This window comes from Saccostrea cucullata, unplaced genomic scaffold, assembly GCF_032062105.1.
Source record: "Saccostrea cucullata isolate Sc308-1 unplaced genomic scaffold, CSIRO_AGI_Scuc_v1 ctg3364, whole genome shotgun sequence".
Taxonomy (NCBI): domain Eukaryota; kingdom Metazoa; phylum Mollusca; class Bivalvia; order Ostreida; family Ostreidae; genus Saccostrea; species Saccostrea cuccullata.
The window spans coordinates 12,748-156,926 of record NW_026922619.1 but is presented as its reverse complement, the minus strand read 5'-3'; the positions used below and the strand labels follow the sequence as shown (position 1 = coordinate 156,926).

Here is a 144,179-nt window from a genome sequence, read left to right as displayed (position 1 = left end):
CGGAAAGTGTAAATTCAAGGGGGCAATAGAAGATAAACTTATTGGAATATACGAGGATCGTTCAGTAAATAATGCATAATGTCATCTAAAAATAAGAAATTTACGTAAGACATATTCTAATCAATTCCAATCCCTTATGGCCTTCCCTCTTAACCTTTACAATTTCTTAGATCTTTGTATTCATGAACTGAAAACTACAGCATATGCATCCTTTGGGATGGCCCAAAGACACTGATGAATATCATTTTCTGTGACATATCTGGCATTGTACAATCGACCTTATATTGATTTTATGTGTTTTGGGAATAAAAAGATAAAGTGGCTTTTTTTCTTAGACTAGCTAATACGAGTGATGGAAATCTTCTTTTTAATTTCTTACTTTTAAAACCTTTATGTTACTTATTTCTCTATGCTTATATGCAACTGCGTTGTTGGGCACCCTAGTCACAGAAATTAATAATTAAAAATACTATTTCACTTAATTTTCTTTTTGAAGTTAATTTTGTGTGTCTAGTTGCCCAAAATGCCATCCATTGCGTGCAAGTTGCAATAGGTAAATTTACCTAAATTACTGCTTTCAATTTAATACATGTACATTTGTTAAATATCAAAATGGTGAAAGTATATACGAGTATTTTTTAACATATTCTTTTATTTACCACATCCAGGGTTTCAGTCCGAACCTGTAAGTTATCAACGCTTTCGCACATGTCGTTGATTAAAGAGTTAGTTTTGGCTATTGCTTTCCTCTTACGGAGACTCAATTGATCGATCTTCCGCTCACTGTCAATCTAAAACGATGAATTATGAACAATTAAACGTATAACTGAATGTTTACTTTATTCTTCTCTCTCTCTCGTTTTCTCTTTCTCCCTCTTTTACTGTCTGTATGTGTAGGTATTTAATAATAATAATAATAATAATGCTTTATTTAAAGAAGGTAACCCGATTAGTACAAAGTACTATTCTTCCCCGGGGCCTTCTACATTTCAAACAATATACATAAAATGGTACAATCAAACATATATTATGCAATGTACATGAAAATGATAAGCTCATTTTATAACTTCATAATCGAATGTAGTTTACAAATTAATGAAAATATAGGACAATAAATAAGTCAATATACAAAGTTTAAAAGACATAGTTAATAACAATAAAAAGGACATCTATAATAATAAAAATTACACACGTTGGCTAATTATAACTTTTTCCAAATTCTTTTTAAAAACAGGTAAAGATGGCGATAATTTAACATGTAACGGTAGACTATTCCATAAATGTACACCTGAATATTGTAAAGAGTTTGTAAATAAGATTGTTCGATGCTTTGGTAATCGAAGATTACAATTAAATTCTGAACGCAATGAGTATGATTCAGAACTGTGAAAAATAAAAAAGATTCTGGATATATTCTGGGCTCATACCATAAAAAGTTTTATACAATAAAATACATTTATGAAACGTAACTAACTCAAAAACATTTAACCATCCTAGTTTTTCAAACAAAGGCTTAGATGGTTGGTCAGGTGCTGCATCAAGAATAATTCTAGCAGCCCGTTTCTGAAGCTTATGAATTCTCTCAATGTAACATTTTGACGTATTACCCCAGACTGTGAGACAATAGTTTATTGTAGGCAAAATGTATGCATTATAGAAAAGTTTTCTTGTACTTAATGGAAGAAATTTCTTAATTTTACGGAGCGTAAATAATTTGTATCTCAGGGATTTACAAACTGCATCAACATGACAATTATATTGAAGAGATTGATCGATCTGAATACCTACGAGTTTTTCAACTTCAACATTTTCCAAGTTTTTGCCAGAAATTTTTGCATCAAGTACTGGGTTATTTAATCTTGATCTTTTTTGTTGTGTACACATAAGCATGCATTTTGATTGTCTGTGTTCAGTATCATTTGATTCTGTAAACACCAGTTTTCAATTTCAAGTAAATCAGAATTTAAATGTGTTTCAATGTTATGTACATTGCTGTTAGGTAAATGCAGAGTTGCATCGTCTGCAAACATATCAATATTAGAGTAATTTACACATAAAGGAAGATCATTTATATACAATAAAAATAGGAGTGGGCCTAAAATGGATCCCTGTGGCACCCCTGCTGTGATAGGTAAAATATCGGAAGAACATGCGCCAATTTTTACACTTTGCTTCCTTTCGTTTAAATATGATTGGAACCACTTGATTGTTAGTGAATCAAAATTATAATGTCGTAATTTCTCTATTAAGATATCATGACTGACTAAATCAAACGCCTTACTAAAATCTAGAAAAGCTATGCCAATTAAATTTCCTTGGTCCATTTCATGCAACCAGTTATCGGTAAGTTTGGTTAGTGCTGTTTGGCAATAGTGGAATTCCCTAAAACCAGACTGTGAGCTCATAATGAGGTCAGAAGCTCTCGTAAATTCACGTACTTGATTAGCAATATGCTTTTCAAAAATGTTTGACAAAGTTGGTAGGATAGATATTGGACGGTAATTACTGGGATAACTTTTATTGCCTTTCTTATATATGGGGGTGACTTTAGCATGTTTCAGCTGGGAAGGGAAGATGCCATTAGTAATGCTAGTATTAATGAGATGAGTTATGGGCTTAGAAATTACATTTGCAGAAAGTTTTAAGAGACGGGGACCAATGAAATCTACACCCGCTGATTTATTAATGTCAAGTGAGCGCAGCATAGTAAAGACATCGTCCTGGCTTATAGGAAGTAAGCTAAACACATTTTCATCATTGAGTTTGGACTTCGTGAATTCTTTTAATTTTTGAGAATTAAAGCTATGATTTTGTGTTTTAGTTAATAAATTGTCAGAAATTCTTGTGAAATGCTCATTAAAAACATTTACGATTAGTTGTAAATCATCAATTTCTGATTCATTGTCTTTAATAAGAGTGGGAGAAATATTTTTTGACTTGGAAGCTAAATGATTAAGATAGCTCCACATTCCTCTAGGATTAGAGCTTTCTTCAATTGCTGATTTGTAGTACATACATTTTGCATTATTAATCAACAGAGTAACTTTATTTCCCTCCCTTTCTCTATTTACAAATATTCCTATAAATTTACCCGTAGTCAAAATGCAACGAACCACGTCTATGATTTACCGAGAACTTGCATGTCTATGAACTGCATTCGTTCTTTCTTATCAATAGTACAATATACCTAAAAGATTGTATTTTACTTACGCCGAAAAGTTAAGAACAGGTTTTGAAGGGATATAATTTGAATATATGACCAAGAAATCCTCAGTTAAAGACTTGAATTTACTACTTACACTTTTTTTAGTCATCACAATCACAGATGACTTTCTAAATGTTAAGGATTACATATGTATGAGGGTTGTCCAAGAAAAAAAAACGAACATTTTTATTTTCCCCTGTTTCACTAAGATTATGAAGTTAAAAATTTACATACATCCACATTTTTAAACAATGCCTTATAATTGCATTAACATTGTTGTAGGTAAACGAATCTAACAAATCAGCTGTCGATGCAACATTTGTGACGTCAAAAATAGCTCATAGTGTTTTTGATTTGTTTTAGATGGAAACTGTGCCTCCGATACTATTCCTTGAAGCATAAATTCGGCACTGTATTTTTTTTCTTTCATTTTCCAATTTATACATTTCAGTTACTAGTGTAACAAAAAGATCCAGGGGTTAATTCTTTTTCACAATCCCGATCATCAAGGTTAATTATCTATAATGCAATTTTCTGGCCTACGATAAAAATATGAGATTTTATACAACTATAACATGTATAATCAATTTATTTCATGATTTAGATGTTTGTTTTTCGACATCGATCACTTAATTCACGTGATTCAGAGATCACGAATGACCGTCAATTAAAGAAAAATTGAATGCAAATTTTTATGCATGTTTCTGATTGGAAATGGTCAAAATTATTTATCTATGTCGGAAAGACAGACCTAAGAAATAAATTCGAAGGTTTTTTAATATAAGGCTCTAGATATTTTTTATGACAAGAATTATTATGCATCCAAATATTGCATATTTTGAATGAAAGTCTTTACAAAATGCGCACCGTATGAAGTTTAATTTACATTAAATTAATAGTATTATATCATATATATTTATATTTTAATTGCATATTTTTTTATAGATGTGGTTCCAATTTTACGCATAAATTGTGCATGCAAGAGTTTCTATTGGACTATAAAAGTTAAGTATCAAATGTTGAAAGCACTTATTTGATTATGATTATAATTAAATAAAACTGAAGTCAATACTTGCTAAAAATGAAAAAAAAAAACTACTAGTATCAACGGAGTAGATGTTGACCATCCGTATACATGTGAAAAGTTGATATATAAAACTCGGTGCGGTTGCATTAAAATATATATCTCTAAGTAAAATAAAATAACATTGTAAAATAGGCTTTGATTTCATTTAAGGTCTTCAATCCGTAATAGGAAGAAATTCAATGAAATTGAGAACATAACAGATATGTAGGCATTGAATACTCAGTTTATTTAGACATACCTCCCATTTATTACTATAAGTATGTTTAGTGGGATGTGTCCTAATTCATGACCTTGAATTTTGGTAAGAGTTATCTCCCCTTTTTTAATTAATAAAAAAAAATCAATTAAAAAAAATTAGCTGGTAACAAAATTGTTTTCAATTATCATTATATTTTTAATATTTCAATGAATCTTTCCACCACAGGATTTATTGATATTCAAATTATTTGAATTTTTATTTTGAAAAAACGCTTTTCCCCATAGACTTCAATGCAATCTTTGTTAATGATCGAACTACTGCTTAATTAATGAACTTTTTGAAAATTCTCGTAAGCAATCCTTTTCCACTATAAAATGCTTTAATATAATATCAGAGTATTGTGTACTTGACGGACATTTAAGGGTAGAGAATTTGGTCCCATTAGGGATTGAAATCCTTAATTACTCATGTTGCACGATAGATTTGATTAAAATTGCCATGTAAACTATATGTATACACATGTGTAAAAGTCGGGACACCCCCTCCCTTTTTCTAACGACACTACAAAAAATGGAATAGCTTTAAGCAGTTTCTTCCACTATACATATCAGCAGTTTTTGTATGTCTATGGACTAACAGAGTCCTTAAACATCCCAGGTACAAAATGGGCGCAAAGGGGCGTGAATAGAATTCTTAGTAAAACAACAGAAAATTGTACTCTAACAAAAAGGTCATAAGAAAAAATAATCAGCATATTAAGCTAATATCCGTTATTGTGAGTAGTTAGGTATTCCTGTAAATATCGTAAAAATGAGGCGAAAATTTTTATTTACATGTTATAATCATCTTTCACTAAGTTCATAATTTCTTAGTCACTTTTTATGTTAATAAGAAGTTTACGCGCAAATGCTGGTGTTGTTAAAGGTGGTTCTGACATGTGTAAGAGTTTTTTAACACAGCCACCCTCTTGAATATTCCCATTACTCTAATGCTAGTACACTCTGATAGTACCTTTCTTTATGACCCTACATGATATTAAATACTATTGTATTATTAACCAATAGATATTTATCATTAACTTGGAACATAAGCCTATCGATTAATGCAATTTTTCTGGGGAAATATACTATTGGAAAATTCATTGACAAAGTTCTTTGTGAAAGACAAAAAGTTGTCGAGCGCCGACCTCCAATATTTAACACCCATTAAATGCTGTTTTTATATGCATATGACATCACAAGACTATCATATTTTGTCAAGATAACAAAAGAATATTTTTCAACAGCATGCAAAAAATTATTAGCTTTGGTTGAATATTGAGTAGTTTCTGAAATATTAAAGCAATATGAGCTGCATGTTTGACATCGGAAAAAAATATTTCAAATTTGTAATAAACTATTTCCAAAACAGGATAATAGAGCGTTTATAAACTTCTTTTGTTCATATTTGCTATGAAAGAACTTTTCATAAGCTTTGATTGAAGCAAAATTGAATTATTGTCGTCCTGTACAATAATGATTTCTTATATAATACTGTATATTCGGTTGTTCAGAAATATTTCTTCTGTACATTTTTTAAACTTTATTTTGGTTTTATTGATCATAATGGTTTAGATTACATACAGATTAAACAAAATAACACATTTTACCAGTAAAATAAAATTCCCAAAAATGCAGCTCATATTGCTTTAAAAAAAGTTCGCGTTTTTCTTGGACAACCCTCGTAATAAGGGAAGTTTATGTTTGATATAAAATATTTCTAATATATCAAATCTTCCATCTTTATAGCAAGCTCCCTGTGGATAATAGTTACAGTCTTTTACCAAAAAGAAGCTTTTGACTGTCTGATTTATGTGTCAATAAAACACATCCTTATTCACACATTCACACACACCCTTTCTCTAGCCCCCACAACACCCCCCCACCCACCCCAACGAAACACATACTCTTTTAAATATCTTCATACAAGCGAGACGCACAATCTTTTATCATTCACATAATCTCACATACGCAGAGGGAGACCAAGGGAGGAAGGGAGAAATAGGGTGAGCGAACATACAGTAAAATTTTTGTATATTTTTTTGTGTTCACCTGGGTATCCTCTTCAATAGGGGTTTCATCATCTTCTTTTGGTGAATTCTCTCGTAACTCTTGTTCACTTTCATCCTCCTTTCTCTAAATATTTTTCAACTTCTTGAGTTAATATCATGAAAAGAAGTATGACTAATAATCAAACATTTTTTTTATATATTTACTCTTTGAAATCAATTGACATGGAAAAAAAGGAAGAAAAAAGTCATGCACATATATTTATGCATGAATCTTTTCTAGAACATGACTTGAAAATAGGTATTAAAATACAATTATAAGATGAATTAGAAATATTTGATGCAAATTTACAACTGTTCCTTTTTTCTTCAGCATTGATAACAGCATTGCATATTTCTTTGTAACAAAAACGGTTATCCCTTTAATATGCATTTTTTCCCATAAAATCGTCAATATAATTTTGAGTTCTGAAGGATTACAATATTATGAATATACATATTTGATAAGTATTTAAAGATATATGTTACTGAAATAAAGGGCTAACAACTTAAGATATAACATCCTTGTTAAGAAACAAGAAATTGTCAAAATATTGACGTAAAAACCTAATACCATGTAAATCAAATCAATATTATAATACTCATTACATTAAATTATAAAAATATTCTCCGTATTTTTCATTTGAATGAATTTTACTACGAAAGACATTATCTACTACATGTGTATGATCACAGTTAAAAAAACCTCGAATTGAGCCGTTCAATCATCCAAAATATGTCGCATTTTTTTGATCTCCTTATGGAATCGACAAAATTATGACATTATATACATTTTAATAGCAGATTGTTATAAATTTATTTTTAGGTGTTGAGGTAAAACACAACACCATAAGGTGGCTAAACTTTTTCATTTTTGTAAAAGTAAAATTATTAATGTATTTCGCATTGATTTATTAGTTATAAATCTCTCTATGTGAATAGGGCATCAATTTCATGGCGGTAAGTAGCCAACTTGTTTAAAGGGGCATGGACACAGTTTCAGCTAAAAGTTTCGAATTATTTTTTTTTCATGTTTAAAATATATTTCTAAGGTCTATCTTATGATCATCAAAAATTTGAACGTCAGTTGTCGAGATACAAGATGTAATAAGAGCTCCAAACCTGTGTTATGTAGAAAGGGTCCGTGTCTTGTTTTTGTTTACATAAATTAAAATACTAATATATGTTAGTTCAATGCAGATAATTTCGACAAAGAAGTAAATTCTAAATTCAAATCGACGGTTCTAGTGATTTGCTGAATTTTATTTTGTTATAAATATGATATTTTCTATTTGTAAACGTAACAAGGCACGGGCCTTATTTACATTATGAAGAACTTTAATTTCTGTATCTCATTTTTTAACCAACGATGATGTTAAAAATATTTGCTGATCATAAGATGATGTCTTAGTTAGGAAATGTAAACATCAAAATTGGTTTTAAAAATCAGTGGAAACTGTGTCCATGCCCCTTGAACACATTCAATAAACATATCAAATTATTTTTTTAATCATAATACGACAAAATTTGTCGAAATTCAGTAATAAGAGCCACTTCAGTTATAAATTAAGTTATCATTTTTTAACATTTCTCAGCTATGTTAAGGAAGGTCAGAGTTCACATACCTTGTACACCGAATTAGAATGTTAATTGGGAATTCATAAAAATTTAATAAGCCACAAAAATCGATTGACGACATGATGATGCGTAAATAACAACTTGAATTTATTTACTTTATCAATTATTTATAAAATGTTGAAAAATTGCAATACTTGATAGCAATACAGTCGAGTTAATAGAAGAAAGACTTTCGTCAAAAATGACGTCATCAGCCTTGACAGGAAGCAGCAGAGGCGATCCAAAAGATGAAATTCACTAGTCTTATAATTACAAGAATGCATAAATAAATAGGATATATATATATATATATATATATATATATATATATATATATATATATATATATATATATATATATATATATATATATATATATATCATCTCTTATTTTTAACCTAATCATTAAAACAAAAAGAGAATTATTTATTAAATACAATTTGTATTGAATGAGAATCTGTCTAGTAGCATTGGAACTGAACAGGGACAAGGAATGTAGAGAATATCGCTAAAACGATATGCGTATTCTTGGTTTACATCAAAAGAGCAAGGGCATAGACTATTTTGTTTGAGCTGAAATATGGAATATTTATTGCTTATATAGTGTATATTTTGAAAAGTGCTGGGAGCTGATCCCGGTCTGCATAACATTAATTTTATTAATAAGAGAAATTAAGCAAAGTGAAAATCTTAAGCTATGATAAGCATTTTCGGCAGACTTTTCAGTACTTCGCAAACAGCACAGACAACCGGAGTAACTCGCAGCACTTTTTGGATAGACGAAATAAGCATCTTTTATCAATTTTTTTTCTTGAAAAACAAGCGTATGCCCTTGCACTACTCTAATTTCGTACATTCAGCCTAAAAATTCTATTTTATACAAGTCATGTGACAAACAGCTGATACATGCGATATAAATGTCAATAACTACGGCCCAGTCTTATCCATTATGTGTAGCTATATTTCATTGTCTACAGGCATTCAATTGCTTTGTTTATTTTTTCCAAAAGAAGTAATACATATAAAAACGATGATAAAGTCACATTTTCCTTATCGTTCCTTAGCATAGTCGAGTTATCATAAAACAAATACGAGTTTACCTATTAATAACATGCCTATTCAAAGAATGGCTGTGTCCTCCGCTTAAGATAAAAAGAACAGCATGTACGGATCTAATCGGTGACTTTTTAAGAAGGGCGGACGGGACAATTAGATCATTATCAATGTTTTTCCTAGTGATATATCGGTTATCAGTCATCTGATTGCAAATATGATGTTTTGTTAAGATGAAATTTAATGCAATTTAACAAAAAGTAATACATCCATTCACGTCGCCGATGTGGCGCAGTGGTTAAAGTGACTGCACTATTGTCGCGAAATAAGGAGTTTATTGTAAAGTCGAGGGTTTGAATCCAACTGTGAGACGTGGAAACCAGTCCTTCGGATTAGGACGTATAAACCAAGGTCCCGCAAAAAGGTGCTTGCAAGAAAAAAGATCATTCACTACATAATGGCCATAAGTGTCGAGTAAAGGACAAAATTGCAGCTCTACACCGGCAAGTGGTGGCGTCTCAATATTATTGAAACGTCTAAGAGAGAGAGAGACGTTGACCAACATTCAAGCAAACTTCGATTCATATGTCGACGCGATATATCTAAGAAAACAAAATATGTGACAAATGCGTTTCATATTTAAATATCTTACTGGACAAATGCGTTATTAATAAACTAACTAAATTCCTTAATGAAAAAAAAACATGTACAATTACTTATCTTAACATAACCTTCCCTTACCCTTGTAGAAGTACTAGCGTATCCAAATCACCAGTACTGGGTTAATGTCTCCCAGTAAATTCGATAAGCAACAGTATACTCTTCACATAATTTCAAATACGAGACAAGATACTGACACGCAAGTCGATGAAACAAATAAACCGTCTTGAACTCACTATTTGGTAAGTTTTATAGTCAATACGATTGATAAAATTGTTTGCAAATCTATAATGAAGTTGAATGCTGACTACATCATTTAATATCAATTGCCATTACAATTTTTAAGCCCCGTAAACACAGTTTCGGAGGTGTATGATTTTTCTTCGTTTCTGTCCGTCCGTCTGTCTGTCTGTCTTTCTGTCTGTCGAGCTGTCTGTCTCTCTCTTTGTCTGTTTGTCCGAAAAAACTTTAAGTTTGCCCATAACTTTTGACTTAGTAGAGCTATGACTATCATATTTCACATGACTATTCCTTGTGACAAGACCTTTCTTTGGGTACCACAAAATTTGACCTTTTGACCTTGACCTTTGAGTTTGACCAACTTCTACACAAAAATTCCAACTTTTTAATTAGGCCGTATCCTTTGAAAAGTAAACACCATGACTTTTTTACTTCATATATCTCTGTTAAAAAACCTTTTATTGAGTACCAACAACTTTGACCTTTCGACCTTAACCTTGGAGATTCCCGTACAAACGGAAAACTTTAGTCAAGGCCCTATCTTTTAAAGGCCGAGGTTTTCAACCATACGGTTTTCCTCAGGTAAGTTTGGTGTAGGGTGGAGCTTAATCGAAGCGGCTGAGAAGTTTCGAGGGAACGACGCTGGCTTGTGTATACTACCTATATACACAGGATGTTACCTGAGCCCCTGAGTGTATTACCTGTATGCGTTTTCCCACGACTTTGTAAACCAAGACCGTTTTTTCATGTTTAGCTCATGAATTGAAATTCGAAATAAAGCATTTTTTTGTTGCAGACAGAATCCTTCTCAATTTCTTTCTTTTAAAATAATTGATGTTTTTAATAATTCGACATTTTTTATATACATTGTGTTTCTTAATGAAGCGTTATACCGAAAATACATCTAGCACCAAAATCTGTCGTTATAATCTGGCAACAAAAAGGGAAGCAATTCCAATTACACGTCGTCTATGCAAAACGAAAGAAGAAAGTGATCAAGTCATAAATAAGTCTCTCGGTAAATAACAATGAAACTTAGAAACGATGTTTTTAGAATAAAATGTTGAAGTAGAAATATTATTGTCTAAATAAATATCTTTTTTAAGATAAACCCTACTTGATTTTTCCATAACGCATGGTCGGTAAAAATGGCCAGGGCTTCGGACCGCGGTTGATTCCCCGACAGCTATGAAACGGGAATGGAAAACCTGCATCGTTTTTTTTTTCTTACGGGATTCATTATTAATTTCAAACATTAAATACAAAGCAAGATGTTATGTTCCGAGTAATTTCTCTTCTAAAACTTTTTATTATACCGTAACTTTGTCACCATGTGTCGAAGAAAAGCGACACGTACAGGTTTGTCTTATAAATATAAATTCGCTTACCTCATGAACAATATTACAATGTTGTCATACTTGTTTTAAAAAATAATTGTATTTAATTCCATGATACTAGCTTCAAACGCAGGTCGGTTTATTTAGTTAATTAATGGAGGAATAAATGTACATAAACACATGTTTTGACACGGAAATTCAAAATTTTCGATTGTAATCGTGATATGAAATCCTCCCTTTTAAAATTAAATTCATAATATATATCATATAGCCATGATTTTTCTGTCATTTATTTAATTATTTGATAGATTGGTTATATTTATGGCATATTCTAATGAATTAAAAAAGAAAAGAACGATTTGATTGCTTCTTTATCACGTTGGCATGTGCGGTAGGCATCAAAAGCCTGAAAGTTAATTCGATGGTCGATTCTATCTCCAGACAAGGTACACAAGATATACACAACAGCAGCAAACTAAATGTCGATCAAATCAAAGTATCCAATCCCAGGCTTAATTTCAGATGATTGACATGAGTTCTAAGACCAGGTAAATTTTAAGGAGGTGCTTATTTCCTCCCCCTTTAAACGGTAAGGACTAGGGCTTTCGTGCTTCGCATATGTAATTCGTTTGAGAAGACCTTTCATAAGATAGCAAGAACTTTGACCCTTTACCTTGGAGTTTGACCTACTTTTAAAATACAACCATGACCATGATTTTTAAAGGGTTGGGACTAGGGCTTTCAAACTTCACGTATCTAATTCTTGTGACAAGACATTTTCTTTGAAACCAAGAATCATAATCTTTTGACCTTGACCTTGGGGTTTGACCCATTTTTACACAAGAAATCCAAACTTTACTTTGGTATTAATATTTGAATGGTAGATATTAGGAATTTCATACTTCGAATGTTAATTTTAAGTGGCAAAACCTTTCATTTGGAACCAATAATTTTGACCTTTTGACGTAGACCTTAGAGTTTTTGTACTTGCGAAAAAACTTTGACATTGGCCGTAACTTTTGAACGGCTAGAGCTTTCATTCTTCACAAATGTAATCCTTTTGTGAAGTCCTTTCATTCAATATCAACAAACCTGACTCCTTGACCTTGGAGTTTACCTACTTTTTACAAACTTTAACCTTGGCCATAACTTTTGAACAGTAAGGGCTAGAGCTTTCATTTACTTTTCATATGCGTAATCTCTGTGTCTTGACCTTTCATTCGATATCAACAAGTTTGACCTTTGTACTGTAACTTTGGAGTTTGACCTACTTTTTACAAACTTCAATCCTGGGCAAAACTTTGGAATGGTAAGAGCAAGCGCTTTCATACTTTCCATATGTAATCTTTGAGACAAGGCTTTTCTTTCGAAAATAACAACCTTGACCCTTTCACCTTGACCCCGTTGTTTGTCCTACCTTAAAAAACGTTTACCTTTGTCATAACCTTTGAACAGGTGGTGCTATGATTTTTCATATTTCACATTTGTATTTCTTGTGAAAATTAAGGCCTTACCTTAGGTACCAACATATTTAATCTGCATTTGAGATAGCTAAACCTATGCTATGTTGCCCTACGGGGCATCAGTGTTTCACAAACACATCTTGTTCACTCTGAAATATTTTCAACATTTTATGTTTGGTCAACCATGACAAGGGGCACACGACGGGATTGCCTACTCCTCGAACGAAACTGATACCAACTGTTTGCTCTACTTCCAATTTATCATTTATTTTCAATAAATGTTAATTTCGGTTACTGTTCGTTATCTTCATATTTACTTCAGTGTATCTTCTAATGTTTTGGACCTAGTTTCAAAATCATCGTATTGCCTTAACTGTTTTTAGCGTAGGAAAAAAAACCGAACAGATTAAAAAAAAACCTTTTTAAATTAGTTTTTGGTATTTAAGATATAGACAAAATGTAACAGACACTTCTAAGGTTTCTAAGATGCTTTGTTTAAAAAAAAAATTATCTTCTCAGAAGTGAGCCTATCCGGCTTTCGTAGAAAGCTGCATAATTATACAGGGTTAATTTTGCTCTAAAATTGCATTGATAGGGTGTATATTCAATATAATACACAAATTCAGCACAGAAGTAAACGTTTTGAAGATGGAAAGACCCTGCAGAGTAAATTTCACCCCCTAAGAAATGCAGCCATACGTTACTTATGATTTGCAGCATCTTGAAAATAGCACAATTTTATTTGTTTTATATTTAGTTTCTTCTCAAAATATATATACTTGTGTCTCATTATATCGCGGAACTTAATCCTTTTGCATAAAAAATGTTATTCCAATTTTTTACTTTTAACTTTCATAAAAAAAATATTCATAAACCAATCTATGGACTAACTTTTTTGTGTAAAATTATTTTCCAAGCTTGCATCGTTTAAGTAACTGTCTATTTATAAAACAGGAAGTCTTGGTTACCTCCAAAATTTGAGAGTCTCATTGTATCGCGGTATGGGAAAACATGGGAACTTGTAGATGACATGGACCTCAATTTTTATTTTTGAATTTACTATGTAATTCTACTGGAAAAGTAAATAAATATTATAGGATTAAACGTTCCTTTTTCAGAATTTATCGATGTGTAAACTCTGCCTTTTTACTCACAAACTGAATAAAAGTGCGAAGCACTTTTATGTAAAGTTTGTGAGTAAAAAGGCAGAGTTTACACATCGATAAATTCTGAAAAAAGAACGTTTAATTCTTATAATTCCAATTACGATTTTTTTTTGATTATTAAAATTATTTCTCTTTGAGGCCGCCATACAATCCGTTATTTTGTACGGCGTAGGAATACTTTATGCCGCAAAGAAACGTATACAAGATGAATATAGATAAAATCCAACATTATTTGTCAAAACAATCAATAATTTCACTTATAAAAACTCATTGTATGTTGTTTAAGTTAACAAATATCGTAAATACGCTTATTCTCTAAAATAATTTGTCCTTGACCATGGCCATGTTGACGTCATGATCGTGTCATGAAGAAAGTTGAAGACCGACGACGTCCTCGATTTGCTCTGGTTCGCTCAAAGATTTAGGGAGAATATGGGATCTGTAGGATGTAAATATATGAATTTGATGCTGAAAAGGCAAGAGTCTGAGGTACGTTTCTTTTCCCTATCACAACGATACCAACTGAGCTGATATGGAACGTCGAGAAAATGACAGCATGATCAGCGATTTTAAAAATTCACACTCGTGATCCGACAGTGACATAAACATGATATATTCCCGTCTGTCAGTCCTGTTTATCTCCTTTCCATTCATTAATCCATTCATTCATTTATAAGTTTCTTGTAATCATAATTTCGCTAAAACGGACTAGAAGTATCTGTTTTCATTGTTTTTACAACAGTCAAGAAAGTAGTTCTGGTTGAAAAATTCATCAATGTGTAAACTTTTTCTTGAATTTGTTCTCGTCCAATCAAAACACAAGGAATCAATAGATTGGAATTATACAGACTTAAGACCTTTAAAAGATGAGCTATAGTATAATTTTTACTAGGTTATAGATTTAATGGTTAAAAATAATAAAAACGTGACTGGAAATCTGAAAAATTACGGGTTTTTAAAAATATTTTTTTTCAAACGGATGTTCCATACTTCTTAATCATCAAAAGAGTAAACATTCAGACAACATAAACATATTGTTTATCAATGAAAAGGATAAAGGCTATGTATTCAAATTTTTGCGATATACTGCGATACAACAAAACCCGCGATATAATGAGAATCGAGTATAATTGAAGGAGTTTATATTTGCAACAACGCACAATGTATATTAGAAAACAGCAACTATCTACGGGGTATTAATTCCCTCCAAGAGAATATTAATGATTCGGAATATCCATGTATATTGGAAGCATGAACGAGCATGAGACGACCTTGAACATTGGACCCTAATAGCAAACGTCATAGCAGGTATTTGTGAGGTAAATTTCCCTAAATATAAAACATGATGATAACAAGACCTTACGGGGTCAATAAATATGTATACTTTGAAGTATTTCAATTAACTGATAACTGTTGATATTACACGTGCAGATAGAATGCATAAAATTGAATGTACAGTGAAATCTTAAAATTAATGCAGCAACTATTCTTACCAATAAGCAATTAAAGATTCCTGACCAGCACTGGCCCATTTGCTCTTTCTATATCCGTCTACGCAGCCGACCGCTTTCCAAGAAAAGTGAAGCGGGCTTGCATTTGTGCAGTTATGCACTGCATCATTCAAATGTATGATTGGGTACTAATTTAATCAACCAATCGCCATATGTCAATACTGTTTTACCTTTATATTTACTAATATTACACAAACACGTCTTGGATTTGAATGAGACTCCATATTAGGCAATGGGATATCCCTGGTAACTCGTATAAAGTTGCAAGTTTTTAATAAAGAATTCGTTGACATAAAAATATGCAATGTATAAATTGTGTAATAAATTAACATTAAGAACATGTATTATGCAAAAAAAAGTCCTTTTCAGATGTTATTCTAAAATTGCAATCTTGAATATACACACACGTACAGGACTTCCCTTTAATTAAATAAAAATGTACATTTCAAACCTTTCAGTTAAGTGTTTCTTTTTAATTTCCTTTCGCTGCACATAGAGTTTTTTTTATAATTAATATAAAAAATGATATTTTAATGATTGCTTGTAATTGATTGTATTTTTTATTGAACTTTTCAATCGGAAATTTTACTGGTATAGAAACGTCTTTATAAAACAGTGAATTATGGGCTTTATATGTAGCCATATTCTCAGGACACAGACTATTGAGATATGAAGTTATATATCGTGCCAATGTCAACCGTGACACGGGATTTGGTTTAATAATTTTATCTGAAAGACCTGGTACACTTCTAATGACAGGCACTTGCATGGAAGAGAATACACACAATTACAATGCAACACCCTAGGCTATCAATGAGCATCACTGATAGTATAAATATATCAATTATATATATATATATATATATATATATATATATATATATATATATATATATATATATATATATATATATATATATATATAAATCAATGTTTAAACGCAAATTCTCTCTTTCAAGTCTCAAGTTATGCTGAAAATATGGGTGTTAAATTGCAGGAGCCATTTCAGTAACGATATATAGCTCTCCCATTGTAATGATTAATGTTTTGAAAATCTCCTGAAAACAGTATTCACAGCTAATTCAATCTGAATTAGCTGCTGTTATCGAAGGAAGTGCATAAATGCCTTACCTAAATCTGAGTACTAATTCCTACTGATTATCGTTCTTATCAAATATTTTTGCTGATTATTTTCCATTTTAATAAAACATCCGAGGGCGCTTTGGTTACAACTTCTTTTTTTTTGACATTCCAGCATCATCTTGGATGGATAAAAATTTTCCAGCTCGTTATTGTTTATTATAAAATTGAAACACCCATCCACCTCACCCATTTAGAATAGATACTGCTTTTCTATTTTTTATGCTTTCAAACGAAGACTTGTAGGGAATATCAAGCTCAACATGACAAGACTTACGAGATGAAACTAGGGTCTTAGGGACCAGCAAAGGGGATCGGATCACAAGTATCTCAACGGGCTCACAGCATTCTGGACTCTCAAGAGATTTAATGTGAAAGTGATATGAGGAACAACTATTTATGTAGAAGTGATTCATTCCAAGAGCAAATCATGCACCATTTTTGCGGAAGCCAATAACTTTCCTTTAACCACAAACATTAAACAATAGTATGGATTTATAGAATCTGGTACGGCTGTCCATTTCTTTGAAGCTGAGATGTGGGTAAACGAGCGGCACAAAATAACTATCCTTATATGCAGTCATTATACCACCCGCTTGAAAAGCGGAAGGGTATATAGTAATCGTTAATTCCGTCCTTCCGTCCGTCCGTCTGTTACGCTTTTGGGTACCCATCTCTTATCCGCAACTCCTCTTATACCACTGGATGAAATTTGATGAAACTTTCACAGAATCTTTATAACATATTGCCATTGTGCACCTCTTATTTTACTTTTTGATCCAACACATATTTTGGGTTTTCTGGCCACAGCAAAACTTGGACTTTGCCATTATAACTATATGGAGGCGGGGGTATCATTTAGTGAGCTCATCGCTCAGTACCTCTAGTTTAACTCAAGAAAGCTGAAAAGTAAACTTTAGATTTAGATACATTTATGCATGTACATAAATAAGTGCTTGTCTTCTTCACCTCTCAGGGTCAAGGCTGTAACCACTTTCTGAGATGGTGCATTTGATACATGAAGTCACTTGCGCCTACTCTAGTAGTGATTTTTTAAATACATTGTTAAACGAAAATTTTGTCATACAATGTTAGTTTATACATACCTTAAAGCAAATCACACAAAAACTAGAGGTACTGTGAGCAATGAGCTCACTAAATGATACCCCCCGCCTCCATATAGTTATAATGGCAAAGTCCTTGTTTTGCTGTGGCCGTGAAACCCAAAAAATATGTCGGATCAAAACGTAAAATAAGAGGTGCACAAAGTGATGAAAGTTTCATCAAATTCCATTCAGTGGTATGAGAGGAGTTGCGGATAAGAGATGGGTACCCCTAAGCGTAACAGACGGACGGACGTACAGACGGACGGAATTAATGATTACTATATACCCTCCCGCTTATTAAGCGGGGGGTATAATAATACTTAAATATTAATAATTAATATTAATAACTCATAAGATAGATATAAAAATCGTTCAGTTTAAATGGAGAAAAAAAGTAAATAATGATGTACCCCCCTATAGAATGACAAACTGTAGCAGAAAGACAATCCTTAACCAGAAAACCAACTTCTGAATAATTTTATTTGGATATGACTGCACGTCGTTACATTTAGATAATTTCGGTTAAAGGTGGTCTTCATATTGAAAATGTTGAAAATGTGTAAAAATTTTCTTCTCAAAATTATTTTAAGAGTCTGTCTTAAATTTATCCATCCTAATACAATGACTTCGTGGCGTAGTGGTATGACTGCTGGATTGTAGACATAATGATCGTGAGTTCGAATCTCACAGTGCGTATGTCCTATCTATGCTTTTATTTTTTCTCTCTCTGCATTTTTCCTATGTTTTCTTTTATTATTTTATTATGTGTGTATAAATAATGTAATAGATATATTATACAACATTACACGTTGAAAGTATCTCGGGAAAACAGTCCTGAACTATTTTGATGACTCAAAGTCATAGCTGCTAGCTTGTTTTATTTTTAAAATATCTAAAAATCTTGTTTAGAATAAGAGTATTGAACAAGTAAGATTATTGTCACGTAACAAAATTGCAACTATGAAAATATAACACTGGTTTAGAAATGATTAGATACATGTAGTTTCATTGGCGTCGGAAGCAAATTGAAAGAGGGGGGGGGGGCTAAGTGATAAAAAATAAATTATACCATCAAAAAAATCTGACAGGCAATAACAAAAAAGAAGGAAAATGTCCCAATCACGAAAATTCTATTTCGGGGGTGGGGGTTAGGTTCGAACTTTAGTACCAAAATTTTTTTCCAAATACCACCACTTTCCCCATTTTTAACATATTCTGCGACGTGTCTGTGGAAAGTGGGGGGGGGGGGGGGCTAAACCTACGAAACAATGTTCAATGTCTATATATATAAGTATATATTTGGAAAGAAAGTGGGGGGCGGGGGGTAAGCCCCCCTAGCCCCCCGGTTCCGAGTTTGATCTTGAATTGAAAGGTACATGAACCTATCAATAGAAACATATGACTTCCTTTTAAGTACCAGTCCACATAAAAATCAGACAAAACTGTAAAAAAAAAAAGTGATACACGAAGGTTTTCAGAATTTGATGATTTTTCACTCATAGATTTATTTTGAAGTATGAACAATGTATGTAAAATGAACAATGTTTTGAGTCATGGTAACCATGGAAACCCGGCCAAAGAAATTTCCTTAGCAACCGGTGGACTTTTCAGTGTTGAAGGACAAAAAATCACCTATCTTTGAGGCTCAAAATAACACGTAAATACCATGAAAATTATTCTTACTTGTTGGTGTAATAAAGATACACATTTATAGTGTTCTAATTATGTAATACAAAATATTTAGGTCTTAAGTCAGTTCTGTGCTAGACATTGGAAGGTACACATGTTTTACAGATTTTGCTGATTCAGCATTTTTCGTGATTTTGGCAATATTCAAGGCAAAATTTTAAAAATGACCAGATTAATACAGTTGTTGCATGCATCTCACATAAAAGTAGAGGTATTCCTCTTTTAGAATTTGTAGATAAAAATCCATGGGCTCTTTTGAAAATCGAATTTGTTGCCTAGCAACAAAAATGGGCTTTTTGATGCATAAAATGAGAAACAATGTAAAAGGTTTACGGAAAAATCAAATGAACGGTTATTTATGATAAACGAGATACAAATCTTAAAATAGTATAATTCAATTCGGTCTCCCTAGCACATTATTGAATATTGCATGATTCTTTATCTCCATAGCAACGGCAGGTTCTCCATAGCAACAAGGCAAAGAAAGGTAATTTTGGCGTGTATTCGTGAAATCTTATTAAGGCTTATTTGAATTAAGTCAGAAAAATGTGATTGAGCAAAACTGACAATGAACTGTTGGTAAATCCTAATATTCTTTTTCGTCTTTAATCAACCCATGGCAACGATTCCCAGTACATGGCAACCAATGTACCCTATGCCTCCTGTAAACAAATTTGACTTTTTGATCAGTGTTTGTCATGGAAATGCATATTAGATAAATTAATGTGTTGATGATTGTATATGAAGAGAGTGCTGAAAAAATATAATTATGAAATGTTCCATCAATTGTTGTCATAGCAACCTACAGGTGAGCGAATTTAAAATGGTGCGAGTTCAAAAAACACAGTATAAATTCTTAAACAGAATTGTGACTGGGCCAATTTAAAACGGGGCAAAATTTCTTGTATGTGTGAACGGGCAAAAATCACATGATACCAAATTAAGGATGTTTTCCTTAAATAATGTTTTAATGTAACTTGTACATACACATAAGTGTGTATTGTGGATTAGATTCAAGACACTCACGGTGCATGGTTTCAATGGCTGCATTTTATTTCCGGAATTGTTTTCATTTCCGATATTTTAAAGTTTTCATCTCTGACATTTTTCAAACAGTACTTTTCTGCAATGAAAGTAGCTAGGATTTAAGACTTAACTCATGAAAGATATTACAGAATAAATCATGAATAAATCATTGAAATCCAAAATAATAAGTTTTGCAATTGACTTTGGGTTATGTTTTAAACCAAAGGCCATGACATTCACAATTTTTAAAGATGCACCATTGCTCATCATAACGTGGGTTTAGGTCCGATATTCAGTACCAAATTTTTTCCAAACAGCACCACTTTGAATTTCTTATTTTAAACCTATTCACCACTTTGAATTCCTAATTTTAAACCTATTCTGCAACGTGTCTGTGGAAAGTGGGGGGCTAAACCTAGGCAGCAATGTTCAATGTCTGTAATAGGAAAAGGCTAAGCCCCTAGCCCCTAGCCCCCCCCCCCCCCCCCCGGTTCCGACGCCCATGTAGTTTGGTAACTTTATAACCATAGACAGAGTAGGGGAATAAAAAAAATGCATTTCAACCAATCTAAGCAATATTCAGCATTACTCAGAAGTGCCCCCACCCCACAAGAACCCCTGACCCTCAGGTCCACACACTCCCCCCCCCCAGCCCTCTATGATACCCCTGTTCAAGGGGGCTTGGAATTCACAATTCTGGAAGAACGATCATATCTATATCATAACTATATGTCTGTTGTCAGTTTGTTAAATACTTGGGAGCAAAGAAGAAGATTAATTATCAAAGAATTATTGCAATTTCACCATTTAATGATTAGAGCCCCAACCTAAGTATCACCAAAAATCCTGGTCCTTGCGCCATGAAATTCACAACCTGATCCTTTGGCCATGAAATTCACAATTTTCAAAGAGGCACTCTTCCTCATCATAACTAAGCATGTAATTAGTTGTTTAATACCCAGGGACAGAGAAGAAGATTTTCCATTTTAGAAATGCATGTTCACTATATATATAATCAAAAGAGCCCTGCACCCTAACACCAGAACTCCTGATCCTGGGGCAATGAAGTTCACGATTTTAGATGAGGCACCCTTCCTCATCATAACTATGTATGTGGTTAGTTAGTCTTAATACCCAGGAGCAGAGGAAAATATTTTCAAAGAATTAACGCATGTTAACTATATACTCAATTAAGCCCCGTCCTAACACCAGAACCCCTGCCCAAGGGCCATGGAATTCACTACTGTAGAACAGGAATTCTTTCTCATCGTAAATGTGTTCTTAATTAATTTTACCCAGGAGCAGAGAAGATTTTCAAAGAAATAATGTATTTTCAGTATATAATCTATTTAGCCCAGCCCTTGCATATAGAACCCCTGACCCTGGGGAAACACTACTGGACGAAAATAGTGCTGAGAATCCCATATTTTACTGATAATGTTTGATAATTACTGATACGGTGCTGTTCTTGCTGATAATTACTGATATTTACTGTTATTATTACTGTTGTTGCTGATAATTTTAGTCGTTTCTGATAAATACTGATAATTACTGTCGTCTTTACTGTTGAGTCTGATAAATACTGATAAATACTGTTGATGTGCTGTCGATGCTGAGATTTACTGATAATTACTGTGGTCATTGTTTTTAACCTGGGAATTGAGTTAAAATAAAACTGAGGGTTATAAAAACCTTTAATTATTACTTTCTTTTACTTGAATAATCATGACAATATTTTCATATTTCTTTCAATGTTCTGCCTGTGACAGAATTATTTCACTTTGCTGATCGCAATTACATTACGTTTGTGAAAATTTGACAATAATCAAATAAATAATTAATAGAATGTTAATATACAGAAACAGAATTTAATAGAATGATTTAACTGCATGCAGCAAAATAAATGGAATTTCATTTTTGCATAAGATCTTATTGATAAATAAACAAACTGTTACAGTAATTAAAAAGAAAATTATGCTATCTTTAAAAAAGATCTATCGCCGCCTTTCCCAACTCCAAGAAATTTAAGTAGGGATGTCGGTGAACTTTTTTTTCAATAAATGAATGGAAAAAAAATCAGGATAAAAAAGTTCCCTGCTGGTTAGAAAATTTGGATTCGTACCGTTTTCACAGGTCAACTGGTTAAGTTTGGATAACATTTTCTTTTTAATTTTTTTTTTCTCAAAAACAATTTTTATCTTGGTAAATATTAAGTTTTCTAATCTCCTTTTTCTTTAAATATTTGAAAATTTGGTCGAAATGATGACTTATCCTTTTCAAAAATTAATTAAGAGATGAAAACGAGGTGAATATGTTCAATCTGTAGGCTCTGATTTGAATTTATTTTATTCATTTCTTTATTTACTCATTTATTTATGTATTTATTTATTAAAATATTCTAACGTAATGTAAGCGTTTGTAGATCGTCTCAGAATAAATTACATGAAGTACATGAACATAATTATGTATAAGTACACGGTGTATGCAGGTGCTGATTTAGAGGTCAAGAATCCGTATAGTGCAAAGATATGACGTACTTAGTTTATCTCTTAAAATTTACTGACACAAAACATTTTTATTTAATAGTTTTGAAAGCTCTTTATTTTTATTTATTTATTTTTTGATTTTATGGAATGGAAAATAAGAACTGAATTTAAATTTAATATGTAAATAAAGAATATGATCAGTTGATCGATTTTTAATTTTACATGGCAAAAAGTTGAAAGAAAAACACTTCAATGATCAAAGAATCGATGATCAAACTGTGATTTGGCTGACAGGTGTTGTGTACATGTCTCCGACCCCGGGGTAAAATAGGGTATAACTTGTATATTCTATGTGAATTGTAGTGGTCAGCGTAACAATGGGCACTAATCACCTATTGTTCCTCGTCTGCGGCTACCGGTGTTATTAATAAACAAACTACCTACACTGTACATGTACTTGCTATTTTGGAACAATTTTAAAGTTTACGGACGCACGAAAAAAAATCCGTAATATTGAACTTGTTGACGAATAAATTTGATAGAAAAAATATTTAGAATAGAACACTGCGGTATAAAAATACTAGGAGAAAAAAATGAAGATATATACAGTCATGTACATCGTCTACATTGTACACACTTATTTTAATAACTATAACTTTAATTCACATAGTTCTTTCTGTCTTCAGGATTTAATTTCATTTGTTATAGTTTTACGCAAATTTCGTCAAATAAAATAATATCCGCGGGAGGGGGTTACATGTATTTTCAATTCTGAATCTCTGTTAACAATCATGGTTTGGACTAGTAAATACGGGATTTTGACTTCACCTTTTAATTAAAAAAATGTGCAAAATATACAGTCATATAGACAGGATAAATATTAAAAAAAAATGTTTATATACCTGTATACTGAAAGTACTTGTTTGAAATAATATTGGCTTTAACTGTTCACAATTTAGATGCAGGGAAAGTTGACCGAAACTCCACTTCGCTTGCTCCCCCAAAAATAAATAAATAAATATAAATAACAAATCTTTAAATTTATGGATTTTGAATGTCAGAAAGATGACGTTGTTTATCGCACTCATAAATAAATGTTACTATAGTTTGTATTGTTCATCGATTCTCTAAAATAATTTTATTCCTGCATATAAAAATATTCGATTAAGTAAATATAACATGTATGACTTATAAAACATAATACAAAAGAACAGACCTTGCCCTATTGACCATAGCTTTCACTTAAAAGTTAAAAATATTTCATCCCCCTTTTTTGTGTTACAATCCAGTAAAATCATATAAATAAGCACCCAATCTCTTCTGCTCATTTATACAAAGGTCTCGGGAAAAAATGAAATGAAAACTAAATAATCATCTCTGCCAAATTATTTCCAATTTTACAAAATGCATGCCGTACGATATCCCTATGACAGAATGTACTAATAATTGACCCGATTCTAAAACGAAAGTAGAACTTTTACACGTGGTTCCTGCATCGACAAGATAACAAGCGAGATTGCAATACTGGAAAAAGTATCTTCAACTTTTGATTTGTTTTATTTTGTTTCTTAAATTACTGACCGCATATAACATGTTAGAGGAGTGGTGCATACTATGACAAGCCGTATGCACATGACGTTTATTTCATTGACAGAAAATCACAATGCATAAGCTTTATGTCATGTAATGTACAATACTGATGGCTTAACAAATAAATTAAAAAACAAACAAACAAAAAAAAAAAAAGAAAAGCTAGAAAGTGTTGATCACACAATTCGCAGGGAGGACTTACATGATTGTATAAATCAGAGAACTAGAGCTAGCGCACTGTCTACATGTAGATAAAAAAGATTATTCAACAAATGAAAGATGATTTAATTTTATTATTTAAACTTGTCACATTCCTCAATAAAAGGACAAAGTGTACGCTTAATGAATATATTTTTTGTGACAGATATTTTATACTGTCTTGTTAAAACATGTAACATGAGAGCATCTTTATAAATGGAAAAGGGGGGGGGGTTTCAACTAAATGTGCTCATTCATTTTCAGTTCTCCTACGAAAGCCCAGAAGGCTCATTCGAGATTCGAGTTTCCAAATACGAGATTCGAAATTCGAGATTCAAAATTCGAAATTCGAGATTCAAAATTCGAGATTCAAGATCCAAACGAACCAATCAAAAGCGGGTTCAACATTTGATTATTTCCCTTTATTATGTTTTTACTATCAAGAAATAGTTCAATATAATTATATCAAATGGGTCATTTCATTAAATTACAATGCAAGAAAAAGTGTTGTATATATTAGAGGGAAATTTAAATAATTAATGGATTTTTGATCCGCAATGAATATTTCAACTTATATTATAGATTCTTAAATATTAAATAGATTTCATATATCAGGAGTATATATATTTTTGAATTGTCTACTAAACTTAATTTTTATGCATTTCCTGTGTTAAGAAAACCACAGGTACTTGTGAAAGGTACCACCCCCCTCCCCCCCTCCCCCCTCGATATTCAACCCTAGGGCTTATTGGACATTTTTTTCACAAGTTTTATTTATCAAACTTATTCATCATGTATACAATAACAAAAAATTGTAAAATCCCCAGAATAATCGCTCAACACCCCCCCCCCCCAACACCCCCCCAAATACCCACTATACATTATAAGAGAAGGATATGCCACTCCAGTCTGTTTACGTTGTACCCCCACTGGTGTTAAATGCATTTATTTTGTTTTAACTTTATATGTCGATTCACACTGTCTCTACATATACAATGTATTTCCAGGGGCGGATCCAGAAATTGAAGTTAGGGGGCGCCAGATTCAGGCAGGGGGTCTGGGGGCCGCCTTGAGGCCCCCAGTGGATCCAGGGCAAAGCCCTGGTGGGGGCCCACGGGGCGAAGGCCCCGGAAGCTCTTGGATTCTAGAGGTTTTGTAGGGTAAAAATGAGGTCTACCGAGTAGACATTTAAAACATTTTCTCGACAAACTATGTTTTATGCTAACTTGGACAATTTTAAGGGGGCGCGCGCCGGGTGCGCCCCCCCCCCTTAAATCTGCCACTGATTTCTGTCTTAGTCAATGCTATCGGACTGACTCTGCATCACGTAATAATCCCACATTTTTTTCGTAAACAGCTTTCTTTCCTGTAAAGTGGAGTAATAAATAGTGTTTTTTTTTTGTTTTGTTTTTTTTTTGGTTGAGCGATAATTCTGGGGGTTTTACGCCAGCGATTTTTTTCGTATTTTAAGGCTACACATAACAGAGAAATAAGCCCCGGGGTTCAATATCAAGGGGGGGGGGGTCTTGTCCACACGTACCTGTGTTTTTCTAAAAATTAAGACAAAAAACATGTATTGACGTAAGCTTAAAAAATCGGCCGCAAACCAATTAATGTTCCTTTTATGAAGCAACTAAAGACTATGGTGGTCTGTTTTTAAAATATCTTATATTTATCTTTTAATATATATCCTCGTGATATTAAAAGCTTGTGCTCTACATTGCATGATTTTCTTAATTATATAATGCATGTTCAGTATTAACCCCTGGTACTCTGCGTCAACAACTTTTGAACCGTGGGCCTGTATGGCATTTACATTAAAAGTTTAAAACTAAAATTAAATGTAATCTACAACTAGATATGCAGTGTAGTTTAATTTAATAAAAATGCAGCAAATATGTTGGTATCCTTGCTCTCTCTTAGAGGAAAAAACTAAACTCCCTCTAGATCCGCCACTTCATTTCTTCTCTTTGAGTTGTAGCGGGAAAATTCTTGGCACATTGTAAAACGTGCATTATCCTCGTCTGCTAAGGGCCAAATCTTGTAATATTTTGTAGCCTGCTAAGTCTTTTAATGAATTTACATTTAACCATATTTTTCAAAATGTTTATATGTGTACATATGTACACGTCATTTTAAAATAAATACGTACAACAAATCCCGTTTGAATAGAGAAAGTAAAATTGCGTAATATACATAACGCGGTCTTTGATTTAGACTACGCCCAACACATGTCTTAATTTTCTCCGCACTTCAAACATATCTAAATTTCTAAGTCAGTATTGGATGAATTATTTACCTCATTCTTCTTAAGAATTTTTAATTTTATGTTTATTGTGCGTTTTTCTTTAACCTTAAGACCGTCTTTTTAATATACTATTATATTAATGTTAAATATTTTTTATTTAAATTGTTTTAACTCCGCAGAAATGCACAGCGACTTCGAACTTTCATATCATATAACCGACCATCTCCTGGCGGCCGGTAATTTGTCATCAATACAAAAATATAATTATATACTCCTGATATATGTAATCTATTTAATATTTAAGAATCTATAATATAAATTGAAATATTCATTGCGGATCAAAAATCCATTAATTATTTAAATTTCCCTCTAATATATATAACACTTTTTCTTGCATTGTAATTTAATGAAATGACCCATTTGATATAATTATATTGAATTATTTCTTGATAGTAAAAACATAATAAAGGGAAATAATCAAATGTTGAACCCGCTTTTGATTGGTTCGTTTGGAACTTGAATCTCGAAACTCGAATTTTGAATCTCGAATTTCGAATTTTGAATCTCGAATTTCGAATCTCGTATTTGGAAACTCGAATCTCGAATGAGCCTTCTGGGCTTTCGTAGTTCTCCACAGTAAAATAAACTGATATTTACAACCATTTACTGTATTAAAGATGCCCATTAAATGCTTTATTTGACAGTATAAATTAATACATGTGAGAAAAAATATTAGATGAGATTTTTGAAAAACCTTTCTGAATAAAGAATAAACTTGTTTTAAAAGTACTTGGGGAGAAAAACACGCACTGCAAATACAACAGAATACTTTTCCTCAGATAATGACAACTACATGTATGGAGAAGTGTTAATAAAAAGATAAACATTTATGAAAGCTAATGTTCACATTATGATCTGAAAATGAATACGATAAAATTAATACATGAAAAGTGAAACTGAAAACAAATAAATAAAATGTGACCTTTTATTTAGAATAATTTATTTTGTAAGTATGCCAGAATGAATTTGTTGATAAAATACTTTTTTTTAAAACAAATAATGATTTCTCAGGGTATAGTTTAGCCCATTCCCAGGTTAAAAACAATGACCACAGTAATTATCAGTAAATCTCAGCATCGACAGCACATCAACAGTATTTATCAGTATTTATCAGACTCAACAGTAAAGACGACAGTAATTATCAGTATTTATCAGAAACGACTAAAATTATCAGCAACAGTAATAATAACAGTAAATATCAGTAATTATCAGCAAGAACAGCACCGTATCAGTAATTATCAAACATTATCAGTAAAATATGGGATTCTCAGCACTTTTTTCGTGCAGTAGTGAAAAGAATTTTACTATTTTGGTACAGTTTAGAGGACTCAATGCTTATTACAATCATTCCAACAGTTTCACTCTTGATGTCTAGAAGTAAAGAAGATTTGTAAAGATTGCATTAATTCTAGTGGTTTTGGTCCCACCCCTCAGGCCCCAGGGACCATGAAATACACAATTTTTGTTCCTCTTTTACCCATAGATGGGTCATTTCAAATTTGGTTGAAATTGGTTCAGTGGTTCCAGAGAAGAAGCTAAAAATGGTCAAATGTTTACCACCGCCGAATGACGTACGAGGACGAACGAAAAGAGATAGCAATACGTCATCTGAAAGACTCAGGTGACCTGAAAATCTCAGAGGCACATCTCCCTTTTAAAAGTGCAGTTTAAAGTTTGAACTCAGATATGCACGGATGGAAATTAAAAGGCATACAGAAACCACTTCTGGTAAATACATACCCTTAGTAAGCAATTTCGGAGGTGGGGGTGGGGTGGGGTGGGTGGGGTGTTACAACCATATATTTTCAGTTTGGGAACTATCAACAACCGCAAATTTCTTGGCAAACAAACCAGAAAATAGAAGATCGTCAGATATCATTATTGAGGGGGCACATGTATTTTTTATTTCCAGCTGTTTGGCAAGCAAAACATTGCCAGAAAGGGATCTTGCAGATATCCCAGAAATACAAAAAATGTCGGAATTAAAATTTTAAACATGTCGGAAATCCTATGCAAAATACTGGTAATTAAATGCAGTGAAAGAAAACATGAATATGAAATGAGCAAGCACACAAAATTGTGTACACCTAATAAAACCCTAAACCCTGGTAATGTTTATCTAGCATATTTTGTGTTCATTTGAGATAATTTCCATTTTTCAAAAGATAAGATATTTATAACTTTTATCTTTAACTTGTTGTTGGGGAGCTGACACTTATTCAGTTCACAAGGAATCTGTAGCTCTGAAGCTTCAAATGCTATTACCCAAAGAAGAGGCCCATAGCAACGCGTATCAAAGTAGTGGGAGCAACCTCCAACATCGCTCACCTGAGCACACGGGCTAGGTAAAAACAAATCAGCTCAGCACTCAGAAGTTTACTTGGGGAAGGGAGGGGGATGGACTTGAATTTTATACTTCTTGCCACCATATCAATATAAATTACTAGTATTAATGTAAAAACTTTGGGCCAGGAAAGATGAAACTTATGTAGAAGCATCCTCAGGTAGTGTAGATTCAAGTTTATTCAAGTCATGACCCCCGGGGGGTAGGCGGGATCACAATGGACGATCAAAGTTTTACATAGGAATATATAGGAAAAATCTTTAACAATCTTCTTCTTGATAACAGCAAAGCCATGATTGGTCATATTTATATGGAAGCATCCTCAGGTAGTGCAGATTCAAGTTTGTTCAAATCATGACCCCCAGGGGGTACGGCCACAATGGATAATCAAATTTTTACATAGGAATATAAAGGAAAAATTAATAAAAATCTTGATTGATCTTGTTCAAATGTAAGCATCCTCATGTAGTTAAGATAAAGAGTTGTTAAAATCATGACCCCCAGGATTGGGTGGGACCACAAAAGTACATAAAAACTTATTTGGAATAAAGCCACAGTAAGTCAAAAAATATGTAAGCACACTTAGTTAGTGTAGATTGGAGTATGCATAGATACAAGTTTGATCAAATCATCCCCCCTCTTTTAGGATCGGGACCACTTAGGCATTTACTGAATTGATTTTTCCTAGCCACAGTGCTCAGGAGAGCGATGTGGCCCATGGGCCTCCTGGTACATGGATGCGTTCGATGTCAATTGTTTTGTTTTTGTTGCATAATATTTCCATTTTAGGATATGAACTAACCGGATACATGAAGATGACCCTCTGACCATCATTTGCATAATTTTTGAAATATGTTTGCACTACATTAATGCAAATCTCACCAAACAACATGCAAAAATAAAGTTTTTACTTGTGTGATTAGCCATTTTTTAAAATTCATTTGTATTTGATCTAGCTTTGGACATCTTGCAATATTTCTTTCAAATGGTGTAAACTTCAATTTTACGTAAATAACCGTAACTGACTGCGATGCGACTTTTCTTATTTTGATTTTTTTTAATGTGCCGCGTCGCCCGCATGGAGCAATGGTTCTTTTCGTTTGGAAAATACAATTCTCCAATCTATGACAAGCATGAATAGAATAATTAAAACCTGATCTTCCTATTCAATTGGAAATATCATTGGATTATTTCCAAAGTGACGGTATTCATTTTATTTATCTATTTATTTTCATGAGGAATGAATTCATACATTGTAATACTTTCTGAGAAATCTGTGACGAGTGCCTAATCTTTCAATATTATGAATAGCGACTTCAGAGTAACCAATACTGAAAACGTAACATTGTTTGCTATGTGCTAGAAATAGTTGTTATGGATTAAATGAGTTTAAAAATACTTTCGAAAAACAAACATTTCAACATCATTTTTTTTCTTCATGACATGATTTAGTTAAAGATTTACAGGTAAAAAATGAATATGCGTCAAACTTTCTTTGTGTCGTTCCTAGGGGAGTTGTGTTGTTGCTATGGAAATAAGTCATTGAACAATATTCAATAGCTTGATACAACATTTTAAATTCTTTCCGACCTATTACCATGCAATTATCAGCATATTACTTAAATATCAAATTTCTTGACAAACAATACAATCCCAAAGTCAAATCTGTTTTACAGGAGACATAGGAACTTTGGTTGTCATGTATACGGAATCCTTGCAATATGGGTTGATTAAGAAATAAAAAAAATAACAAGAATAAAACCAAAATTTCATTGTCAGTTTTGCTCAACCGGATTTTTCTGACTTAATTTGAATAAGTCTTAATAAGATTACACGAATACACGCCAAAATTACCTTTATTTGCCTTGTTGCTATAGAGAAACTGCCGTTGCTATGGAGATAAAGAATCATGCAATATTCAATAATGTGCTAGGGAGACCGAATTGAATTATACTATTTTAAGATTTGTATCTCGTTTATCATAAATAACAGTTCACTTGATTTTTCCGTAAAATTTTTACATTGTTTCTCATTTTATGCATCAAAAAGCCCATTTTTGTTGCTAGGCAACAGATTCTACTTTCAAAAGAGCCCATGAGTTTGACTTCAAATTCTAAAAGAGGAATACCTCTACTTTTTTGTGAGATGCATGCAACAACTGTTACAGTATTAATCTGGCCATTTTTAAAATTTTGCCTTGAATATTGCCAAAATCACGAAAAATGCTGAATCAGCAAAACCTGTAAAAACATGTGTACCTTCCAATGTCTAGCACAGAACTGACTTAAGACCTAAATATTTTGTATTACATTATTAGAACACTATAAATGTGTATCTTTATTACACCCACAAGTAAGAATAATTCTCATGGTATTTACGTGTTAATGTAAGCCTCAAAGATAGGTGATTTTTTGTCCTTCAACACTGAAAAGTCCACCGGTTGCTAAGGAAATTCCTTTGGCCGGGTTTCCATGGTTACCATGACTCAAAACATTTTTCATTTTACATACATTGTTTATACTTCAAAATAAATCTATGATTGATTGATTGATTGATTGTATATTGTTGAACGTCCCTCTTGAGAATTTTTCACTCATATGGAGACGTCACCGATGCCGGTGAAGGGCTTCAAATTTAGACCTATACTCGGAACTCAGGGCCATTGAGCAGTGAGGGTTCTTTATCGTGCCAACGCCTACCGTGACACGGGACCTACGTTTTTAAGGTCATATCCGAAAGACCCGTGACTTTCACATCTAGTGCCGAGCGTTTGGCGAAGGAACAGTCACTACCTATGTTTACGTCTTAGGTATGACGCGGCGCCGCGATCGAGAATCGAACCCGGGCCTCCCGATCACGAAGCGAACGCTCTACCACTAGGCTACCGTGACCGGTAAATAAATCTATGAGTGGAAAATCATCAAATTCTGAGAAGCCTCATATATCACATTTTATGTGGACTGGTGCTTAAATACTTGAGTCGGCCGTGTCGTCGGTAAGGCATCTATGACTCTTTATTAAATACTTCCTTGATGTTTTTATATGTACTTATCTGAGATAATTAATGTCATGGGACCACATTATCTATCGCCTTGCGTCACGTTTTTTTCGCACGTTCGCAAAGTTTATATAATGCTGAGAAGTACTGTTGATACAATATTTTCTCTATCTACTTTTATCTTTGTTGATGAAAAATAATATACATATCTTTATTTTGGTTGTATACTTTGTCGATAAGGGTTATATAAAACAAAATAGACTAGCTCTAATTGTAACGGCCAATTGTAAGATGGCCTTTTCAGGGTTGTGTTGAAATAATTAAGCATCGACAAATTTTAATGCAGTAAGAATGCTAATATTTTAGATATACTTAAGTAGATGAGACAAATGTATATGCAGATAAAAAATACTGAGCGATGAGTTAGTAATTTTGTTAAGTGTAGAAATGTTATAGTGTATTATGATAGAGTACTAGGAAGTACATATACTATGTGAATTACCAAGTAAAAAAAAGGTTCATGTACTTCATAACACTGTAGAATCCTTATATACATTGCATTTTGCAATGTACTCGTGAATTTTTAAAATGTTTCACCAGTAATTTTCTGCATTTTATACAAATATAAGATAAGAAAATGTTAAGATTAGAAATGTAATCAAAAAATTAACATCATTTTAATATTTTTAATTATTATTTCAATTGATCGTTTCTCATTTAAAGCAGCATCAATTTCCTTGTTTCTCAAGTCACTGTCAGCTGAAAATTTGGACATTTTTTGACTGCAATCGGTTTGAATGTTGTTTTTAGAAAGCTGAATAAATGAAAAAAATGAAGAATCAAACTTTCGTACAAGACCGATTCTGAAATCAGCAACAAAAAGTACCCCCTTTATTTTTGCATGATAAAAATGTATACAAGCGTTTGTTTTTTTAATTTCATCTGAGTTATTAAACTAAAAAATAATACGAATATCAATGCTGTTCCATTTAAAATTACATGTTTCAAATAAGTATGTAAATAACAATATTTTCATAATTTACTAGCTTTATTGGTTGGTTTAATTAGAAACTGGGCCAACCGCTGTCATATTAAACGAAACGTCGTGTCTAGAATATTTTTTTGATATTTCATTCTTGGAATGATCATTAATGAATTTTATCTGATATTGCCATTTGTTTAATTTTTACTTAATTATGAAGTAATAAGACATCAAAGTTATATGTGAACTGACTGCTGGAGGCTGCCATGTTCGGAGATAAAGTTATATCGCTTGATAAATATTTCCTTCAATCCTCATGTTTATGACGTATTTTGGACACATTAGCTTTGAGAGTAAATATTATCATGTTAATATCAACTCTTGAAGATGTACCAATTTAGTGTTTGGGAATTCATTTTAAGTCCGAATGTAATAAAGGAAATATATTTTCACATTCTAATGATTCTAGTGTTTTAGAATTTAGGGAAATAAAAGACGGAATTAATAATAACAAGCAAATTCAAAGAATTGTGGTCCCCCGCTTTCGGTGTTTTTTTGGGTGAGATGTCATTTTTGTATGACAATTTGTGTCTAATGTGAACGCCCTATCATAAGTAATCTATTTAGAAATTATCATTGAACCCCAAGGTCAAAGAGTTAACGTTCTTGATATCCGATGAAAAGTCTTCTCAAAAGGATTACAATGTGACACATGAAAGCTCTAGCCCTTACCATTCAAACGTTATGGTCAAGGTTAAAATTTTCTCATAAGTACAAAAATTCTCCAAGGTCAAGATCAAAGGTCAAGGTTGTTGGTATCAAATGAAAGGTCTCGCCACAAAAAAAACATAAGTGAAATATGAAAGTCCTGGTATCTAGTGTTCAAAAGTTGTAGCCAAGGTTAAAGTTTTTTGAAAAGTAGGCCAAATTTCAAGGTCAAGGTCCAAGGGGCAAAGTTGTAGGTTTTCATTGAAAGGGCTTCTCACAAGAATTATATATATGAAGTATGAAAGCCCTAGCCCTTATCATACAAAAGAAATGGTAAAGATTAAAATTTTTTTTATAAGTACGGAAATCTCCAAGGTCAATGTCAAAAGGTCAAAGTTGTTGGTATCCAATAAAAGGTCTTACTACAAAGAATACATATGTGAAATATAAAAGTCGTAATACCTACCATTCAAAAGGTAGGGCCAAAATAAAATTTTAGAATTTTTGTGTAAAAGTGGGTCAAACTCCAAGGTCAAGGTCAAACTTTGTGGTACCCAAAGAAAGGTCTTGTCACAAGGAATATACATATAAAATATGAAAGACATAGCTCTACTAAATCAAAAGTTATGTGCAAGGTTAAAGTTTTTGTGACGGACGGACAGACTGACGGACAGACAGACGTAGAGAAGGACAGACGGGCAAACGAATGAGATTTAATGTCCCCTCGCTTTCGTGAAAGCGGGGGACAAAAAGCACTAAACTGGGCAATAAACTTTAATTAAATACTTAAATGTAAAGGTTGTATATTTTACTTGATTTTTATTCAAACTTTTTTAAAAGTTCTAATGTGTCCAAGAATGATGTTATTCTTTCCGTGCATAAGATGCAGCTTTTCTCTTATATATAAGAGGTACAGTTTTATACATAGAAAATAAAATTCAGACCATACGTTGCCTTTAAAGCTGAACATGACTCTTAAACAGACGCCGTATTCGATTATACTACAGATATCAAAATCGGGATACATACCTCTTGTATTCGATGCAGCTGTCTGCTGTATTGCGACGGGTATCTTTGTGGAATGACGACACGTGTACATTTTGTGGCAGTTACGCGTTTTTGTGTTTGTATCCTCTTTCGTATCTTCCTTTATCTCTAGCGAGTGCTGTGAAGCATGCATCTGTCTGGACAAAGTACCGGTTAAAACTGTGACAAAATGAGCGACTCATTTAGTGGCTCTTAGATATAGTGAGTGAATAATCAAATATGGCTGGAAAATTCCTTTTACGAATCAAATCCCAGCTTTAAGCATATTTTGTCATATGTTTGCTTTTTGAATTAATTTGAAATGAGAGTTCATTTACTAACAAAATATCATTTGCTTAAATTTTGAACCTAGAAGCTTGCGAACTAGTTTAGATAATACTAGCATTTAAAACGTGATGAAAGGAAAAAAAGATGTTATGCTGTAAGTGGCACACTTACAGTGTTACTTAATTCAGATTTAATTTTCAACTAGGAAGTTATTTTGTTCTTTGCAAAAATGAAAAAATGGAATTATGCTATAGAATGTAAGTAGATGTTTCCAAATCAAGTTTTACAAAATAATCGATCAATATGGCATAATAAGACACAAGTGCATGGGAAACAAGTGTAAAATGTCTTTTTGAGAGTTCTGATGTTTTTATTCATTCCATCTATAAAGTCATTTTGATGTACATGTATATGTAATAGACTTGTTAGAGTGATTAATACAAATCATTATGTTATGGTTAATGGATATTTAACTCATATATCGATGGATTGGTAATTACAATAAGGCCAAGAAATGTTCAATGTGATGGCTCGTTAAGTTCTAGAACTGAAAAGATCCTACGAAGTTGTTCGAAATAATATTCATGTTTACTTTCAAGTTCCTATCTATTTAAATGGAGGTTTTCAAACAAATAAATGCAACTCAGTTTGGACATCGTTATACTGGAGTCTGTCTTGAAAAACAAGAATAAAGTGTAGAACCAAGACTTTAAGAAACAATTGCTATAGATAGCAAGTCCCTGTTTTGAAGAAAACAGTAGGCGTGTTGGAAAAACACACACTGATACATCCGTGGCAATTCATGGCGAATGTTTATGTTTATCAAAAGCAAGTCAAAGTCCAAAGAAGATGTTATTAAAAAATAATAGAATCAAAAGAAAGGATACAAAGAGAGTATCTGTGAAAAAAAAGTTCTGGCACACAGATCAAAGTATAAGGCAAAGTATTTAACTATCAAAAAGCTACAACTACAAGTCAAGGTCAAAGGGTGTGAAGTAAAGGCTTTTGTCATAAGGAATACACCTGTTACATACGAAAGCCTATCAAATATCATTTTTAAAAATAGTATGACCAATATTTAATTTTTATTTTAAAGTAGAACAAACACGAATGCACTTGTAGTAAATATTGTATTTGGCTAAGTGATGGCCTTATCACCATAAATACAACAATTAAGTCAGCCAAAATACGACCGAATGATGGCATTACAACGACCATACAATTTTTACAAAATGCTTAAATCACTGCAAAATGAACTGAGTGAATAACCCGTCTCGGCTAAAAATTGATAACAGTCAGAGCATGTTCTTGAGTATCTAATAAGTTGAGAGTGTGACATCATAATCATGTTAGTTGTAGAAAAAAAAATATTACAAATGCTGAGTGTTAAATTACAATTTGTTAATGCTTCTGAACCAATAAATTTGAACTTGAAAGTATGAAAAAATAACTTGTTATTGAAAATGTGTACATATTTTCAGGTTGGCTTCCTTCCCTGCTTTTGTATTATGGATATTCTGCATACGATATCAACAGGTATGTTGTCCAAATAGAGAATGAAATGTCAATATAGTAGATACTACAAGTTTAAGGCACAATAAAACATCGGTGATTTTAATTTTATTGTACATCTATATAAAAGTTTCGGATGGGAAAACAAACAAATAAATATCAAAGTTTTCGATTTGATCCCTATGTTAAATATTTATTTCTATCTTTATTGCATGTAATTGCCGAAATCATAATTGAGGAATCATTGTTAAGTTTATTTACCTCGGCGAAATTTACATTCCTTTGGAAGTATCAAGAAATCAACTCACTTAACATTCAATTGCAAAAACATTTTACATGGCCTGGATACCGACTATCTGAAACATAATCCTCCTTCGTGTTCATGTTCTTCTTTGCCCTATAAATATAGTCCTGCTGGACACATTATTAAAGGTGACGTAATTATAATTCGTAATGAGGACCTAGATCACTTTTTTTAAAAGGTCCTAAATAAAGGGAACCCCAATCCTTCAACTGGCGTCGGAATTTCATAAATATTTTGGATTCTGTGGAAAATTACGCCATACGATGAGCAAGATATAAAAAGATGACATTGACACCTTGTCAGAATGGATTTAATGTATCAGATCCTTTTAAAGTCTGGTATTAAAAGATTGAGGGACAATATGAAAACCATATATCCTTCTTTGTTCAATAAACCAGAAGTGAAAAAGGAGTTAGATAGATTACACGATCAGTACGTACTGGTTCCTGCCGACAAAGCAGGTAACAACATTGTCTTCGTTTGTAAGGCTCATTATATAAATTGCATTCTAGAAGAACTTGGATTTAATTCTACAAATGGTAATCCGACTTATACTCATACTTCCCTTTCTAAGGAAGAAATTCTTCAAAATCACCTGTCAGTTTTGAATACTTTCAATATTACACAGAACCAAAATGAATTTGAACTACCTTATATATATTGGATTCCAAAACTTCATAAGAATCCTTACAAACAAAGATACATTGCAGGTTCCACTAAATGTTCAACCAAGCCTCTTTCGTTACTCCTCACTAAGATATTGACAGTAGTGAAGGAAAAACTTCAAAAGTACTGTGCAACTATATATTCAAGAATTGGTGTGAAATCAGATGTGGATACTTAAAAATTCTAAAGAACTTTTGGACACTTTGAAATCACAAGATTTTACAAAATCAACAGCTTAAAAACTTTCGACTTTTCAACTTTATACACAATAATTCCCCACGACAAATAGAAATCCAGGCTTTTTGATATCATTGACATCTGCTTCTTCAATAAAAATGGAACTCGTAAATTTACTTACCTCATCATTGGTCATTTGCAAAATTATTTTGTTAAAACAGATTCTGATTGCACACATAAGTACTCTAAAGTTGACATCAAGAAGAAGCTTGAGTTTCTGATTGACAACATCTATGTGGTTTTTGGAGACAATGTATTCCAACAGTCTATTGGAATTCCCATGAGTACAAATTGCGCCCCGTTATATTTCTATATTCATATGAAGCAGAATTTATGCAAAATCTTATGCGTGAAAAGAAGAAAATACTTGTTGTGACCTTCAACTCGACATCTAGATATATCGACGACGTATTGTCAATTAATAATGGTAATTTCCATTCCTTCGTCGATACAATATACCGGTATCCTGGCGAGTTTGAGATAAAAGATACCACAGAGTCCGACACCTCTATTTCATACTTGGATATTTTACTTGAAAAAGACACTAATGGTAATCTAACAACCAAGCTATATGATAAACGTGATGACTTAAACTTTTCTATCGTCAACTTCCCTTACTTATGCAGCAATATACCTTCAGCACTTGCATACGGAGTATATATATCTCAGTTGATTCGATATGCAAGAGCATGTACGTATGAACAATTTCTAAAACGAGGTAAAGTATTGCCAAGCAAGTTGACAAACAAGAATATCATCAGTCTCGTTTAAAGTCATCATTTCCTAAGTTCTTTGGTCGATACAGTGACCCTGTCAGCAAATACAGTTTATCATTGAGTCAAATGCTAACTGACGTTTTTCATACCAATTGTTAGCCCATTTTCTATACACTGAATTGACGACGGATTTCTTTCGTTATTTCCTGATCATGACAAGGAGCACACGGCGGTTGTGACCGGTCGGCAGGGGATGCTCACTCCTCCATGGCACCTGATCCCATCTCTGGTGTTTCGGAAGTCCGTGTTTGCTCTGCTTTAATTTTGAATTGTTTTATGGACTTTGAGATTGAATACTTTTCGTTATCTCCATATCTTCTTTCAAAGATTTTTCACAAAGAAAACAAAAAGAAATGGAAATATTCAATAATACATATTTATAACATGTTTTAAAGGTAGAGATTTCAAATCGGTCAAATTTTGATAATCGGTTACTCGGACGTTTTTCCGATCGAGTACCCGGGTATTCTGTAAAATGTAACTACAAGTGTGTTGATTTTGAGTCCCACATTGCATCATCTCGGGTCATTCCGTCAGTGTTCGGAAAAACAACCTCGAATGTATTAACATCACCGGATATTAAAAATGTATACATTTCCTATTTATTCAAATATAAGATAGACGGAGTAAGAAGTCCCTTCCACAGTATATTTTAAGTAATATCATTACATTGAGTAAAGTTAATAGAGGATATTCAATGTTTTGTGGGTCAGGATTTTTTATGTTTTCACGAGTGCGAAGCACGAGTGAAAATATCAAAAAAATCCTGTCTAACGAGTGAAATAAATTCCATATTCAACTATAAAACATTGAATTTTCTGTTTATTATATTTATTTTTTTTTTTATTTTTCCTTTACCTCCGTCTTTTTTGTAATACATTCATGGACTCGTGACGTCATAGTTAAGCCGTTGAGATGTTATAGTTAAGTGGGGTGAAAACACTGTTAACATGAATTTGACAACATATTTTTGGTAATTTTGACAGTTTTATTCCTGTCAGGATTGTTTATTTATTTCCATCTATCTTATATTATGTCAAGGAAGATATATTTACAGCAATCTTCGGTATAAGAAAGGAAATTGAGTGTTTTCCCGCACTTTTGATATTCGACACAGTGACAGGATACATGTATCATTTTGATATCTTTTCACACTGTGACAGGATATCATTTCTATTCAATGAATAAATTACAGTATTTCACGGGTTAAAATGTAATAAAACTCCATATTCCGCAGATATAAGATCCCCATGCATTTATTTCAAAGATCGTGAAAAGGGAGGGTTGTCATGGCGTCTTAGATATATATATATAGGTCGATTTTAAAACTTAATGACCACAGTAGGGAAGAACAAGTAATTGGTCACGGATGATAACGAGTGTTTTACAGGTCTTGATGACGATACCAAATGCATATTTTAAGTCTTTTTTATATAAGAAATTGAGTTTTTGATAAAAATATGTTCTTTGAAATAAGAAAAAATACACATCCGGGTAACCGAGTTCTATTTTTAGTATTCGAAACTCGGACGTTCGATCGAGTACACGGTACTCATTGACATCCCTATTTAAAAGATATTATAATTAAACGAATTCGTGACATGTCTGAAAGTTCGTTGTTAATTAACCTTTTATTTGTTTTGTGAAAAAGACAAGGTACATGTATTTGTTATGTGATTAATTAGTTTTTTATATGATTAACCCCGTTCCTGAAATTAAATCTTATATACTTGTAAGATAAATATAAGATCTTGTAAACATGTATATATAAATTACATACAGCAAATTGCACATAATCTCATCTATCAACATATTGTCCCATTTGAATAATTACACATCTGCCTGCTTGGGTCTTTATGTGTCTACCCTTGAAGCACATATTGTACTCCTATCGGACTTTTACGTAGAGTACTGACTTATAAGTTGACTGTTTTCTTTGACATTTAAACCTGTGTCATCAACGGAGATACAGAATTCATAATGGATAAGAAAACCTTTCTAGTGGTCATAGTAATGGTGTAAGGGGCACTTATATGTCAAGGCCTGGTTTTAGGGTAGGATGATTGTAGATTTCTCCAAGTGCAACTTATCTGTGCTTTGAAATAGCCTGCTGTTTTCGCTGAATTAAAGATTGGGCTAAATATTTATATCTTAAAAGAGCTTCCATACACTGTCCTATTGTGAGAATAATTCGTCAACTGCAAAAGTCAGCGGTTCTCGTTTAAGTCCAGTACTATAAGACATCTGATGGATTTTCTTTCTTAGTTCTGTAAATGAACTAAGTGAGTGCATTATACTTCGAGACATGTATCATTAGATTTTCGTAGACTTACATAATTCTCTCAGGATGTGGTCCTAAACACCATCAACAGTAAGTACATATTCATATTTAACGGTACATTTTGCCGTTCCACTGTACATATTATATGCTGTGCCTACAAATACTAAGTAACATATAGTCCTCTGCGTGGTTGATTAGGTAGGATTCGCAAGGTAAGGCGCTGATTGTTACGTTGCGGTTCGAATCTACGGCCACACGTGGAGACTGTTCCTTTCGATGTCACTTAATAAAATCGAAATCCCGTGTCTAAAATTACATACAGGCGTTGACACAAGATATCCCTTACTGCTCAATAGACAAGGGCGTCGGGTGTAGGTGTAAATCTGCAGCCCCATCCGGCAAGTATTATGCCCTGTTCAAATGGAGAGATTAATTCAACTTAAACGTAAAGTTACTGCAAAATAGCTTCGCTTAGCGTTCACACGGAGAATTTCATGCGAATTAGTTTAATACGAATTAGTTAACTGCGCATTAAATTACTTCGCATTAGCTCCGTGTGAACGCTAAGCGAAACTATTCGAAATAAATTCTGGCGCAAGCGAATTGGCAAAATTTAGTCAAATACCACTTGTCGATGGTCAGCTATAGGTACTTGTGTTGTTTTTGAGTGAAAAACTAAGAAAAATTTTGTTAATTATGAGAACGTATAAACAGAGACTTTGCCATTATATCAAATGGATCTGCGTCTGAAGAAGGTGACGCGATTTGCATATGACGTCATAATAGCCGTAGGCTGCAGATATAAAATTTTAATTCGCATTAGTTTTACTTCTGCAGCCCGGCGTCAGCACGGCTATAATGACGTCATTTGTAAATCACGTCACCTAATGCAGTAGCAGATAGATGCATTTGACATAATGTTACAGTGTCTGTTCACGCATTTTGATATACACAATTTTTTCTTATTTTTCACTTAAGAATTGCACAAATACTTCAAACGGACCACGTACATGTGTCATTTGACCTAATTTTGCTGTGATGTCTCCGAATCAACTATGTACGAGTTAACCTTTTGTTTTGTTTATTAGGAGAGTTATTTCCCGTAGTTTGGCAAGCGCCATATTTTTACCTGTGCAAAATTTACTAGATTTTGTGACTTTGTAGCCCTATAGTGTAAGTACACTTTCATTTGATATGATATTAAGATCTAAGAATTCATGTGTTATAATGCAAATCTTGTAAAGTCAAATGTTTCAGCAATTTTAAGTATTATTTTTGCATCGTTAACATGACCAGGTTTTTTGTGTAAGGCTAAGCACGTGGTTTGTGTTCAAATCATTTTCTGAGATTTATACTGTCTAGTCACTGTATGATATACTTGTATATGTAAATTTATAAGGATAATTTGATGATTTCTTGCCAAGATATTACTATTTTTTCTTGTGTTTATTGTTTAGAAGTAGATTGCTGTTAAAAGTAAAAAGTATGGAAACTCGGTTCAGTCATAAATGTTATATAATATAGTCTACATTTTATGTCAGTCATTTTGTATGTAATTTCTAATAACTTTTTATGTAATTTACAGTCTTTTACTGCACCAATACTGAATAAAGGAGATGAAGCCTTCTCGTTAACTGTTCCAGTATAGTAAAAGAACTAGGACTTTGCAGTCATGAAGAACCAGAGCCGTTCAACGTCGCCAGATGAATCCACTCATCAAGAACATCACGAAAAACGATCTAACAGACAATTAACAGCAGCAGGAAGGGAGGTCTATGAACAAGACGTAAATAAGTTTTGTGACAAACTGCGGAGACTGAGAAAAAAACTAGAAAATGAAATGAAACATTCGCATGACGAACTAACAACCAACATTGGAAGTACAGAAATCCTCATTATTCTAAAGGAAAGTTTGCTCAAACTGTCTCGCGACTACCATAAAATCAGTGAAGAATTCCTGGATTTTCTTGTGAGAAAAAATACTGAGGAAAGCAGAAGAGAAAAAGCTGCACAAGAGATAGTCATGTCCTCCTTGGAACAGAAAGTAGAAAGTATCATCCAGGAAATTGACACAATTATGGAACAACAGGATGAAGATACAAAGTTTTCACCAGATGTGAAACCCAAACTTTCACTTGACTTAACAGATGATGTGTCATTAAAAAGTGTTCCAAGATCTACAAGCAGAACTTCAAGATCAAGCAGATCATCCACATCTAGAAGTACAACTTCCAGAAGTACAACTTCCATGCTATTGGAGCAGAGAGTAAAAGCAGAGGCAGCCAGAGCAAGACTGCAGTTCGTACAAAGGGCTTCTGAATTGAAGAAAGAACAAGCAAGGCTTGATGAAGAGGAGAAAAAGTCCAAAGCAGAGGCACTAAGGAAAAAAGCAGAAATAGAGACAGAATTAGAGTGTCTGGATGCACAAAAAGAATTGGCAACAGCCCAAGCAGAATTGCGTGCGATGGAGGAAATGGACATTGATAATTTATCAAGGAAATCTAATTCTGTTATTGACTCTTCAGAACGCACAAGGAAATTCGTGGAAGAAGTGAACAAACTAAAAGAAAGTGAAACATGGGAGAAGGAAGTTTTGGAACAAAATGTTGAGTCTGTCCCAGCACAAAAGGCTCCCGCAACAGAAACAGTAGAAGTCGCCACTTCCTATTCTCCAATCAGACCATTTGAACCACAGAACAGTGTAGCCAGTCTCGCTAGCTTCATGCTTAAAAAGGACTTAATGCTAACACGACTGGTAAATTTTGACGACAAGCCAGAGAATTTCGTTGCATGGAAGGCAAGTTTTAAATCCGTGGTTCAGGATGCATCAGTCACACCGCTTGAAGAGTTGGACTTATTGATCAGATGGCTTGGACCTGAGTCAAGGGAACATGCGAAAAGCATCAGAGCAGCAACTATATGTGATCCTTCTCAAGGCTGTCAGACTTTATGGACCAGACTAGAGGAAAGATACGGCTCACCTGAACTAGTGGAAACCGCGATAAAGTCTAAACTTGCAAATTTCCAGCGAATCAGTGCAAGCGAACCTAGACGTCTGTACAAACTCTCTGATATCTTAAGTGAAACGATGGCATTGAAAGAGAATCCAAGGTACAGCCAACTTTTCAGCTACTTCGACACATCAGTGGGAGTCCTTCCCATAGTACAAAAGTTAACACCAAGTTTACAAAACAAATGGACTTCTAAAGCTTCAAAGTATAAGCTGACTCATGGAGTTCCATACCCTCCGTTCAGTGTTTTCTGTGACTTTGTAAAGGAAGTTTCAACCATGATGAATGATCCTGGCTTACAAGCTACTCCGACCTTCACCGGAGATCAGAAAGCACCAAGATCCAACTTCAAACCAGTGAAATCGGTGACCGTCAAGAAGACAGACTTTCAAGAGTCGACAAGAGACAATACAGTTACAAAGAAGAGATGTCCTATTCACAATGCGGAACATACATTAAATCAGTGTAGAGCATTTAGGAAGAAATCCATTCGTGATCGTAAACAATACCTTCGAGAGCACAACTTGTGCTACAAGTGCTGTGAATCGGATACACACACGTTCAAAGCCTGCAATGTGGAGGTGAAATGTGAGGATTGTGGAAGCATACAGCACCCTACTGCTCTGCATCCACCTGACAGCTCTCAAGGCCAGAGACAGAATGGCGGGGAGGAGGGCCATGTTCTTACCAAGTGTACTGCTGTTTGTGGGGAACAGTTTTCCGGACGATCATGTGCAAAGGCTGTTTTGGTGGACGTGTATCCAAAGGAAACACCTTCAAAACGTTTGCGCCTTTATGCTCTTGTTGATGACCAGAGTAACACAACACTTGGAAGATCTGAGTTATTTGACTATATGAATGTACCCAATAGTCAGATTCATTCATTCACGCTTACCTCGTGTGCTGGACGCATTCGCTCAAGTGGTCGCAGAGCCTCTGGTTTGATGATAGCTGCAGTAGATGGATCAACAGTGATGGAACTTCCTACTATTACTGAGTGCAATGAGATTCCAGACGAGCGACATGAGATACCGACTCCAGAAGTCCTCAAACACCACTCGCATCTTAAAGATCTGTCATTGCCTCCACTTGACACAGATGCCAAAATACTTTTACTGATTGGTAGAGACTTGATAGAAGCGCACCATATACATGATCAGCGAATAGGACCTAAGGACTCGCCATTCGCACAGAAATTGAGTTTTGGTTGGGTAGTGATAGGAGATGTGTGCCTTGGTAGATTACACAAGCCACAAGGTGTCACTGTCTACAAAACTACAGTGATTGAAGATGGCCGCCAAACCATTTTCGAACCATGTCAAAACAGTTTCTGTCTGACAGAGGACATTGTACCATATCAAGATGCAGTTGGGAAGGATATTTTCCAAACATCAGCAGACGACGACCAAGTTGGCCTCTCTGTAGATGATCGTCAGTTCCTGCAGATCATGGAGGAAGGTTTTGAGAAAGATTCCAGTGGAAAGTGGAAAGCACCATTACCTTTTAGGAAACCGAGGCCAGTTCTGGAAAACAACAGACTTCAAGCCTTGAAGAGGGCCCACATGTTGGATGCGAGTCTTGAGAAGAACTCGGTCAAAAAAGAACATCTCATGACTTTCATGAAAGGACTCATAGACAGTGGTGCAATGGAGGTAGCTCCGCCCTTACCAGCAGAGAAAGAATGCTTTTACTTACCTCTCTTTGGAGTTTACCACCCGCGGAAGCCGGACAAAATACGTGGTGTATTTGACTCGTCTGTCAAATACAAGGGCCTGTCTCTCAATGGAGTACTGCTATCAGGACCCAATCTGACCAATGAACTACTTGGAGTCCTTATGCGCTTCCGTATGAACAAAGTGGCCTTTATGGCAGATATAGAACAAATGTTTTATTCATTCTTGGTCAGAGAGGACCATAGAGATTTTCTCCGTTTCTTCTGGCACAGAAACAATGACCCATGTGAAGAGTTAATCGAATACAGAATGCGGGTTCATGTGTTTGGGAACACACCCTCGCCAGCAGTAGCGACATATGGCTTACGCAAAACAGTTGAAAAGGCGGAAGTTGACGTACAGAATTATGTCACCCGAAATTTTTATGTTGATGACGGGCTCATGTCTGTGGTATCAAGTCAGGAGGCCATAGATTTGCTTCAGAAAACGCAGCAAGTCCTGAAGGACGAAGCCAAGATCAGACTCCACAAGATTGCATCTAACAGCGTTGACGTCATGGAGGCCTTTCCTGCTGAAGATTTAGAAAAGAATCTGAAGTCGCTAGATATTGCCGCTGATGAGCTACCCATCCAACAGAGCCTTGGCTTAGCATGGGACATCAATTCAGACTGTTTGACCTTTAGTGCACGTATCCCAGAAAAACCGTTCACAAAAAGAGGTCTACTGTCCATAATCAACAGTTTATTTGATCCTCTTGGGTTTATCGCACCTATAATCATACATGGTAGGATACTTTACAGGGAGATATGTGAGGACAATGATGACTGGGACGAACCTCTACCCAAGGACCGTGAAGAAGAATGGTCTAGATGGCAGCATTCTCTACATGCCTTGGAAGATCTGCGCATTCCAAGGATGTACACGCCAGTATCCTTAAGCTGTGCTACCTCAAGCAGAGTTCATGTTTACTCGGATGCCTCGGAGAAGGCAATTTCTGCCGTTGTGTACTTACAGACAGTTGATGATTTAGGTGAAGTCAATACTGGATTTGTCATTGGAAAGTCAAGGATAGCGCCTAAGCAAGGAAGTACTATACCACGCCTTGAGCTTTGTGCCGCTCTTCTAGCCACAGAACTAGCTCATACGGTATTCCAACAGCTTGACTTAAATCGAGATTCTGCAAAATACTATACAGATAGCAAGGTTGTATTAGGATACCTGCATAACCGAACTCGACGATTCTACAATTATGTCAGCAACCGGATCAACATGATACATAGGCGATCTAAACCAGAGCAGTGGTCCTTTGTTTCCACACAGGACAATCCAGCTGACATTGGAACTCGGTGTCATACATCTGTCGAGGACTTGTCTCAAAGCGATTGGCTCAGAGGACCAATACAACTGAGGTCTGTAGAGAAGGTAGAGGATGAAAGCTTTCCCTTAGTCAATCCAGACACAGATGCAGAAATACGACCCATAGTTTGTGTCAAGAAAACAGAGGTGAAGGAGCATTTAGTGAGTCGATTTGAAAAGTTCTCCTCATGGACGAGATTAGTGAATGCGATCTCATACCTAAAGAGATTTTGCAGAGGCAAAGTCAAGTTTTCAGTGCGCAGTATTGAAGATACTCAAGAAGCAGAACGTTTCATTATCAGGGAGGTACAGAAATTCTGGTATGGAGATGACATGAAGCATTTACAGGAGAAGAAACCACTTTCCTTGAAAAGCAACATTATTGCTCTTCATCCCTTCGTAGATGATGATGGAATTTTACGTGTCGGTGGACGTCTGAATAAGGCACCTTTCTCTATAGATGAAAGAAATCCCATCATCCTTCCAGGGAAATCGCACATCGCCACACTTCTCGTTACTCATCTGCATGAGAAAGTTTATCATCAGGGTAGACTCATCACGGAAGGTACAGTAAGATCCAAGGGCTTTTGGATCATTGGATGTAAGCGCCTTGTTAATTCCATCCTGCACAAATGTGTAGTGTGCAGGAAACTCAGAGGGAAGTTAGAATTCCAACAGATGGCTGACTTACCACCAGACCGAGTAACGCCTGGACCTCCATTCAGTTCAGTCGGGGTCGACGTGTTTGGACCTTGGCCTGTAGTGGCCCGACGAACTAGAGGTGGCCTTTCCCAAAGCAAGAGATGGGCTGTAATATTCACATGCATGAAAACAAGAGCAATACACATAGAGGTTATTGAAGAGATGAGCAGCTCATCGTTTATTAATGCCTTACGACGATTCATCTCAATTCGTGGACCTTTGAAAGAAATCCGTTCTGACAGGGGAACCAACTTTCTAGGAGCCCTTGATGACATAAAGGCTGAAGCTGTCTACACAGAAAAGGGACCAATTCACAATTACCTTCTTGAAAATAGGATAATTTGGACTTTCAACCCCCCACATGCATCCCACCGAGGTGGAACCTGGGAAAGGATGATTGGTGTGTCAAGAAAAATACTGGACTCAATGTTACTCAACGCAAACACAAAGCAGCTCACGCATGAAGTCTTGTGCACCTTTATGTGCGAAGTTTGTGCCATAGTAAATTCAAGACCCATTTGCCCAGTATCATCTGACCCAGAGAACCCGCACATTATCAGCCCTTCGATGTTGCTTACACAGAAGGAATTTCCTGATGTTCATCCTGTTAGCTCAACTGATATCAAGGATATATACAGGAAACAGTGGAAACATGTACAGTGTCTGTCAGATATCTTCTGGAAACATTGGCGGAATGGTTACCTACAGCAACTCCAAGTGCGACGTAAATGGCAGAATGAACGTCCAGATGTGAAAGTCGGGGATGTCGTCCTTTTGCGTGACAAAGAAGCACACCGTGGACACTGGCCTCTAGGACTAATTGTGAATGCGTTTAAAAGTGAGAGTGACCACAAAGTAAGAACAGTTGAGGTACGCGTCATCAGAGATGGTAAACCAACGACATATATCCGACCTATTACAGAACTTGTTATCTTGATTGACTAAGATAAACATTTAAAAATTGTGCTTAAGAATGTCTGTAAATTGTATGAGAATGTCTTTGTAAATTGTAATATCTTTCAGATATTAGGCGGGGAGTGTAATGTCTCCGAATCAACTATGTACGAGTTAACCTTTTGTTTTGTTTATTAGGAGAGTTATTTCCCGTAGTTTGGCAAGCGCCATATTTTTACCTGTGCAAAATTTACTAGATTTTGTGACTTTGTAGCCCTATAGTGTAAGTACACTTTCATTTGATATGATATTAAGATCTAAGAATTCATGTGTTATAATGCAAATCTTGTAAAGTCAAATGTTTCAGCAATTTTAAGTATTATTTTTGCATCGTTAACATGACCCGGTTTTTTGTGTAAGGCTAAGCACGTGGTTTGTGTTCTAATCATTTTCTGAGATTTATACTGTTTAGTCACTGTATGATATCCCATACGGAAAAAAAGGGCAAACAAACTACTATAACAAATTACTAACAAACCACTATGGTTTGAAAGTAGTTTAATAGTATAGCAAATCACATGCAAATGAGCTAACAAACTATACTCTAACAAACTACTATCAAACCACTCTTAACAAACTACTATCAAACCACTCTAACAAACTACTATCAAACCACTCTTACAAACTACTATCAAACTATTCTAACAAACTACTATCAAACCACGCTAACAAACTACTATCAAACCACTCTAACAAACTACTAACAAATCACTGGTAACAAATCCATCAGCAAAACACTAGAATTGAATTTTCCTTTACAAATTAATCCACAAGTCTTTGAAAACACCTAAAACAATCACATTTTGAAATATTCAACAAGTCTTGTTTCAGAGTATTTAAATTCCAGGATTCACAAGTTTAGCCAATGCAAGTGCAACATTCCAACATGTTCCCTTTTGTTTAGGAGATGCAATTCCAAGTCAATGTCCATGTACTTGTCACATATTCTCCTTCATGTTGTGACATCTTCATAGTATTTTTCACCAAAAAAAAATGTTCTTCAAGCTGACATTTAAATTTTCTCTGCTTCATCTGGCATGGAAAATGCTGCAATATTTCCTTTTTTCTGGCCTCATTGCAACTTTGAAAAACATCTTTTTTGTCTTATTTTCAAGTATACTTCCCATAATCCAATGCATAACTGATCTAAACTAGTATAGGAATTAATTAGGTCAATCTGAAAATAAATAAAAACCCAAAGCTAGTAAAAAGCATACGCATCCACATTCACAGAAGGTTACGTACTGTAGTCCAGCCTTACTTTAGGTAAAAAGGAACTTCATGACATGCATTAAATACCTCTTCTGTATCCAGATCCATCTTTTAATAATGTTAAATGCTGCTTTTTCCAGTCAGAGATCTTAGAGAATGATACTAACAATTTGAATGTCCCTTCACCAGTTCCTTCGTTTCTGACCTGCTTGTTGGTTTGAAAATTGGCGCAAATAGCTAACACCGGATGTAAAGATTAAGCTGTTCTTGGAAACTTCAACAATTCTAGATAATTCAACCCTAAACACGTCTGTAAAGTAATTTCCCATGTGGTTAGATGCAAATGCTATACTAATAAAACACTGTTGCAAGATTCCAAGTCTAACAAACTATAAAGAAATCACAATCACCAGAAATGAAAGACTAACAAACCACTGCAGCTATTTTTAGAAAAAGTGGTTTGTTAGTGGTTCATTAAATGCTATACTATCAAACTACTTTAACAAACCACAAAAATATAGTTTGTTGGTAGTTTGTTGATAGTTTAATAGTAGTTTGTTAAAAATCTTTTCCGTTTGGGATACTTGTATATGTAAATTTATAAGGATAATTTAATGATTTCTTGCCAAGATATCACTACTTTCTTTTGTTTATTGTTTAGAAGTAGATTGCTGTTAAAAGTATGGAAACTCGGTTCGGTCATAAATATTACATAATATAGTCTACATTTTATGTCAGTCATTTTGTATGCAATTTCTAATAACTTTTTATGTAATTTACAGTCTTTTACTGCATCAGTACTGAATAAAGGAGATGAAGCCTTCTCGTTAACTGTTCCAGTATATTTGCCATTACGCATGCCTCAAAATTTAATTCGAATAAGCTTCGCTAAGCGTTCACACGGAGCTAATGCGAAGTAATTAAATGCGCAGTAAACTAATTTAATGCCCTGTTCACACGGAGAGTTTAATTCAACTTAAACGTAAAAATACTGCGAATTAGCTTCACTTAGCGTTCACACGGAAAATTTCATGCGAATTAGTTTAATACGAATAAGTTTACTGCGCATTAAATTGATTCGAATTAGCTCCGTGTGAACGCTAAGCGAAGCTAATTCAAATTAAATTCTGACGCATGCGTAATGGCAAATTTTAGTAAAATACAACTTGTTGATGGTCAGCTATGGGTACTTGTGCTATGTTTTGAGTAAAAAACCAAGGGAAATTTTGTTTATCAATAAAATGTGTGTAAAGACACTGTGACATTATGTCAAATGGATCTGCTTCTGCATAAAGTGACGTGATTTGCAAATGACGTCATAATAGCCGTGCTGACGCCGGGCTGCAGAAGCAAAATTTTAATTCGCATTAGTTTACTTCGCAATAGCTGTCGTGTGGACGCAATTTAACTTGCATTAGTTTGATTCGAATTGGTTTACTTCGCATTAATCTACTGCGAATTAAACACTCTGTGTGAAAAGGGCATGAATTAAACTAATTCGCATTAAATTCTCCGTGTGAACGCTAAGCGAAGCTTATTCACAGTTACTTTACGTTTAAGTCGAATTAAACTCTCCATGTGAACAGGGCATAATTCGCATCAGTTTGATTCGCATTAGTTTACTTTGCATAAAATAACTGCGAGTTAGACTCTCTGTGTGAACGGGGCATTAATTAGAAGTGGGTTTCAATATGAATGAAAAACATATCGACCTTGCACTTCGATACAATTTTTGAATGCTTAATGATGTTGTTTCCCTTCTTGGAAAAAATCAAGACATACAAATTTAATTCTTCATCGCTTTTTAATATGTAGACTGAAAAAATTAGGGTGATATTATAGAATGATTGTTTCTTTTTAGTGAAGTTTGCCTGGAGACGCCCTTTCATTTTGTATTTAGAGGAAGACCGTGCTGGTTTACATTAGCAGAGGCAAAATTATGGTTTGAAGCAGGTAGTTTAATTGATATGCTGTACAGTTATTGTGTAAGGGTTGTCTGGTAATATCCTGGACAAAGAGTTTTAATAAAAAAAAAGCGGTCTTAACTAAAAGAATCAACCGACGAATCTCTCTATTTTGGATCCTTTCCCCATTCTTAAAGGATAAGAATATGGAAATAACGAACAGAAATCAGTCTCAAAATCCATAAAACAATATAAAATTTGAGCAGAGCAAACACGGACCCCCGAAACATCAGAGGTGGGATCAGGTGCCATGGATGGAGTGAGCATCCCTTGCCGACCGGTCACACCCGCCGTGTGCTCCTTGTGAATCCAAAATAGAAAGTAATAGAAATAGATTCGATTCGTATACATGGTTATAAGACACAGAACATTTTATAAAACCAATGCCTTGTTGCTATTTAAAAAATATGAAGCAACATCTATATCTGTGTCGCCGTCCTGAATTTGACATATACCCGGAAATGGATCTTGGGTCACAGGATAAATGTTAATAGGAAATATATGTACGTCCATTCTTTTCTAAAATCGTTTATTATCAAAATGTAGACAAAAAGCTTTTTTATAATATTTAAATGTGTACATGGTTTGGTCCTTAATTAAGAATTGCCCAAACTCGAAAATCCTATTTCGAGGGGAGGGGGGGGGGTGGGTGGGCCCATCTGGCCCCCTGGTTGCTACGTGCCTGATATCACTACGTTTTTCCAATTAAACAAAATAGTTACCTCCATTCATGTGTACTATGTATCCTAGTGAACCTGAAATTTAAAAAAAATTAGAGGTTATGTGAGCGATGAGCTAACTAAATGATACCCCCCCCCTCTTCCATATAGTTATAATGGCAAAGTCCATGTTTTGCTGTGGCCGTGAAACCCAAAATATGTATCAGATCAAAAAGTAAAATAAGAGGTGCACAATGACAATATGTAATATCAAGATTCTGTGAAAGTTTCATCAAATTTTATTTGAAGGGGTATGAGAGGAGTTGCGGATAAGAGATGGATACCCCAAAGCGTAACAGACGGACGGTCGGAATTAACGATTAAAAAGTGTAGGTTTCATCAGCAAATAGGCGAGTACACATTGTATTTTGAAACAGAAGTATTTCATAGGCATAATTATGTAAACATTTATAAAATGTTTATTCACAATGAATTATGTTGTCATTTAAACAATATCAAGCTTAACTTTTGACGGTTTCCCTACCATCTGAAATGAGTAAGCAGTCAACACAACATAAAAAAGTGGCGACATTTGACGACGTTGCGGCGCACTGGATAGCAGTTTAATTTCATTTCGAAATAAAAATGAAATCCTTAAAGACTTTAAATGACTACAGAAGAAAAAAAAATAAAAGAATCACTTGACCTTTAGTATACAAGCTAAATTTGAGTATTCTAAGCGTATCTTTTTGATCGAGTCCCTGGGTAGAAAAAAAAAACATATGTACAAACAATTAAATACCATCAATAACGAAAGACGCTGTAACTGTAGACCAACTTTGTTAAGTGGCATACTTCGTTAATTGATAATGACAATCTTGTCCATAACTTACTAGTCCTATACCATCAGATTTTGTGCAAATGTAGTTCATAAACTGTATATGGGAGAATAAAGGGAAACTCTACAGCTGTAGCGTGACCATCGATAATACTTATTTTAGCAAAGAAAACCTTGACGCTGCTTTAGACACGTTATCAATAGACAATACAAAACAATGTCTTATCTCATTAGTGTTTATTAAAAAAATTCTTCATTCGAAATCTGCTAGATTTATTGATAAAATTTCTACTAAAGAGTAGCTATAGTGAACATTTTAAAGCAAAGTAATAGTTATTTTTGATCTAGACAAATTTTCCACGATTTTACCGGACAACCCTCATAAAGATAAATGAAAGAAATTTAAAGTTAAAACTCATTTTATGTAGATTAATATATGCCAGAAAGGTCAAATTAATTTAAAAGTTGCTCAATAATTATTTAGAAGCTAGTTTCTTTTAAAATGTAAAGATAACGAAAGGGAGGCTTGCACAAAATTTAACAAGTCAAAGATTTTAACCATGTTATCATGGTTATTTTAGGTTAGGAAATCAGTCGATTAATTTTTATTTACTTAAAAAGATATAAATAATGAGAAAATGTCGTGATTGTTTATCATGTTGCGCAAAAACAGTCAATATCAATCATAAGAAACTATGTCAAACTTTAAAAAAGAATTATTTATTTTTACTGATTTATGTTTTGAAATTGCATGTAGATTACTTTTTTTCTCTTGCTCTTACAGAAACCGGCGATTGTCCTAAAAAATGTCAAGTAAAAATCAGCAACATAGAAAATGAGGCATGGAGTCATTATCACCAATCTTATTACACACTCCACTATCAGCTGAATTCATTTACACTTAGATTCAATGGTTTAAGTGAGAATTTGACGATAATCAACACAAGCTGTACTTCTTCGTATACAACTAGAAGAAATTTGAAAATTATTTGCAGATCAGATTTTGACAAAGGTGAACCTGAATAAACTGCATGTGGTTCAGAAACTATAAATAAGACTGTTTAGGTCCTTGAGCCTAATTGTCATTTTCTTTTTAGCAGTAGACGACTCAAACGACTTATGTACATCAATTAAAAAGTGCGAAGATGAAACCAAGACATGTTCCTTGAAAGGACAGATCGGTGTCTGTGTGTGCAATCCTGGATATATCGGATTAGGGAACGAATGTTTGCAGGGTAAATAGTAAATAGTAAAAAGCATGTAATATTTGTTATTTAAAAAGAAGGGAATTTTTCGGAATAATAATCAACATGATCAACAAAACAGTTTTTTATATTTTTTTACACTCAGGGTTTTCCATGAGTTGTTGTACTTTGGCGGCCTCGACACAGAAAATTTCCGACATAGCTACGATTCAAAGTTTTGTGACTGCAACTTTTGAGCCACAATAAGATTTACTAAAAATGAGACACATTAATCCCTCTAGATCTAACCAATACTCAGTCTTATTAATCGAAATGCAGATTACATGTACTTCATTTACAATGAATTAATTAGGGCAAATTGTCTGGCTTGACATTGCATTTTTAATCATATCTTAAGCACTCGCTGGGCATTACGCAAAAATAAAACAAAGACAAAGTATAGATTTTAATGCTCCATTGTAACTGAATCAATATGTGTTTGTGAAATAATGAACCCCAATTTAGCAGTTTATGGCAAAAGATAAAGTTTTGCAATAAAAGTTAAACTCCAGTGTGAAATCAAGAGATAAAAAGTGTTATTACCCACAGAAAGAGAACTTTTATCAATGAATATACGTACGAAATATGAAAGCTATTAACATAACTGTTCAAAAGTCAATACCAAGATAAAAGTTCCTATGATTGCCTCTTTAGGTGTATTTCACGGAGTTTTAAACACTTCAAGTGATGGCGAACTCTTAAGGGAAGAAACGTGTTTTTTTTGCAAGTTAGAACATACAATGTATTCTTTTTCTTACTTAAAAGGGAATTTGACATTGAATAGAACATGCAAACTAAATGAGCAGTGTCCCATGGTATTTGGTTCTATTTGTCAGAAGAACACATGTGTCTGTGGGCCTGGATATAAACCGTATAATGATTCGGAATGTTTGTGTAAGTTTATACTAATTTGTATAAATCAAATTTAAATAAAAAGTTTTGCATATTGAATGATTTCTTAACGAAGTGTAAGAAAAAAATAATAATGATATTTTCATAGATTTGATAGTTTATAGACATGAATACCTCATGAATTTCAAAATACCTTTGTTACGTTGTGTTAGGAACAATTGCTAAACATGTAAAACAACTAAAAATCTTTCAAAACTTCGAATATATTTTTCTGCTTATTAAAAAGATCGCTGCATTTCATTTCCGGAAATCTGCATAGCATTTCCGATATTTTTTTATTTCATTTCCGACAAAATTTTATTTCATTTCCGACATAATTTTGTTTTCATTTCCGGAATTTTACCTGCACAGCGATTTAATGTCTTCCTAGTCAATGAAAATGAAATTTTAAAAGTATTTATTGCAAAATATTGATTATAAATGTATATTTAAAAATCCATTTATTATAAATAATTATATGCATAGATGTAGCACTAAGTCTAGGTAAAAGAGTTTGTGCATACAACTTTTTCACATTAAATTAGCACTTTTAAAATAAATGTCAGTGACAGCAACAAACTTATGTCCAGAACACTTGGTGTACTCTAATCGAGTTTTAAAAGCTCCGGTTGATAACACATTTTTCATATTGCTCCACACAGAACTTTATTTTTTTTATTCTTTACATCTGCCCAGAGTAAACATTGAGTCAATCACTCGACCTTTAATTTAGGTAGTTGCCTGCATTTTCCATTTTCATGGTCGTTTCATTGATAAATTTATTAAAACTTAGAAATTGGATTTCAATGATTTATCAATGATTTGTAGTCCTTTAAATTTTTCATAGGTCTTCAAATCTGTTAATATAGGTACTATTTGAAAAATTTCGGAAATGGAACCAAAAAAATGTCGGAAATGAAAACCAAAAAATGTCGGAAATGAAATGTTGATAATCACTAAAAAATCTGTATATGAAATGCAGTCAAAAAGGTGTTTAGATAAAAAAAAAAAAAGCATTCCACATTGGTAGACTCTTCATAAGTGATATATTTCTTTGATAAAACCTCAACTTAACTTTCCTTTTTTGTCTCAAAGATCATTTTCAATAAATATATAATTGCTTATAGTGCACTCTGAAAATGGAGAATTCGAAGGTCGTGCCATGGGACTTAAAGGTATAAAAATTTTCTGTAATTTATTTCAGTATTATATTTCAGTCCCTGGAGTTAAAAAGATAAATGCAAATGCATGTAGAAATACATGTGCATTCATTATTTTTTGTTCCTTTTTTTATGTTTGTAAAAATATTTCAGAAAACTTTGGTTTTATTTATGAGTAAATTTTTGTCAATTTGATAAAGTAGTGTACTACATGTATAAAAGAAAGACATTTATTCAAAACACATCCTCGAACATCTATGAGTATTCTATGATGATTTTTTAAAATTATTTTATTTTAATCAAAATTTGAAATGGAAGTATAAATGTGCGAGAATTTGTTCAAAAATACAGTATGTGATCTATTTCGTTGGTTAAGAGATAAATGTTATGAGGTTTACATACATGTAAAGGGGTGAGGATTAAACTGCAGCTAGAACGGTCGTTCCAAAACTAATGCAAAATTTCGACGCAGGAAAATGTTATATTAAACAACAGTTCCATAAATTAACTCATCATTCATAGTTTTTAAATCTATGCTATATAAACTTTCTGCCTGACTCGGTTGAAAATTAAATGTTCTCAGAGCGTGTGCTGAGTATTAAATTTTTTTGGAAGATGTTCAGATGATAGCGAAAGATTTTAATGGAATTCGTGATCTAACTGAATTCAAGCACCAACGAAAAACGTTATGAAAAATTTTGTGTCTTCCTTGTTTAGAAATTTATTATAGCTTCTGGATCAAACATTCCTAGGAATTAAATTTATTTATAAACAAATGGTGTTAAACACTAGAAATACGTGCTTTGGAATGATTTGAAAGAGCTAATCAAAATATTGGTAGTAAATTATTGTTATCCTTGCAGAATATAGAGTGGTCGGTTTGATGGTTGGAGCTGTTATTGGAGGCCTTATGTTAGGCATTGTCCTTAGTGTTCTTGGAATAATCATCTACAATATAAGAAACGAGAAACATAAGACTGGAAAAAAGTATAAAACTTATTCATTTTTTAACTCTGCTGGTCAGAGACCAGAAGTGCGGATGCGATAAGAATGCGTACGTCGTCTGTCCGTCTAACTGTCTGTCTGTCTAGCTGTCTGTCCATCTGTTAACATTTAAAAAAAAATGCTAGTCCTCCTACAGTTTTGATTTGATTTCAATATATCTTGACACACAAGTTAAGTAAACTACGCTCAGATACATAATTCTGGTTTTATCGGTTATTGATTGCAATGAACGGTGTTGCAGTGGTTACTAAAAATAGAAATTTCAATAAAATACGTTCAAAATGCTACTCCTCCTAAAGTTTTGATATGATTTTATATAACTTGGCTCACAAGTAAACTACACCTAGATACATAATAATGTGTATCGGTTTATGATTTCGATGAACAGTGTTGCCATTGTTACTAAAAATAAAATTTCTGTGAAATACTAAAATGCTACTCTAAATACAGTTTTAGTCTACTAAAAGTGAACTGTGGCATGCAGGTACAGTTTGTAGACTACATCGAGATCATAATTGTCTTTTTGTTTTGTTTTAATTTTGTTGATTGATGTTGCCATGGTAACTATAATAATTATTGTTAATTCTGTAAAATTTTATTTAAAACTACTTCTACAGTTGTAGTCGTATTGCAAATCAAGGATAATTATTTTATTTACTGTTGTTGTATAGTGTCAAGTCCCAGCTGCTTATTTTCTCTCCCTTTGTATCAGTATAAACCAGTAGAGCTACAGCCTTGAAAAAGACTTCTGGCTTCAAAAATGATTACAACAAAGTATCTTTCTGTGAATAAGCATTTATTTTGATACGTTTTACTAAATGATGTCTGAAATTAAATTACAATTTTTATTACTTTGATAAGGCAATACCCGAAGGCTGCAGTTTTTAAAAATACTACTTATGAAGCTGAAAGAGATGCAGATCAGAATATTTCTACCGTGCAATGTGAGGTGAGAAATATATAAAATATTAAATAAATGTTAATCATATAGTAACAATTTTATATTTTTTGAAAACATCCTTTTCCTGCTATTTGACAATATAATAATCTTGAAATAATTGTAAAAGATTCTAATATGATGAATGAGACAATTTTTGGCGTGATAGGTTCACGTACATAGCAAAATATCCCGTAAAACGTAGTTTAACTGGTCAGAAAATAAATGAAATAAAACAAACGTACGCTATTTTATTTAACATTTTTTTAATTCCAGAGAAAGTTTGAAAATATGCCAAAGTGTGCTAATTCCAATGATTTCTCAGTAACACAAAACACGCGCACCTTTCATGGAAATAAAAGTTCGATGATGAAAAGTTATGACGTAAATGATGACGTATACAATCATCTGCATGACAAGGAAGAGGATTCCGACATTGATGAAACTTACGACCACACCCATGGAAACATAAGCAGTGCAATGGAGGAGACTGACTACAGTAATCTCAACACAGGGATAAGATATAAGGAACCCGATGTCTCTGCTGCTGAAGATATTGATTATGATGATCGAGAGACACCTGCTGATTACTGTTCACTAAAAAAGAAGTAAAGATGTATATTCTTGTGCAAACCATAGTCCGAGGCATCCCTTTTTTCTAAAACTGTTGGATTTCTTTCATTGATTCATATTAGATCCTTTACTCAAGCATAATACTGTGGTTTCATTAATATTCGTTGAACACCAATTTTCAAGGATTTAATTATTGAGCAGATCCACGAATTTAAATGTTCATTGAATTAAGAAATTTGCTATTTATTTGAATAAGCAAATCTTTTGTCCTCGAAAGTACGTATCCTCGAAAACGTCCTTTTTATAAAATCCACGAAAATTGATGAAACCACAGTACAAATATTGAAAGAGAGCATCATTGTTTTAATATTTCCGGATTAGCTGGGGAAACCATTTTGAATGGAATTTTTTTTTCTTACGTTTGGGCGTTTTTAAGACATAGATTATTCATTTGAAGAGTTTATTTATGGTATAATCTTTCGAGTCAGAGATCTTCATTTCTTACCATTTTATAATGCTGAACAGATTTGTTTGCCCTGACACAAGTTATTTATATTTATAACTACATGTAATTGTTGCCTTTTCAATCAATCTTTCAGGATCACCTTTGCAGGGTGTTAATAATAATGATAATTAATAATAATAATAATAATAAAATAGTGGTTTAGATGAAGAATCAGGACTTGGGTCAAGAATAATCCTTGCTGCCCTTTTCGTAATTTAAATAGTCTGTCCATGTCCTGCTTGGGAGCATTACCCCAAACATTCAAACAATTATTTATAGTTAATAGATGGTAAAATATAAGCATTGTAATATAGTTTTCTGGTATGAAGAGGGATGCATTTCTTAATCCTTCGAAGAGTAAATAACAATTTAAACTTTTACAAACCGAATCAATATAATTCGCATACTGTAACTTATCATCAATTTGTACACCAAGAATTTTTTGAGTTTCAACCATTTCACATGTTTTGTCTGAGGCATAAAGTTGTAAATTTGGATTTTCTGGTTTTGATTTTCTTTTCTGTGTTCCCATTTACATACATTTTATTTTTTTACATTTAATGCCATTTGAATTTGAGCACACCATTTCTCAATTTCACAAAGAGCTGAATTTAGTGTATTTTCTAAACATCTTGCATTATGATTATTAGAGTACAAAGTAACATCATCAGCAAACATATCAATATTTGAATTGTTTACATTTAAAGGAATGTCTTTTATGTACAATAAAAAATAGAAGTGGATCCAAAACCTGTAAGATATTTATTAGGACCCGACACTCCAAACCACACTTCTAGTAGATATGTTTTTTGCATAGAGCAGATTAATATATGATTTGAATCAGACCTGGGGTCAAATACTTTGAAATGCAATGCATTAAATTACAATTACTTTGGAATTTTTATCATTACAATTACAATTAACATTATTCTCATTCAGTAAAGTAATTAATTAAATTACAATTACTTTGTTAAAGTAATAAATTACATTACACATTACATTTTATAAGAGAAACACACAAAAAGTATGACCACACAATTTATATCTATAAATTAACTTTCACACTCTTTGCTTGATTAATATGCTTTCCCTCAGATCTATAAATCATAGCAGTAGTTGGATTTTGGATTCATGTATCATGTTCATGTAGTTTACCAATCCAATTTACAGTTGACAAAGAAAGTGGATCTGAACACTTTCAATATTGTTGTTTTGTTCAATATCTGATGTTATCTCCGTTGTTTTTTTTCATTTTATAAATGATTTATTAATTAACATTTTCTGCTATATATCTCCTACTTTATGTTTATGTAAACTTATATTTAATTAACAGATAATGCTATAAATGTAAAAAGATACAATATGAGAATGTATTAAAAACTTCATTAATTAATTAGCACTTCTAATTAGCTGAACAGGTATAATCAATGAAGCTATAAATCAAACACAAGCAAAGTTGATAATTACGAGGGCCGTTCAAAAATTACGCGGACTGTGCTATTATTTACTCTTACAGACGTCATATAGATATGAATTTTCACAGAAATATGTATCTTAGAGATTCCAATAAATTTTGGGGAAAATTTCTGTATTTTAAAAAAATTCTACTAAAATTATCGATATATTGATATCGCTGATGGAGAGGTACGGCGCACAACAAAAAAATTTAAGTAAAAGATGCGGAATCAAAAATTTAACTCATTGATTTTCTAAAATTCGCGATATTTTTCAACAATTTTCTCAAATGTACCTTTAAATTGTTCAATTATTGTGTATTTAGATTTCTGACGAAATATTTGAAGTACTAAAAGAAATATAGTGATTTTTCTCTGATGCGATTCCCGTGAAAACGACTGTGAAAATGACGTCTCCTGAATTGACGGCGCACCGCACTTTTGTTAAATTATGTGTAATGCTCGAGATATCGGCAACATAGATCCAAAATATGCATAATAAAACATGTAGTAAACTAGGCTATTTGTGACATTCGTCCACAAATAGCAAATTGAAATTTTAAACCGTTAGACCTCCGTAAAAAGGATATACGGTAGGACAGGAAGAAGATTTTAGACGAAAAGTTAACTCTATCTGGACTGTATAGAACGCCACCAGTATCACGCTGTATCTTATCCCGTAGTTTTTGGTTTTAAAACAAAAAAAAGAATATTCTTTACTTGTTTAATAGATTTTAAGCTTGCAATTGACAGGAAATGGTGTTTGGATGTTAAGTAGATAAGGTAACTCAAACTATACAGGTACTCTTGGGAAAATATTGAGAAAATGAAAGCTCAATCACATATTTTTTATAATGCCTGTGACATCGAAGATTTTGCTGCGCCGTTACTTAATGATACATCCTGAAAAATCACTCAAAATTGATACCAATTTACAACATTTTGATATGAAATTTTGAAGACCATATAAGTAAAGATTCTTTTATATTATGTGTAAAATTTTGCCCGATTATGTCGTCAAATATTTTTTTCTGTGCAACAAGTCCGCGTAATTTTGGAACGGCCCTCGTACAAGTACCGAAATACAGGATGAATTTTGAGTCCTTAAGCTACCAAAAATGAATGATGTTCAATATATATCTATATTTATATTTGGCCTAAGTTTCTCTTTGTGTCTACAATAAATCATACTGATCTTGTATCATGTTTACCAAGTTCATTTTACCAAATTTAAAAGGAAAAAAAGTAGAAAAATATAATTTGTATCTTGATTTCACTGGAAGTCTCGTTACATGTATACATGTCACTTTTTTGTATCTTTATTTAAATCCTGATGATTTCTTTTAATATCTTTCTCTGGTTCTCTTCAATTGATTTTATAATTGTCTTGTCAAGAAGTTTTCTATTAAAAGAATTATTTAGTTTGTCTATCAGTTACCAATAAATAATATAAATAAATTGAAGGATATAGGATTTTAATTTAAAAACTCTTAACATAATACGTAAAAAAATAACCTGTCAATGATATTTATTTGTTTCAGATTCAAAAATAAAAAGAGACTAATATACATAATGTAATTGAAATGTAATTGAAAAGTAATTGGTCATTACTGACATTTTTTTTTAAATAATGCATTACATCACAATTACTTATAATTGAAAGATGGATCCATTACACATTACACTCCATTAATTTGAAAAAAATTAATGATTACAATGCATTACCATTACACATTACCATTACCCCAGGTCTGATTTGAATTATGCAAGTAGTTGTAGAGCTTTTAAGAAGCCTCATCAGGGGCCACGGACATAAAGTTTTGCATTCTGGATTTCTAAAAATGGTGTTCTAATATTTCAGAATACGTTTTTTTCAGTCCTTTAACGCAAGGGTTAAATTTAGTAACCAGTACTGTAGGATTGTGTAATGGCTATTCTTTATTGTGTATTCTATTTTATCTGGTAGACCATTTATCTCGCAGTGTGATACCCCAATGAGGACAATAGGACAATTTTTCGATTACTTTCTTGTACCTATTGTAAAAAACAATCAACTTAAATATATAAAAGACACTACGGAGTTTATCAACGAAATCGAAGGCCTCACACTGCCAACAAACACAATATTAATTACTTATGATGTGACGAGCATGAACACAAACATGGAATTCAACGAACTTCTCTCATCAGTAAATGAGGCTTACACACAGGCCACACAGCCTAAAACTGTTTAGTTGTGAATTTGATTAAAATTATTTAATGATTTCCCCATGCTTTATAAAACCATTTCTTATTCCTCAAAATTGAAGCCCGTAAGATCTCATATACAGGCATGCGTAATTCTTTAATTGAAATAGATGTCCAAAATCCTTATATCCTAATAAATTAATTACAAACGGACATCTGAATTCTTTTACATCACAATGCACCTCTTTAACAACAACGGCTAACAAATGAAAAATCTTCATTACAGGTAAAGCTAACGAACTATTGTTTATCTAAATCACTGTATAAACATTTTATAAGCAACTCATTTCTATGATCAGGGCATAACCAGAGAGCTACGGAAATTCTAGAGCTTTTTTTTTGTATTTTTTTTTTTCAAATTCCACTGTTAACCGGTCACAGCCATCGTAAGCCCTTTTAATGATCAGGTAGGTCGAACATTCTGTAGGATAATTAAAATCAAAGATCTTACAATCGATATAAAGCAGACCAGTCAAAATTATTGACTTTAAAGAAATGCAGGTTTAAACGGCTTTTTGAAGTTCCTGTAACACCAGCTTATCTGTCATTAGCCGTCTCAGTTCCAACATCGATCGTTGCATATGCATGCTCGTGAGTATCGCTTATATGCTGGTAATTGAGATATATTTATTACATGAAGAAAAAAAGCTGACAATGGAGAAATATATCAACGAGTTTGTCATGCAATATAGTTGTTAACTTGTCCCTATCATCGTTATAGTCCGTAAAACATTTAAGGAATAACTGTCTTATTTTTCGAATTCATGAAGTGATCAATGGATTGGCTTGTGTGATAATTTGCATAAACGCCGAAGGCGTTTATGCATAAAATTATCACACAAGCCAATCCATTGATCATCTTCATGAATTCGAAAAATCTGACAGTTATTCCTTATATTTACATGCTTTGATTCCGCCAATCCACGGGCTCCAAGCCTGCTTCTCTCTAGGTGTTGTCCTGCCCTACACGTGTTTTTTTTGGAACCGCGCCAAAACATTCATGAGGAAATCAATTACATTTACAATTGGTAATTTTATCTCGGACAAAGACATTGGAAATGTAAATATCTAGTTATGAAGCAAATAATGCTTCTACTAAATCGATCCCACCTTACAAAATAAAACTGAAAAAGGAACAATAATTCGGATGAGGACATAAATTATTGTCTTAAAATAATCAAAATCAACTGGAAAGGTTATTAATAACCTTTTGTAAAGATAGTGTATTTTGGTCCAGTATTACTCATGTCTAGTAATGAAACCTATCAAGATAAGGGATATTCGGGCCATTGGAACCTCTAAGTGATTGAAAAGACGCATTCGTACATGTATCTGCGTTTATAAATATCTACGCTTACATTCAGTTTACTTTCGATCAATAAATCGTATCAACACTAACAACAATACAAATCTTTAAATTGCATGTGTATCAAATTTCATAGTGGTATATTACAAATCATTTTAAAGCCTTATATAAAGGAGGAGCAAAAAATCAATTTAAGAGAACAACAAATAATCAGCCAGCAGAGGTGAGAACTATCTTTTTAGAAAATTCATTGTATTTGGTACATGTATTTTTAAAACTTCTTTTCCGCTGGATTATTCCTCATCTGTTATACTTCATAATTGTATAACAATGTTTCAAACCCTTAAGATTTCGGAAAAAATGAAAAACATTGTAATATCTGTGTTATTTATGGTTATCCATGTTGTTTCGGGATACTAGCCGTTTTTGGAATATTTGTAATCACAGGCTAGCAATTTGGAGAACGGATTAGATTCAGTCATCAAAGGAAGTGAATATGGACATGCTGTTCAAGGTAATTTTTCTAAGCATTGAATTTGAGGTTTTTTAAACAAAAAGAAATAATAAACAATTACGATTATCATAATTATACAATGTTATTTATTTCAAGCTACATCTGTACTTGTACAGTGTAAAAACGATATTATTTTCGTCGCATATTAATCATTTATGCCGTTCACACTTGCAAACAAAGTTTCCCCCGTTGAGTTATTGTCTCATTTGAATTTGCACTGTTTTAAATTTGTCCTCTCACGAAAAGGGCGAAAATGGTTAAATAGAAGGGGTTCCTAAAACTTTTTTTTGCTGTATACAGTATATTGTAAATAAACATGGAATGAACACAACATCATCATAACTAAAATTACATAATTTATTTTCTATTTTTCTAGGCGGTGTTGCCTTTTCGGCTTACCAGTCAACATCTAAAAGTTACAAGTTACACGAGACATGGAATTTTTGACACAGTTCTCGTGAACGATTGTAAATGCATACAACAAAGAAACAGGAATCTTTACAGCGCCTTCTGGTGGCGTATATGTGTTTACGTGGGGAACTTTAACCAGTCCAGGTAAAGCAGCCCATCCTAACGTACGAGTAAATGGTCATTACAAAGGATTCACTACATTCAACAATAAGCACACATCGTAGCAAATTTGGAGTAGTGGTTCCAATTCCATTTTTGTTCGTCTTAAGAAAAGAGACAAAGTCAACGTTGCTTCTGGGTACTTGGCAGCTTATGCAAGAGAAAGATTTTCTTCATTTTCTGGATGGAAGATTTACTGAACTTTCTGTAATACTGCCTTTTACTAGAAGTATTTTCTTAAGCTTCTCGATTATAATCCGTTTGGAATTTTTATAAATTATAGAATAAAATACATTTTCTATCCAGCGACTTTTAAAGAAAATTGTATTTTGTCAAGTAGGACTTACTACACAAGAAAAAACATAACAAGTATGTCTTTTTCCAGTCCCTATATCAGCCTAAGACCAATTAATGTCCTCGGGCCTACAAAGCTTTCGCTGATATTAGTGTCTCAAGCTGTGCAGAGTTTGATATGGAAATATGGCCGATACGATGATACAGTAAATAGATAATAATAATACTCTTTTCCATATCACATCCTGTATCAGCCCGAGACACCAATATCAGCCAGAGGGCCGGCCCTCTGGCTGATATTGGTCTCTCGGGCTGATACAGGATGTGATGTGGAAAGGGTATGGTTTATTATGTTTATTACATACTGTGTCCTTAGAAATAAAATACAGAACCCATTAAGTTGAGAAGAAAATAAGTAAATTATCATACACAGACTTCTTACAACGTACACGATCTGTTGTCTCATACTGCTTGGGTTTGTTTCAACATGTACTATTTCAAACGTCCGTAATTTGAAAATAATCTATTATTTGTCAATTAGATTATCCTTTCATTTAAGTTAAATAAGAGAATCATTGTAACACCTAAATTAAGTGTATGATCTCAAGTACTGTGTTTTAGATTTAATTTACTAAGGGTGTGATATTGATCCGTATCAGCCCTGCAAATCCATATCAGCCCTGCAGGGCTGATACTGCTATCGTGACGTCAGCCATATTGCATATGCAAAATTCCTTTATTTATTACTAAGTATGTAATGAATATGTGTAATCGGAACAAATGCTGAAGACCTTTTAATTCTAAATATAAGGACCTTATAAACTCATTGAATTATGTACGAATTTTCATGTTACTAGTATTTCCCGATCATGACCGAGAGTACACAACAAATGTGTCAGGTCGGCAGGAGATAGTCATTTCTACATGACACCTGATCCCACCTCTGATCGATGTTTCAGAGGTCCGTGTTAGCTACGCTTCTGATTTTTATTGCACAGATTGAATTTGAGCTTGAAGACTAATTGTTACCTTCATTTATTAAATGTTTTTATTTTTCTCTCTACATATACAGTACCGACCAGATCCAACCTGACACCAAAGCAGTCCTCGGGACTGCTTTGGGACCGCTGTGGGACTGCTCTGGGACCGCTATGGGACTGCCCTGGGACTGCTCTAAAAAGCAGACCCAGCAGTCCCAGCTGTCCCTGGGACTGCTTTCTGGGACTGCTTTGTTCACTCATGCGTGAAAGAAGTTCTGAGTGACAAGATAGCTCCGCCCCCTTGTGTATTCTGAATTTGCAGGCTCCCAGTTGTTTTGTTTACTAGCAGCAGAGAGGAGTTTAGACTATTAAAATAAGTAAGGATTTCTTACAATCTTTTGATAAGAAGACCTAGAAGAGATTATTATAGTTAATAAATATTTTCAGAGACTTTACATGTACACAAATGAATTATGAATATTTTTTTTTAAATAAAGTTATTACATGTAAGTAAAGAAGTCAGAAGTAGAATTTTGTCCCTTAAAATAAACTACAGGTTTATGAGAAAAAAATTTCTACATGTAGGTCTATTTTATTATTTATTGTAAAATTATGTGCACACAAAACTTGCATTGACACTATTTAAAAATAATCATTATACAGTTACATGTAGATATAAGATTTTTAATTGAAAAGCTTCACGTTTTACGAGCACCACTCTAGAAAAGTATCCCATGCAACCCTAAAATAAAGCCTAACAATTTATTAAATGGTCATGAAATAAAATTATGCTACCATTCTTCCATAACTTAAACAATTATAATAATTATCGGGAAATTTATTAATGAATTTTAAATGAATAGTTTTTAATTTATAAACAAGTTATCAAAAGAGAACATTTATTTTATAAATAAAGAGTTGAAAATACCGGGAATTGGGATTTATTTCTTTTTTCTTTTGCTTGTGTTTACATGTACCTGGCCAATTAATGTTTATTAATATTTTCCGCGGTTCGGAGATTAGCGGAAAATAATTGTCTTATCGATTCGGAAATAAGGTATCCAATGAAATTGAGTTTTAAAGTCACGTGGTGTGAATCTATGAGAAGTATTCGAATAGCACGAGAAATCAGTTCTAGCCCGTCTTCCGAAGAAGACACGTCAAATTTTACAATGGAAGATCTCGGGGAAGCCGACATCAGTCCCAATTTGCAAATATCAAAGCTAACTAACCCCACAGCAGAGGATTCCTACTACGGGAAGAAGATATTTAGGGCTCAGATGAGGGCCAATTAGAAAGAAAAACAACAACGAGCAACGTTTTCATCCTACGACACGTCATTCAGACTACACAATTAGAAGAAAGACGAAACAAAGTCACTCACATCTAAATCAGAAACTCGTTGGGCGAGGCATTACAGAAAGAAAATCAATGATTCAGAGATAAGTATTTTAGACACTTGTTAAAACAGAGATTCTTTAAGATCAGACAAAGAATTCCATTCAAATTCTCTTTCATTGTGTTTCTCACGGTTCAATGCTCTGTACAGCATGTAAGTTCGGTGGGTCAGTTAAACAGGTATTTAGACAGGTAGGTCGAAACAGGTGTTTGCATTCATATTAAAAAAAAATGCATTTCAGAGGTTATTGACAAACCTGTACATGTAGTAATTGTTTCACAATGGCTTATAATAGATCAGGTAAGCCTAGGTTGATTTTAGACTGCACGTATGTTATGTTCATATATACGAGTACAAATACAGGTATGAGGACGCGCAGGTAGCGAGGGATATTTTTGATTTCGTTTTTACCTTTGACCTTAAGTCGGCCTATCACTATATCTCCATATTCCCTGAGAATAGGCAATATATAGGATTTCCGTAGACAATTAGGGGTCAGAAAAGATATTTTGTATTAACGTACTACCTTTCGGTTTATCAACAACAGAGTATATCTGTATATTTTTTTTTATAAAGTCACCAGGCATTTTGTCTTAATTTATGAGGTCTAATAATGTTAAGATCGTTATGTACTTAGACGACGGTCTGAGTGGTAGTTCTTCACGGTCAGATGTTTCGATGGTCAGTACTTTTGTAAAAGACGATTTGCAAAAATTCAAGGTTTTTTATTAGCTCATGAGAAATTCCAGTGGATTTCAGCAGAAAATCTAGTTTGATTGGGGGTTTACAATGGGACTTTCAAAAATGAAAGAGCTTTTAGGGTAAGTTGTTCGCATTATGACTAGATATTTGTATTTTTGTGTCGAGTTTCGGGTGAATTGGAATAGCAAAATCTTATCCCCCCCCCCCCCCCAAAAAAAAGCAATTCAGGAGATTATATCTTGGTCAGAAAATATTTACAAGTTGAGAACCATAGACGTATCGGTAAGTTAAGAATCATAGACGTATCAGACTTGTGGGATTTGTGAGTTATTCAGTGATGCTTCAGATACGGGTTACGAGGGATATATTATCCCAAAATGACAGCTTTCAGACACGGGTTCCCCACAGCAGGGTGGGGATGGTTAAAACATCTGTGGTTCTTGGTTTGCGAAGTAGAGTCGTATGAGTTTTGCTTGGCGAGGGCTACACTGCTAGAGGCAGTGAGCAGGCTCATACACATTCAGACAGTTTGAAAATATTTCTCAAATTTTAGAGGTGAGTAGCAATAAAGAAAATTTGTAGGTTCCAGCTTCTGATATGTTTCAGTTATGTGATAATAACAAAATTACTTTATATCAGAAATAGATTCTCTGAGATAAAAAATCAGAAAGCTGAATTGATCAGCAAACAGACAGACAGGGGCGATTTGGGCATAGAATTAGAGGTGTGCAAATTATGTGCGAGATATGATCCACACGAAGTTGATGCATTTGCAACACATTACAATACAAAATGTCAGATTTTATATTAAAAGTCATGGTGTCCAGGTACTAGTGGCGAGTGGATGCTTTTGAATTTTCTTGGGTTGGGGGTAGGATGTGGCTTGTGCCTCCCCCTGTTGTAATTTCTAGGGACAATAATAATAATAATAAAAAAAAAGGGTTTTGTTTGAAAACGCGGTCGGGACATTAGTTCTTCCAAAATGGATATCAGCTCACTTTTGGTCTATTTTTACAAAATTGTAATAATATTTCTGATAGCTTCATATTGCCCAGAAAGACTGATACAGAAAAGGGGTTTTTGTAATAACCCCGTTTATTTTCGATTGCATAGTTACATGCAGATTTGATCAGTACAATTTTTGTTTTATTTGGCAGACATCGTGATGCAAGAAAAAGAGCTGATGTGGCCGGAAGCGGAACCAGAAATGACTTTCTGATCGATCTAGCTGACAAGATTTTGGAATACTTTCTTCAGAAAAAAAAAAGTTTTAATACTATCAAAACGTACCATGGGAGTTTTCGAAAATGGAAAATGTTTGCAGATAAACAAGATTTTCATTGTTTACCGGCGCAGCCCGTCCACAGCGCAATGTACATTTCTCATTTGCTGGACATGGTTCGTCGTCTCATGTGATTAATCAAGTGATTTATTCTATAAAGTGGTTTCACGAGTTACACGGTTTTGCGGATCCAACTAATAATTCTTATATCAAGTGTCTACACGAATCATCTAAACGCATCGCAACTCCTACAGTCAGCAGAAAAGATTCTGTTTCGGTCGAGATGTTGATTCGACTGTGTGATTTGTATGCGAGTTTTAACTACGTGTTGATCATCAGATATTTAATCATGATTCTTGGGAGCTTTGAAACTTTTTTGATATATGACAAATTAAGTATCTAAACTGTTGTGATGTCCAAGTCTTTGAAAGCATTTTGTGTATTTACATTAATACAAGTTAAACATTAATACAGACAAGGCAACGAGCTGTCGGTAGCAAAAGGATCTTCAAGTGCATGTCCACCCGATACGTTTAAAAAGTTCATTATGTTAGTAGACTTTAGTTTGATTTCAACAGATTTTTTATTTTTTTTCATTGAAACCTGTTGTAGGTCACATTGTTTTTCTAAATTGTTATATATAAGAACAAAACACTTAGTTATACGGCTACAAGAGAAAACATTATTTCTAGTCTGAAAGAAGTTAGTTCAGGGTTAAATCTTGGTTTACATTCACTCAGAGCAGGCGGGGCTACTGCGGCTGTAGCTTCCAGTGTCAATGAAAGGCGTATCAAAAACATGATCGATGGAAGTGTGAAACTAGTAAAGATATGTACATAGTAGACAAGTTTGAGAATCGTATTGCTGTATCTAAGAAAATAGGATTGTAATTTTTATTTTTTCCCTCCTTTTTTCCTCAGTTGAGCATTTTTCTTCGCACCCTAACTTTGGTATTTTCTATAATATGCTTCCTGGGCTAGTCGGCAAATATATATTTGCGTTTTTCTTTTGTGAGAATAGAAAAGACTTAATATTTTCCGCGGTTCGGAGATTAGCGGAAAATAATTGTCTTATCGATTCGGAAATAAGGTATCCAATGAAATTGAGTTTTAAAGTCACGTGGTGTGAATCTATGAGAAGTATTCGAATAGCACGAGAAATCAGTTCTAGCCCGTCTTCCGAAGAAGACACGTCAATTTTTTTTTTATGATATAATTATGATTATATGCTAGACAATTGTTTATCATATTAACATTTTAGACTCTGTCATATATTATAGGGCAAAAGGTTTCCAGAGGTTTTTCTTCTTTGAAAAAGTCAAAAGTTTTTTATCTCTGGTTTTCATCCTGGCCAATCAAGTTTTGCATCAATGACGCATTAAATAAGGGGTTTTTCTTTTTATACATTTAAAAGGAAGTTATATGATGTGTGTAACATGTATATTGTGTTTGAATGTATATTGTGTTTGAATGTATAATGTATATGCTTTAATAAACGTCTGGCTCCCCAATATGCTTCCTGGGCTAGTCGGCAAATATATATTTGCGTTTTTCTTTTGTGAGAATAGAAAAGACTTACATGGTATCAACACCCGCGGTTTCAATCGCCTTAGGGCAGAAAATCAGTGTATGCTATTTTGGTATACGCGCATCAGCGTTTCACATCATTGAACACGCTAGCCAACAATGACCCTAATTTCCATCTACCGGTATTTAATGCAAAAATAAAATTGATTAACAAAATGTGTATGAATTTCTTTCAGAATTAATTAAATTTGAACATAATCTGATGATTCCATTCTTGTGATTTAGAGATGTACATTCTAACATTTACAAATAAAACACTTAAAACTGAGTATTATAGAGATAGAGAAATTAACAATAATTAAATTGACATGTCAGTAAAAATAATCATGACTGAAAATTTACTTGGAAAAATTAACAAAGAATTTTCTAAAATCCCGATAGTATGAAAATTGGCCATATAATGATGAGATCTAATTAAAGCTATATAATTCTTACTGATGGAAATTAATTAATTAACGTTTAATTTTCTGTATAAAAAATAAATGGGAAACAGTATAAATCACAGAAAATAAAGAAATTGAATTAATAATTTAATACACCCGATAATTGTGATTAAATGTTCATGTTCAGTTTAATTCATACATGTACGTGTGAAACCCTTCTTCCTTCAATAAATAATCATTCAATTTGTTTCTATGCGCGTACTGTTCATAAATGACTTTCGCATACATGTAAGGAGTCCCGGCATACTACCCAGAATCAATTTATACTGCCTTTTATAGTTTCATTGTTTATTTGCAAATCTCATTTCTGAGTTAGCTCTGCCCATTAAATTAACAAACCCCACCCACTGGGACTGCTGGAACTGCTTTCTGGGATCGCTGGGACTGCTCTCTGGGACCGCTGGTACCGCTGGGACCGCTGTGTGACTGCTGTGGGGCTGCTCTGGGACCGCTGTGGGACTGCTCTGGGACTGCTGTGGGACTGCGTTAGCAGTCCCAGAAAGCAGTCCCCGGGACTGCTCTGAGACTGCTTTGTGTCAGGTTGGGTCTGGTCGGTACCGTATTCGGAATTTGTATATCAAATATTCTACCAGTAAAAAATGAAGAAAAAAAATTATATATTCTGTCGTGACACATAGCCGATATATAAATACATCTATAAAAGATTATACGTTGATAATTTTTAATTGGAACAGAATAATGGAAAAATTATTTCCTCAGAATTACAAAATTAAACCATGTATAATGTGAGTGTGAATTTTATATTTCTTGACAAAATTTTGCACTCAATCTGTTTTCAAAATAACAGTAAATAGTTCTGGTTCAGTCTCAGTCCGCGAATCTATTTTGTTTTAATTTCACTAATCTTTTCAAGACATACCTGCAGTCCAAATCTAAAGTGATCGGGATACAGATTCGAATTTGACATTATTTTTCTTTTGGTAGACATGAAATCCCTGTGAACATGAAATAAAAGAAACCAAGTTCCATGCTTAATCTAGCATAAGTTAATTGCTGAATGAACTGATAGATCATTACACATTGAATTGTCTGCGGGTTTTCCGTTTGCCTGATCAGAAGTGGGTATCACAGATACATGTATGGCTGTCAACAGGAATTTCTTGCTCCTCCGCGGTACCTTGCCCTGCTATTGTCAGTAGTGTTCTCATTTTTCAACTGTGTTGGCGCACAGTAGACATAGATTAACATTTGGTTATGGACTAAGATAAATTCATAGATAAGGTTTTAGCCGTAAATTCATGTTTATGTTTTACTCTTTTCTTATTCATTTTATATACTAGGTTAAATAAAGTTGACTCGTTCGGATTCACACAAAGGCCATCAAATTGCGTGAGAGGGTGTATCCGCTGGCAATGGTTGTGTGCTAATCTAATAAAACTTGCAATATCATACATTTAATTTTTGTTTAGTTTATTTGTCATATTAAATATTGATGCAAAAATCCCTTTTTAGTAACCGAGTCTTTAATTGTTCTTATGTTTATTTACACCAATCTTCTAAGCACAATAAACATTTTCATGTTTTAAAGGAAATGAATAATCTCTTTATCTTACATCCTTTTTTAAAAATTAGATTACAAACAATTTCTAATTGCGCATTATTTCCTATTTCCTCACTCTCTACACAAATGGTTGAAACAGTCGATCTCGTTTCCACTTGTCAGATATTTCATTTAAAGAAAAAGGTTTTCGCAAGAAACGTGACCAATATATCTAGCTTGGCAATTGGTAAACAAACAACAGGTTTTATACCTGTTATCTAGCGCTTTTCCTCTGATCCCACTATTTCTACTATGTTCTATATAAGCACCAGATATTTTACAACGATCAATTTCTAATCCAAGACATACTACTGACAAAATTGTTCAAATTACAAAGGTATCAATCGACAATCAAAGGTATTCAATCGTTTAAAATCGACACATTGCAAATTCTATGTTCAATACAATGACTTGGGTTGCCTGATTGCATTTCATACAAATTGTTAGGTTATTATTTTTTTACGTTACTTTTTACCCCGCTTACCCGATCAAAACATTAGAATCAATGCTTGTCTTGTCCGTTGTAGGGATTGTTAACTTTGTCACCAGAATGAACCTCTGATATAACCGCATTTCAATTTCAATTTGTTAATGTATCTTTGAGCTTTATATTGGTCGTTATTTTAACACATAAACCTAACAATTTGCCATATTTCTCTACTAAGATATAATGAATGCAATATGGACTACTAAAGCGATAGAAATCAATTATATATCAGTTTCCGAAGAATATTGACCAGATCTCACAAATACGAACAAAAGAACAATTTTTGTTTTCTTGATATATAAATGATTAATGCAAATTTTCGTTTTGCTCGATCACTAATGTACAGACGTACGTCAAATTTCTTTTAAGAAAGTGTGAAATTTTGTTGTTTTTGTGTAGTTTTAATGATATTATTAATTATAAGATACTTTTCACGTGATTTCAGCGACTTTGCAAAAAACGTTGATTTCCGATTGTATTTTTTGTTGTTTTTATTCGGTTGTAAAATATAAATTATATTTTACAACTGAATAAAAACACTAAGAAAAACAATCAGAAATCTTATGTGCTTGTTCACATGGTAATATTCGTTGTTTTCGAGTAACATATTCAAGATGCAATTTCATATGCATTGCATCTCATTACTTCTCCAACAACGAAATTAAATCCCTGAGAAGAAATATTTTATTTTCTCAAACCTTAATAAATACCGAATGAATGCTGAAATATTTTAATAACAATTAGTAGTAAATTAAACCAGTAACATTTTTTAGAATAGTTTATCATATCTTAGCTTTGTGTCAATGTTGTTTCATTAGAAAAAGGGCCACCTCTTGACCACAATTATCCATATTTTGCGTCTTCATGAATTACAGATCTAATTTGCGAATGCATTATTTTAAAACGTTATCTGACTAGTTAATAAATCTCTTTGTTTGTACTATGAATAGTATTTTCATGCTTAATATTTCAGTTCAACACACACGAATTCTGTCACAGTCTGGAGAACGAGAAAAAGAAGTTTGAATCATATTATCACAGTGAAAAATTCACCGTTTCTAAAAATGTAAACTTTATTTTAGACTTTATTTTCAATTTCATATTTTTGCCATATTTTATTTCTTACAATAAATTTTGTGAATCTAATTGTTTGATTAACGAGTGAGTGTAACTTTTAGACTCTTGATCGCTTATCACAAAGAGACAGAGTGCTATGTCTCAAGAACTGTTAATCTCTTAAAACAACATTGTGTAATGATCAGTTCTTCATGTCCAAATATCAAAGAGTCACAAACTATGTTAAATTAGTCCATACCTGTGAATCTTTCACTCATTTTACTTAATGCCAACACCTGTCATATATTTACTCATTATGTACATTCTTATAAATAGTCATGTATAATTTCAATCTTTAGTCTGGAATAAACGGAGGCCAGCCTCGGCCACGTCTGACTCGATCGTTAGGACTCTTGAGTCCGGGGCCACTTCGGCCATATCCGACTCGATCATTTTGATATGTCTGTTTATTGATTTATTTAAAGTGTTGCCATCGTTGAGACTCATCTAATAAATACGGAATCCTTCATTATTTGATTATTTGTTTTATATCTGGAATTGCATATTGGTGGACCTTCGGGAATACGGCACACCTATACTTCGTTTTTACCTTACGGCCACACAGCGCCTCTACCTTATACCTCGTACCCTCTACGCCAACATTACCTCACCCCGTTCGTTCTGCAAACAACGGATGCCACTCCAGACGACATCTTAGTACCGTCCAAATCTACACGGTCACAATAGTCATGTTGTATATTTTATTTGATAAAATAAAGTATATCAGGAAAGACAATATGTACAATTGCATAAAAATGTTGACTCGAGAGCTTATCTATAAAAAATAAGCAATTCATTTCCTTATCTGTTTCTTAATGGTCTCTACATAAGCAATCATGTTAAATTCTTTTTATTACATGACCACTTGGCCCAGTCACTTATTACATGTAGTTAGATTGTTAAAAATGTCCACCCAAAGACGTCATCTCTGTTCATAACTTTTAGTGAGTTAACAATACAGATACTTGTATTTGAAGTAATCCCAGCGATGATTCGGAACATTCCATGCGGCATTTAAACCTTAATAACAGGACAAGTACTCTATATTTAAAGTGGCATACTTAACTTAATCCACAATTATATACATATATAGGGAATTATACACAAGGAAGTTGTTTTATTTTGAGAGAAAATGACAAAATGGAAGCATGTTATTGAGTGTGAGTAAATATATTTATTTCTGCTTATAGATAAATATTTTGACTTGATCTTATGTTTTGACAAAATTGCCAGGTGGATTAAGGAAATGCAAGTATAACTACAGAGATTTGAGATGACACTGTCATATTGCAAATACATTTGTAAAATATGTTAAGAAAATCAGAAATTCTGATTTTTTTCTGCTACATCCGTACAGTTTAAGGAAGTTACATAATGTATGATGTAATTTATATAGTTAATAAGGAATAGTGTCCATTTCATGATTATGTTTAATATGATTTTATAAATAATAATTACAGTAATTGCATCATAATCATAATTTAAACTGTTCACATGTATTAACATAAAATAGACGTACTAAAGAAAAAGCATAAAACAAGTTTATTTAAAAAAAATAAAACTCCATCCCCCTGATATACATGATACTAATACATATATTTGTTATTTACGTTCAAATAATATTTTCCCGTAATATTTTTCTTGAAAAACTCACATTTTTGTACTTAAAATGTCTTTAAACTTTATCTTTTATTATTTGTATAAACGGTATTTTTTTTGTTGTGATTATTTTGAAACGTATTGATGTCATTGTGATATGAAATTAAATAAAAGAAAAATCCTATTTTTAAGTAGAGGAACAAATTGAATAATCTTTGGTTCTCTAAACTTAATACCAAAAATACCCCATTTAGGCCATTCTAATTCTTTGACTTTTTGAAAAGTAATGTAGATATTTAAAGTAACTTATGCTCTATAACTAAGTTCCACTAATTATCATTTAACAGATATAGAAGTAATATGTTTAGACATTTTAGATATTTATTATAATATGTAGTACGTTGTTGTGCAATAGCTAACAAGATTATTTTATATAATGTCTTAATTTTTGTCCCCCACTTGAAAAGTGAGGGATGTTAATTTGGGTTTGTCCATCCGTCTGTCCGTCCGTCCGTCCGTCATTCTGTCTGTCTGTAACGCTTTCGTTTTCACACGATATATCGAGATCCCTTTGAGCTTTCGCAATGAAATTTAGCATATCAACTCCCTATGGACTAGAGAGGAAACCTATTGATATTGAGGTCAAAAGGTCAAAGGTCAAGGTCACAAATTTGCAAATTTTGTCTGTTGTAACACTTTTTTCCTCGCGAAATCCCGAGAACCCTTTGAGCTTTTGCAATGAAATTTTACAAAACAACTCCTTGTGGCCCAAGGAAGACCCCTATTGATTTTGAGGTCAAAAGGACAAAGTTCAAGGTCGTTAATTGATACATTCTGTCTGTATGAAACCCTATCCTTTCCGGGCGATATTTCAAGAAGATTTTGAGCTTATGCAATGTTGTTGTATATCAAAACACCCTAGGACCTTTCTTAGCCCTCTCAAAGTGTCCCGTCCCGTTTGTTTTATTAGTATTTATTGTATTACATGTCGCTATTTTTAGCACGGGGGCATGAGGAGAGTTATTACGTATAAAACAGGTTCTTGATGGACTTTATATTCTTTTACAGCTATTAAAACTGTTTGTTAAAGGTTTAATTAGACACCGTGCATTATGTAAAATTTTGACAAGATCGAACATGAAAATATATATGTATGTGACTTCGTCTTTGCATATAATTTATGTCAGTTAAAAGCAATTCCGTAGTCTATAGATATGTCTTTATATAAAAAGAATCTTCTATACACATAATACAGAATAAGCAATCAAATCTTCATAAATTATCCATATTGGCAAATTTTATTTGCTTTAGTATACATGTATACATTTAATAATACTACAAATTCAGTCAAGGGGATCCGACCCACCCCCCACCCCCTCCCCCCGAACTGCGCATGGTTTACTTTTTCCCTAAGCGGGGGTCACAAATTCTCTGAATTAGCTTGTTGTTGTTGCAATTATCAAATATAGATTTATGTTTTACTAGAGGTGCACTGTGATATTTAATTTGGGTACATTTACAAATATTAGTGAGAGCTTTAAGCGCCAAAGGTTTGATAGCCGGTGCCACAAGCAAACTGACGTATTATCTTCTTCCATAAAGCAAACAATGTAAAATAATTTTTTGAGAACATGTATTAAATTTCAGGGTTGCTAACCTCTCTGATTTTTCATTATGGGTATTCTGCATACAACCTAAGCAGGTATGTATGCAAGACATGTTTAATCATAAAATTGCACTAATCCATCTTTTATAAAATATTTTCGTCCACTCTCCCGACTCAAAAAGAATAAGTAGAAAGTGAACTTTATGTAGTAATGAAATACATGGAAAGAATGAACAGCACTCAAGCTCAAAAATCTATAAAGAATACAAAATAGGAGCAGAGCAAACGCGGACCTCCAAAACATCAGATATGGAATCAGGTCATGGAGTAAGCATGCCCAGCTGACTGGTCACACTCGCCGTGTGGATAAGAAAGCTCTGGAATCACCGTTGAGATGTAGAACTTTATTCAAAAGTGGGTCGTCTAAGTTTACTTGCCCTACGTGTTCTTCAAAAGTATTTTTTATCTTACTATGAATTATTTTTTCATTGTAGTCGTCGTGTATCAATATTATAACACAGCCATTAACAATATCAATGTCCTCATTTTTGAGCATTTGGATGTCATTTATTAATTTTATGAAACTGTGAATGAAATTCTGAATGAAATTCGATATAAAATTGATAAATATAAGATTTTTAATGTTAAAATGTGCGTTTTTTTTGTTTTTAATAACAAAAAAAAAAAAAAAACACAATTTGAATTGACGATTAAATCAGCTTCATATAAAATAATGTTCAAAAATGGCATGTTTTTCCTACCTTTTAGTGAGGTATGCCTTGAAAAGTCTTTTGCTTTTGCATTGGGAGATAAAGGATGCAGTTTTACATTGGCAGAAGCTAAACAGTGGTTTAAAGAAGGTAGGTAAATGCTACAAAATTGCATCTTTGTTCAATATATTCGTTTTTTAACATACTGAATTTTCTCAAATTTGTCCTATATTGCATTATCATATTTTAAACATTCAGAAAAGTATTGAGTTTATTGTAAAAAGAAAATATCATTGTAATATTTGCTTTTTCGAAAAGGATTACAATAAAAAAGTAGTTAGGATGAAAATATTTCAATAATACTAAAAAGGAAAAAGGTATGACAGAGTACTTTTAGTCTATCTCAGTACTTTAAAAAATTGTTATTTGTGTCTGTAATTATGTTTTATTCACAAGTCAATTGATGTTTTATTCACAAGTCAATCTACATGCTTGTTTGAAACTTAAAACAAATGATATTTTTGAGGTGTTAAGACCATGGTCCAATGTTATTTTAGGGAGAAATAAACATTTTTTGTTGGTAGAAGAGAGATAGGGGCTTAATTTAAATAGGCAAATCTTATTGTTTGCTGTCAAAGGACTAAAAAGTTTAAACGTTGCTACAGAAATCACTCAAACGTCTCAGATAAATTTTAGACTGATTTTCTAAGTTAATATTTATTAATATTTAATTGCACCACTGTAATTAATCTTTTCAGTAGCATATGTATTAAGGTAGGATTTTTCTCAGGTTTTTGATTAGATAAAGGTTTCATTGAATATTTATTCATATATCTAATATACATGTATTTAGGAGTACGAGATTTAAAAGACCATATTTTTCATTACTCATTACAATTATACAACTTTGAATGGAAATGGTAAACTGCATTTGAAAACTAACATGGACTGTATTTTTGGCGGGATGTTGGTGTATGAAAATATCTTCTTTTCTGCCTCTCAAAATTGTTATATAACAATGAATGTAGTTGTATTTTTTTTACATAATGAAGGACTTAAAAAAATTCAAATGTAAGTTAAATTACACTAAAGTTTCAAAATATATCAAATAAATATTATTTTCAATACAAAAAATATCTATATTAGCTTGTAAAGCTTCGAATCTAAGTACAGATTTGAGCCAGAAATGTGTAAAAAAAAAAAAAAAAAAAAAGGTTTTTTTCTCCCTTATTAGTAAACGATAATTTTTTTTTTGTATTTTTATCAATTTGTATCTTTTTGTGTCAACTGTACCATATGTGAAATAAGCACAATTCAAATATAAGAAGCATATGAAAATGGCTAATATATCCTCAAATTTTAAGAAAAATAGAAAAAAATCGGATTGGCCAATATCCATTTTAGTTAAATTATTTATGTCACTTTGGTAATGTCATGTTATAGGCTCTATGTGGTAGTTTATTTTTTATGCAAAAAGAAAAGCATTCAATCTTTTGAAATGGAAGTAGGGATCACATGATTGGCAATAGTATTTCTTTTTATTTGTAATGTTCAGGGAAAAGGTGTTGACCTTAGACTGACCTTTCCTCTAATATAACACGGTCAAATTTAATCTCACTGATACCATCACTTTGTGATATTGTCTTTTTGATTCTGTTAAAAATTCATTAATTTTTAAATACATTGATTGATTGATTGTATATTGTTTAACGTCCCTCTCGAGAATGTTTCACTCATATGGAGACGTCACCGTATGCCGGTGAAGAGTTTCAAATTTTGAACTTTACTCGGCACTCAGGGCCATTGGGCAGCGAGGGATCTTTATCGTGCCAACGCCTGCCGCTGACATGGGGCCTTGGTTTTTAAGGTTTCATCCGAAGGACCTGCAATTTTCTCTTCAAAGTGCCGAGCGCATGGGGAAGGAACAGTTGCTACCTATTTTATCGAGCAGGTCAGTCGCAGCCGAGATACGAACTCACGACCTCCCGATCACGGAGGGAGCGCTCTACCGATACATGTATGAAAAGAATCGTGCCTCAAGCTTTCCTTTTAAGATAAACTGGATTGTTTATACGAAACTGTAAAACAGTAGAAAGCTCAGTATCATACATTAGTGAGTAACATTTAGGTATGACAGTATTACATTCGTACAAGATTAAATCAAAACACATTATTCTAATATCTTTTGCATTTGCATTTTCAACTTAATATCGATACAAAATTGCTTGGAAGTGCAAAAGGTTAAAAAAAAATAAGACAAGACAACAATTAGTTACATAAAGTACTCAACCAATCATTTGACCTTGCAAGACTGAAGAGTGTTATTATAAATGTCTTTCTACATCAGACATCTTATAGTATATGTAGAATGAGGTGCCGTATTAGTGGAAATTTAAGCAAGACTAAAATTTAGCGGTTTGTCCTCAAAAAGTGGTATTTTATTTTTTAGCGAGATAATTTACACGATTGTAAGATGCTCACTAAAGGAGATTAATAAATACAGATAAACACATTTTTTTTAGCAATATTCAATTTCAGTACCCTCGATAATAATGCCAAAATGAAATCCTCGCTAAATAATTCTGCATATACGGTTTTACCATAATGTCTATTTTAATAATGTTTTCTTAATTTTGCAGACACAAGTTCCTGCCCTAGACAATGTCTCGTAAAAATCAACAATTTAGAAGAAAGAGAATCAAGATGGAGTTCTGAAACCAAATATCAATTGGCATTTATAGCTTTAAGTATCAAGGGCTTTATGGATGATTTCAAGAGGATCGAAAGGGAATGCAGATTCTCATATAAAGAAAAGCGAACTTTGGAAATTATTTGCAAAACAAACTCAGAAATATGTAAGTATGAACATTTAATTAAGCATCTAAAAGAAATTTTGACAGGACTTTATCAACACTCATTGATTTTAGCTAATTCTAATTTTTCTTAATCTTCGCGGAAATATATTTCAGATTATTTAGTTAACTTTGTAAAATGTATGATCACACGGCAGATGTGACCGGTCGACGGGATTCTTACTCCGTTATGGTATCCGATCAAGTTTTTGATATTTAAAAACCTATGTTTATTCTGATCAAAATGTGCTGATATCCCTATTGTTCTAATGAACTTTTTTAATTACACCGGTTACTATTTTTGTCTTCATATTTCATGAAGTAAATTACTACAATAAACATGTATTGTCAGTACCATTTGAACATTTTTTTTGAAAATTCAATAAATCTTAACACAAAGTAATAAGAAAGGTAATGTTTTGAGTCTGGAAAACATAGACCAGAAAATGGAACAAACGATAGCTTCCTAGCGAAGTGTAGATTGCATTTGGTGTAAGCTGACCAAAATGTGCTATTTTTTTTACTTGAGAATATGTGTTCGAATATTCATTAAAAACTTTCCCAAGAAGGAGACTCATACATGATTGTCATGTCAAAATACAAAGATGTTCAGACAGGGCAGATTTTAGTTTTGTTCAGACCTTCGCGACGAAAAAAAACTTGAGCCGTAATATGTATTCAAGGTTTTAAATAAAAATTTTAGACCCTTATCTCTTAAAAGAAACGAACTTGAGGAAGGCCATTATGTCTTATCAACATCTTCATGTAATCATATCAGCATAGGGAAGTTTCAAATTTGTCCAAATTATAGACTTCGGGTCAAGGGTGTTCCCAGATTACATGAAAAAAATTAAATGTGAATTTATACGTATATGAAAATAAAAGTTACGAAAATACAATAATATATATAATTTCTTGTACGCAAAGATTCATTTTTGTTTAAATTCTACACAATTGAAGTCTGGTGCTTAAACCGGAAGTAATATTTTTACAGTTACGGAAGTTTTTCTTCATTGTTATGCAAAATTTAACTCATGTAAGCTAAAGCTTCTCCACTTTTAATTCAGCTGACGTTAATCTGGTAACTCTGCATTCAGTACTTGATTGTCACAGATTTTCATTGTACAAAAAAGTTGCTGTCAATCATTGTACAAGCTCGTTGAACAGATTAATTCTTACAAAAAAGATCGTAGATTATAAAGGAGAATAAAGAGAATATCCTAATAAATTTTTGAACAGTCTTTACTCGTATGCAACATATTTCAAATAGCCTTTTTCATTGCAGTAGATATGTCGACAGATCTGTGTACATTAACACAGAATTGTACAGAGGATTCCAAGACGTGTTTATTAACAGGACAAATTGGAATCTGTATATGTAAACCTGGGTACATAGGATTCGAAAATAAATGTTTACAGGGTGAGTACAAGCAACGCACAAAGATATATCTATACAGTTAATATCTGTCCATTTTCTTTCAAACTCTGGAAAAAGGGATATGTTCAAAACATTTTTGACTATTTGTACACAGTGTTAGAAAAAAGCATCAATGAGTTCAAATTAAATGAAATAACATAATTATTGCTAATAAGGGAACTTGAAACTAAACGAAACATGCCAGCGAGATGAGCAGTGTTCTGTGGCATTTGGTTCTGTTTGTTTGAATGGCACATGTGTTTGCAGGCCTGGATATGTTCGACAATATTCAGAATGTTTTCAAAGTAAGTTATCTTAATCAATTGTATATATCTTATATAGACATTGATTATATTTGTTTATCTGTTGAGTGAAACATTCTCGAATGGTAGGAAAACAATATGTAATAAAAATAAATCAACCTTTCTTATGTTATTTTATTAGTTAAGAATGAAAATCAGTACACCTAGATAGGCAATGTTCAAAATACTGTATAATGAAAGGGAATGATAGTAGAAAAACACACTTTTCCCAATTATACCAAAATGATTTGTAATTCAGATGTATTTAATACAAATTTGTAGAGCCATGTCAAGGTTCCGCCAAAAGGAAGAACGCCTTTGTGCTTACAGGGCTCTCTCGTATTTATTTAATGTCGCAAAATATTACGAGTATAATTCTAAGATATCTAGATAATTTCAGCGCACTCAGATGGCAATCTACAAGCAATTATCCAAGACCAAAAAGGTATTCTAAATTCTATTATCACACCTACAATACGTCTGATCTGAAGAAAAACAATTTCTAGAGACCTATATGTTTTGCTTATGTTGGCTGAAATTGATAATTTATATATTTTTAAAAATATTTAATTCTGAAAATCAAAGTTATAAATAAACAGGAAATGAATCGAAACTGTATTTACGTAAAATCAAATATTTCTGTCCATTGATAAAGTTTACAAAGTTTTAAAGGACTTACAATGAACATATTATGAATTAATTAGTTTGTGTTATTCTTTGCAGAAGAGAATACTGTCAGTGTGACAATTGGAGCTGTTTTTGGCGGCCTTATCTTAGGCATCGTTCTTACTGTTGTAGTAGGGAACATCTATCAACATATTCGATATGGAAAATTGAAAACCAAGTATAAAATATTTCAGTGACTATATTCAACTTTGACACTGTGTTTGAAATCTTCATTTTATGGTGGCATATTTCTGACCCCTCCCCCCATATGCAAGATAAATTATGTTCACATGCAAGATTATTATATGTCAACGTACAAAATAATCATGTTGAGATGCAAGATAATAATATTGACATGCAAGTAACAACTTGTTTTCAGAGAATCTGATTTTTATATGGGTTGAATCCCGCACTGAAGCACGAAACTGACATCTCAAATGTAATATGAAATATAATTATCTAGGCTTGCGACTAATTATGTCAATATGCGATCTTTTCATGTCATCGTGCGACTTATATATGTTAATATGCAAGATATTAATATCAACATGAGGTTTATTTATGTTAACATGCTTGAACTTATTTATGTTTACATGCCATTTATATTTAAACATACAAGATATTTATGTAATCATGTAAGATAATAAGTTGCATATCAACAAACGTATCTGGCATGTTGATACATTCATATTGCATAATGACATATTTATCTTGCATGTTAACATAAATAAATCGCATGTCTACATAATTTATGATGTATTTTGCATCTGCAATGTCAGATATGGGCGTTAGTAAGTAAATTTACCCATTATTACATGTAAATTATGGTTTCTTATAAGATTGGTAACTTGCTTATGAACATCATTAACTTGCATGTTGACATAGATATGTTGCATTTACATAACTATGTTGCATGTGAACATAATTTATCTTGCATTTAGGGGGCAGTAATATGCCACCGTATTATTTCTAACACCACATTCCTTTATATTTATATTCAACTATATTTGATGTTTTATAGAGACAATTCGAGGGCTGCAGTGTTTAATAATGCTACTTATGAGACTGAAACAGACGTGCTTCAAAACAATCTTACCGAACATCGTATAAATGAGGTAAGAAATACATGTATGCACTATTATACACATTATGTAAAAGTCAAGTTGACCCTCTCTGCTGGTACTTTGGTCTTTTGCATTGGGTTAAAATATTAAATCATAATTGTGTTTTGGTAAAACATTCTCAGAAATAATTGAACAGAGTATTATTAAATGAAAATTGAGTGAACAAATATTTATTTTAACTGTCATGTTTGGATTACTGCATTATTAACACAAACCTGTCTTTAGAAAATTCATATTTTGGATTTCTGATACTTTTTTTAAGAATCTGTTACCTTTTATTTTTTTTTAAGATATCAACACAATCTATATTTTGTAAACCGTACAGTTACCACTTTAAATTTAATTTGATTACTTTAAAAAAGAGAAATATTTTTTCAGAGAAAAGTTGTAAACGTGCCACCTTTTGCTCATTCTGATGATTCACAGAATAACAGAAACGTCCAAAAAGATATAAAAAACTCACCGGAAAATATTGACGTAAATAATAACGTATACAATCATCTGCATGAAAAGGAAGAAAATTCTGATATTGTTGAAAATTATGACCACGCCCATGGAAACATAAATCGTGAAATAGATGAAAGTGACTACAGCAATCTGTATACTGGGAGACGATATATGGAATCTGACGTTTCTGTATCTGAAGATAATTATTATGACGTCAGAGAATCAGCTAGACAAGTGATTATTTTTCACTGAAAAAAATTAAAGAATTTTTTTTAGAATGGTCACCGTTGCATTTAGAATAGTGTATATCTATTTAATTTATAATGTGTGTTACCTTTCATTCAAACTTAAGAAACATTTATTTATTAAATATTGAAAGAAATAACGATTCAACTGCCTCCCAGCACATATCATGATGACGGGAGGGTATATATTAATTTGGATGTCCGTCCGTCTGTTACGCTTTTTGGTACCCATCTCTTATTAACAACTCCCCTTATATTACTGAAAGAAATTTTTTGATACTTTCAGAGAATCTTGATAACACATTGACATTGTGCACCTCTTATTTTACCTTTTGATCCAATACATATTTGGGTTTCCTATAGCAAAACATAGACACGTTCGTTATATTCATATGAGAGGAGGGGTTGTATCATTTAGTGAGCTCATTGCTCACAGTACCTTTAGTTTAACCAGTGATTTTCTTTTAACGGAGGTTTTGTCTACAGCAAATGCCCAAAATACGATCATTAAATCAGTGAATCCAATCTCGAATCCATTATATATCCCCTTCTTTTCATTATACTTAATCTATCTATTGTCCCCGATTATACATAATTTCCCTGATGCTGATTTGAATAATGACCTTGACCTACCCCTCATACCAGTTTTACTCAAAAGCTGCATATAATAGAAATAGTAAACGGATATCAAAAATAGTTAATTATCCAAGGCACGAAGTTTGAATCTGTTTTCAAAATTCTGGTTCATCTCAATTTCTAGAATCTCTGTAAATAATAAGGACGCTTTTTTTATAGACTTTATGCATAAAAAGCTCATCTTTGTCCATTGTCTACCATTTACGTGTAATACAATGTAGTAGTTGTAAAGAGTGCTATCTAGTATTATGAATTTAAGATGTCCGTTTATTTGTTTTGAACATATTTTATTGTATTAATTAATCATAATAATTAATACAAAAGGATTGGTCACAAATTCTTGAAACTTGTTATACATGTATATACAATAATTATATTTCATAAACTCTCTGCTCTCTCATATAAAAGTTGCTTGAACCTTGATGATTTTCCAAAAGAAATATATTTCATAAGTAAAATACAAACAATTATAACATAGCTTCGGGGCAAAATGGACAAAAAAAGACACTTCAACTTGGCAAATTTATAAAGGAATAATAAACATTTATGTCATTAAGAGTTATCCTTCTTATCAGAGTATCAATGTACCTTAAAGTGAAGCAATTATCGTTTTTTTTTATTGGGCGTCTCCTAGAATTTTTCACTCGTATTGAAACCACACCAGTTGCCAGTGGAGGGTTGCAATTTAGACCTATACTCCGCGTTACCGGCTTCGGAGCAGTGGATGATCTTTTCATTCTAACATCTTCTGTAGAACAGGATCTCGGTTTATACGGTCTCTTCCGATGAACAGGTCTCCACGTCCCACAATGGAATTCTTGGAGTAATGAGTTGATCCTTACATCGCCAGAGGATCTACACCCTACTTCATAACCTTGAGCAAAGGCTCCATTAGAGCTACCTCAACAAGCTACATTGTAGCGATTCTACATGAAGTTTTACGGGAAAAACTTCTCAAGTACTACAATTTTGTAACTTTTAATCTGAAATACAATGAGAAAATAAGGCTGCCAAACAATAATTTCATCGAATTTTTTTTATAATTTATATTTGTTTTCATTTAGTACCGGGTATATGTTTCCTTCAACATGTTCAATTTCATCTTTATCAGTCATCACTATTTTTTTTTCAAATATGACCTGCTTTTAAATAAATCAATCTTTTTTCTCTCGTTGTAATATCCTGCGGAGAAATGAAGACTTTGCTTGAATCGTACAATGAAACAAGGGTTTTCTTCGTCATGGTATATGGTAGAAAAGTAGGATAAGTATTGCAACAATTAAATATTTTATAATTCATTTATTTATTACATGAAAATATGCTATTCAATTGATTCAAAGGGTTTAAACACCGGAAAGAAGTGGAATCTACTTGACAGCTGTTATAAATAGTCATTTAAAAACGTATTGTTTGAATATCAGTGATAAGGACGTCAGAAGAGGCACGATTTAAAAAGCATCTCATCTTAATCGTCTCAATGTTTGTTACACATAAGGAGTTTGAAAACAGGAAGTATTTTGTACCCTTCCTTTTTAATATGGAAATGGAAAGGACAAGGTATATCGAATGTAAGTACTCTCTCTGTATTTAGATAAAATGTTTGCACTGGACATATATATATTTTTTATTTATAAATAAAAAAAATGGACCCTGAAGAGAACACTTTTACCTAATTTTGGCAATAAAATGTCTCTGACAAATAAAAATATAGCCCATACTTATGTTAAGGAAGTACAAAATTTATATAAATGTTTATGTGAAGAACGTCTATAGGACGTGAAGATTCAATTTTGAAATGTAACATGTACTCAAGTCTATTATCTACCAAAGAAACAGTGCACGTGTATTCATATAATATGAATCATTAAGAATTCTACGGTGACGGTCATTGCAGAGATAAAAGAAATGCCGAGGACTTTATTCTCCAATATATCACGAACGTCATCAAAACATTATCAGATCAGAAACACGTATCAAACGTGTGCAATTGAAATGAATATTTCACTGTAGAATGAAATACTTATTATGTTCCCCAAACGAAGTTGGGGAACATATTGTTTTTACTCTGTTTCTTATTATTATTATTAGGGTCTTCCGCTTCCTTCGGAAGACCCTACTGTTATTCTACTGTTTCTTATTATTATTTTATTTTTTTTTTCCCGTTCGATTTTTGACAGGCGATTTCTCAAAGACCTTTGGACTGATTTTTATGAAACTTTCAGGTTAGATACCTTGTAATTAAACCTATTTACACCTGTTTTCAATTTTTTGATGCATGCCTTTAATTGTGAGTTATTGCCCTTTAATTGATAATTTTGATGTCTCGTTTCCACTAAAAATCTCAAGAACGACGTAAGATATTTACACGAAAGTTGGAGAACTTGTAGCCAATACATTGTAGATGTGCAGAACGATAAAATTATAAGCTGATTTCCTAAAGTTTGGAAGCTATAAAACGGCAAATTTCAGTAATTTTTTTCTTTGAATTTTTGCTACTTTTTGTGTAATAACTTTTAAACCGAGAATAATTTGGTTAGAAATATATAACAAAAGTTGTGGGTAATTACGAGAGCTTTCATATTTGATTAATGAAAAGGGGCTGGCCCCTATAATTAGGGGTTAATAGCTCATACACGCTTTTTTCTGATAGCTAAAAATATTGGTATATTATGAAAAAGTTTGACTGAAATAATTTCGAACTTATAAAATCTTGTCATTTGATATAAAAAGAAATAAACTTCCAGCTATATTTAATTGATTTTTTTATAAAACAAGTACATGTATGTGAGAAACCTTTCAGGAACAAGTTGTCTACTATAGCCAGCCAAGCCTTTACTGCATACATGTGCACATTTTTAGTTGATGCATCTAAAAGATATAGTTTTGATTCGGTGTTTCTTTGTTTTCTTTTTATTCAAATAATTTTAAAATGTGATGATGTACACAACAATAATTAGTACCTAGTTTAGAGGATTTTTTCGCGCTTGTTTGTAAACAACGCGCGGCATTGTGGGAAATAGGAAGGTACTAAAGACGCGATGTACTAAACACTGATTTGACCTGATTCAAATTTGTCTGTAAATGTTCCAAACAATTGAATTTTTGTATAGCATATGCCTCGAAGTCATAAAGTCTGTAAATAAGTAATTTAAAATACTCAATATTACCATTTAATTAAAAATTAAAACGTCAGGTAAATATCAGGTCTCTAGTATATCCCGTTTTTAATGTGCCCCTTCGAGTCGACGTCGGACACATGTTTGCCATGGTTTACAAACTGAAAATAGAATGATTTGTGAAGTTGAACATTTTCTCACAAAGAATCCGTTTGTAGACATGTACACTCATTTAATCTGCAGATACGAAGTACTTTGTCACTTCTCTGGAACATTATTCTAAGCAGAATTATCCCGATTCATATATTCTAAGAATCTTGTGTGAATTGTTTACGAGGAAATTCTGACTGTCACATTAACAAGGATGAACACTCTTGACTCTGCTTCGGATTCCCCAGTGATAATTGTATCGAGTGATGAAAGAGCTGACGGCGACATTTTAATGTATGATTGGCTTGGACCATTGGAATGAAGGTTAGAATATTTTTATTACTTAAAATTTACACTCTGATTACATGACAGTGACATACATTGATGTTATTAGAAATACACAGACACACCGATATATTATCTGTTTTACAGTTCAGACGCTCTCTGTTTACCTTGTAAATCCCCACAGCTTTATATTTTATTTTTTTTAAATTTGAGGATGTAATTTCAACAGTCCTACTAACTATCATAGTGATCATACTCTATAATTCAAACTGCACTTAATGTTACAGAATATATTCAACTAATTATATATTGACAGTGTGACTGTAAGGGTAAGGGCAGATACTTATTTAGTTTTAATTTAGATTGTGCTTGTCAAGCCGCATTTGACATTTGGTGCATAAATGCTCAGTGTTCACAGTGAGAGTTTATTCAAATGTTTAATTCGAATGAATTCACTGCTCATTAAATTATTCCCATTAGCTCAATGTGAACATGAGTAAGGATAGCTAATTCAAATTAAATAGAAATGAATTTTGAATGTAGCTTAAACATGTTAAAGAAGCTAAGCACCGTGGGTCCAAAGTACACTGCGGAAAAATTGTGTGGAGCAATGTGCAAGTCACAATCTTCTTTTGCCAAGGTCTTATCATAAGAGCTCGCATCATGGGCAGGAATTTGTGCTGCTGTCTGGACTCGCTATAAATAGATGTTCTCAAAAAGTCTTAATTATTTAATATCATACTTTACTGACAAAAAAAGGACAAATATTGCTCAGTTAAATTGCAAAAGAAATTTGTTTAAAAAAATTGTAATCATAGAAAGTTTGCTTTTTTGTTTGATAAGACTGCTGTAATGGTTTAATGTTTGTTTATTTGCCTTAATCATACATTTTTCAGTCATTTCATGGTGCCACCACTTGGGATGGTATTAGCTGCAAATATAGACTTGTACTCAGCACTTATTGCCTTTAAGAAGTATGAGATCCATTTTGTGCTAACACCTACCGTGACACAGAATCTTGGTTTATGCAGTCTCATAGGAGTAACCTGTCTAAAGCATTTAGCAATGGGATTGGAACCTGCGACGTAAGGTTCAGCTTCTTATTGATACTTTGATTTATAATATTTATTTGAGAATTTCACTCATTCACATACTTAGAGATGTTGATATATATTGTTGAATAGCATCAATTTAGACCTTTACTTAGCTAAGTAAACATGTACTGTGAGGTTTTTAAGGTCTCATTCATTTTATATGCCAGATGCATGTTAAGGAACATTACTGCATAAATGTTTTTGTCTTAAATTTGAAGCTCTTTACTAATATAGAGATATGTTAGTGTTAAACCTCTTCAAATTAGGGTAGACCTTTACTTTAAACTCAGCAATGTGAGTGTGTTGTGTGAACTTGTGTTAGCGAGACAGTGTGTTGTATGAATTTGTGTTAGCAAGGCAGTGTGTTTTGTGAACTTAATTGTGTTAGCCTGACAGTGGGTTGTGTGAATTCTTGTTAGCTTGACGATATGTTGCGTAAACTCGTGTTAGCGGGACAGCGTGTTGTGTGAAATCGTGTATAAAGTGTAAGTGTGACAGTGTGTTGTGTAAACTCGTGTTAGCTAGACAGAGTGTTGATTGAACTCGAATTCTCGAGACTTCGTGTTGTGTAAACTCGTGTTAGTGAGACTGCGTGTTGTGTAAACTCATGTTAGCGAGACTGCGTGTTGTGTAAACTCATGATGATGTTAGCGAGACAGCATGTTGTGTGAACTCTTATTAACGAGACAGCATGTTGTGTGAATTCGTGTTAGCGTGACAGTGTGTTGTGTGAACTTGTTATCCTGAAAATTTGTCGTGTGAACTGGTGTTAGACAGATAGTATGTTGTGTGAACTCGTGTTAGCGAGATTGCATATTGTGTGAACTCGTGTTAGCCAGACTGCGTGTTATGTGAACTCGTGTTAGCGATATTGCATGTTTTTTGAATTTGTGTTAGCGTGACAGTGTGTTGTGTGAACTCGTGTTAGCCTGACAGTGTGTTGTGTGAAATGGTATTAGGATGACAGTGTGTTGTGTGAAATGGTATTAGGATGACAGTGTGTTATCGCAACAGCGTTTGGTGCGAACTTGTGTTAGTGAATATGAGACAGCCTGTTTTGTGAATTCGTGTTAGCGTGACAGTGTGTTGTGTGAACTCGTGTTAGCCTGACAGTGTTTTGTGTGAAATGGTATTAGAATGACAGTGTGATGTGTGAAATGGTATGAGGATGACAGTGTGTTATCGCAACAGCATTTGGTGCGAACATGTGTTAGTGAATAGTGAGACAGCCTGTTTTGTGACTTTGTGTTAGCGTGACAGTGTATTGTGTAAACTCGTGTTAGCGTGACAGTGTATTGTGTAAACTCGTGTTAGTGAGACTGCGTGTTGTGTAAACTCATGTTAGCGTGACAGTGTGTTGTGTGAATTCATCTAAGCGTGACAGTGTGTTGCGTGTACTTGTGTTAGCTAGACAGTGTGTTGTATGAACTCGTATTAGCGAGACTGCGTGTTGTGTAAAACTTGTGTTAGCAAGACAGCGTGTTGTGTGAACTTGTGTTAGCGAGACAGCGTGTTTGTGAATTTGTGTTAGCATGATAGTCAGTGTTGTGTGAACTCGTGTTAGCCTGATATTTTGTTGTGTGAAATTGTATTAGCGTGACAGTGTGTTGTGTGTTAGTGTGACAGCGTGTGGTGCGAACTTGTGTTAGTGCGAAAGTGTTTATCAGTGTTGTGATGGCGAGCTGTGTGATAGCCTAATGGCGTCTTTTGTGTCGGTAAGATGGCACGCTTTTATGAAAGTGCTATTGAGCTTTAGCAAGTGGCCCTATCTGGACACGCCTTATTATAACTGATCAGTTCTCAGATATACAGTGAATTACCGGTATTATTGTCACCATGAATTCAGCATTTACAGTTGCAATTACCTAGTTAGTAATCATAAGATAATGGTTTGCGAGTTTTAAAATTATGGTGTTCCAATGATGTGAAGTTGCAGTGTGTTAGCATGTTAATTTCAACAGACTGCCACTCCAATGCAGCTTTAAACAACGCGCTGCTGTGTTTACACAAAACAAAATATCATGCAAACACAACTCTAAACAATCTGTTGAGTGTTAGCTTCACTGCATGTTGGATTCAGTGTGCTGGCATATTATCACTGACGTACATGCTAGCACATTGTCACCTCGTGCTAGTATGTTGTCATAAATACTCTAGCACATTATCCTAAACCCACTAGTGCATGATTACTTTGCACTTGTATGTTGTCTTATTAGGGGATAGCATAAATGACTGCCTTAATTGGTGTAAACTTCTTTTAATTGATGAAAGAGTACATTAAAATTTACAAATTATACACAGAAAATGTGACAATATCTTATCTCTCAATTTGATAATCTAATTTATAATCTCATGAATTGCACTTTTTATTAGTAAAAGAATTATAAATTAAAAAATTTCAATTTCTTTTGGATAGATGTGACTCATCTGAATACTGAATTTTGATACCAAGCATGACCATGATTTGCCAGAAGATCATCTGTTTGGATGTGACATGGAATAAACAGCATAGTGAAAATAAGTCAAGTTTTGGTTTGTGAAGACAATTTTTAAACACACTGTGTATCATTTTTAAATTTTAATTTGACAACATAAATCCACAAATATGAACATATCAATTGCTCTCAGTTTTTCAAGTGAAATAGTTTTTGTAACAGAAATACATGTACCAGTAATTACATTGGAATAAATGTTATTTTTAAATATAATAATATTTTGTTTGTGTAGCATGTTGACCTCTTTATTAAGGTCTTCCCTTTCAAAGTTTAGACTTACTTATTCTAATGATTAAGATAGATCCTCTGTCTTCAGCAGGAATATAAGATCTTGTAATACATGTATGTGTATTTTTTACAGTATAATGTAAAAAAAAATGTTATTTTGGCACACACAACTAATCAAAGGCATAAACATGTGTATGATTCCAAGGAATTCAGTACATAGGGCATGTACATGTAGTTTTCTAAAACAAGATTGAAGAGATGTCCAGTCGCATTTCAATGTCAACTCCAAAACTGTGCCTGTTGCATACTTATTAGCCCATCTGAGCTAAAGGAACCAGTAAATTTTTTAAAAACATAATTTTATCCATTATCATAATTGTCTAAAATTTCACAATATCATTTTCCAGAACCAAAGTGAAACTTGGCACAGAGCATCCTTAGTGTAGGGGATTCAAATTGTTCTTATGCAGGGCAATACCTTCAAAGAGATTTGTTTCTTTAATGCTGTAAATGTATTATTTTTAGCTTGTACAATATTTGGTGGAAATTGACTTTTGAATAAGTAAGCGTAGATATTCTTATTTATGTTTATGTACAAGACTTTTAGCTTTGTACTTGATTTAGTGATTGCTGCATTCTGCCAAAGCCGCTAAAAAAAAAATACACAGCCATATGTAATATGTTCACAATATACCTTTCAGAGAATTTTACACTCCTATTGAGGTACCACCAGTTGCTAGTGGAAAGCTTCAAATTCGAAACATACACAACACATTTCTGTGCGTTTATTATAAAAGTATTGTTCTACTTACTGATTGCAACTAATGAAGATTGTTCATCATTATTATAAATACATTTGGATTTTTTGAATTATTATATAATTTGTTTATTTTATTTACCTAGTTATATTGTATATTAAATGATTTTAAAGCCATTTTTAAGATGGTAATGTAGCAAAACACTTATGTTTCTGTAGTATGACACGTTTCACAAACATAATTGCAACAAACATGATATATCCGATATCAAAAGTCATAATATTGGAAGTTAAACTGTTGTGGATACGATTTCAAGAATGCTGTTAGAGAGAGTACCCTTTAGACCTCATGCTCACACCAAATTAAAGAATTCAAATAAGGGTTTTTGAGACAAATCGAAAAAGAGAATGTTAGCAAAGTTGACAGTCTAGACAGAAACATTTAATCTTTTGCTTATCGCTAGGAAGGAAGACCCACTCGTTGCTTTGCAACGAGCTTTGCTCTAGTTATTATTATTATTATTATGTTCCCCAAACGAAGTTGGGGAACATATTGTTTTTACTCTGTTTCTTATTATTATTATTATTATTATTATTCTTTTTTCTTCTTATTTCTTCTCCGGTACTTTTTTGTCCGGAAGTGTTCTCAGAAACTGTTCACCAAACTAAGTTAAAACCTTTTTAGGGTTAGTAGGCATGTTGTGTAGATGTGCCGAACGAAGGTCATTTTGCGCGCATTCGCATGCACGTGCGGGCGCGTGCAATGAGTAAAATGACTGATATATTTAATATGGTTGTAACTTTTATATTTCTTGATAAAATGTTTAGAAACTCATTACATAAAGATATATAAGTTGTGTAGATAAGATGACATGGTCAAATTTGCATGAACTCACGCGCATGCACGTGCGCTTTGCTCTGATTGGCTGAAACAGAAATCTCAATATCTTTTTTGTTTTATGATGAAATGCTTTGAAATTTATAACATAGACATGCATTAGGATGTACTACAATATGATATATAAAATTTTTCATGAAATCACGCGCATGCGCGTGCGCTGCTATCTGATTGGCTGAAACTTTAAATGAGTATAACTCCCTTAGTTTTCAAGCAAACAGCATGGGATTTACAACATAGATAGACATAAAGGACTCCTACAGGATGGTATGGTCACCATTCACATGCATGCACGTGCGTGCACGTGCGCTTTGCTCTGATTGGCTGAAACAAAAATCTCAATATCTTTTCTGTTTTTTTTACAAATGCTTTGAAATTTAAAACATAAGCATACTTTAAGATGACTTACAATATGATATATAATAATTTTCATGAAAATACGCGCATGCACGTGCGCTGCAATCTGATTGGTTTAAACTTTAAATGGCTATAACTCCCTTGTTTTTCAATCAAACAAGATGGGATTAAGAACATAGATAGACATAATGGACTCCTACAAGAAGGTATGGTCATCATGCACGTGCGTGCACGTGCAAATGAGTAAAACAGTGTAGACAAGATGTTGTCTTATTTAATAAGGCTTACAGGGAATATGGCACCAAAAGGGAGTTGGGGAGCGTTTGGGGAACATCTGTAACGGTTCCCGTTACAATTAGCACTAGTTATTTTTCTTCTTCTTCCTGGGTACTTTTTTGTCCGGGAATGATCTCGTAAACTATACATCCGACTAAGGTGAAATGTTTTTAGGGTCAGTAGACATGTTATGTAGATTTGCGGAACGAAGGTCATTTTGCGCGCACGTGCTTGCAAGAGCGTGCACGTGCAACATGTGAAATGACCGATTTAATTGATATAGGCGTAACTTTTATAATTTTTGATGAAATGCTTTGAAACTTATAATATAAGGATATATTAGAAGCATAGACAATATGACATGGTCAAAATAGCACGATCTCACGCGCATGCACGTGCGCTTCGTTCTGATTGGCTGAAACTAAAGTCTCAATATCTTTCTTGTTTTTCGACGAAATCCTTTGAAATTTTGAAAATAGCCATGCATTAGTATATCCTACAACATGATATATAGCAATTATCATGAAAACACGTGCATGCATGTGCGCTGCAATCTGATTGGCTTAAACTTTAAATAGCTATAACTCCCTTGATTTTCAACCAAACAGGATGGGATTTGGAACATAGATAGATATACTGGACTACTACAAGAAAATATGGTCACCATGCACATGCACACACGTGCATGTTCGTGCGCTGCAATCTGATTGGCTGAAACTTTAACAGCTATAACTCCCTTCGTTTTCAACCAAACGGGGTGAGATTTAGAACATAGATAGATGTAACGGACATCTACAAGAAGATATGGTTACCATGCTCATGTGTGCACTTGCGTGCATGTGAAATGAGCAAAATCAAAAAAACACTTGAATGAGCGTATCTTTTTAATACTTTTGGATTAAATACTTAAATATTTAGTATATTTAAATATATAGATTGTGTAGACAAGATGATATGGTCATTACGCACATGCATTCACATGCACACGCGTGCAATGCTAAAATTTGAATGAACTTTGTACACTTCTGGGTAAACGTTATTAAAGTCTCAAATGCATCGAGTTTGTCTTATTTAATGAAGCTTACAGGGAATATGGCACCAAAAGGGAGTTGGGGAGCGTTTGGGGAACATCTGTAACGGTCCCCGTTACAATTAGCACTAGTTTCGACTGCATCGATGTGTCGTCTTTCAAAGCCTAGACACTGTACTGTACATTGCATAAAGAAGCTGGCTAATATAGGTTTTTGTAGCTAAGCAGGACTGTTCCAGTTTTTGGGTTTAGTAATAAAGCAAAGAGAAACCTGATTTTGTCGTTGTACATTTAAATAAAATAAATTTATGACACAAATAAGGAAAGGTTTCAATAAGGCTGTGTTGGCCCATGTATTTTGCAAAAAATTAAATGGTATAACCAACAATTTTAAACTTACTTTCATTTTTTTCAACATTCCTCATCTCCTGCTGTGTATTTTTTTGCAAGAAAAAAAAGTTTAGATAATATTGGAATTAACAATAATAGTATGGTGCCCTCAACCATTTTTACATTTTGTAAACGGGAAAATCTCGGAGGGTTATAATGTTTACATGTATCCTAGTTCACCAGGTTTTCCATTCTGAATCAAAAGCATACTTTGATAATTGATTACTCATATTTTCAGAAACATTATTCTGAGATATGGTTGTACTTCGCAATGCAACTTAACACTTACATACTGATTACTTTAATTTGCTAATTTTGCAATCTGTTGAGCTGTGATTAATTTATTCAAACATTTAAAGTGACTGATACACATGTACATTTAATCAAAGAGATTTATTATATCCCTGCTCTGAGGTAGAGGAATTATATTTTTGGCCCTTGTGTATCTGCCTGTCTGTCTAGCTGTCTGTGTGTCTGTCTGTAACAAATTCTTGTCGCAGTTGTTTTGGCTTTTAAAAGTATAGATAAGGTCACTGATCATTTGAGCAAAGGTTTTGTTTTTTTTTATATAACTGATTGTTTTTCATACCTTTTAATATTATTATACATAGCAAATATGTAAAAGCATACATAATTTCCATTAAATTTTATAACTACAATTACAGTTCTATTTAGAAAAAGAATGCATCAGTTTGTCTTTTGTGTTCATTCAGCCCTATTCTATGTTTCCTGATGATATCGTATTGTTAATCTTTCTTTGGTTTATACAACAAAAAAAATTCCATACATGTAATAAATTTTCATAACCCTCATAGAGGCTTTTAAAGGGACTCTGTAGATACCCCTTGGTCACGTGACTAATATAGATTGCTTTTGCAAATAAACTATAAAATATGACAGAGGAAACATTACATGACTAAACTAAAGGAAATGATTTGAACTTCATCATGGGTTAAAAAAAAAGCCTTGTTGAAACCCGACCTTCATAATATATAAAAAAAGGTTAATGCAGGGAAGCTTAAAACGTCTGTCTTCCATTCTCGGGAAAAGAAACAAAACCCACTAGTGTTAAATGGAACAGCGTAATCGATATATATTGTGACCTAATTCGTTTCTCTGTACGGGAAACGATCAGCCTTATTATAAAGCTCTTAGTAGAATAAAGATAAAGTCTTTGTTGTCGTGAATGATGAAGGATATCTCTTCGTCTTTTATCTTTCAAACAACATTTCTCGACCTTGGTTGTTATCCTACAACATTCACGAAAACGTAGACTTGTTAAGGACACACCGCTTAATTTGCGTCTCGCTAAAGTGTCAACTTATACAGTATTTAATGAAAATGAGGATAAGAAAAAAACACACCAAAACAAATATTGCTATACGCAGCATAAATAATTGCTATTGAGGCACAAATAGATTTGCTTTTGTCCAAATAATCAGTAAAAATTTTGCTAGACCAGACTTTATACTTATTTCATGTCACGATCCGGATAAGCTGCAGAGTTATAAGCGCTCTCGATGAGAACTTCGACAGACAAACCAGAAAGCTTCATATGCAAGCAGTAAATAAAAAGTAAAGATAATGAAGTGTTGGATCTCATAAAATCAATACGCAACTCAAATATTAAAAAGGGCATAAAACACAGACCCCTGGAAATGGCCTAAGATGAATAAGCATCCCCTGTTGACCGATAATACCCGCCTTGAGCTCTTGTATTGTACAGGTAGACGGAACTTTCTCTATAGTCAACTTATGAAACAAAGCAGCCAAAATACGACCCAATTTTAGATTATAATTTCTAGCAAAATGACAACGCTAAAAAATAAAAAAATGCCTTTTTGTAAACGAGGCTGTTGAAATCCCTATAACATTGACTTATCAGTAAATATTTAACTGATGACATGTCTAGCGAATAAGTTTGGGAAAACACCTAAAGTAGTTGAAGTGGAATATTACATAAAGAATTGCTGTTAATCGAATAATTTAATTTATGATGATTCATCTGTATTTATCTGGATTGTTTATCCGAAATTTCTCAACCAGAGAGCTCCAATTCTTTAGCTAAATAAGTAGATTTTTTAAATAAAATGCAAAGGAAATAAAATGCTGCCCGAATAGCTTGCTTACTATTTTACCACTTAAAAAAACCCCTAAAACTACAACTATTCCACGAAAGGGACTATCTTGAAAATATAGCATGTTTATTTGTAAGATCTTCATTAAGAAAAAAAATGTTATATCATGCTAATTACCCCTCAGTCTTTTACATTTCTCGGTTAAAATTATACTTCTGCTTGATTATCAAGTACTATATATTTCGAGTAATGTTGTGAAGAAAATTGACTTGATTTATTTGCACTTGTAGGATAAAATATGCATTGCATCTACGTACTAGGAAATATCTCAGATGATTTAAAATAATTTAAAAACCCCGGAATTTAAAAAAAAAGTATTGAAGTATTAAGTAAGAGTGGCTTAGAAATGCAAAGTGAGGGTAATTTTTTATAGGAGGATTGATCCTACAGTCATGTCTTTTTGGCAATACCATAATACAACAAAGAAAACAGATTAAGAGACTGATCAACTAAAACTTCCTTGCTGTCCACTATAATAAAATGAATAATATACATGTATTTTGTTGATTTATGTTAAAAGATTTCTTTTCCAATTTCAGGGTTCTTAACTTCTGTAATTTTTCAATTTGGTTCTTTGGCATACAATATTGATAGGTATGTATGCAAAAATGGTTGAAGAAATGTTCAGAAGCTAAAATATTGCATATTAAGTATGTTGTACAATATAAATAAATCCTGGGTCCCATAGACACAGTTATATTAAAGTATTTTCTGATAAGAATTAAAGCTATTTTCATGGAATGATCAACGGAGGTAAATTTCGTGACAAAAGGAAAGGCATTCTTACTAATTATTTCAGTGCCAATGCAATGCCCTTTATGTTATTATGTTTTCTTATTATATTTATTAGTTCACAGACATTTTTTTCTAAATTGCAATGTTTAAACCTGACAGTATTATCCATTTAATTGGGATGATTTCTACAATTTATTTGATATTGAATTAAGCCAACTCTTGACAGATTTTTTTTCGCCTGGAGATTGGGGCCCAGGGTTTACGCTTTTGATCTAGTATTTGAAATATGTGACATTTTTTTTTTTCAAAATATTGAAATTGTAATCATTTCAAAAATTATCAATTGTGAAAGAAGTACTGAAAAAGTAATTAAAAACGGTTTAAAACTTGCCTATATTTCAACAACTTGTGGACTGGGTGTATGCAAGCTCTTATAATTGAAAATATACAAGTATATATGCATGTTACTTCATAATTGATTCTGTCAATAACATTAACAAAATAAATAAAATTATCTTTCTCATTATTTCTACTCATTTGACAAATTTGCCTCCAATTGAACTATCATAATTTGTAATGATTTGATGATTATCTTGATATGCTCGCTTTATTTAATTTTTCTTCCCTGATATTTTATCTTGTTCAATTATAAAATTTAAATTTATATGTTATTTCTAATTGTCAACAATTAGGTAAATGATTTTTATATAATGCAGTTAAGCGTATTTTCTTTCCAGGGAGGTTTGCCTGGAAACACCCTTCGATTTTGCAATGAGAGACGGGTGCTACTTCACATTAACAAAGGCAAAAACTGTCTTTGAATCAGGTAATTAGTTAAATATATCCAAGCTGCGAAAAATCAATAAATGTAAGCCATATCATCCAATTTTAAATCAATTATTTTTTATCAGTCGAATACAAGTTTTAATTTCAACAAAATAAAATTATTAAAAGTTGGTAGATTCTACCAAAAGGCATTGGTCTAGGTTGAATGTTGAACGGTACTTTGATGTCTTACACATTATAATATACTTGAAGTGTACTTGTATCTTGCTTTTTTAACCTTTTCTCCGTGTCTGTAAATAATTTTTCTTGTATTTTATGCATACAAGTATTTATATCACAATTTGTTGTGACAGTTCCTTGAGCGATCATTATTAGTAATGAACTCATTTTTTTAATCAAAGCGAAATATACAAGGAGCAGTTCAATGTTGCAATTTTTTTTTTCAAAACGATTTTATATATATGTACTTCAGTTTACATCTTTAAAAACTTTTCAACTTTACATGTTTTTGTGAACTAGATAAAAATAAAATAATTAATACAAATTAAATATTTATCTACAAAACAAACTTAAGGCAAAATTAAATGATTTAATATTTTTTTTTTAATTTACAATTTAATTTTTATTTTCTAGTATTAAGTGGCTCTCAATTTTGCTCAGATAACAGTCTTGATGTCGATTTTTTTGCCAAGGAAAAAGTTCTCACACATTACTTTAAGAATAAATCGCAACACCCGTATATGCACTCATATACATAAAGAGAAGTACCATGGTTAAGGGTTTTAAATTTTGACCTTTACTTGGCACTCAGAACCATTCAGAAGTGAGGGATCTTTACAGTGCCAATGCCTATTGGGACACGGGTCCTCGATTTTAGGGTATCGTCCGAAGTACTCACAACTTTGACTTCAAAGTGCCGAACGAATGGCAAAGAACCAGGTGCTAACTAGTTTTTATCGACTTAGCTCAGTCACGGTCGAGAATCGAACTCATGACCATCCGATCACGGAGCCAACAGGACGTAGATTTGAAGAAATGACGCGAAGAGTAATTTTTGAGAAGTTCTTGTTTCAAAATTCTTTGATATTAAAGCAATGTGCACGATCATATAAGTGAAATAAATGTCATGGTTAGTTGAATTACAAAAATCTCTAAGAATTTCAGATTTTTATTTACCAATTTACGGATTAGTCATAATGCATGTATTAAATTTCAATAAATCAAAGAAGATTTTAAAAAGACTGATATATATTAATTTACTTTACATTTTCTTAATATCAATTTAACCATATTTAAAATCGTACGTTAGAATTTTTTGGTTGGTTATCAGGCATAAATGAAGGAATTTGGCATATTGATGTTGAATTTAACAAAACCTTTTCAGAAAAAATCTATAGATTCTTTCATCATTCAGTGAAAAAAAAAATCATTATCATAAATTTATCATACATTTGTAGAGAAAATACGGATTTACGTTTTTTCAAAACTGTCAATGCCTTAAAATTTAGAATAGTACATTAATTTTATTAAACTTGCAAGAACCCTTTTATATCGGTAAAAAAGTGTTAATGGTTTATATTTAAATACAGCGAGGCAGTACTCTTTAGATGGTTTTGCAGAAATCGAGTTTGGAGTTTTGGGAGAGGGCTTTAACTCCTTAGGATCTCCGTAATGGTGCAAAGTGGGAGTGATTCACTCCCGCACGGATTTCGGCTCAAATTGTTAGTAAACGGCTATGTAATTAACATGTCTTACCCATACTTTCAAAATGTAGTTATCCAAGACATAAATCGATCTAAAAATATACAGAAGATTCCATATATCGCTTATTTTTCTTGTATGTCAACATCACAACTTAAATCTATCGGCCATGTTTACTGACCTTGACAGATTTTATTTTGGGACAGCCAAAGAGATTACGAATCTATAGGGAGTGACTTTCTTTGAAAATACCTTATTTTAAGTCTAAATGACGCTGTTTACGCAAAAATAACACACGGAATGGTTTTATTTATCAACTGATACTATTCTTCACAATCACTTATAAACACCGACACCAGCTTTATTGATTTATTCTTAATTTCAAGCGTACGTTACGCGTGACCTGTCATGGCGGCTGAGTAGAAGCGACAAGTAACTATGTAGTCGACAGTGAATAAAAATCTCGTCTTATTAGAAGTAAGTTGATAGTAAAAACAATTTATTCTGCCTGCAGTCGCCCGTATTTAAAAAAAAATATTTTGCATCATTACGGAGGTGCTGAGGAATGCAGCCCTCTCCAGAAAACATCAGATTAAAAAATCGGAGAGGGCTATATTATTGCAGCTAAAGTTTCCCTACTGTTTAATTATTGAATTCAAATGCTTCTTTCAATTGTGTTCATGGATTTGTAATTTTTGAATAAAGTAACTGTTCTTTTTTGGTGAAATATATGGATACAACGAACAGCATTTAAATTTAAGAGTCCAATAAACAATCAAAAAATAGGAGCAGAGCTAACAAGGTCCTCAAAACATCAGGTGTGGGATCAGGTGCCATAGAGGGATTTGCATTCTCTGCTGACCGGTCACACCCGCTGCGTGCTCCTCGTCATGATTTGGTAAAAACGGGAAAGAGCCGTTTATATATATTAGATATATAAATTGTAAAACAACTAGATTCATATAAAATATTTGCTGCAGCTTTTTAAATATAATATAGCACATGTAATTTTATAATTCAAATTGTCTTTAGAAAATTTCTTGAATATTCTCATTAAAGTGTGTTCTTCTTCTGTTGTCTTAAATTTGTGGCATCCCCACACCCTTGATGAGTTTTCGCTAGAAATTTATAGAATATTTATTGAATGAATTTATAGAATGTTTCTAAGCACCAAAATGCATGCTTACAAACTCGCTAGACGAATAGGTTAGTTACGAGAGATTAAAGGTCTCTAAACTTTTTATGCTATTAACTTCGTGTAATGTTTTAATTTTTATCGTCTTATCAACATATAAAGTGTAATAACTACTTATTTATACAAATATTTTGAATTGCATTTAGAGGTTTTTACTTAATTTAAGGCAACTACTTTTGTTTATTTAATTTATTTTTTATTTAAGTCTTATTGACTTCAAAATTATATTTATTTTCAAATATAAACAAAACAACATACTTAATTATATAACATTTTTGATTAATTTTTCTTTTTATATGACAAATGTAATAAGTTTCGCTATAAACCCTGAAAAATGCTAAGTCACACTGGAAACAGTTATATAACATTTTTGAATACGTTTTCCTATTATATCACAAATGTAATAAGTTTCGCTATAAACCCTGAAAAATGCCGAGTCACACCGGAAACAGTTATGTCCGGCCGGAAACAGTTATGTTAACCCTCACCGGAAAGAGTTATGTCACTATTTCGATCACATTCGCGTGTTTTTACGTTACGCATTTTTGCTCGGGTTCGAGATGTTATGACGTCGGTTGCTAAGCAAATGTAAACAACGGAGCGTTATTCTTAACGTCAAGAAAGCATTTCTGGATTATTTGTGAAAATTTCAACGATTTTAAATGATTTAATTTTTTTTTAATTTTAAAAATGTCATATAACATATACCACATGGCTTCTCGGGCGACTATACCAGAATATTTGCCCCTCGTTGACAGGAAAGCCCTGGAGTGTTATGTCACCCTCTGCCTTCGGCATCGGGTGACATAACACTCCAGGGCTTTCCTGTCACCTCGGGGCAAATATTCTGGTATGTCACCCTCGAAGCCATGTGATATATGTATAATGTCACGCCGGAAACAGTTATGTCACCCCCGACGGAAACAGTTATGTCACCCTTTCGATAACGTTCACATGTTTTTACGTTACGCATTTTAGTTCGGGTTCGAGGTTTTATGAAGTCGGTTGCTAAGCAAATTAAAGTAAAAAACACAGCGTATTTCTTATCGGAAAGAAGGCATTTTTGGATTATTTGTGTGAATTTAATTTAAACGATTTTGAATGATTTTAAATTTTCTTTAAATTTTAAAAATGTCACATAACGTATACCACATGGATTCTCGGGTGACTATACCAGAATATTTGCCCCTCGGTAACAGGAAAGCCTTCGGCATCGGGTGACATAACACTCCAGGCCTTTCCTGTCACCTCGGGGCATATATTCTGGTATGTCACCCTCGAAGCCATGTGATATATGTATAATATCAATATAGTATTGTCGATATGAAAATAAACAAATAGTTATATTAATATTATTGTAATATAAATAGTTTTGAGAAAGAAGTCGGAAAATAGTACTTTCGAATTAAATTCGCGGGGCGGGAATTCTACTGCATTTTTACTTTTCTCGAAATTCAAGGAAAGTTTATCAAATCAAAAAAAAGGGAGATGAAGAGATATCAACAGTTAGATTCACAGGGTTTTTTGTAACCATCACAACTTTTGAAAAGGGGGAGGCAAGAATATCTTTGTGCCCCTCATCCAGCTTTTTTCGAAAACCTGAGTACAGTAAACATCTAATATATTCTCAAAATAGAAAAGAATGCTCATAATTGGATAAATTAAATCTCTGTATTTCTGTCAAATATATATTATGTAGATGACACCACATTTTTCCCCGTTTAACTTTGTGACTGAACTTTCACAGATTGGCTTAAGTCACATTTTTTTTTATCCCTTTAAGCAATAAGAAGAACTATCTGATGTATTGATTGTTACACTTTATTCGTAATATATATTCTTTCATGGTACACTGCTTTTTTTATTTTTTTTTTTTGAGTATGGTAGTGGAGCTGTGGGTTTCGAGACTGTGGAGATTAGCGTCCATGTGACATATCCTAATTATGCTATACCGCAGATTGGTACAAGAACAAATATTCACAAGGAACATAGCCAGTGTCACTTTTAATACGTGTACTTTCTATTTTTGCTTTATCAGCGAATGGAACTTATAATAAATGTTTTATTGGGATATTGAAACACAGGGAAGATCGGATGGCAACTGTCTTTACATTTATATTATTTTAATTAAGCAATAATTATTATGTAGACTTTGCTTGCACATAAATTTTACTTCATTTTTTTAATGTATCAATAAGAAAAAAATAACTTATAACTAGAAATGCATATCCTAGTAGATTCATATCTTACTAATTAGAATGATTTGATTAGAATTGGTATTTGCTTAACTGAGGACAATTCAACTGATCATTTCCCTCCCCCAAGTCTTCTTTAATATGTGAAGATTAGACGTTTCATTAGAATTCCCGCGCCCTTGAAGATACAGTATTATTGGGAACAATATTTTGCAAACATTGCCACAGACATATTTACATCAATTTAACTATTATGTTTATAATTTATAGTGTGTGTTGAGCCAACTACATCAATACCTTTAATTCTCATGATTAAATCAATCTTTATCATATCGATATTTCTTTTGAGTCGCCATAAGTTATGGCAATAAAATTCAGCATACAATAAAGACATTTCAAATTACATGAAATATCCTGACACAGTAGAACATAAATGAAAATAAAACGTCATAAAAGATTATACACTGCATGTTGGTAAGACAAATGAGTAAAAAGATAAACAATTATTGAACACAAGTATAGAGACGGTACCGTTTCCGTAGCTAATAAAATAAGGAAAATTATTAGTAGATGTAATAAAAATACTACAAGTGTAACTCAGGAAACCATTTACAAACAAAGCAATCACCAAACTTTATATGTGAATTCAATACGTACCTGTACATGTGCTAATTAAACTTCTTCAATTTTCTTTAGATGTCAAATTGATAAGTTTCTTTAAAAAAGTTTTCATTTGTAGGATGATAAGTTAAGAAAGCACAACAATTTATGTTTAATATTTTTTATTTATGCTATGAATGGTCTTCTTTAATAAGTGAAATAACTCGTTTACTTAAACAACACAGTATTTTTGCTTTTAGACAGTTTTTTAATGCCTACAATTTTTTTTAGGAATGGGTGAATGTCCCATTAAATGCCATATAAAAATCAATAACCTGAAAAGGGGGAAAAGGCACCAACTGACAACAATAAATATTAATTTGAATCGTTCAGACAAGGAATGGACGTCGACGTTTACAAGCTGTTTCTATGATAATGTAGAAGAGACAACAATGGATATTACTTGCAAAAGAGAAGGTAAGGTTTTTATCCCAAGTCACGACACATTTTCTTGTGTTCATTGTTTTCATATAACCTGAGACAATCCAGTATGTACCTATTATTTAAATTTCGGAAAAAGGAGTTTCAATGGGGTTGTTTTAAATTTGGCCCCTTCAAAAATTATTAAATCAATCGTGATACTGTAGTTTCTTTATTTTCGAGAGTACGTATTCTTGCAAGATGGCTCTTCAGCTTCAAATCAAGTCGAATAATTTGCGAGTGGACAGTTAATCAAAAGATTTACATGGATTTCAGCACCAGATATTTGTTTAACCTTACATCCTGCAGAAATGTACAAATCAACGTCCATTCTTAAAAAAAAGACATTCCCTACATATAAATTAACTATACTGAAATATATGTGAAGCAGATTATAGCATGAGTTTCTATTCAAAAGAATCTATAGCATTTTCCATCAGTACCAATTGCACCCTGTTATTTGCAGATCTATTTTTGTGATCATATGAGAGATAATTTATTTTTTACAAAACTGATGCATGAGAAGAAATAAGTTACTGTTGTCTTCAACTCGACATTCAGATATAAAAGCGAACTTTTATCAATAACAATATATACTACCATTTTTACATTCTTGTATATTATCTCGAGATATTCCTGTAAACACAAAATGAAAAGAAACCACGAAGTCTGAAGCATCTGTTTCATATTTGGATACCAGCAAAAGACGTGAATAGTAACCTACATGGAATAACATTGAGTTGTAACAAACATGATTACTTCAACTTTTCTATCGTCATTTCCCTTATATATAAGCAATAAACCATGATTACGTGCATATTTATGTCTTCCATTTGGTTATGTACGCAAAAGCATTTTGGAAATTTTACAGACAATTACCATAACATTGTCAGTACACAATCTATTCGTCGCATGACGCTTATTTTTCCAATTGTTGGGCCATTATTTTCATATTGAATTTTCCACGGAGTTTCCGTGTACCCACTCATATCAAGGACCACAAGGTGGGTATGGGGTATGACCGGTTGACGGGGGATGCTTGCTTACCCATGACACTTGATCCACCTCTGTCGTTTTAGAAGTTCATACATGTTTTTGTTTCATTTCCAATTTGCATTGTATCTATGGAATTTTAAGCTAGAAACTCTTAGTAATATTTCATTTAAATACAATCATAACTCTACTGTTGGAATTTAGTTTTCTTGTAAAGGGTAAAGCAAAGCAATTGTCCGGGATCAAATTTAATGCGTGCATGTGTACAGCGGGAAGAATCTTTAACTTTTTTTATCAGATTATTGAGATCATAATATTAATACATCCAACTGCCGTAATTATTAAAACGCGGTATAACATTTTCCCCTGGACGTTACTTTTGCGGCACAACAACCATTCTTATCTTTTTCTTTTCAATAGATAGTGAAAAATTCATGTAAGATTTTTTTTTTTTGAAATATGTCAGAGTAAATGTTTCTTTAGGTGAGCGTTATTCATGTGTTATATATTTCTTTTAGCAGATTTATGTACGATAGATATGGATTGTGAAGACCAAACAAAGACATGCTTATTGACGGGGCTTATTGGAGTCTGCGTGTGCAGACCTGGGTATTTAGGATTCGGAAGCGAATGTTTAAGGGGTAAAAATATATATGAATAGATCCATTCCATGGACTTGATTATGATTTTGTTTGTTTATTTGTTTGGTATTTTGTTTTGCATGCAAGGGCCTATTCAGTCGTGTTTTGGAAATCAACATGCGCCCAGGCATTTGGCAAAAGAGGGGCAATCAATGAGTAAAACAATAATAATAAAAAAAATTAACATGTAGAAATATTTAAAGTACTGTATTGTAACAAAAGTAAGTACTCACAAAATTTAATACATTTCCCCTGATATATTAATGTTACACTAGGAACTGATTTTATCAGAATGTTTTCATATATATAATATTTATAAACGTTTTGGAACAAATACTATTTTCAGGAAATTTAAAATTGAATGAAAAGTGCAAGCGAAATGAACAGTGTTCTGTAGTTTTTGGTTCTGTTTGTCTGGATGGTACATGTGTTTGTAGACCAGGATATTCTCCATTTAATGATACGGAATGCTTTTTGTGTAGGTAAATTTTAATCGACAAATAATTTAATGATAAATTATTTACTTAGACAACAATCAATCAAAAAATCAATGTTACAAAATTTAACACACTGAATATCTGTACAATTAATTGTTGTTTTTTAGATGGAATATTTTTAATGATATAGATTTTTTTTTATTTTTGAAAATCAAGTTACATATATAGTGATAAATTGATCATGTTCAGTTGAATTCATTTCTTTTTGCAGCAGACATCTCGGAAGATTTATGTACATCGACAAAGGTGTGTAAAGATGTATCTAAGACGTGTAAGTTAACAGGACAAATCGGCGAGTGTGTTTGCAATCCCGGGTATATAGGATTCGGAAACACGTGTTTAAAGGGTAAATAATAGCATCTATTTGTTTATACTAAATAGAAAAGTTGATGTCCCTGAAAAGGGTTTTCAATATATGAATATATTGATCAATGTGAATCATTGTCATGCACTTCAAATACATGACAGAATGTATCGAAAACCTATTGTACGAAAAGTTTCTTTCATCTTAAATGGGTGAATTTATACATTATGATTTAACGTAATTCCACGCTCCTATGATGTCATAGGTTTTTGCAAAGACTGTAATAATTAGTTTAAATTCATACCTAATAGAACAATATCTTTTGGAAGAATGCTTTATAATAGATGTAATGACATATATTGTTAAGTAAAAGAATTTAAAAAATGCATATTTTCTTTATTTAATCAATAATTCAATCTTTGAAAAATGTTTACAAGGGCAATAACTCCTCCTAAGGTGTCTTCATTCAGGCATTTGCTTTATTGTACATTTACAATTCAAAAGTATCTTATAAGCATTTAGGAACATTAAGCATCAGAATAATGCATTTACACCAGTTTTTACATATTTTTTATAATACATGTACTGTAAACAAAAAATGTGCGATTTTTTTTATGTTGACATACACTTCTATTTATTTATGTTTATCTTCTTAAATAATACAGTGCCCTATATTTTTGCAATAATTGGAAAATTATAATTATCTTAGATGAAAATAAGTGCAGTTTTGTATTTTGAACCATTGAAATTGTGAGGGTAGAAACACCTTAAAGTCTTTATACTTAAGCATTGTTTGAAAGTTTTTTTTTTCTTTTAAAGATTTTACTTATAATATTTTTTTACGATTAATGTCTTATGATCCACAATTATTATATGTTGTATCATTTACTGTTTTCAGGCAATTTAAAACTGAATGAAACGTGCAAGCAAAATGAGCAGTGTTCTGTAGCTTTTGGCTCTGTTTGTCAGGATGGAAGATGTGTTTGTAGACCAGGATATGGTTCGCTTAATAATTCGGAATGCTTCTTGTGTAGGTTAATTTAATTTAAATATACTCATAAATCGATGGATAATTCAATTTACAGGTACGAGAATCAACATTCAATCAATCAAAAGTCAATTTTACAGAATTTTACACACTGAAAATCTTCACAACTAACTGTTGTTCATTTACATAAAATATTTCAACTTTTATCGATTTTTTTGAAAATCAAAAATTACATTCTTGAAAAAAGATAAATCAAGTACAGTTGAATTCATTTATTTTTACAGCAGACATCTCGGAAAACTTGTGTACATCGACTAAGGAGTGTAAAGATGTATCCAAGCGGTGTATGTTAACAGGAAAAATCGGCGAGTGTGTTTGCAATCCTGGTTATATAGGATTTGGAAACACATGTTTAAAGGGTAAATAAAAAAGTTGATGTCCTTTAAAAGCGACTCAATATATTGGAACATTGATCTATGTGGCTCATTGATATGTACTTCTAATACACGATAGAATTTGTAAAAAAAAAAAAATAGGGGTTTGATACGTGTACATGTATAGGTACGACTAGTAGGGGATCCCCCTAAATTCCTAGCGTATAACTTAATTCATAATGACCGTTCTAGGTAGCTCAGTCGGTAGAGCACTCGCTCCGTGATCGGGAGGTCGTGAGTTCGTATCTCGGCCGCGACTGACCTAAGTCGATAAAAAAATGGGTATAAAATAGCAATTGTTCCTTTGCCATGCACTCGTCACTTTGAAGTGAAAGTTACGAGTCCTTCGGATGAGATCTTAAAAACCAAGGCCCCGTGTCAGCGACAAGTGTTAGCATAATAAAGATTTCTCAGTGCTCAATTGCCCTAAGTGCCGAAAAAAGGTCTGGCATACGGAGACGTCTCCACATAAGTGAAAAATTCTCGGGAGGGACGTTAAACAATATGCAATCAATCAATCAATCATAATGATTTAAAGTTAATATCACTTAAGCGTTATATAAAAGGGTTTGTTTTTTGAATTTAGGCATTTATTCAAAATAATTTCACATTTAAGTCTTATCCGCAAATATTATTTGTTAAATATGCAAGTATACAATCTATACCCTTAACCTTTGAGTGACATGTAAATGGGGTCATGCATACATCACAGTTGAATAAAATATGGGAAATATTTTGCTCAAATATATCAAAATTATAAATATTCAGCTTAATTTGAGACAGAATTGTTTTTTTGCCAGGCAATAACATGAAAACCCCGAGTTGTGGTCATAGTTGAAAACTGAATTTAAACAAAATTGAGTCTATAAATTGTTCAAATCTTCCTTCTACGGTAGTGGTAGTAGGGTGATCACTTCGTGATCGGAAGGTTCAGGTTCGATTTCCGTTCCTATGTCAAACCTACATGTAAGACATGATCATACAATGTGCTGTAGCTAGTGTCATGTACATTGTCAATTGCCCAGCACTAATAAAAATGGCATTTGTCTTTCGTATGTCCCGGTAAGATCGCTCACTGCTCAAGCCTTCTATATTGTATCATCTGAAAAAATGAAAAACTATTGACGTTATTCAAAATTTTTTAGTCAACTTTGAATTCACGCCCTTTTAAAACTGCAGCTGGTTCCTTTTGTAATATATTCACATGTACATTGTACCTTAAAGATTACAAAAATTCATATGGTCTTTGAGTTGGCAAGAACAAGTTATCTCTTTTTGGGTGGCGTAATATGCTGTTAAAAGGACAGGTCTTGTATACTAGGTGTTTTTCGTTTGTACTTCCCCTCTAAGTAATTCAAATAATTCATAAGAAATTGAAATCTTGTCTTGATTCCCCAAGCTACCAATTTTGCCAGATAACCAGATTTTTACCGATTTTTTTTTATATTTCATACATGCTTTTCTTCTTTGATCAGGAAATTTGAAACTAAATGAAACGTGTCAGCGCAGTGAACAATGTTCCAATGTGTTTGGTTCTATTTGTCACAACGAGACCTGTGTCTGTACTCAAGGATATGTTCAACTGAATGATACAGAATGCGTTTTGTGTAATTTTTTTAAACTTGGTAGCATATTTATATATCTAATAAAACATAAAAAAGCTTGAATTGAGGAATGTTAATTTTTGTTGTTGGTATAATTTTGTCGAATTTTATAATTTAGATAATGATTGAGTATAAAAATATATTTCTTTGAAGATTCATAGTAAAAAAAAACAATTTCAGTATTTGAAAGGGCTTTATGAAAACTGATTTTATTATTCTATACATGTCATTGTTTTAATCTTGTTGAAAGTTTTTTTTTGTTATTTTATGTTGAAAGTGTGACATTTTTAAGATTTTGGTATGTTTGCAGCATCCATAGACGGTAATTTACAAGCACGTTTCCAGGATCTGAAAGGTACTGAAATATTTAATATTATATTTGTACCTATAGTTTTGGGATCAATGACAAAATAGAGACAACAAACAGTATTAAAAAATTAGCTGAAAAGTCCTTTAAAATACAAAATTGGAGCAAAGCAAACATGGGCTTGCAAACATAAGAGGTAAGATTAGATGCAAATTGGTCAGTAAACTCTCTCTAGAAAAAAATAATCTCTATGAGTTTTACTTGATTTTTTGTAAATATATTTATTTTTTTTTAATGTCTTTTAAAGAAACGTATTGCTGCCAGCTGCTATGTTGAACGTGTGAGATAATAAATCATATCGACACGAAATTAAATTGTACAAATGGCATAACTCGTAATTTTGAGATAATAAGTAGAACTCAAAAGATAATTAGTCGCATAAATGACATACAGTAGGTCGTACAGGGTTGGGTGCAAACTACAGCTAAACTCAGAAGTTTTCTACTAGTTGATTTTAAAAACACTCAACTGAACTTAATTTTTTGTTTTGTATTACTTCAAAAGAGTAACCAAACATATTATAATCTATTACGTATTATATAATTACAGAAAATAACATAGCCGGCTTAACAGCTGGATCGGTTTTTGGTGGCCTTATTCTCGGTGTTGCTCTGACGGTGATCGCTTTGACAATCTTTCTTTATTTACGACGTGGGAAAAATAAAGAGAAGTACGAATGTTTAATATCTTCATTCAAATTCTGTGTTTCATTTTGTACTCGTTGTATTTCAGTATACAATAAAGTATTTTTAATGTTAAATAGAGAATGCTCGAAGGTTGCTTTGTATAACAACACTTCTCATGAAGCTGAAATAGATGCAGACCAGAGTATTCCTGGCATTCACCGAACAAATGAGGTAACTTTAAAGAAATATAGACAACATATCAATTCAGTTCACTCCATTGTGATTAATGCATAACATTTAAACATGAGAACATAATGTGTATAATATACAGATGCATACATGTATTATGGTATTTTTTCCCTATTATATGAAAGAAACTGATATCTTCTATAAAATGGATTAGGCTCATACCGGTAATTTTGTGCACAACAGAACATTAATTATTCAAGAGATCATTTGCAAAATGCGAATGATGTACTATTTAAAGTAAAAGTAATCATCATTTAGAATTGTATTTTTTCATGATCTACTTCTCTTGGGAAGGAGATAGATACTAGTATATGTGAAATATATGCTAAGATCGCAAGTTTCCTTTTATAAAAATTAATTGGTTGTATTGGTAGAAAAAATTATAAATCATGAGATGTGAGCTTTGACAGATTAAACAAAGTGGGTTTGCACGTGCAGGCTACAAGTTATGCGTTTGCAGAATTGTCTATACATAATGTCTCTTTTCATTTTTGTTCTAGGATCTGGTTGGCACTGAACTTCTTTTCATTGAAAGAATGATTAAGCTCTCTTTTAATGATGATCACATTCAACAGATAAAGAAATTGGCTAAAGCTAAATTAAAATAAATAATAATAAAATGTTCAAGATTTCTTTGAATTACTAAATAGCAATATCATTTACTAATCAGACTATCGAATGAATGACGTGAAACTACTCTATGGAATATGATGTTTTAATTCTTCAAGATGATATATAAATGAAATGGAACTCTTTAAAACATTTCGGTTTCAGAAAAAGACTGTGAACGTTTCACCATTTGCTAATTCCATCGGCTTGACAACAAAGAAAAACATTCAAGAAAGCAAAACACGGTCGATGATGCATAATGACGTAAATGATGACGTATACAGCCATCTGCATGAAAAAGACGCGGGTCCTGACGTTGATGAAACCTACGACCACGCCCATGGAAATCCCAATAAATTGATGGAAGAAAGCGACTACAGTTATCTCAATACGGGAAGAAGAAATGAAAGTCATGATATTTCTGTTTCTGAGAATAATGATTATGATTTCCAAGAACCGGTTGGTGATTACTATTCAAATAAAAGATAGTGAAAAGACACAATTCATATCCATTAGCAAAAATCTGTTGCCTTTAAAGAAGTGCATAGACAAAATAGTTAAATATTCGTAGAAGAAAAAGCTTTTTGCAAAACACAAAGTAGAATTCTTAAATTCTAATTTCAAGATATATAAACAATCTAGTATCTACAAGAAAAATGGCATTGAACATGATAAACGTTTTAAGCTTAGATGATACAAAGAACTTTTGTCATCAAAATTGGAAATAACAAACTGAGGCATATATTTCAATGAGTAAATATATTGAATGAAGAAGTTTAAGAACCTAGGTTTTAATTTTTCACTCAATGATTCACAAAAATGCAAGTATATAATTATTTACAATATATCAATATTTTGGAAATTTATAAGGTGCACCATTTACAAAAAAGGCCCAAAAAATGTATTCCAATCCAGGCACCCAATTTAATGTTTGTAATAACTGTCTTTCAGTATAATTAAACATGTGTTAAATTTGATGTTCTTATTAAGGTCTTCCGTTTCCAACGGAAGACCTTCCACTGATTCTGTTGGTAAAGATTATTATTCTTTTTTTTCTTCTACTTCCTAGACGCCAACTTTGAAGCCTCATATCTCACTCATTTCTCAATTTATTTCGCTCAAATTTTCAGAGGTAGTAGAAGTTACTAAACTCTATCAGAATCCTTCTAAAATTTCACAAAGTCACTTCCTGTTTTGAGTTATTTCCCTTTAAACGAAATTTTATAGGCTTTCATTTCCAGACAAAGGCTCAGAGATGGCTTAATTAAGCCGGAGCTGAAATTCTACTAATTTTAGATAATAGAAGGATTGACGTTATGCACATCAGTTTTTGTTTTTCAATTTCTCTATTCAAAATGGCGCTATTTAGAAGTAAAATATTAGAACGCTTATAATAGCCAAAAATGACTCATATTTTGCTTTTTATCTTCTAAACTAAAAATATTTTGTTAAAATATATAGAACAAACAGCAACAAACATTAAACAGCAGAAATACAAGATCGTTTAAATGATATCTCGAAAAAAGGGCTGACCCCTAAATTAAGGGATCTAGAGGGGCCAAAAGTTTTTTCCTGATATCTCAAAAAGTATTGAGAATTTGAAATGCGTCTAAGAAGCAAAGTTGTTCAAAATGTCAAGCTTAATCTATTGAAGTCGTCAAAATGCGTCTGGCGACGTCACTTCCGGTGAAACCGGAAGTCGTCAGAAAATGCATATTTTTGCCGTTCTTGACAAGTTTTTGGGTAACATATGTCACTGGAAGCATAAAACTTAATTTTCTCTCCGTCGGCGACTCGACATCACTTCCGGTCAAACCGGAAGTAGCCCAAAATAGCTTATTTTTTAAGGTTTTAATGCAAAATTGACATTTTTTCAAGTTACTGGAGAGGACTTAGCTCATTGCTTTTTTTGTTGACGTCACTTCCGGTCAAAACAGGACAGAAGACCTACTCGTTGCTTTGCAACGAGCTTTGCTCTAGTTTGAAATTTTTTTTTATTAATGTCAATTCATCAACTTTATTGGATTTTTTTTAATAAGGCAATGATTCTAGCTTCGAATAAAAAAACAGCAGATTTTCAAACTTTCCATCTATGCTACCAAAATAGTCATTTCTGGTAAAAAAAAATACGTTTACATAACTAAAGAGTAGGTGGGATAATTTAAAGATTGAGAAATAGTTCATAAGTGAAACCAGAACATTTTAATTTCTAAATAATTGATATTGCATGAACTTTGTAAATGACTTTTTTAAAAGTTTAAGTAACTGTAGAAGTAATTAAGTTATTTTCATTGTACACTGTAAAACTGTCATTTCAAGAAGTATTCATTTACACTGTGATTACCGTATATAAGTATTTATGAACATGCTGTAAGTAATTTTCTCTATACTGGCAAATATCACACTTTAAAAAAAGGAATAAAATATGATAGACATTTCCAATCCTTAAGCTTTGGTTAATTATATGTTACCTAATGTTTCTCTACTGATGAATTATCAATATATACGGCTCACAGCAGGTCTGACCGGTTGAGAAAGTATACTTTATATGCTATCTTATGCAACCTTTAGCCTTGGATTAGTAAAAAGAAGGTATGATTTCCGTTTTATTTTGCCCTAAAAAAATTATGCTTTTGAAAATTTATGAAATTGGCTCTAACGAGTTGAGTAAATGATTATGCTTAATCAGTCATTAATTTGGTGCAGTTTTATATTTTATGCAAATTAGCCTCAAAATGACTCATTTCTTTGCTTACTTTTACTTAAAATAGTGTCTGCCACCGTCGCCAAATTTTAAATATTTGCTTAAAATACTTTCAAAAATAACATCTCAAAATCTTACTGGGCGATGCAGGCACTTTTGATGAAATTCCACTATTTTTTTACGGGCGGGGGATGCACAAGTTCATGACGTCACAATTAGCATTTTGAAGGTCATATCGGAAAAACCATTTGAGTGTTTCTACTGCATGAAATATAAATTATTCAGAAAGGATGAATTTTAGTTTATTTTGTCACTTCTGAATTTTAGATTTTAGAAACAAAACAATATTATCACATATAATTTAATTTAGGCGGCTATGAGAATTGTAAATTTTTACACCTTCAGATAATCTGCACAACCCTGCTCAGTCTGTCTCATATGCACTTTTATCGCAGACGCAATTATTACATGCATATAACCTTTCAATGCGAAATTGCAACATTTGGTTTTTTAAAGAGTTATCGCACTTTTTACTGACTTTAACCCAATCAAAATCCTTGTTTTTGTTGCATCATTATTGTTAGCCTGGTAGTGCGGTGGAAAAAAGTAATGAAATAACTGTTTGTGGAAAAGGGGGTCTGCGTACATGGTCTGGAGCAATTGTTTGGACGCCTCCAAGGATTAAGTCATTTATGTCATATTTTATGCATATTTACATGTAATCTGATATTTTTCACTGCATTAAAATTTCTAGTCAGTCTCAGGGGGAACACACTAAAACCTTTCACATATGTCGTACATGTATCTAGTATTGTTTAATATTAGGTGATCCCCCCTTAATGATTTATTATACATTTTACTTCATGTCATTCAATTAAATGACATAATAGACATAACTGCATTTCTATTTTATTGCTGATATTTCTCATAAGAAGGCATAAAATACAGCACAACATTTGTTTGAAACCATATCTTGCTCTTATATATTATTTGTTTTTTTTTTAATATGTACATTGTCTATAGATGTTTTTAGATCGTTATTGTTCGTTATCATCATGCTCTTCATTTCATCTTTGTATCATGTTTATCTAAAATTTTGTACAACCAAGGTTACGAAACAATAAAATTTTGTTGCTTAATCATCGGTTTCATTAAAAAAGTAAAAAAGTTTTCTTCAAACTAATACGCACTTTCAAAACAAACTTGATAGGCTGTAGACTTTTTCGATCAATTTCAAAAAGAGGATAAAAAGTGTAGCAGTGAAGTTTAAAAATATGCCCCATTTTCTTCAATATGAATTTTTTTTATGTAAATTGTTATTCTGGAATTTGCATTTAACGATAAAATGTCCATAAGAAAGTCATATACTCCTTTTTCTTTGGTTATTCAGAGATGAGAAAAAGAAAAAAAAATAGTTTATAAGTCTTAAACATGCTTGTCCCCATTTACGAATTTAAGAAACAATATCGAAATGTCTTTTCTTTTTTTAACTTTCAACGAGCTGTAATTGTGTTTGAAGTAAAATCTATACCGGATTCCTAAACTACATAAAAGGTATTATGAAAAAGATTCAGCTTTACATATTTGGTCAAAAGTAAATGTTTTTACAAATATTTTCTTTTCTCATCAAAATATTGGCAGAGTTAAGGGTGGAAATAAGAAAAATTGTACAATAAATTTTGAAAGTTATGTATTTCAATGGGTACCGGATTCGTTTCTATTTTAGCAAGCCTCTTCTGTACTTACGTGAGGCAGAAAAATAACATTCAGACGAAATTGTAATGATAAGTATTATTCATTTGCTCCCAGATTAATTCGGTAACAGTAAACAAATTTCAACTTCCCTCAATTTTGAAGCAATATGCCATAATCATCTGCATGCAAAGTTTTTCTCACCAAATTGATTTGATTTGCAAGACAACTGTCAACGTCATATCAATTTCTAAAAAAGGAATTAATGAAAAAGTTGATGAAACAAGGATGTAGGCGTCCCTCTCCATTGAATGCAGCGTTTCATGGATTCTGTAGTGGGTACAGTGGCCTTGTCAGCAGATACAATTGATCATTAAATCGATCACTGTTTTTTTTTCATAAATTAAACTGTTAAGCCATAATACAAGGGTTGTCCCGTAAAATCGTGGACAAAGCGTTTTTCTCGAAAAGTAATGGGCACATTAAGCTAAAAATTTCACTAAATGTTTATTTATCATATTTAAGTGCATGATAATCTTTTTGATAAAATATAGGCAAAAATAAAGATTGTATTATGCCTGAATGTGCATGGGGTATTGTCCTACGGCGCACGGTCAAAAAACCAAGGTTTTATTAAAGAATACACAAGTTTGAATTCAAAATAAAAGTTTTAAATACATGAGATTTGGATTAAAATGATCCTAATTCAATTCTATAATCAATTTCGTAGTCTTTGAAAAAATTTTAAGACATTTGGTTAATTTTTGGCAGTTTCTCCAGCATTTGAAATGGGAAAGTGGTAAACACAACACACGAAAAATGGTGACCTTTTATGACCTAACGGCGCACCGGAGAGCAGTCCGTTTTAATTCGATGTTGTAATGACACCTTTAGAGACTTGAAATGACCATAGAGGAAAAAAGAATATAAAAATATCACCATATCTTAAGTATACAAATGAAATAGGAGTTTTCTTAGCGAAGACTTTTTCGATGTAGTTCCTGGGGAGTACAAAACATACGGACAAACTCCTAATGTAATAGCAAAAGACGTGTCACAGTAGACCGCCGATATGAGATTTTCTATTAGTTGAATGATGGTGAGAATATTGCTCGTAACTTACTGATAAATCTTCAGAAGAACGAATGAGGGTGCCAATTGGTTCTTCCGACTGTTTATGGAGACTAAAGAATGTGTATCAATGAAATTCCTAGATTTAAGTCTGACTCATCCAACTTCATTTTCATAAAGATAAAACGTGATGCTGTTTTAGACACTTTGACGTTACAGTATACTCCATGCGCCGTAAGGTGATACAATACATGGCATAAAATCACATAATTTGTTTATTTATGCATATATTTATCTGAAATTTGCTGTGTATATTACTAAAATATGTACTAAATAATAGTGAAAATTTCAGAATGCAGTGATGTTCATTTTTTACACTAGACAACTTGTCCACGATTTTACGGGACAACCCTCGTATAAACATTGGATTGGCCATTGATTTTGCCTTTAACCAAAGACAGAGATTCAAAATGCGGATGTGACAATACCGCAGAGGACGCCTGATCCCAATTCTAATGTTTAGGGGTGGAATATTGCTCTGATCTCATTGTCTATTGTGCCAAATTATAGATTAGTGATTGTTTCTTATCTCCATATTCATGTGGATACTTGAAAAAACTTTGAAACGTTATAAAAATCTTTAGTAAAAACTTACAACTTTTCAACACTTTATTTTCTAAGTTTGCCATTGTCGTTGAACTTCCAAATATTAAAGAGATGTGACAGACATGATGGTGTTTTTTTTTTCTAATTCACTCGATTATATCGAGTGTGCAAAGGAATAGAAATGCTGTTTATTGATAAAACGATATTGAGATTTTTGAATATCGAATTGAAGGCAACGCCAAGCGTTCTTGCTCAAATATTTTGTTAAAATAATTTCTACTTCAAAGGACTTAAAAAGCAAATTGGTTACTGTAGAAGTGGAAAACAATACGGTGTTTTTAATTTCACTATGTTCACGATTTAAGAATTTTCCGCGAACTTTAAACCATCGTGATTATTATTTCACGTCATTTCTACCTATACACAGTCATAGTACCTGAATATTTACAAACCATTCTCCGTGAAATTTAAACCACCGTGAAAGGTAACTTTCTAACAAACCGTGAAATTTTAGACACGTGAAATTAAAGACGTCTACAGTATATAGGAAAATAAATGAGCATCGGGATTCCATCAACTTCAGAATTCTTCATGTTCTTTTATTCTTGAAAAATAAATCCAATAAGAAATGTCCGAGTCTCTTTTTTCTTCATTTTGAAGTATTAAAATCGAAATTATTTCTTTACAAATACAATGATTCGAAAAACATTTTACAATTTATTTTGACCTTTTCTGACGCCTTCGTTTGAGCGTTTGCTGTAGACACGCAGAAGAAGGAATTGATCTATGTCGTAGTCCGAAACCCACTGAAAGACCCACTGGAGACCCGTCCTTCAGATGAGACCGTATAAACCGAGGTCCCATGTTGGCCCTGAGTGCAGAGTATAGTTCTGACATTTAAAATCATCTAGAGCTAACGGCGTCTCAATTTGAGTGAAAATGTCTCGAAAGAAACAAACAACTTTTAGAATTTCACTACTACAGAAAGCTTCCACATAAGTTTCTTCCTGGCCCAGTGGTTCTTGAGAAGAAGATGTTTTTAATGATCCCACGCTATTTTGTCTTTTCTTAATTATCTGCCCTTGAAAGGACCTTGGCCCTTCATTTTACCAATTTAAACTCCCCTTTACCCAAAGATGCTTTGTACCAAGTTTGGTTAACTTGGTTTCAGTTGTTCTTGAGAAGTTGAAATTGTGAAAAGCTAACAAACGAACAGACGGGCAAAAAGGCAGGCAGACAACGTACAACGGGTGATAACGAAAAGCTTCGTTGAGCTGTCAGCTCATGTGAGCTAAAAAGTTTATGCATTGCAAAACAAAGATCCCTTCTGATTACAAGGTAAAATTAAAAGTAAAAATCATACACTACAAATAAGATTTACAGATGAGACTAGTTTCCCCTGAAATTTCGCAATAATATTTTATATCACAACATCAATTTTAATTAAAAGAAACTACCGATTTTGAGGTCAAAAGGTTGAAGATAAAGGTCCGAAACCTATTCATTCTTTTTGTGTGTAACACCTTGGTTTCAAAACAATATATATATCAAAATTAAAAATTTGAGATTTTATAATGACAAAAATTATAACAAGTAAAAGAGGACCCCTTTTACCTTGAAGTCAAAAGTTAAAAACTTTCTATGTCCTTAAATTCAAAATAAGCCTTTCTATTTGATGTGTTTGCGTATATATCACTGACAGCTTAAAAGTTTGGTATCTAAGTTAACTCTTTGTGATTGTAGTACTACATGTACATACATCGTCTAAAGCCAGATATAGCTCTCTCGTACCCGTGGCTGCAATTGACCACATAAATTGCCGTTATCTTGAATATTCATGTTTCTATGGGATGACGTCATGTTCAACCAATGTGACATTTTATTTCCATCGCAACTGGAATAAACAATGAACATCAGCAATAAAGAAAATAATTCGAAAAAAAAAACTTCGCTGCTTTATTAGTTGGTCTCTCAAAGTTCATTTCCGACTATGTTTTACGCGTACGGTAATTGGTCAATACAAATGTATTTCAATTAGCTACAAAAAGTTTTCATCTTATTTAACAGCGTCAAGAATAGGAGAACATCGAGCTATGATAATCCATCAGTTACAGGAAAGAAATCCACTATAAATTACATGTAAATTCTTTGCAAAAAATGAAGATCGTCGAATAGTCCTCGTTGGTAAAGGAGAAAATTAAGAACATTGCTCTATTTATAAGACAAATTCGGTAAACTTTTATTAAACTTTTAAACAGATGCATAATGAGAGACTTTAATGTAAGTCGTGTACTGGTCTTTATTTTATTAAATCATCAAGATGTAAGACTCGCAAAAAAAAAAAAAATTAAAATTAAAATTCCTCAAATTTAAGATAAGTGACAGGAGGGGTGATAAAGCAACGACGACGTATTTAGAAACAAAAAATCTTATAGCATGGAAAAATCTTTATTTACATGAAAATTCTTAAATTTTCAAAGTCTAGAGATATCTTGCGGAAACAAAAGTGTTTCAGAAAGACAGAGACGGACGTACAAAGAGACAGATCAAATTTAGAATTCCCCTTTTTCAGTAAAAGCGGAGAACGATTACATTGGTTTTTGTAGCATATCTAATGCTTATACAAGGGCCCATAGCCAAAATCGCTCACCTTAGCACAAAAATCAATCCAGTATTGAGAACTGAAATGCAAAAGTGGTCCCAACTATTCCCTAAAAAAAGGGGGGGGGGGGCGTATTGTTTCAATTTACTTAAATTTACACTAACTAAGAATACTTATATATTTCTTTGACTTACTGTGGTTTTTTGTCACTATGCTTTTTTGCTCAACTCTTCTCCAAGTGTTCACAATTTGAGCAAGTTTGAATCTACAGTACCTGAGGATGCTTCCGTATAAATAGGACCAATTTAATTTTTTTCCAATATATTCATATGTTTCAGAATTAGCATATATTTGATCATCCATTGCCGCCCCGCCCTACCCCGGGGATCATGATTTGAACAACTTAGAATCTACACCACCTGAGAATGACTCCACGTTAGTTCCATCTTTCCTGACCCAGTAGTTCTTAAGAAGATCATTTTTTACGAGTTGATGGAACATCAACTCAGTTATCCTCTTGCTCAGGTTTTCTGCATTTTAGCCAAAGAACACAGCTTATTTATTCGGTTCATTCTAAAAGAATTTATCTCTTAGTTTTAAAAGTTTAACATAAATGAAAGCAAACATATTGTTTCTACACATTTTACCGTTTCTTTTCAAAAAGCAGATTGATATTAGGTGTAAAAAAATATTTTTATCGTCAGTCCGACAAAAAATATAAGCAGATAGACTGAACTACTTTTCATCTTCATATGCACCACGTGTATGTATGTAAACAACAATGAATGCGCTTTGGCATGAAAAAATTGACAGGATTACTTGGAGAGATAAAGGAGCCACATCAAGGTAATTGCATTTTATGCATAGCTATATGTAATACTGAGAGATAATTTTGCTATTAATTCAGTGAGTCTACGATCAGACCGAGATCGAGTATACGTACGCAGGTTGCATGTTGTTATGGGTACAAGTCAAAGCGGCACCTGGTGAAAACGGCATTTAGGAAATGTGCAAAACAGCACTTCAGAGTAGTCAAAACGACACTTTAGAAAGTCAAAACGGCACTTTTTTTATTTTGAGAATTTGATATTGTTTATACAGAAAATGGATCTTAACATTACATTTATAGTAATAAATATGTATATCATTATTTGATAAAATGTTTTAAAAACATTGTAGGAAAAAAAATTGACTAACTTATTTGAAAATTATCATACTTTTGTACAGTTGTTAGATTTTTTAAAATTTACTTTATGATAGTTGTCTATGTGCTTTCATTTGCTAAAAAAGGCAGCAATTATAACTTGTATATTCATATCGTGAAAAGAAAAAAATATATTTATCAATTGTTTTCTAATCAAAACACAAATTAAAGCATTACGATTTAATTACATTTGAAAATATAGTGCAGCATGGCATGGAACTGATATCCGAAATCAAATGAAATCAGCTTTCATGTCTCCGTAGCAAAATAGGCCCGTGCGACCGTCCCGTATTTAGTACTAAAAGTACGTCGTACCAAGGAACAGTTTCACATGTATTAAATTATCAACCATTTTCCTACGACACATTTTGCATCGGATTTATTTCCCTTCGCCGCCTTCTTGTAGGGCAAACTAGCGAATTTTCCTCTTGGAGCAACTAACTTTAAACATGCATGCAAGAAAAATATGCCTGGGCGTTTAGAGGAAATATACTGAAAGGAAAAAGAAACGCATAAAAACGTAATATGGAAAAAAAGTTGACTATGTGGCCGAAAAATATGGAAATGGGTCAGATGTGTATTCTGGTTACTTTGCACTAAAATCAATTGTCGAACCTACTCAACCATGAATTTATGGCGTCACGTAGGGGAAATGATAAAAAGTCAAAAACACGTGCATGTTAATGATGATAATTTTATGATAAAATTTTGTAGTGTCATACGATGCATTAGAGTTGTAGAAATTTTTTTTGCATATTTGTAGTCAGTATGAATTTCTTTCAATCGTGGCATGGCTGACGGAAGCTACTGTGGATTTAGTAATTGAATTCAATATATTGCATAAGTGAATAAAAAGGCAAAACATGCTGTTGTACAGATTGTTTTCAACTTTTTAATCATGTAAAAGTTTTTTTTAGTTGTCAGAGAGTTTACTTTAAATGTTTCCAACCAACCATGACGGCGACGTTGGCGCGTAAAAACGTCACAACAAGATAGGGCTTTTCATCATGCCACCTCGGTTATTGTCAAGGCATTATCACTGAAACTGATATTTATACAGCAGACAATCATACTCATGCTCTAATTTTGGCCGCGAGCTTGGCCACTTTACGTCGATTTTACTCTCAAACGCGCATGCACACGTCGTTTGGGTGATTTTTTTAGCATGTTTACAGTGGAAAAATTTAGTTAGTGTTTGTCGAGACTTTTTAACAAACATCCACGTGTACAAAACCTGCTGGGTTTTGTACATTCTACTGGACTATCCTAAATCAAAAATTCGTACTCGATTGGGCGGGGGTATTTGTTGGCTTTGAAATAATACAACTAATCTCAGCCATTAAGGCTACCGTCGGAAGGGTTGAATAATAATGTTCTGAAAAAGATAAATACTCTGGTGAAGTCAGTGCACAGGAAAATCAAGTTTGTTACTGATGCGAAAGGGAGATTATGATAATTTTTAGTTTTATTTTTGGGGAGTGTCGGCATATTGATATCAATATCTCTGGAATTAGCACTCAAAATCACACAAAATTTTAGTAACTTGTTGATTAAAGATGGATTAAAATGTATGATAACAATGGTGGAAAACATATTTGAAATAATTGTTTTAATTAAACTCTAAAATTTAATTTGCGTTTCTTAATCCTTTCAGTATATTTAAAAGTTAAAAATTAAAGGCTCTAACAAACATATTTTATAAGAAAGAAAAATAGTGTTATCTTTACCTCTGTAATTGCTATAGCAAATTGAACTTGGTTGAATAATGAAGGGATCTGGGAATGTTTGCCTAAAATATGGCGGACATGGGGAACAACTTTTGCTTAAATCAACTCAATGAAAAACACTCTATTAAGAAACAGATTATTTTAACAATAATTATATTTATTGATAAAGCTTTTTGCCAGTTATGAACTACCTTGTTGATTTTAGATTGTATACATGTAATTACAGTACAAATAAAATATTTTTACAGTGTTTAGCAGATATATAGCAGTGTTTAACAACATCGTTAGAAAGTACATACACAACTTAAGTTCTATGTGAAACTTGCTAAAAGTGATTAAGCAAATAAATATCTTAACATTTATGAAACACAAATAGCAGCACAGCCCAGCAGTAATGAAAACTTTGATTGTAATGATCAATTTTTAAATCGACAGAAGAAATTTTTGAACTTATTGAAGATATTTTTCAATTTTCCGGTGAATCCTTTTCTTAACTTCGTCTTCAGTGGTTGACCCTTAAAAGAAAATTATATACTCTGATATGAATGTCTTTTATGAGTCATAATTGAAGATCAAAATACAGTTTATTTAAGTTTAATTTATCATGATGACTTAAACGAATTGAAATTCAGGAAATATTTGTAAAAGAATCCCTGCATCATTCAATAGCCCTCGGGTACACAAAAATTGTTGCTCTTTAGTTTTTTAAAGTCGAAATACATTTTCAGGGGGTAAAAACAATCTGACCTGAATTAGTTCCTTAAATATCTTACAGAAAGACGACGACAAAATATTAATTATGCAAGATAATAGCTTGATTTCAAAGAATATTCTTGCTAAAAAAATGCATCTTTTTTCTTTCTTTTTGAAGTTCTCATCGATATAAATTTCTATCTGAGATTGTCTTTAATATACTAATAAATTAAATTTATCAAGTCCTAGTCTGAAGTGTAATATAATGTAGTTTTGATAACAATTTCCCCATAGGCATCCATCTCTGTACGTTGGTCAATCAATTTACCTTTTCTTTATTTCTATTGTACAAACAAGGTTTCTCTATATTGCCGGAACCTTTACTCCAAGATATCACATGTGTCAAAAACACACAGGTTACTGTGAAATATGAATTTTTAAAGCTCTGCAGTTTTTATTCCAAGAACACCTGTGCGGTAGTAGTACGAAGACTGACCTGCAGTACAGTTTGGCCTGCTGCTAGCCAGAGAAAATTGTCAGAATGGATTAAGTGATTCAGAAATAAGTCACTTATAATAAAAAAAACATGAGGCTCACGTGGCTTATTTGTCAGTAGTATCATGTAACAACATTCCAACAATTGAAATTAAAACCAGTGGCCATGAAATTCACAAATTTAAAAAAGACATCGTTGCTTTTTATAACTTTACCCTTAGCATGCTTTAACTTTTGTTACTTAATAACCAGAGATAGATCAGAGTAACATAGAGAAAATGCATTACTTCTTTATAACCACTGGTTGTGCACCTATTCCACAGGAACCACTGACTCGGGGCAACACATTTCAGATTTTTGGAAATTTTATCATAAATTTATTTCGTCATAAATGTTTAATTAATACCAAAGAGCAGATTTCAAAGCATTAATTTATTTTTAAAATATGTACCCCGCCTCCCAGTACCCTTGACCAAAAGGCCCTGAAATTAACCATTTTGGAATGGGCACCTTTCTTTATCATAAGATTGGCATAATACACAGGAGCAAAAGAAAAGAATTTCAGAGAATTCATGCAATTTCACGATATAATCATAAGAGCCTCGCCCTTACACAAGAACCCCTGGCCCAAGGGTCCTGAAATTCACAATTTTGCAAGAAGCATCCTTCTTCATCATAACTATTTACATAATTCATTTGTTAAATACCTAGGAGAAGAGGAGAAGATTTCTAAAAGAATTTATGCATTTTCAATAATTAGTATTTAATCAATAGAGCCCCATCCTAACACCAGAGTCCCTGACCCATGGACCATAGAATTAAAAGAAAATGGAAGAGGCATTCTCTTTCATTATAAGTCTGCACTCAGTTAGTTTGTATAATCCTTAGGAGCAGAGAAGAAGATTTTCAAAGAACTAACGTATTTTCACTATATAATCAATAGAGCCCCACCCTAACTCCCGATCCAAGGGCTATGAAATTCACAATTTTGGAAGAGACATTCTTGCTCATCATAACTGTTTACTTGGTTAGTTTGTTTAAAACCCTGGAGCAGAGAAGAAGATTTAAAAACATTTTTGCATTTTCACTATATAATCAAAAGAGCCCCGACCTAGCACTAGAACCCTTGATCCTGGGGCTATGAAATTCACAATTCTAAAAGAAGCTGCCTTTTTCAATATAAATATGTACTTGGTTGGTTTATTTAATGGCCAGGAGCAGAAAAGAATTTTTCAAAGAATAATACATTTTCACTGTATAATTTATTTACATGGGACCATTGCTTATCATAACTATGTACTTGGTAAGTTCATTTTATACCGAGGAGTAGTGAAGAAGATTTTCAAAGAAATAATGCATTTTCACTATATAATCAATAGAGCCCCACCCTAGCACCAGAACCCCTGACCCTGGGGCCATGAATTTCACAATTTTGGTAGAGGACTCAATATTAATTACAATCATGCCAACAGTTTGACTGCTTGATATCCAGAAGTAAAGAAGAACATTTTTAAAGATAATATTGATTTTAGTGGTTTTGGCCCCTCCCCTCAGGTCCCAGGAGGGCAGGGACCATGAAATTCACAATTGTTATTTACCTTTACTCACAAATGCTTTATGTTAAAATTACTGTAGAAGTACTTTTTCCGCGTGGTATTAATTTACGCTATGTACGCGATCACATATTTTTTTCGCGGAAATTTATCCAAGCGTACTTAATATAAATGTAAGGGATATATTGACAGTCTAGAAAATCCCCGTAATTTTCTAGCAGCGGAATAAACAGAAATTGAGATTCCGCGGAATGATAACCCCGTGGAAAAAAGTACGTCTACAGTAGTTGAAATTGGTTGAGCGGTTGCAGAATAGAAGCTGTAAATGTTCAAATGTTAACATAAGACGAACGACGAACGACCCACGACGAACCACGACGGACAAAAACAGATAGCAATATGTCAACTGAGTTTATTCAGGTGACCTAAAAATACTTATCATCAGTTTAATATATGTCTTATTGTTTACAACATTAAGATAATATTTTATATTACAATAAGACAGTTAATTTTGCTTTTAAATCCCCCTTTAACTTTACCCTTTTCAAGGCTTCAGTCTTGTTGTATAATTCTGACATATCTGAAGAACGCATATACATTTCGACCTCCCTTCGAGTGATATGCAGTAGATTTCGACGGAGTTCTCCGTATGGACCATCTGTCTCTATGCTGCAGAACCGCTGGAAAAATAATATGTTGTCAAAACCTCAGAAATACTCTAGTATATTTGTTTACTTCTAATATTGGTCTTCCGCGTGGCATAGTGGTAAAGCCTCTACTCTAGAGTCGCGGAGTAAGGCGTTATAAAACAATTAAAGGAAACAAATTTTCCAAATTAAAGTGATAATATTAGTGTTCTATTGTCATTTTCATAGTTGTACTAAACTCAGTAGAATATCCACAAATCCTTTCTCCTATTTAAACGACATTAAGAAATAATAATAATAAAAAAAATGAATATCCGCTATTTTGAATCTCCAATTGCAGAATAGTGAGATGCAGAGAAAAAAATACAAATCAACGGAGTATAGAAAGTTGCAAATGTAAAATCCCGAATTAAGCAAAATATAGGAACAATAGACAAATAAATCAGAGAAAATTCGAATTAAGTGTAGAAACGACTAAATTTTCTGAATTAAACGGATAATGATAGCATTCTATAATCATTTTTATAGTTGTATTACACTCAGTGAGATATTCACACATTACTTCTCAATTTTGAACGACATTAAGAGAAAATTAGAAAAAAATTGTTTGTCCGCGAATTCAATCGCCATTTTGACCTCTTTAACCCATTTTCATGAAGGCCAGCATATTTTGTCGGTTTCAGTATACTCGAAAATAGGTTGAAACGCTATGCTGGACCAAATAATGATTATTTGCCGTTAGAAGATATTTCTAGCCTTCTTCTTTTTTTAAATCAGGTCCAGACTACGATTAAAAAAGCGACATTTAAAACAAATATATTTTACCATGATCATGTACTTCACTCGTAAAATAATGCGATTTTGAGTTGTTACCGATTTTGGTGAAGTGATTCATTTAAATACGAGTATCGTAATTTACAAACTCAATATCAAAATATTCCAAACTTCATTAGAAGCCAATTTTGGGCATCACATCCATTCCAATCAGGTGTTGATCAATTCAATCAATTACAAGTCAAAACACGTATTAGCGTCAATATAATTGGATCTACATGAGAACAATAGCCGCGTGACACATGCCGTTATGTAATATTGTGAGAAAGCAGAGTTTAAATTGAATGCAACATTTAGTCAACTTATATATAAATTTTTGAGAATAAAGTTATTCTTTGAAATCTTGAAATACCTGTTTGATGCATGCTTGACTTTGTTTGCACCTATTTAGGATAGCGATACATAGAAGATATACATAATTATTTACGTTCGTATTTAATCATGGAGAACTTTTATACCCTCAGTACAGATGTAATTCAATGCATTTCATTCCTAAGTGTACTTTAGAAACGCTATGACAAATTTCCGCGGTAATTTTGTGACCGTGTTCATAGCTTGAATTTATCCAACGTACGTCTACAGTATCTTGTGCGAAACTACTTGGTGATTACATTGACAGGTGTCTTACATTGTTTAAACATGTTGAAATTTTAACGAAAAAACTTGCTTCCAAAATACCGGTGTTATATGTCTAGAATAAGATCATTCGTGTCCTATGAGTTATTGTTTTTTTTTTTTAAATGCAGAATTGTTTTTCTCCATTTTAATTACTGCTGTGCTGTTTTGGGCAAAATGAAAAGCAAAGTAGGTCTTAGAAAACTATGTAAACTCCACATGCGAGCCGCTAGATTGATTTTTAATAAAACTTTTTATACACCTACATCGAAAATGTTTCTACAACTGAGATGGATCGATGTCATTTTATGACTTTTTTATTTACAGAACTGTCATCCTTGTTTGAAATAAATAGTAGATCTACAAGATTAAGTGAAAGCAATGCATTGTATTTTTCAAGGACAAAAACAGAATATTTTACAGATTTTTTACAATTTACGTTCCCAAATATGGAATGAATTGCCGGAATTTTAAAATAATAATATATAAGAAATTATTTCCAGTCTACAAACTAAAGTGTTTATCCATTACATTATGTTTGCTGAGTGTTGTTAGAAGCAATTTGTTTCTGTATATAATTTTTGTCTGTATAAATGTTTTCAGGATCACAATCTAAACTAGTTGTAAACTAATAGTGCTATCCTGCATTTATAAAGGATTGATTGATAGTATATTGTTTAACCTTCCTCTCGAGAATTTTTCACTCATATGGAGACGTCACCGTATGCCGGTAAAGGGCTTCGAATTTTGACCTTTTTTCGGCACTTAGGTCCATTGAGCAGTGAGGTATCTTTATCATGTCAATGCCTGCCGCTTACACGGAGCCTCGGTTTTTAAGTTCTCATCCGAAGGACCCGCAACTTTCACTTCAAACTGCCGAGCGCATGGTGAAGGAACAGTTGCTTCCCAGTTTTTATCGACTTAGGTCATGGTCGGCCGAGATACGAACTCACGACCTCCCAATCACGGAGTGAGCGTTCTTTTAATATATACCGACTGAGTTACCGTGAAGGTTCATACATAAAGGACATTATTATTATTATAAATCTTAAGTTCTCGAGTTCGAACCCCATTTCGCGACGTTGAGACACGGTCTTTCAGATGAGACAGTATAAACCGAGATCCCGTGTTGCAGTAGATATTGGCACGAAAAGTATTCCTCACTGGTCCATAGCCCTGAGTGCTGGGTTTAGGTTAAAATTTTCAGACCTCCACCGGCAAGTGGTGACGTCTCCATATTCTCGAGTGGGATGCCAAACAACAAACAATCAAAAAAAGGCCATTGAGCAGCAATGGCTCTTTATGTTTCGAAGAACCCGCAACTTTTCCTCTAAAATGCCGAACATTTGACAAAGGAACATGTACAGTTGCTAGCTTCTTTATCGATTTATGTCATTCGCGGCTGTGATTTGAACACTCGACTTTCCGAACAAGGGGCGAGCACTCCACAGACTGATTAACCTTCACGGCATACGTGTGTTTTAAAGTTTATATTTTTTCATAAAAACAAACCCAGATCTCCCTTGGTATCTTAATTTTTTATTCCAAATATGTTTCTTCACTTAATATGAACGGTTTCCAAATTATATCCTACTTTTCCTGAATATTCTTGTGACTAAATTTATTGCATATCAACAAAGATCTTGAAGGAAAAGGTATGGCAACAGCCGCATCTGGTCCCTTTTTGATTTTGAAGCCAAAACACAGCTAAATTGTGATAGTTTGTAGTTGTTTAAAAAAAATCAGCACTAATTTTGATCCAAAGCTTACACAGAGGGAAAAAAACGAAAAATAAGATGTGTTTGTGAAACACTGATGCCCCCGTATAAGATTGAACTTTTTAAATGCAAATCTAATTAATTGGTACCAAAAGTAGGGTAATCTCACTGGGAAACAATTGTGATATTTGACAGTAGTTTTTTTCAATAAGTACAAAAATTTCAAAGGTCAAGGTCAAAAGGTCAAGGTAATTGGTATCCAGTGAAAGGTCTAGACACATAGAATTTTTATTTAGAGTATGTAAGCCCTAGCCCTAACCGTTCAGAAGTTATGGCAAAGGTTAATTTTTTTAAAAGTGGGTCAAACTCCATGATCAAGGTCAAAGGGTCAAAGTTCTTGTTATCAAATGAAAGGTCTTGTCAGATGGATTAAAAATGTAAAGTATGAAAGCACTAGCCCTATCCCTTAAAAATTTTGGTCAAGGTTTGGTTTTTTTAATAGGTCAAACTCAAAGGTCAAGGGGTCAAAGTGCTTGATATCCAATAAAGAGTATTCTCACAAGGATTACATATATGAAGTATAAAAGCCCTATCCCTTACCGTTCAAGTTATGGCCAAGGTTAAAGTTTTTTCACAGGTACGGAAATATACAAAGTCAAGGTTCGTGGGTCATTGTTGTTGCTATCCAATGAAAGGTCATTCAACAAATAATAAATATGTGAAGCATTAATGTCCTGCTGTCTACTGTTCAAAAGATATGGCCAAGGTAAAAGTTTAAAATTTTCATGTAAATGTAGGTAGGTAAAACTCCAAGGTCAAGGTCAAAAGGTCAAATTTGCCGGTACCCAAAGAAAGATCTGGTCACAAGGAATACACATATGAAAAATGAAAGTCATAGCTCCACTAAATCAAAAGTTATGGGCAAGGGGAAAGATTTGCGGAGAAACAGACAAACAGAGAGATAGTGAGACAGACAGACAGACAGCTAGACAGACAGACGGACACGACGAAAAAACTATATACCCCCGAAACTTCGTTTACACACTGCTCAACGCGTTATCGGCAACTCAGTTGTTATCGGATACTCGGTGCAGGAAAAAACAATGCAAAGGAAACGTAGGTGATTTTAAATTTCTTCATTCAATGATAATTGTGTACTTCTGCAAACAAATTTTGTGATCTTTGGCAGATAAATGATAATACTTTCAGCGGTAAAAAGCACGATCCAAATCACACTCTTTTAAGAGATCTACAGCTCTTTAAAATGAAATTTGATAAAATTTTCTGAATATGTCAACATATTTTAGTCTTTGTAGAGGTCAGAATCAATTTGTTTTATAAAATAAAATATATACATTTGTGGTATCTCTCCATTATATAAACATACAGAGAAAAAATATCTTCAATTCTGTATGAAGTTTGTCAGAGGTCAGAGGTCAATACGTGACCTAATCACACGGCGCAATAATATCTACCGGTACAAAAATTATAAAATGACCTGCTCTACTTGCTTTTCATGTATAAAAATGAAAAAAAAATAAGCAAGTAAAATGATAATTAATTTATTTACAATGTAAACTAGTATTTCATACAGTTTGTTGGCTATCGATTCAACCTGTGAACATAGAGAAAACTAGGCCTAGCGTTTGTTTACATTTTTTTTCACTTTTGTCAGCTGCACAGTGTCTAACGTTCATCCTAATTTTTTGGGTAGACGTTTCGTTAAATTTTCTTAATAAACTATTATTTTATCTTTAAATTCTACTCACGATAAAAGTGTCAATCTGTTGGAAAATATCATTGCAATCATGTCATGAACAGCTGCCAAACACCTCGGCGTTTTCGTAATTCAATGTAAAGCTGTCGCCAGTGTCTCCTTGTTTATTAGTGTTTTGCGATAAGTATGCCTTTAATTACTGAAATCGTAGAATCTTTTGATCAAATTACAAATTAACTGGCTCGGACAAGTGTCTCAATCCATCGGATTCATCCATCCCTTTCCGGCGACCGAAATTCCTCCAACTTTTCATCATCAAACTTCGGACGTGTTTCTTATGTCTTTTCAGCATCGATTATCAATTTTCACGAATAATAATATTCCCAGACAACAATCTATTCACCATTACTGATCACAAGTAGCCTTTCACAAAATATTCCCTTCGAAATAGATTCCTTAGCCTAATGAATTCGAAGCGTAACCGCCATGCAAGCCGATTTACACCTTGCGTAATTTTTCAAAATGTACGACGGACGGTTAGTGCAATAATTAAATTCGAAAATATTCAATTGTCTGTCTCAAATGTATATATAAGTAATAAATAACAAGTTTATAAACTTCAATAGGAATTGAAGTGGGTCGGTACATGATCAAATCTTCTGAGAAGGCATTCTGCATTCACAGGATTTGATCACGTGACCGACCCACTTCAATTCCCATTGAAGTTTATAAACTTGTTATTTATTTCTTAAGTGATTTATTAACTATATAGACAATCATAAACCTTTAGAAAAGCAGACATATATCAAAATTCAAATTATGGTTTATTTTACGGGCATTTAAAATGTTTCGTTGGGTACAAACATGTTATCGGAAACACGGTTGAAGTTGCCGGATAATTCGGTTTTTCACGGGTGTAGGTTATCGGAAACGTAGGTTAAAAATGTTCCTTCTGTTTCAACAATAGATTTTAAAAAAGACGAAATTCCATGATATTCTGCGGTCAAGGCTTTCAGTTCTTAAAAAAAATAACAATTTGAATTTCAGCAAAAGAAGTTTGTAATCTATGACAGATAATTAATTATACTTTCAGCAGCAGAAAGCACAAACCGAATCAAAAGATCTACAGCTCTCTCAGATAATATTCTATTTAAAAAAATTCGGATTATGTCATCACAATTTAACTTTTGTAGAATTCAAATTTAATTTTTTCTATCAAACTGGTATATTTACTCTACGGACAATCAGATACCTTTAAATCAGCAAACTGAGATTAAACATCCAAATCAAGGCTTAGAAAACAGTCATTTAAAATGTCTCGTTACTTGAATACGTAGCCGGAAAATTCGGTTTTTGAAGGGTGTATGTTATTGGAAACGCAGGTTAAAAAGTTTCCTTTAGCTTCATAAACACATGATAAATAGTTTGGAAAAAGTCCATTATAATCTGTCAATTCTTGAAAAAAAGCAAACGTAATGTGTTAGAAGTAATTTTGAAATTTATTTTCAAGGGCTGTCTGTAAGGTTCATAAGTTTGTTTTAAATCTTTAATCTATCATAACAATTACTTTTGTATTATGATATACTGAGTATTACATTATTATCTTTTTTTTAAAAAAATCAAGTTCCCCCATGATCCCCGGAATCACGTCACCGTTTGATTCATTTTCAGTTCCTCATATGTTTAACTTTTTTTACAGTCAGTGATTGGCGTTTTAATTACACTTCGACGGGAGGAGGGGGTGGGGACAGAGAATTTTTGCTTCAGTAAAACATCCAATCGCAATGCAATATCCATGTGACCCCCCCCCTCGATCTATCTGAGATGAGCTCTATTTAAACATTGCATCTGGCCAATAATGACGAAGAGCACACTGCTGGATGTAACCGTTTATAAGGGGGTTCTTATTCCTTCTTGGTATGTTAAACAACCTCCGATGTCTTTAGAGATCCGTGTTTACGATTTCGTATTTTTTTTTTATGTCAATCTCTTTTCTCCTCAAAAGTTTTAATTCTATGTCATATAGTTTGGTCTAACGCCCTATTTGGAAATACATTGAACCACCCTTAATTTTATTGAGTTTGAACTCTTTAATTGCTTAGGCCAGTAAACTTATAAATTTATTCGTGTTGGAAAGGTTGTGAGTTTGAATCTCGGTGTCGCCTGTGCTAAGTCGATAAAATGACTGGCAACTGTTCTTTCGCTATGCGCTCATCACCTTGATTGACTGTATGTTGTTTAACACCATCTTGAAAATTTTCAAGTCATATGGAGACACCACCACTTGCCGGCGGAGAGCTACAAAACTTGTCCTATACTCGACACTTAGGGCCATTGAGCAGTGAAGGATCTTTTTTGTGCTAGCACCTATTGCGGCGTCCCACTTTGGGATACGCACCAGCAACGTATAAGGATCAACTCCTTAATTACTCGGCGATTCTAGAGCAGACACTCTAACCAAGGGCGACCTCGGTAGCTTGAAATGAAATTTAAAACTGATACCATATTAAACAACAGGTCAAGATCATGCAGATTTCAGTGAGAAATGCCAAAAACACGCATTTTTTTAAAGTTACACATTCTTAAAAGATGTAAATAATAACCAAAAATTAGAATTGTGTGCGAGCCACTTTATATATTTAGATTTCATGTGGATTTCTGTCGTTCCTTTACATTTTTCCTAAACTATCTCAACCTTTGTTTCCGATAACCAAAACCGAAGTTTCCGATAACAAACTGAATTATTCAACCGTATTTCCGATAACATACTGAAAGTTAAAATTGGGCAATTTTTGTCCTTTAATAACATATTTGCAAGATTCTGACGATGTCTTCTTGTGGACAATCATTAACGCTAGGTAAATATAAGGATTTTGAAGAAAGAAGCTATTTACAACAATCCCAATTGGAGAAAAACTTGCAAAATATAGCAGATTAGACTTTTAAAGCCTTCCCAAGGCTAACAAATGCTATTCTAATACATATTGAGGCGTTATTTTGTATCCATATTTTTTTCTATTTACAAGAATCAATGAACATTTTCTGTTTCTATTTTAACAGAGTTTATTTGAAATAATTTACTACCCTGTAAAAAATTGTGATCAACCGAGTGTCCGATAACAACCGAGTTGCCGATAACGCGTTGAGCGTGGTTTACGGGGACATAAAAAACGGCACTAAACACTGTGTTTTGGAAATTTTTCGTTCATGCACTTATGTTGTTTTTAAATCTTTACCGGATTTCGCTTTTATAAATTAACTACAGAAGTGTGTCAACACCAATTTTTAAATGTTTAATATAATTAATTAAATACATTAAGGAGGGTCAGGTTATATGCCCTTACTGTTTTCTAAACACTTTCTTTACACTTACCTGCCATTGATTTAACATTATGTATGTATGAAAGGAGGAGCTTACATCGTAAGAATGGATATAAAAATTAAGACTAGATGAATAACAAAAACAAAAAAATACTAGACATATGTAGCATGATTTATGCTAATTAGAACACAGTGCTCGAAACGTTTAATAGTCAGCGATCGATTTAAAATATCCTTTACTTACACGAATGGGTTTATGCGTTTTAAACCTTTGTAAACAATGTACTAGTACCATATAGAATAAATAAATAGGAAGATGGAAAATAATGTTCTTGTAATTTTTTTAAAAAACATGTCATTTTTATTCATTAATTCTAATCTAAGATCGATTCTTACGATGTTACATGTAGCTCCTCCTGTCATACATACATAATGTTAAATCATTGGCAGGTAAATGCACATTCTCTTTATTTGGGAAACCTAAATTTAAAGGTATCAGTTATAAAAGGACGTACATACTTTTCTAACCATACATATCGATCCTGTATTAAATACTCTGAAACTAATTCAAAGCAGTTTAGAGTAAAAAACATTTTACCAAGAGACATTTTCAAAAATATAATTATTCGAGCAGTAAATAATTAATTAAGAATGCATTGAGGTCCATTGGAACAAGAAATTTTTTAAAAATAAGAATTTTAACTGGCTACGGAGAAATACATGTAATATGTATTCAGATTACTTGTTTTTTTAATGCCAAAATAGATGCAGAGAGAAAAAGGAATGCACATTGAATGTCGATTTGTAGTGAAGGTGTGAAAAATCAAATACGTAAAAAATGACGTTGATCAGGTGTTGTAGATATTGAACTCCAAAATGCAAAATATGCTGGCACAATCAAGCAAGGATCTCTCCATTATATAAATCCATTTGCAATATTCTATGCATTGAAAGCCGCTGTTCATGACATTTTAAAGTCATATACAGAAGATGGATTGAAGTCCTTACTCAGCTCCAGGGAATCTCATTAAAATTAGGTGAAGCAGACATTGAAAAACAATGATGTTGTCGGACGTCATAAAACTAAACGGCGATGGTGCCGGGCGATGATATAATGTCGTTTATATTTTATAATAATTCGAGAAATAATGAACGAATTAAGCTGAAATTCTCAACTTATTATTTTTTTTTGTTGCTGTTTTATGTTCCTTAAAAAAATTGTAAGCTCAGACTACATAGTACTGTTTTTATACCCCTCGTATAATTATTAATAATAGAAATATGATTTTTAAAAATAATTATTTTTCACCAGATAGATTACAAAAAGTATTTTATTGATTAAAAGCAAAGGGGGGGGGGTGTTACTTTTCAAGGATAGATCAAGGTAAAAAATTATGACACATTCCGCTTTTACATACTGAGGCTTAAACATGAAGATTATATTTACATATATACTGATTATTCAGCCAATATAAACATTGTATGTGTTATGCATTCATATTCATTAAATCTGAGGCTTTTATGGATCGAATACCTTAGAGACAATACACTTGAAATTCATTACTGTATATTATAATCTTAGATAAATTTAAACATTTAAATTGGATGTCAAATTGACAGACTTCTATACTAAATGTATAAAAGTGAGATTAGGTTAAGATTTAAAAGCAACGGAAGCGACTGAAGAAGACCCCAAACACAGTGTTAAGTGCAGTCATCCTTTAATTTTTTTATACTCGCCTATAGGTTTTCAGTAATGTCATGTATTTAATTTTATCATATTTTCTCAATCTTAATAATATCCAGAAGTCATAATTGCCTAGTGAGTTTTAATGTAAAATATTTTGTATAGTAAAATCAGTTTTGTTAATTCCGTTTCTGTAGTCAATATTACTTTCCTGATAAACAAAGAATCGAAATGGAGGTTTTGATTTACTCTAAACAAAAATGCCCTATTTCAAACTTTGAAGGCATTACACTACCTGATTTTCAAATGCTCTCTCCCCGGTCTCATTTCGGTTGAAGTCGGATAATTCTGTTTCCTCCTTATCCACTGCGTTTGTATCGTTAATCTGGAAAAGTTTTAACATCTCTAATAATTACGTATTTGAATACTAACATTTTACAATTCTTTTGTTAAAATAAATGATTGTAAAAATGAATAACATAGGCAACTTTACCTCTCCTGTTTTAATGCAAACAAAAAATTTGACTTCTCCATCACAAAACGCCAACCTTGGCATTTCCTCAGAAACATTTTTGCATAACACATGACAAAACATAAACTTTGTGAGAATGTTCGTCAAATATAAAAAAAAAAACGGGACACTAATGTCCTGTTTACACGGAAAGTTTAATTCGAATTAAACGTATGTTTACTGCGAATTAGCTTCGCTTAGCGTTCACACGGAGAATTTAATGCGCATTAGTTCAATTCCAATTAATTTACTGGGCATTAAATTACTTCGCATTAACTCCGTGTGAACGCTAAGCGAAGTTAATTCCAATTAAATTTTGAGGCATGCGTAGCGGCGAAATTCATATGCCACATGTCAATGGTCAAGTATTCTTGTATCTTATGGTCTCTTATCTCCTAAAATGTAATCAGAAAATGATAATATATAAATATTGCATGTAGTTGAGTGTAACATTGAAAATTTTCACCCCAAGAAAACATTGTCAACCGAGGCGCAGCCGAGGTTGACAATGGTTTTCGAGGGGTGAAAATTTTCAATGTTACACTCAACAACATGCAATATTTATTATATTATACTGAATGTTTTATACAAATACATATTACAGTGAACTGTGCGTGCATAAGTTCTGCGCAGTCGCTATTTTTTAGAATACCACCCGTTGTCAAACAATGTTGACTGTTGCTAAGCAGGAGGGCGTTGCTTCATTATTCAGCGGGTAGTAGTGTTTTTTATCAAATGTTTCTCGACGAATCAGATTCAAGTAATTTACATGAAAGTATAACATCAATAATTGTCAAATTATCAAAGCTGACAATTGCTTAGACAATTTTTTTTGTTACAAAAGAACAAAATAATGTTCTCAAAAAAGGGAGGAAAACGTTACCGCTACATCGCCAAAAAGAAGATGGGCGAACAAGGCGGGCAGAATGATATTAAAAAAAACATATTAAATATGTGAATTGATTATTTAAATTTACATCTAATTATTGGAATTTTTGAATTATGGAAAAAAAAACTTTTCTGAGCGAGAAAGAATCTCGTAAAAGAAATTTCTTTCATAAAATTATTAGATGGTATTCGTGGGATTCGAACCCTAGCAATAAAAATCCGACGTATCAATAGCATACTGATTTGAGACTAACGCGTTAACCACTATGCTACATCGTTTATGTTGATTTTTGGCATTTAAATCATGTTTGTGATATGACCTGCGACTTAATGGACTTGAGGTATTTCTCGGAAAGATGCTAATGTAGTGTCATAAAATTGTACCTATAAGGTATAATGGGTCTTCGCTTCATGTTTTTGAAAACCAAAAAATGTGTATTTTATTGCACACTTTTAGGATCATCTTTCAAAAAAAATGGAGAGAAGACCCACCCATGTTGAAAAAAAAAATTGTTTAAGTATAAGAAAATGATCGTTTTTGTTCTTTTTAGTGTCTGTAAGCATTTTCATAGGCAAATACTTTCAGTCTTTGTGAGTTTTTTTTTTTTTTGTAAATTGTAGAGATGTTTCATAAAGTATATTTTAATATTAGATGAAATATCAAGTAAAATTTGGATTCAATTGAGATTAAAATTTTCACTTCTTATCTGTCGCACTATAGGCATTCTGTCCGCCTTATTCACCCATCTTCTTTCAACTCATTACTGCTACATTTTTTTTTTTTCAAATTTTCGACTGATAATTACCGCTACATTTTTTGGAACCGAAATTAACTCGTCACCGCTTGATATTGAACCAGCCAAAACAACTCCAGGTATGGTACGGAATATTAGTTCCAATCAACAAAATTCACTCAATATGTAATGAAGTACAATTTCGATAAAAAAAAAAAATGCGAAGACTGTGAGTTTTATCTATCCACAGTTCTTGATTTATTTTTTTTCTAAATTTTAAAAGTGTTTGATGAAATAGAATAAATTTCAAATAAAAAATTTAATAAGAAAACATTCCGCTCAAGATCCTACTTTCTCCTCCCCGTAGTGAGCAGGGGAAACAGGACTTATACTTGTATATGTTTTACTTTAAATCAATCTGTATACATGCATATTAAATATAAAAGTTGATGGTAAATGAAAGAGGCAATGTAGCGGTAATGTATACTTCTGTATGTAGCGGTAATGTAACGTTTTTTGTAGCGGTAATGAGTATGAATTGAAAATTTTAAAAAATGTAGCAGAAATGAATCCTCTAGTCAGCTTTTTCTTAATATTGAATATTTTTTTACGATTATGAAGAAGTTTGATGTTTTATTCTACAGCCATTTAGAATTTTCTTTTCGTTTTCATGGTATGTAAAATAGAAAAAAAAAGAAATATTAGGACGGCAACCTCAAATTCCTTAATCGTGCAACTTTGAAAAAAAAAATGCAGATTGTAAAGGAAATTTATTAATTTTCAAAATTGCTTTCGAAAATACGTACATTTCCTTGTAAGATTGATTGATTGTATTTTGTATAACGTCCCTCTCGAGAATTTTTCACTCATATGGAGACACCACCACTTGCCGGTGGAGAGATGCAAATTGTATCCTGCAACACGGGACCTCGGTTTTTACGGTCTCATCCGAAGGACCGGTCTCCACGTCCCACAGTGGGATTCGAACACGCAACGTATGGATCAACTCCTTACTTCGCGACTCTAGAGCAGACGCTCCAACCAGTGCACCGCACACATTTCCTTGTAAGATATACCCCTTGTAAAGCGTCAAAGATCTAGTATTCTTTCCCTTTATGGATCCTTGTTACATTGCCAAAATTTTATCATATTACAAATTGCAAAGCATCAAGAAGAACATATTTGCTTCAGCAATAAATTAATATGTGTTGATGAATTATATAATTTAAGAACACATATTCAAACATTTTTTGTTACTGAAGAATAGTTAATAGTAATTGCAGGACCATTTCGAATTGTTTGATCTATATGTACATGTATGTCATCAGAGAAGTTTTCCCTTATTCATAAAGTGACTTGTTTAACTTATTGTATGCCCTGCTTCCTGTGTTTTTGTTCTTACACGAAATATGATAAAATGTTAA

At 32.9% G+C, this 144,179-nt stretch overlaps 3 protein-coding genes across 11 annotated transcripts in view; 2 read left to right on the top strand and 1 right to left on the bottom strand.

Annotated features, from left to right (window-relative positions):
• The first annotated feature begins 35,691 nt into the window (after positions 1-35,691).
• Positions 35,692-86,912, top strand: LOC134262089 (uncharacterized). 8 transcript variants are annotated; one of them, XM_062744480.1, is made up of 10 exons: positions 35,712-35,770; positions 36,995-37,049; positions 52,059-52,150; positions 54,443-54,670; positions 54,759-54,893; positions 55,668-55,796; positions 56,921-56,968; positions 57,817-57,940; positions 58,820-58,907; positions 59,172-60,117. In XM_062744480.1, exons 1-10 carry the CDS (start codon positions 35,743-35,745, stop codon positions 59,505-59,507), a joined length of 1,263 nt encoding a protein of 420 aa, XP_062600464.1. In that variant the 5' UTR covers positions 35,712-35,742; the 3' UTR covers positions 59,508-60,117. The 8 variants fall into 8 exon arrangements, with proteins under 8 accessions (XP_062600466.1, XP_062600470.1, XP_062600464.1 ...); XM_062744479.1 differs by having other exon boundaries at positions 54,756-54,893; XM_062744481.1 differs by lacking the exons at positions 52,059-52,150; positions 54,443-54,670; positions 54,759-54,893; ... (3 more) ...; positions 58,820-58,907; positions 59,172-60,117 and adding exons at positions 79,888-79,979; positions 82,469-82,684; positions 83,967-84,101; ... (3 more) ...; positions 86,088-86,181; positions 86,569-86,912 and having other exon boundaries at positions 35,724-35,770.
• Positions 86,913-89,018: 2,106 nt separating this feature from the next.
• On the top strand, positions 89,019-116,258 carry LOC134262088 (integrin beta-2-like). 2 transcript variants are annotated; one of them, XM_062744477.1, is made up of 14 exons: positions 89,019-89,086; positions 101,272-101,326; positions 102,205-102,293; positions 108,236-108,421; positions 109,936-110,058; positions 110,405-110,536; positions 110,767-110,901; positions 111,758-111,889; positions 112,132-112,266; positions 113,757-113,888; positions 114,196-114,240; positions 114,802-114,922; positions 115,016-115,109; positions 115,902-116,258. In XM_062744477.1, the coding sequence occupies exons 1-14, from the start codon at positions 89,056-89,058 to the stop codon at positions 116,223-116,225; spliced, it is 1,734 nt and encodes a 577-aa protein (XP_062600461.1). In that variant the 5' UTR covers positions 89,019-89,055; the 3' UTR covers positions 116,226-116,258. The 2 variants fall into 2 exon arrangements, with proteins under 2 accessions (XP_062600461.1, XP_062600462.1); XM_062744478.1 differs by lacking the exons at positions 110,405-110,536; positions 110,767-110,901.
• An 11,264-nt stretch (positions 116,259-127,522) lies between these two features.
• LOC134262087 (uncharacterized) overlaps positions 127,523-144,179 on the bottom strand; it is a 17,770-nt gene continuing 1,113 nt past the window's right edge. Inside the window, exons 2-4 of the mRNA XM_062744476.1 lie at positions 140,918-141,007; positions 130,623-130,763; positions 127,523-127,857 (exon numbers count right to left, since the gene is read on the bottom strand). Of these exons, the coding sequence (XP_062600460.1) occupies positions 127,759-127,857; positions 130,623-130,763; positions 140,918-141,007 (330 nt within the window). The 3' untranslated portion in view covers positions 127,523-127,758. The remainder of the gene's footprint in view (positions 127,858-130,622; positions 130,764-140,917; positions 141,008-144,179) is intronic.

Excerpts from the sequence above, each read along its gene's own strand:
- LOC134262089 (XM_062744479.1), top strand. The coding sequence starts at position 35,743 with ATGAAAAAATGGAATTATGCTATAGAAT. Across the intron at positions 54,671-54,755 it reads CAGATCAGATTTTGACAAAG|CAGTAGACGACTCAAACGAC; the intron begins GTGAACCTGAAT and ends TTTTCTTTTTAG. Across the intron at positions 58,908-59,171 it reads TTTCTACCGTGCAATGTGAG|AGAAAGTTTGAAAATATGCC; the intron begins GTGAGAAATATA and ends TTTTAATTCCAG.
- LOC134262088 (XM_062744477.1), top strand. The coding sequence starts at position 89,056 with ATGGAAATGGAAAGGACAAGGTATATCGAAT. Across the intron at positions 102,294-108,235 it reads AAAAACTGTCTTTGAATCAG|GAATGGGTGAATGTCCCATT; the intron begins GTAATTAGTTAA and ends AATTTTTTTTAG. Across the intron at positions 114,241-114,801 it reads ACGTTTCCAGGATCTGAAAG|AAAATAACATAGCCGGCTTA; the intron begins GTACTGAAATAT and ends ATATAATTACAG.